Here is a 143,334-nt window from a genome sequence, read left to right as displayed (position 1 = left end):
AAGACTGGGAGCTGACTGTGGCTCAGACCATGAACTCCTTATTGCCAAATTCAGACTTAAATTGAAGAAAACAGGCAAAACCACTAGACCATTCAGGTATGACCTAAATCAAATCCCTTATGATTATACAGTGGAAGTGAGAAATAGATTTAAGGGCCTAGATCTGATAGATAGAATGCCTGATGAGCTATGGAATGAGGTTCGTGACATTGTCCAGGAGACAGGGATCAAGACCATCCCCATGGAAAAGAAATGCAAAAAAGCAAAATGGCTGTCTGGGGAGGCCTTACAAATAGCTGTGAAAAGAAGAGAAGTGAAAAGCAAAGGAGAAAAGGAAAGATATAAATATCTGAATGCAGAGTTCCAAAGAATAGCAAGAAGAGATAAGAAAGCCTTCTTCAGCGATCAATGCAAAGAAATAGAGGAAAACAACAGAATGGGAAAGACTAGGGATCTCTTCAAGAAAATCAGAGATACCAAAGGAACATTTCATGCAAAGATGGGCTCGATAAAGGACAGAAATGGTATGGACCTAACAGAAGCAGAAGATATTAAGAAGAGATGGCAAGAATACACAGAAGAACTGTACAAAAAAGAGCTTCACGACCCAGATAATCACGATGGTGTGATCACTGACCTAGAGCCAGACATCCTGGAATGTGAAGTCAAGTGGGCCTTAGAAAGCATCACTACGAACAAAGCTAGTGGAGGTGATGGAATTCCAGTTGAGCTATTCCAAATCCTGAAAGATGATGCTGTGAAAGTGCTGCACTCAATATGCCAGCAAATTTGGAAAACTCAGCAGTGGCCACAGGACTGGAAAAGATCAGTTTGCATTCCAATCCCAAAGAAAGGCAATGCCAAAGAATGCTCAAACTACCGCACAATTGCACTCATCTCACACGCTAGTAAAGTAATGCTCAAAATTCTCCAAGGCAGGCTTCAGCAATATGTGAACCGCGAACTTCCTGATGTTCAAGCTGGTTTTAGAAAATGCATAGGAACCAGAGATCAAATTGCCAACATCTGCTGGATCATAGAAAAAGCAAGAGAGTTCCAGAAAAACATCTATTTCTGCTTTATTGACTATGCCAAAGCCTTTGACTGTGTGGATCACAATAAACTGTGGAAAATTCTGAAAGAGATGGGAATACCTGATCTGCCTCTTGAGAAATTTGTATGCAGGTCAGGAAGCAACAGTTAGAACTGGACATGGAACAACAGACTGGTTCCAAATAGGAAAAGTAGTTCGTCAAGGCTGTATATTGTCACCCTGTTGATTTAACTTATATGCAGAGTACATCATGAGAAATGCTGGACTGGAAGAAACACAAGCTGGAATCAAGATTGCCGGGAGAAATATCAATAACCTCAGATATGCAGATGATACCACCCTTATGGCAGAAAGTGGAGAGGAACTCAAAAGCCTCTTGATGAGGGTGAAAGTGGAGAGTGAAAAAGTTGGCTTAAAGCTCAACATTCAGAAAACTAAGATCATGGCATCCGGTCCCACCACTTCATGGGAAATAGATGGGGAAACAGTGGAAACAGTGTCAGACTTTATTTTTCTGGGCTCCAAAATCACTGCAGATGGTGACTGCAGCTATGAAATTAAAAGACGCTTCCTCCTTGGAAGGAAAGTTATGACCAGCCTAGATAGCATATTGAAAAGCAGAGACATTACTTTGCCAACAAAAGTTCGTCTAGTCAAGGCTATGGTTTTTCCTGTGGTCATGTATGGATGTGAGCGTTGGACTGTGAAGAAGGCTGAGCGCCAAAGAATTGATGCTTTTGAACTGTGGTGTTGGAGAAGAGTCTTGAGAGTCCCTTGGACTGCAAGGAGATCCAACCAGTCCATTCTGAAGGAGATCAGCCCTGGGATTTCTTTGGAAGGAATGATGCTAAAGCTGAAACTCCAGTACTTTGGCCACCTCAGGCGAAGAGTTGACTCATTGGAAAAGACTCTGATGCTGGGAGGGATTGGGGGCAGGAGGAGAAGGGGACGACAAAGATGAGATGGCTGGATGGCATCACTGACTCTATGGACGTGAGTCTGAGTGAACTCCGGGAGTTGGTGATGGACAGGGAGGCCTGGCGTGCTGCGAATCATGGGGTCGCAAAGTGTCGGACACGACTGAGCGACTGATCTGATCTGAAGTTGTATTCTATTAATATAAATACTCTATGAACAATCGTTCTTTAGTTCCTGGACTTCTGGGCTGTTTCCAGTCTTTCACTAATATATGTATCCCAGGGATAAATGTCCTTATATTCAGTGTGTTTTTTTTGCTATTATTGTTTTGTTTATTTTTGTATTTCAAGTGATTCTTTTAGGATAGATAGTCAGAATTGGAAATAAATTTGCATCAAATCACATCCTCCTCTTTTGGGAGGGATAGCATGAATGTTTTACAGACACTTGAGACTTACATACTGCCCAGTGATTTCAGAAATGTACCAAATACAGTCCCACCAGAGGCCATTTCAGGACATCCTGACTTGGAGGATTACATTTTGAAATGTGTGTATCTGTGTGCATGCATACATAAGAAATCTTGCTTTCTTCACGCTTCTTTAGTTATTACTGGGGTTGGATATTCATCCCACATTTGTCCTCTTTTGAGAGCATTCTGTTCAAGTCATTCACAATTGAAAAGTATTTTATTTCAATCTTGGGGGAATTTCATGTCCCAGATTCTCCATCCTGTCCTCTTTTCCCACCTGTAAATCCTTTGGAAATTTCCCTCTGAATTCAAGTTCCTTTGGCATAGGAGGATGTGCTTGGGTGGCTAAGAGCTTCTTTGGGGCTGGAAACAAGTGTATGGAAGTCTGAAGCCTGCAGAGCCTGCTGAACTTTCATCCCCAGTTGGAGAGTTTTCAAAGGGAAGGAAATGGTCTCTATGTAATCTTCTTTTCACTTTCCATTTTTAAACACTCCAGAGGGGCCCTGGGTGATTTTTCTTCTTCCTGCAAATTGAATCTCTAAATAAACTATATCCCTCTTAGGAGGCTAAGACATATTTAGAGGAAACGTGTCATTTGGAGTGATTTTTTGTGAAGTCATGTGAGGAATTATCAGAGCAAGAATGTCCTCACCACCTTCTGAGCTCTGCACCTTCTTTGGCACAGAGGCAGGAGAAAAACGTTCTCTTCTTCCTCCTCCTGCTCCTTTTCCTCTCTGAGTCTGACACAGAGAACATGGCCTGCCCTGAGTGCACACAGGTGGGGAGTAAGTGGCAAGCCTAAGATAGTTGTGTTGAAGTAAGAGTGGCCTGTGTGGGAGTGTGAGAGGTGATGTAATTCATTCACATGGGGAGTGAGGCTGAGCAAGGATATTTAAGGGAGCTTTGGGGAGGAGGGGTCATTTGTGGTCTCCTTAAATGATAAATAGGGTTTGGAAATATGGTAAAAGAGTCAACTAAGTTTCTATCAGTTTCTACTCTGGCTTCACTGGTACCACCAGGAAGCTGGTTCTCTGTGTTGGTGCCAGAGACAGTTATCCATTCATCCACCCACCATCCATCCATTATTCGTCCAGCCATGCACGCATGCATACATCATCTTACATTTTATTCATTCATTTATTCTTTCTTCCAATGCTCCTTCCATCCTTCCATCCATTCTTTTTTTTTTTTTTTAATGTGGCTCATTTTGAAAGTCTTTATTGAATTTGTTACAATATTGCTTCTGTTTTGTTTTTGGCCATGAGGCATGTGGTGTCTTAGCTCCCTGACCAGAGATTGAACCCACACTCCCTGCATTGGAAGGTGAAGTCTTAACCACTGGACCACCAGGGAAGTCCCTTTCTGTTCCTTCTTACATTATCTATCAAGGCCCTACTCTCTGCAGCGTGCTGAAGGCACAAGTATTAAGAAAGATTTTAGCTTTCAAGGAGAACATAGTCTAGTATTTAGCTGGACAACTTAAAAATAGATCATAATATTGTACAATAAGTCCATGCTATAGGAGTTTGTTTAAAATACGCCTGTATACATCCCTTTTCCCTGTAAAGCCTTACCAGACATTCAGTCTAAAATAGGTTCTTGTATACATACCAGCCCAGGGGAACTACCAAGAAGGTGGTATTTCTCAGGATGAGGTTCATCCATTGCACTCTGGGTTTGTGGATTGTTGAGATTTCCACAAACGTGATGTTACCAAATCCAAGCTTGGTTTACTTGCCCCTCAACAGGCCAATTAACCGAGAGGCTGGCTGACTGAGAAGATGGCAAACTGATGTCTCAAAATAACCATCTTGTTGGATCTGGTACCAGATTCTGTTATAGGACAGAGAGGAGGAGGAATTGAGGAAGTAAAAATCATTATCTTGTAGATATCTCCTGGAATGGCCAACCTCTTACTTCTCCTGGAATGGCCACTCTTACTTCAACACAACTGTCTTAGGCTTGCCACTTAGTCACCACCTGTTTGCACTCAGGGCAGGCCATGTTCTTTGTGTCAGACTCAGAAAGGAAAAGGAGGGGATGTGGAGCAGGATTTCCTGAGGCAGGTTACTATGTATGATTACAATAAAAAAAGCGATGAAAAACAAAGGTTAAAGTCAAACAAACAGGGACTTCCCTGGTAGTCCAGTGGCTAAAATTCCACACTCCTGATGCAGGGGGCCAGAGTTCGATCCCTGGTCAGGGAACTAGAGCCCACATGTCACAACTAAAGATTCTACATGCCATAATAAAGATCGAAGATCTCAAGTGCCCCAATGAAGACTCAGCACAGTCAAATAAATAAATAAAAATATTTTTTTTAAAAGTCAAAGAAACAGATCCATTATGGAGTCAGAATTGGTTCTTCCCTGCAACACTGGGAAACCCAGTTGCATAATTTGTGATAGTGATCTCAGGTGGCCTTGGCCTGCAGAGGCTTGAAGCAGGGTGTCCCGGCCAGAGATTAAGGATGAGTCTCAGCAGTGAGAGCGCCACATTCTAGGCACTAGACCAGTGGTCATTGACAAGGCCTTGGTTCCTCGGTTTTGCAGAAAAGAATTCCCACAAAGATGAAAAGTAGAGAAGCAAGCAAAGTGTTTATCAGGAGGAAAAGAGTACAGTACATGTGGATAGACACACAGGGTGGGGGGTACTCAGAGAGAAAGTCATGGCCTCATGGTAGTTTGAATCACGTTTATGGGGCATGTGTTCCAGGTTTCCTTTGGCCAATCATTCTGATTTGCCTGGTTCTGCATCCATATTTGGTACTTCTCAGGATGCAACCTACTCCAGTGTTCTTGCCTGGAGAATCCCAGGGACGGGGGAGCCTGGTGGGCTGCCGTCTATGGGGTCGCACAGAGTTGGACACGACTGAAGTGACTTAGCAGCAGCAGGATTCTCTCATGTGTGTGTGTGTGTGTGTGTGTGTGTATGTGTGTACTTCTCTCAGCCAAGATGGATTCCACCCAACAGGCCTTTGGGTAGATTAGGTGTCACTCCCCTTTTGATAGGAGAAGGCAATGGCAACCCACGCCAGTACTCTCGCCTGAAAAATCCCATGGACTGAGGAGCCTGGTGGGGTGCTGTCTATGGGGTCGCACAGAGTTGGACACGACTGAAGCGACTTAGCAGCAGTAGCCCCTTTTGATGTCCAAGGAGCTTTCTAGTGGTGAAGGTTTCCTTGACTTCAAGAATGAGAAATATGTGGTCTCTTATCTTCTATCTGGGCAGGGCCCAGCCTCCCCTCTGGATTGTCCTGCTACTGATATTTTGGAATTTCTGTCCACAGGGAATGAACTCAAATTGCTTTCCCTGGGGAGGGTGGTGGTGGTGGTGGGTCTCAGTAGTGGGGCAGCTGCAAGAAGAGTAGATCCCTGCACCAAAGCTCCAAAACCTTGAAGTTAAAGAGACCATAACTGGATTCAGTCCTATATTCAGCACAAAAGTCTCAACAACACCTATCTCTCAAGACTGTGACCTTGAAACAGCTCCCACTGTGGGAAAGTAGGCCCAGCGAACATTCCAAAGATAGAGGGTGGGGGAGAAGCCTGCGACTGCTTTGGGTCGAGCTGGAAGGTCAATCAGGGGTCATGCCCTCTCCATTCCTCCTCCAACACCACTCCAGACCAGTATAGAGGCAGAAACTCTGGAATCAGCAGTCTGTGCTTTAACAGGCCTTCTGGGTGATTCTGATGCATGCTGAAGTTTTCAAACACTGTACCAAAGTGATAAATGGACATTCTCATCTATCTTGGACATCTATGCACAGAGACAAGAGGAATTATGTCTGGACTGGGAAATTCTTCATGGAGACAGTGACAGTTTATAGGAAGCCCCAGGCTAGATAAGCGAAAAGCAATTCAGGCAAAGTACTGTGTACCCAAAAGCACACAGGCATGGATTAGCCTGGCCTTTGGAGGGATCTACCAGTCATTCTGTGGGATGGTCCCCGGCAAGGCAGGGAGATGAGCATGCAGAGGCAGGCAGGGGCCTTGAATATCACGTTTCAAACGGCGAGGTAACACGGTACCCATTTCCCCTCTCCATGGCTGTCCAGACTGGCCTGAGTCAGACTTTGGTGGACCCATTTCCCGTCCCTGCCTGCCTTTCTCCTCACTCTTCTCCCAATTCTCTCACCTCCTCCCTTCCCCTGGGGGTGGGACGACGGTCGGGTTTCCAGGCCAACCTCACCTCTCTCTCCTCCCCCATCCGGCCAACTCGCTGATGTCAGCCAGGCCGGGCGTGTCTGGCTTGCGGCTTTGGAGGCTGGCCTGGCTGGGCCTCCCGGCTTTGGGGGAAAAGCCAGGGTGAGGGTCTGTGGGCAGGGTGCTGCGCAGGCACACCTGCTGAAGGATGCAGCGGGGCTTTCAGGGCTGAAGAGAAAGAGTGCCTACCTCTGGAGACACCTTGTTTCCAAGGGAGGGGTCTATGATCTCAGTGTCGGTTGCTCAAGACCCAGGCTGGCGTCACTCAGCACCACAGCCTGGGGAATTGGCTCCCATACTGCGCCCTCTTCTCCCTGACCTACCGAGCTGGTGACTCACAGCGGGTCTGGTCTCCTAAGCCCTCAACACAAGATACCTGGAGGTGATGAAGGGTGATAACAGCTTCCTAACAATTGGTACTGTTTACCGAGCACTTAGATTTCTGGTAAGGAGTCACCTACTCCTTGTAGTTCTCAACTTTATGCCAACCAGTGCCAGTTTCTTATAATACTTTTAAGTGTCACTCAGCATTCATAGATAATGTAACCAACCTACCTGGCAGTTTCCTAATATTAAACCATAAAATGCCACAATTACTGTAAGTGAAAGTGTGAAAGTGTAAGTGTTAAGTTACTTATTTGTGTCCAACCCTTTGCAACCCCATGGACTATAGCCCATCAGCCCCTATGTGTGCCATGGAATTCTCCAGGCAAAAATACTGGAGTGGGTAGCCATTACCTTCTCCAGGGGCTCTTCCTGACCCAGGGATTGAACCCAGGTCTTCTGCATTGTAGGCAGATTCTTTACCATCTGAGCCACCGGTGAGTCGCACAGTCATGTCCGACTCTTTACGACCCCGTGGACTATACATGGGAGAAGGTAATGGCACCCCACTCCAGTACTCTTGCCTGGAAAATCCCACGGACGGAGGAGCCTGGTGGGCTGCAGTCCATGGGGTTGCTAAGAGTCGGACACGACTGAGCGACTTCACTTTCACTTTTCACTTTCATGCATTGGAGGAGGAAATGGCAACCCACTCCAGTGTTCTTGCCTAGGGAATCCCAGGGACGGCGGGGCCTGGTGGGCTGCTGTCTATGGGGTCGCACAGAGTCGGACACGACTGAAGCGACTTAGCAACAGCAGTAGAAGCAGCAGGACTATACATACAGTCCATGGAATTCTCTAGGCCAGAATAGCAGAGTGGGTAGCCTTTCCCTTCTCCAGGGGATCTTCCCAACCCAGGGATCAAACCTAGATGTCCTGCATTGCAGGCCGATTCTTTACCAGCTGAGCCACAAGGGAAGCCCTTATGAGAACTGCCAAGAAGGAAAAAAAGTTTTTCTTCTACCCTTCTCAGCTCTTCTGACTGGTCTAAAAGTTAAATTTACATGAGACAGACTAACAGGAAAAAATCAAATGTAATTACTTAGGTTCAAGAAATCCACATTAACATGAGAGATTCCAAAGACACACAAAAATAGCATATATAAGTCATTCTGGGCTAAAGAGAAGGGGGCGCTGCCCAGGACTTCAAAGGGAAGGAAGGCAATTTATAGAAGATGAAAAAAGAGCAAATGTTTAGTAAACAAATGCTTGCTGGGCCATGTAGAAACAATACTCACAGAAAACTAGTCAATCTAATCACACTAGGACCACAGCCTTGTCTAACTCAATGAAACTAAGCCATGCCCATGGGGCAACGCAAGATGGGCAGGTCATGGTGGAGAGATCTGACAGAATGTGGTCCACTGGAGAAAGGAATGGCAAACCACTTCAGTATTCTTGCCTTGAGAACCCCATGAACAGTATGAAAAGGCAAAATGATAGGATACTGAAAGAGAAACTCCCCAGATCAGTAGGTGCCCAGTATGCTACTGGAGATCAGTGGAGAAATAACTCCAGAAAGAATGAAGGGATGGAGCCAAAGCAAAAACAATACCCAGCTGTGGATGTGACTGGTGATAGAAGCAAGGTCCGATGCTGTAAAGAGCAATATTGCATAGGAACCTGGAATGTCAGGTCCATGAATCAAGGCAAATTAGAAGTGGTCAAACAAGAGATGGCAAGAGTGAATGTTGACATTCTAGGAATCAGCGAACTGAAATGGACGGGAACGGGTGAATTTAACTCAGATGACCATTATATCTACTACTGCGGGCAGGAATCCCTCAGAAGAAATGGAGTAGCCATCATGGTCAACAAAAGAGTCCGAAATGCAGTACTTGGATGCAATCTCAAAAACGACAGAATGATCTCTGTTTGTTTCCAAGGCAAACCATTCAATATCACAGTAATCCAAGTCTATGCCCCAACCAGTAACGCTGAAGAAGCTGAAGTTGAACGGTTCTATGAAGACCTACAAGACCTTTTAGAACTAACACCAAAAAAAGATGTCCTTTTCATTATAGGGGACTGGAATGCAAAAGTAGGAAGTCAAGAAACACCTGGAGTAACAGGCAAATTTGGCCTTGGAATACGGAATGAAGCAGGGCAAAGACTAACAGAGTTTTGCCAAGAAAATGCACTGGTCATAACAAACACCCTCTTCCAACAACACAAGACAAGACTGTATACATGGACATCACCAGATGGTCAACACCGAAATCAGATTGATTATATTCTTTGCAGCCAAAGATGGAGAAGCTCTATACAGTCAGCAAAAACAAGACCAGGAGCTGACTGTGGCTCAGACCATGAACTCCTTATTGCCAAATTCAGACTTAAATTGAAGAATGTAGGGACAACCACTAGACCATTCAGGTATACCTAAATCAAATCCCTTATGATTATACAGTGGAAGTGAGGAATAGATTTAAGGGCCTAGATCTGATAGATAGAGTGCCTGATGAGCTATGGAATGAGGTTCGTGACATTGTCCAGGAGACAGGGATCAAGATCATCCCCATGGAAAAGAAATGCAAAAAAGCAAAATGGCTGTCTGGGGAGGCCTTACAAATAGCTGTGAAAAGACGAGAAGCGAAAAGCAAAGGAGAAAAGGAAAGATATAAACATCTGAATGCAGAGTTCCAAAGAATAGCAAGAAGAGATAAGAAAGCCTTCCTCAGCGATCAGTGCAAGGAAATAGAGGGAAACAACAGAATGGGAAAGACGAGAGATCTCTTCAAGAAAATTAGAGATACCAAGGGAACACTTCATGCAAAGATGGGCTCGATAAAGGACAGAAATGGTATGGACCTAACAGAAACAGAAGATATTAAGAAGAGATGGCAAGAATACACAGAAGAACTGTACAAAAAAGAGCTTCACGACCCAGATAATCACGATGGTGTGATCACTGACCTAGAGCCAGACATCCTGGAATGTGAAGTCAAGTGGGCCTTAGAAAGCATCACTACGAACAAAGCTAGTGGAGGTGATGGAATTCCAGTTGAGCTATTCCAAATCCTGAAAGATGATGCTGTGAAAGTGCTGCACTCAATATGCCAGCAAATTTGGAAAACTCAGCAGTGGCCACAGGACTGGAAAAGATCAGTTTGCATTCCAATCCCAAAGAAAGGCAATGCCAAATAATGCTCAAAGTACCGCACAATTGCACTCATCTCACACGCTAGTAAAGTGATGCTCAAAATTCTCCAAGGCAGGCTTCAGCAATATGTGAACCGCAAACTTCCTGATGTTCAAGCTGGTTTTAGAAAATGCAGAGGAACCAGAGATCAAATTGCCAACATCCGCTGGATCATGGAAAAAGCAAGAGAGTTCCAGAAAAACATCTATTTCTGCTTTATTGACTATGCCAAAGCCTTTGACTGTGTGGATCACAATAAACTGTGGGAAATTCTCAAAGAGATGGGAATACCGGACCACTTGACCTGCCTCTTGAGAAATTTGTATGCAGGTCAGGAAGCAACAGTTAGAACTGGACATGGAACAACAGATTGGTTCCAAATAGGAAAAGGAGTACGTCAAGGCTGTATATTGTCACCCTGTTTATTTAACTTCTATGCAGAGTACATCATGAGAAACGCTGGACTGGAAGAAACACAAGCTGGAATCAAGATTGCCGGGAGAAATATCAATAACCTCAGATATGCAGATGACACCACCCTTATGGCAGAAAGTGGAGAGGAACTAAAAAGCCTCTTGATGAGGGTGAAAGTGAAGAGTGAAAAAGTTGGCTTAAAGCTCAACATTCAGAAAACTAAGATCATGGCATCCGGTCCCACCACTTCATGGGAAATAGATGGGGAAACGGTGGAAACAGTGTCAGACTTTATTTTTCTGGGCTCCAAAATCACTGCAGATGGTGACTGCAGCCATGAAATTAAAAGACGCTTACTCTTTGGAAGGAAAGTTATGACCAACCTAGATAGCATATTGAAAAGCAGAGACATTACCTTGCCAACAAAGGTCTGGCTAGTCAAGGCTATGGTTTTTCCTGTGGTCATGTATGGATGTGAGAGTTGGACTGTGAAGAAGGCTGAGCGCCGAAGAATTGATGCTTTTGAACTGTGCTGTTGGAGAAGACTCTTGAGAATCCCTTGGACTGCAAGGAGATCCTACCAGTCCATTCTGAAGGAGATCAGCCCTGGGATTTCTTTGGAAGGAATGATGCTAAAGCTGAAACTCCAGTACTTTGGGCACCTCATGTGAAGAGTTGACTCATTGGAAAAGACTCTGATGCTGGGAGGGATTGGAGGCAAGAGGAGAAGGGGACGACAGAGGATGAGATGGCTGGATGGCATCACTGACTCTATGGACATGAGTCTGAGTGAACTCCGGGAGTTTGTGATGGACAGGGAGGTCTTGCGTGCTGCGATTCATGGAGTCGCAAAGAGTCTGACACGACTGAGCGACTGATCTGATCTGATCTGTAGAAACAATGGGACACAGAGAAGAAGAATTTTAACAGATTTTGCCAGTTTCTGCCCCGCGTACCACACCTAGTTTGTATTATAATGTAGATATATCTCTGGTGGTAGTTCCCTTCCTGGAGAAGGCTCTCTCTCTGAATTCTTTTTAGACAGTTAGCAGGGAGGTGAAAAGAACACATTTCTCAAGTCTTTTGTTTCTTTCTTCCTCTTGCCAAAGAGACATATTCTGGGGTGGCAAATTTTGCTCCCCTACAGAACATATCACAGGGTTGTGAGAACATATAAGCTGAGAACTGAAGGATGGGGCAGGAGTTGGGTAGAAGAACAGGGAAATTAGGATGTTGAGGAGGCAAAGTGTCCCAGGCAGGAAGAAGAGCGTTGAGTGATGACAACACCATCATGAACCAGCATCCTCTGGAACAAAGGAAAGCTCCTTTCCTAAAGCAAAGCTCCAGCTGAGTTAGACCAGCTGAGGGGCCTAGTATCTAACCTCCCCACGTTTTGGGCCCTAGCTATTACATTAGAAAGAAGCTCTTTCCTTTCCCTGGAAGCAGCCTACCAGGGGCCATTCCTTCCTGTCCAGACTCTTCTACTCCTTATTGAACAATTGCATGGGGAGAAACACAAAACAGTTCCAAGAAGGCTTGACACTGAATATGATCTGTATATGCATTCTTCCCTTTCATTCATACCCCTTTTGGCAGAGAATGTAACTTTTATCCTAATAGCCTTTATGCCACCTTCCTTACTCCTATGTTGGGGGCAGCATGTATCTGGGTAATAAAAACACTTTCCCAACCTTCCTTGCAAATAGGAATGGCTAATGAGAAGTCCTAGTTCTAACTGTTGCTTCCTGACCTGCATACAGATTTCTCAAGAGGCAGCTCAGGTGGTCTGGTATTCCCATCTCTTTCAGAATTTCCCACAGTTTATTGTGATCCACACAGTCAAAGGCTTTGGCATAGTCAATAAAGCAGAAATAGATGTTTTTCTGGAACTCTCTTGCTTTTTCCATGATCCAGCGGATGTTGGCAATTTGATCTCTGGTTCCTCTGCATTTTCTAAAACCAGCTTGAACATCAGGAAGTTCACGGTTCACATATTGCTGAAGCCTGCCTTGGAGAATTTTGAGCATCACTTTACTAGCATGTGAGATGAGTGCAATTGTGCGGTACTTTGAGCATTATTTGGCATTGCCTTTCTTTGGGATTGGAATGCAAACTGATCTTTTCCAGTCCTGTGGCCACTGCTGAGTTTTCCAAATTTGCTGGCATATTGAGTGCAGCACTTTCACAGCATCATCTTTCAGGATTTGAAAAAGCCCAGCTGGAATTCTATCACCTCCACTAGCTTTGCTCATAGTGATGCTTTCTAAGGCCCACTTGACTTCACATTCCAGGATGTCTGGCTCTAGGTCAGTGATCACACCATCGTGATTATCTGGGTTGTGAAGCTCTTTTTTGTACAGTTCTTCTGTGTATTCTTGCCACCTCTTCTTAATATCTTCTGCTTCTGTTAGGTCCATACCATTTCTGTCCTTTATCGAGCCCATCTTTGCATGAAGTGTTCCCTTGGTATCTCTAATTTTCTTGAAGAGATCTCTCGTCTTTCCCATTCTGTTGTTTTCCTCTATTTCCTTGCACTGATCGCTGAGGAAGGCTTTCTTATCTCTTCTTGCTATTCTTTGGAACTCTGCATTCAGATGTTTATATCTTTCCTTTTCTCCTTTGCTTTTCGCTTCTCGTCTTTTCACAGCTATTTGTAAGGCCTCCCCAGACAGCCATTTTGCTTTTTTGCATTTCTTTTCCATGGGGATGGTCTTGATCCCTGTCTCCTGGACAATGTCACGAACCTCATTCCATAGCTCATCAGGCACTCTATCTATCAGATCTAGGCCCTTAAATCTATTTCTCACTTCCACTGTATAATCATAAGGGATTTGATTTAGGTATACCTGAATGGTCTAGTGGTTGTCCCTACATTCTTCAATTTAAGTCTGAATTTGGCAATAAGGAGTTCATGGTCTGAGCCACAGTCAGCTCCTGGTCTTGTTTTTGCTGACTGTATAGAGCTTCTCCATCTTTGGCTGCAAAGAATATAATCAATCTGATTTCGGTGTTGACCATCTGGTGATGTCCATGTGTAGAGTCTTGTCTTGTGTTGTTGGAAGAGGGTGTTGCTATGACCAGTGCATTTTCTTGGCAAAACTGTGTTAGTCTTTGCCCTGCTTCATTCCGTATTCCAAGGCCAAATTTGCCTGTTACTCCAGGTGTTTCTTGACTTCCTACTTTTGCATTCCAGTCTACTTTTTGCATATATGTCAAGGATGTATATTTTCACCCTGCTTATTTAACTTCTATGCAGAGTACATCATGAGAAACGCTGGACTGGAAGAAACACAAGCTAGAATCAAGATTGCCGGGAGAAATATCAATAACCTCAGATATGCAGATGACACCATCTTCATGGCAGAAAGTGAAGAGGAACTAAAAAGCCTCTTGATGAAAATGAAAGAGGAGAGTGAAAAAGTTGGCTTAAAGCTCAACATTCAGAAAATGAAGATCATGGCATCCGGTCCCATCACTTCATGGGAAATAAATGGGGAAACAGTGGAAACAATGTCAGACTTTATTTTTCTGGGCTCCAAAATCACTGCAGCTGGTGACTGCAGCCATGAAATTAAAAGACGCTTACTCCTTGGAAGGAAAGTTATGTCCAACCTAGATAGCATATTCAAAAGCAGAGACATTACCTTGCCAACAAAGGTCTGGCTAGTCAAGGCTATGGTTTTTCCTGTGGTCATGTATGGATGTGAGAGTTGGACTGTGAAGAAGGCTGAGCGCCGAAGAAATGATGCTTTTGAACTGTGGTGTTGGAGAAGACTCTTGAGAGTCCCTTGGACTGCAAGGAGATCCAACCAGTCCATTCCGAAGGAGATCAGCCCTGGGATTTCTTTGGAAGGAATGATGCTAAAGCTGAAACTCCAGTACTTTGGGCACCTCATGTGAAGAGTTGACTCATTGGAGAAGACTCTGATGCTGGGAGGGATTGGGGGCAGAAGGAGAAGGGAACAACAGAGGATGAGATGGCTGGATGGCATCACTGACTCTATGGATGTGAGTCTGAGTGAACTCCGGGAGTTGGTGATGGACAAGGAGGCCTGGCATGCTGCGATTCATGGGGTCATAAAGAGTAGGACACCACTGAGCGACTGAACTGAACTGAATGAGAAGTCAGTGGAAGTGACTGGGTGGGGTTTTGAGAAAGCTATGCAATGCAGTAAACTTAGCAAGCTCTCCTTTTCACTTTCTCCCTATTCTTTCTTCTTGTCCCTGGGACATGAATTTGATGGATGGAGCTCTGCCTGGAGTCATTTTTCATGCATGAGGTGATCTTGAAGATTGATGTCATGTACCAAGGATGGCAGAGCAGATGACCAATTTCAGCTTCTGAGACCTTCTATAGTTCCCATACCAGCTTGACCTACCTGAAAACAGTTTATCATGTAAGAGGAAAATAAGTCCCTATCTTATATGGGTGCCTGCATGCTCAATCGTGTTCTACTTTTTGCAACCCTATGGATTGTAGCCAGCCAAGCTCCTATGTCTATAGGATTTTCCAGAAAGAATACTGGGAGTATATTGCCACCCCCTCCTCCAGGGGATCTTCCTGACCCAGGGATTGAACACAAGTCTCCTGTGTCTCCTGCACTGGCAAGCAGATTCTTTACCACTGAGCCACCTGGGAATACATCTTACATAGGCCATTGCTGTTTTGAATCTCTTACCAGGGACTGGACAAAACTCTTCGTTGGTGTAACTCTGAAAGCGCTCTCATAATTCAAGTTTTCTCCACTAAATAGTCCTCAAGTCATCCATTCATTTATTCAATCAAGCACTCTCTGATTGAAAATAACCCCATATTCTAGAATCAGATGAGATTTATGTAGGTATAAATGTGAGCATATGTGTGCTCAGTTGTGTCCAACTCTTAGCGACCCTATGGACTTTAGCCCATCAGGCTTCTCTGTCCATGGGATTCTCCAGGCAAGAATACTGGAGTGGATTGCCATTTTTCTCCTTCAGGGGATCTTCCTGACCCAGGGATCGAACTTGCATCTCCTGCATCTTCCGAATTGCAGGCGGATTCTTTACCACTGAACCAACTGGAAATACACCATGTGGATATAAAAGGGCATTGTAAATATCAAAGCATTAAACATACATTAGATTGTGTTGTTAAATATTTTATTTAATATTGTGATTTGTTGTTGCTCAATTAAGGAGATTCTAATGTATAGCAATTTGGAGACTGCTACACACTAATTCTAGTGTGTAGCAATTTGCTAGAGGGAAACTCCCACTGTTAAGTGATGGGAAACTCCCATTAAGTGGTGTGAAATTCAGTGCTATTTCATGTTGTAAAAAGCAGTTCAGTCGCTCAGTTGTGTCCAACTCTTTGCAACCCCATGGACTGCAGCACGCCAGGCTTCCCTGTCCATCACCAACTCCCAGAACTTGCTCAAACTCATGTCCGTCAAGTCACTGATGCCATCCAACCATTTCATCTTCTGCCGTCCCCTTCTCCTCCTGCCTTTAATCTTTCCCAGCATCAGGGTCTTTTCCAATGAGTCAGTTCTTCCCATCAGATGGCCAAAGTATCAGAGCTTCAGCGTCAGCATCAATCCTTCCAATGAATATTCAGGACTGATTTCCTTTAGGATTACTGGTTTGATCTCCTTGCAGTCCAAGAGAATCTCAAGAATCTTCTCCAACACCACAGTTCACAAGCATCAATTCTTCGATGCTCAGCTTTTTTTATGGTCCAGTTCTCACATCCATATATGACTACTGGAAAAACCATAGCTTTGACTAGATGGACCTTTGTTGGCAAAGTAATGTCTCTGCTTTTTAATATGCTGTCTAGGTTGGTCATAGCTTTTCTTCCAAGGAGCAAATGTCTTTTAATTTCATGGCTGCAGTCACCATCTGGAGTGATTTTGGAGCCCAAGAAAATAAAGTCTGTCACTGTTTCCGTTGTTTCCTCATCTATTTGCCATGAAGTAATGGGACCAGATGCCATGATCTTCGTTTTTTGAATGTTCAGTTTTAAGCCAACTCTTTCATGCTCCTCTTTCACTTTCATCAAGAGGCTCTTCAGTTCCTCTTCGCTTTCTTCTATAAGGGTGGTGTCACCTGCATATCTGAGGTTATTGATATTTCTCCTGGAAATCTTGATTCCAGCTTGTGGTTCATCCAGCCCAGCATTTCGCATGATGTACTCTGCATGTAAGTTAAATATACAGCCTTGACATATTCCTTTTCCTATTTGGAACCAGTCTGTTGTTCCATGCCAGTTATAAGTGTTGCTTCTTGACCTGCATACAGATTTCTCAGGAGGCAGGTAAGGTAGTCTAGTATTCCCACCTCTTAAAGAATTTTCCAGTTTGTTGTGATCCACACAGTCAAAGGATTTGGCATAGTCAATAAAACAGAAGTAGATGTTTTTCTGGAATTCTCTTGCTTTTTCTATGATCCAACGGATGTTGACAATTTGATCTCTTACAGTCCATGGAATTTTCCAGGCCAGAATACTGGAGTGGGTAGCCTTTCCCTTCTCCAGAGGATCTTCCCAACACAGGAATCAAACCCAAGACTCCTGCATTACAGGCAGATTCTTTACCAGCTGAGCCACCAGGGAAGCCCATAAAAAAAGCAAGGGGAAACCTAATGCAAGTGCTTCTCGCACCTTAAATTGCACAAGAAATACTTGAGAATCCTATTAAAATGCTGATTCAGACTCCGAGGGGCTTGGGGTGAGGCATGAGATTCTGCATTTCTCATAAGCTCCTGATGAGGCCACTTACTGCCCTGGACCTTTGAATAGCAGGGACCTGGGAAATCTTTCGGAGAAGGCAATGGCACCCCACTGCAGTACTTTTGCCTAGAAAATCCCATGGACGGAGGAGCCTGGTAGGCTGCAGTCCATGGGGTCGCTAGAGTCGGACACGACTGAGCGACTTCACATTCACTTTTAACTTTCACGCTTTGGAGAAGAAAATGGCAACCCACTCCAGTGTTCTTGCCTGGAGAATCCCAGGGACGGGAGGTCTGGTGGGCTGCTGTCTATGGGGTCGCACAGAGTTGGACACGACTGAAGCGACTTAGCAGCAGCAGCAGGGAGATCTTTGGGCTTCCCAGGTGGCACTAATGGTAAAAAAAAAACCAACAAAAAACAAAAACCTGGGTGCCAATGCAGGAGATGCAAGAAACATGGGTTTGATCCCTGGGTTGGGAAGATACCCTGGAGGAGGGCATGGTAACCCACTCCAGTGTTCTTGCCTGGAGAATCCCATGGACATAGAGTCACAAAGACTCGAACACGACAGAAGCAACTTAGCACACATGCAGGAGATCTTTCTCCATGCTGGGGAAAGAAATGAGAGAGGAGAAAGGAAAGATGAGAGCAGAGAGGAGAGCATTTCAGAAAATTGGGAACAGGTTCTTTCAGAGGCTTTATTTTCAAGCAGATTGGTAACTTAATAAAAGATAGGAACTGTGCAGACCTTATGTCACTGAAGTCTTAAAACCATGTATAAGAGGAATTCTAATTCTTAATTTGCAGTTAAGAAAGCCGGAAGCTCAGAGAAGTTAAGGGATGTGATCAAAGCCACACAGCAGGTAGAGGCAGGGATGGGATTGCCAGAGAGGTTTTTCAGAGGCCAGAGCCCAGGTTTCTTTCCAGGCCCTGTGCTAAAATTCCAGGGTGGGGGAGCGGGTGTCTTCCTTTTGCTAAATTCTTTCTCCTCACCCAGAGAAGAGGGGAGGAGGACACTGCTGCCCTAGGGAACCAGTCCCCCAGTATTTGTACATTTGGCTTGGCTCTAATCTATCTGAAAGGCTTTTTTGGCAGCTAAGCTGTGTATTTTTTGAATACTGGGGTCTTGGTAGTGGGAAGAGGGGTGGGGTGAGGGTCCAGTAGGATGTTTGTAAGTTTCCACTTCATAAGCCCGGTCTCCTTTCTGGAGGCTGCCACGGTCCAGAGCAGCAGGAATAAGTCCTGGGAGGAGGAGGAGGAGGCCACAGAGGTGAGAGCAAACCCTCCTCTGGTTCTGACCCGTGGGACCCTTGATTTCTTCCTGGGTACCTTTGAGGGACGAATAAACCTGACAACTTAGCCGAGCAATCAGCAAGCCAGCAAATGCCAGGCAAATGAGGAGCTCTGTGTCCTCCCAAGAGAGGAGATAAATGGGCAGTTTGTGTCCCCATAAAGGTCCCACCATGCAGTGTGGAACTCCTGTCATAGGCTCCCCCTCACACTGCTGTCCCCCAGGACTTGGGTATAAATCCCAGCCACTTCCTTCTCCAGTTTCCCACAGTGACTAGCCTTTGTCTAATTTCACCACTGTGGGGGTGCTGGGGAGGGTTTCCTGCACAATAAATCTTTCACCAGCACAGTGGTTTTATCATTAGAGAGGACGATGCTAAAAGAAGAGCGGGACTTCCCTGGTGGTGCAGTGGATAAGAATCTGTGTGCCAGTGCTGGAGACGCAGGTTCAGTCCCCGGTCCGGAAAGATTTCCACATGCCAAGAAGCAACTAAGCCCATGTGCAGAAACTACTGAAGCCCAATGCCCTAGCCTGCGCTCCTCAACAAGAGAAGCCACCACAGAGAGAAGCCCAAGCACCGCAATGAAGCATAATAGCCCTTGGTTGCTGTAACTAGAGAAAGCCTGCACAAAGCAATGAAAACCCAACACAGCCAAATAAATTAATAAAATTGAAAAAAAAAAAAAGAAGAGCGGATGTAAGTGGCTAATGTATGATGAAAAGGAAGGGCTCAAGGTGACAAGAAAAGGATAAGCCTGGGATGACAGAGCAGAGTTGAGGAGGTGTGGATGGAGAGTCATGGAGGCACGCCAGGAACATCCACCTAAGGTCTGATTGCAGAAGAGTGTGGAAGAGCTTCCAGTGAGAAGAAAAACCAGGACATATAGTGTGGGTTCCTCTCCTCTTGAAGACAAGCAGTTGTCTGCTTGGACATTAGCTCCACAGATGTGCCAAGGATGTTGGATGCACTGGTGTCAGGTCTGGAATCCAGCCTTCTGGATGCAGAGGGGACAGTCTTCTCATTGAAGGACACCCAGAGGCAGCCTAGTGCAGAGTGTCTGAAGGGGAAGCATCTACTCTTGCTGAGCCCAAACCATCCTCCATTATTCCTTTAGGGATGTTTCCTCCTTCCAGGCTCCCTGTATTGACAGGGACATTTCTGTCCCTGACAGGGGCATTGACAGCCCATTTCTGAGACAGCATCAGCATCTCCAGAGCAGTGAAGGTCAGTTAGGCTGCAACACTGAGTGGCAGTGGAGATCCCAGATTACCCTCACTCTGGCTGGTCTAGTCCTAGAAACAGAGGAAGGCCAGGAAAACCCTCCCCGGAGCCCCTGGCCTGTTCTGTCTCCTGGTCACCACTATCCTTGGGGCCAGGCTACTCGACATGGTTGACAATGCTTGCTGCCTCCACTTTCTTGATTCTCATTCTTCCAGCACTCTACAGTGTAGCTTCTGTCCCACCCTACCCCACCCCACCCCACCCCACTGCAACTGCTCCTACCAATGGCATCAGCCAACTGAGGCCAAATCCAGGGGCCACTTCCCAGTTCTTAGTTTTTCTTTGACTTCTCATTTACTTGATTACAATCATTTCTGCTTGAGAAATCTCAACTCTAGGGCTTCCTAATTAGGGATCCATGAGTCCCTAGATTGTCTTTAGGAACAAACAATGTGCAGTCCCTACAATTTTTACACAAAGTTTGTACACAACTGCATTTTTCTAGGGAGGATGGTCCAGGGCATTCATTGAATTCTCAAAAATGATCAACGATCTGCCAAAATGTTAAGAACCAGTGGCCTTGAAATCTGTAGTGGTTAGAACTAGGTTCTTCGAGAGTGATCCAAGATAGCAAAGATCAATTTGATCTTCTTGCAAACAGAGTCAGTCATCAGGGTTGGAGGAGTGACTCTTCCTAGCTCTGCCAACACCAGGTGTAATAGTCCAAGGTGGTGCTCCAAACAGCATGTTGGAGGGAGGGACAAAGAACATCATAAAGGACATGCATCTGCTGTCTCTCAGAGTCCCAGGAGCTACTGTATGATCCTTTCACTTTTGTATTATTGGCCCAAACTTAATTACATGAGTCATATTTATCTGTAGAGAGGCTGGGAAATGTTTTTCTGAGCAGTCTCTTGCCATGGATGAAGGGGAGAAAAGATATTGAGGGGCAGATATCAGCCCCTGTCAGAGCTTCTGTGACATCACCAGTGGTTGATACTGTGGACTGATGCACACATCAAAGCTGGGAAGCCACACTACCTAGACTCCCTTAAAGCTGGCATTCCAAATGTGATTTAGGAATTGCCAATTAAATGGACTTGCACAAGACTTGAACCTGGAACCAAGCTAAGGGGGGAGAAGGAGCCAGTGAGGTATCAATTTTGCAGAAGTGGATGATGGCAAACTTGTTTCATGATCACCATCTTCCTGGGTCAGCAGCTTCCTGTCGTGGCTTATTTCTTGATCTTGAAGACAGAGGCATGGTGATCCTGAGGGCTTACAGTCATCTCTGGAAGCTCCATTTAAGTCTACTCTTCCAGGCCCTCCACCAGCAATATTGTGAGCCGAAGCATCTCAAATTTCAATGTTCATATTGGCCTGAGGGTCCAGCTAAAGGGTAGAGTCTGATTCAGTAGATCTGGAGTGAGATCTTAGATTCTGCATTCCTAACAAGCTCCTATGTAATGTCTGATGGTTAGGATGAATTTTTTTTTTTGGCTGCAGGATTTTTAACTCCTGACTAGGGATTGAAACCAGGCCTTCAGCAGTGAAAGCGAGGAATCCTAACCACTGGACTGCCAGGGAACTAGGATGGACTTTTAGTAGCTCAGTCCAAACGTGTCTTATGATAACCTACATCTGATCATAAATTCCTTTCTTCTTTGTCTGCTGAATGATGGTTTCTCATTCTCCTAATTCTGTGGCTGATTCTTGTCTCTTTTAGGGGGTTTTCTTGCTGTGTTTGTCCCTTTATATTGGTGTTTCCCAAGACTCTGGCTTAGAGGGCATCCTACAAACTCCTCCTGCATGATCCCCTTCATTCTCCAGACTTCAATGAACATCTGTATGTTTCTCAAATCTTTATTTCCAATTTGTACCTCCCCTGAGTCCAGATTCCAGTACCTACAGCTTACCAAAATTGAGTTCTACAGACAAATAGGACATGAAAGAAAGCCTCTATGGTCAAATAAGTTTGGGAAATACTGGGTTAAATAAAATGAAATTGACTATTTTGCTGAGGTGCTCCTAGAACAGTTAATGTGCTAAAAGGCATTGCAAACATTTAAGAGGAGGTATGGCAACCCACTCCAGTGTTCTTGCCTGGAGAATCCCAGGGACGGGGGAGCCTGGTAGGCTGCCGTCTATGGGGTCGCACAGAGTCAGACACGACTGAAGCGACTTAGCAGCAGCAGCATGTAATACTCTGTATTTCTTAAACTTATTTGACATCTGTATAGGACATAATCAGTGCATTTCCTCAGATTCTCCCAGTCCTGCCTGAGCCCTGAACACCTGACTCTTGCTTTTCCCTATTTTACTGTAGCCAATAGTGTAGTTCTGTGGCCAACCAGCCGCTCCTCCTTGCGTCTTGCATTGTTTTCCATCCCACCCCTCTTCCCTTTTATATCATTCTTGAGGCTTTGGGTTTGCGCCTTCATAAAAAAGCCTGAGCATATAATCTTTGCCTCAAGTTCTGTTTTCTAGGGAACTTGGGCCAGTACAACCTGCAACAAAGCCCCACCCTTTTTCTTGGAATATTAATATCTCCCAGAACTTGGGTTCCTAGAACATACTTTGGAAATTCAAGTTGGTTATCTTTCCCTGTATATCTGCAGGCACCTGAGACTCAGCATGTCCTAGTCTGAATCAATCTGTTTTCCTTTTTATCTGTTTCTCGTCTGGTCTTTTCTGTCTTAGTGACTGCACCACATTTGCCCACCATGCGAGTAACCTGGGTGTTGTTCTTGAGTTCTTTTCCTCTTCCATCCAATCTGTTCACCCTCTCTTGCTTCCTTCTTTCTTCTTCTCATCTGGCTAATGAATGATTATTTGTCCTTTAAAAAATTATTCATTTATTTATTTTTGGCTGTGCTGGGTCTTCATTTCTGTGTACAGGCTTTCTCTAGTTGCAGAGATCGGGGGCTACTCTGCAATTGCAGTGTGCCAGCTCCTCATTGCAGTGGCTTCTCTTGTTGCAGAGCACAAACCATAGAGGGTGAGGGCTTCAGTAGTTGTAGAGCTTAGTTTCCCCAAGGCATGTGGAATCTTCCGGAACCAGGGATGGAAACTGTGTCCCCTGCATAACCATTGGACCACCAGGAAGTCCAACAATTACTCCTTGTTCTTAAAGAGACAGTGTAGGTACCATCTTCTTACCCTGTCTCCTCAGTCTGGTGGGGTCTGGGTGTTCTCAGAAGTTCTCAGAAGCCTCTGAAATTGTCTCTCTTACAGCACTTATCACACTGTATGGTAATTAATCTTTAAAAAATGAATCCGTCTCCCCCCACCACCATCTTTGGTATCTTATTCAATTCTTAATCCCTAGCACCTAGGATAGAGAACTTACTGACTTATTGATAGATGGGAGTGGGTGAGGACTTCCCTGGTGGCTCAGCAGTAAAGAATCTGCCTGCAATGCAGGATTTGTGGGTTTGATCCCTGAGCTGGGAAGATCCCCTGGAGGGCACAGCAACCCACTCCAGTATTCTTGCTTGGAGAATCTCAAGGACAGAGGAGTGTGGCAGGCCACGGTTCATAGGGTCGCAAAGAGTTGGACACAACTGAAGCAACTTAGCACATACGCATGCGTGGGAGTGGATGAGGCAGGAGGGAGAAAGAGAACTCCAATTTGTAAGCCTTCCAAAGGAATAAAAATAATTTCCCCTCTACCTTTCTGAGTTCTTTGCTTAGATCTCTGCTGTAAAACACAGATTAATGAGAAAAGCAAAGAGAAGTCTACTAACATGTATACCTTGTGCATATGTGGGAGATGTCCAAGGGAAAATGAGTAACTCTCTGAGTTGGCTTAGAATTGAGGATTAAATACCATCTTAGTAGAGAAAGAAGAGTGAAGATGTTAGGACTGTCTGCTGCTGCTGCTGCTGCTAAGTGGCTCAGTCGTGTCGGACTCTTAGTGACCCCATGGACTGCAGCCTACCAGGCTCCTCCATCCATGGGATTTTCCAAGCAAGAGTACTGGAATGGGGTGCCATTGTCTTCTCCATTTAGGACTCTCAGGGAAGAGAAAATGATTTTTAGGAAAAATGAATGGGCTCTTCAAAGACTAGATGGAAGATATGATAGTTTGTGACCAAGTTTCTCTGCGTGTTGTGTCAACTTCTAGCCTCTTCTCCTGTGATAAGTCAATCTCCCTGGGTTAATGATGCCTCTAGGGAGGATATTTATGATAAATGAGTTCCTTTTGGAGGATCTATCTTTAGGCAGATAAATGGGGTTCAGAGAAAGCTCTACCTGCATTTGCCACTTTTCAAGTGCCTACAGCTCCAAATAGTTAGTACACCAAAGCAGCATATTTTGGGATGGCATGTCTTGAACTCCTGCAGTCATCTATTGGGGTGGCATATTCTGCTACCTTCATGACCCACCTTTGAAAATTCCCCAAGTTTCATGGTCTAGAAGCTGAGTTGGTAGATCTCACTGAACCAGTCTCTTAATCTTGAGAATAGGTCAGTGAAACAATTGTGTCTCATTCCAGGAAGTGATATTGCAGGTGGGATCCTACCAAAGTTAGAATGTGTATGGTACAGGTAAGCAGGTATTTGATAAGAGGCATTTCTTTGGAACCAAAACAAATAATGGTTGGAACACACTGTAAGTCAGTTTCGGAGTCCAGAGGGCAGCCTTGAGAAGATTTCTATATATTGGGCTGGAAGCACCTTTTGAAGTTTAATATTAATATTTTTGATGATGTCATTGGGTGTTCTGGTGAACTTTCTGAGCAACCTAGACAGCAACAGACATGAAGGTTGTCCATACATGATCTGTTGTGGTGATTTCTTTGAGGTTTATATCAAGTCATCCAGCTTCAGCTTCCAGGGCTTTGGGAAAAGGGCAGGTTTGTTTTTAGGGATTTCAGTCAGAAGGGTGAAAGAAAATTGCAAGCATTAGTTTGGAGAATTTTAGTCAGATATTAGAGAAAACTAGAATTTAAGATCCAGTCCAGTTTGCTAGAACCTCATATCCACAAAGATGTGTTATAATTTTCTACTGAAATAATCTTTCGCTGTACAGTCACTCCCATTTCTAGAGAATATAATCACAGAAAAGCAAATTTGTTAACAAAACAAGTTTGGGCTCACAAAACTTGACCTGATTATTTACATAAGGGCAGCAAGAATAGCAATTGACCATGTAGGCGCTTTTAAAATCTGCTTTGTTGGAACTTTCATAAGGAATCTCAGATTGGACTTTTAAAAGACTTTCAAGGCTAGGAAGCCAAACCAAGAACTCATTGTCAGAGTTCACATGCATATCTATACATTTGGGTTAATTCCTCTCTGCTCAAAGTCCCCCCCAAAATATACTGAGATTCCTGGGACTGGTAGGAAGTGATCTTCCTTATTCACTTGGTAAGGCTGGAAAACCTCAAGTCAAGGAACCAGGAAGTTTCTTAGAAGGGGCTTAATAAGCATTGGCTCTGTAAAGTCAAGCTTACTTCCTTACAGCTGTCTGGTCATATCTCATTCTACATACATCATTCTCCAATTTGATATCCTAGTCAAGCCTTAGTAATATAACCGTTTCCAACTCTGTCCTGTCACAAGAAGAACAGATTCTTCTCCAACTTAGGCAAATAGCTATATTGCTGTGAAAATAAGAATATACATTAAGAGTATGAATTCTGGAGGGATCACATAGGGAGAAAAGATAAATGCTTCAATTCTGTTTATGAAGTTATACTATACCAAACTGCAGTAAGTCATAGATAGCTTAAGAGAAAAAAGCTTTCTTTTTTTTTTTTAATTTAATTTTATTTTTTAACTTTACAATATTACATTGGTTTTGCCATATATCAAAATGAATCCACCACAGGTATACATGTGTTCCCCATCCTGAACCCTCCTCCCTCCTCCCTCCCCATACCATCCCTCTGGGTCGTCCCAGTGCACCAGCCCCAAGCATCCAGTATCGTGCATCGAACCTGGACTGGCGACTCGTTTCATACATGATATTATACATGTTTCAATGCCATTCTCCCAAATCATCCCACCCTCTCCCTCTCCCACAGAGTCCAAAAGACTGTTCTATACATCAGTGTCTCTTTTGCTGTCTTGTATACAGGGTTATCGTTACCATCTTTCTAAATTCCATATATATGCATTAGTATACTGTATTGGTATTTTTCTTTCTGGCTTACTTCACTCTGTATAATAGGCTCCAGTTTTATCCACCTCATTAGAACTGATTCAAATGCATTCTTTTTAATGTCTGAGTAATACTCCATTGTGTATATGTACCACAGCTTTCTTATCCATTCATCTGATGATGGACATCTAGGTTGCTTCCATGTTCTGGCTATTATAAACAGTGCTGCGATGAACATTGGGGTACACGTGTCTCTTTCAATTCTGGTTTCCTCAGTGTGTATGCCCAGCAGTGGGATTGCTGGATCATAAGGCAGTTCTATTCCCAGTTTTTTAAGGAATCTCCACACTGTTCTCCATAGTGGCTGTACTAGTTTGCATTCCCACCAACAGTGTGAGAGGGTTCCCTTTCCTCCACACCCTCTCCAGCATTTATTGCTTGTAGACTTTTGGATTGCAGCCATTCTGACTGGCGTGAAATGGTACCTCATAGTGGTTTTGATTTGCATTTCTCTGATAATGAGTGATGTTGAGCATCTTTTCATGTGTTTGTTAGCCATCTGTATGTCTTCTTTGGAGAAATGTCTATTTAGTTCTTTGGCCCATTTTTTGACTGGGTCATTTATTTTTCTGGAGTTGAGCTGTAGGAGTTGCTTGTATATTTTTGAGATTAGTTGTTTGTCTGTTGCTTCATTTGCTATTATTTTCTCACATTCTGAAGTCTGTCTTTTCACCTTGCTTATAGTTTCCTTTGTTGTGCAGAAGCTTTTAAGTTTAATTAGGTCCCATTTGTTTATTTTTGCTTTTATTTCCACTATTCTGGGAGGTGGGTCATAGAGGATCCTGCTGTGATGTATGTTGGAGAGTGTTTTACCTATGTTCTCCTCTAGGAGTTTTATAGTTTCTGGTCTTACGTTTAGATCTTTAATCCATTTTGAGTTTATTTTTGTGTATGGTGTTAGAAAGTGTTCTAGTTTCATTCTTTTGCAAGTGGTTGACCAGTTTTCCCAGCACCACTTGTTAAAGAGATTGTCTTTAATCCATTGTATATTCTTGCCTCCTTTGTCAAAGATAAGGTGTCCATATGTGCGTGGATTAAAAGCTTTCTTAAATCTAGAAAACAAAGCATGAAAGAACTAGCAAAATTTCAAACAAAAAGTAATACAAACTGTAGTTGTGCTCATCAGTTTATTCAGTTCCGTATGATTAAATCTTATTTTGCTTGATCTTGAGCTACTAGTTTTATGAATCATTCTGTTTTTCCATTACAGCTTTGGAAATTCTTACCCAGTTTAATGATATGATCTTAAAGTTATTGGAAACTGATATCCTATCAGATATCAGAGTCCTTTCCATGAATCTGAAGACACAGAGTTTTCGCATCATAGGTACTTGCAAAAGCTTTCAGGAAACAGCAGAGTAAACAATAACTGTCTGTGACCGACAAAATGACCATGGTTAAAAACTTGACGAAAGTTCATTTAAGCACAACTGACAAGGAAATTTGGTTATTTCTGTGTTGTACAACAGTTATGATGATAACTAGAATTATGACTGATAACATTGTATGAGGATGTATCAGATTCTAGGAATTTCATATACTTTCTGGAACACACACTAATAATATACATCCTTACAAATATAACAGGAAGGTTAAACATTACTTAAAAAAAGAGAAGAACTCTATTTTTTATTGGCATATAGCCAATTAACAATGTTGTGAGTTTCAGATGAACAGTAAAAGGATACATATACACGTATCCTGCTGCTGCTGCTAAGTCGCTTCAGTCGTGTCCGACTCTGTGCCACCTCATAGACGGCAGCCCACCAGGCTCCCCCGTCCCTGGGATTCTCCAGGCAAGAACACTGGAGTGGGTTGCCATTTCCTTCTCCAATGCATGAGTGCATGCTAAGTCGCTTCAGTCGTGTCTGACTGTGCGACCTAATGGACAGCACCTCACTAGGCTCTTCTGACCATGGGATTCTCCAGGCAAGAATACTAGAGTGGGTTGCCATTTCCTTCTCCATTCTCCCCCAAATTCCCCTCCCATCTAGACTGCCACATAACACTGAGCAGAGAGCTTCTATGTGCTATACAATAGGTCCTTGTTGGTTATCTATTTTAAATATAGCAGTGTGTACATGTCTATCCCAGACTCCCTAGCTATCCCTTCACCCCATCTTTTCTCCCAGCCACCATAAGTTCATTATCTAAGACTGTGAGTCTCTTTCAGAGTTAAACATTACTTTTTACTTGACAATATTTCCCATGTAAATTAACATAGGGTATAAGCCTAATTAGCTTAACATCTGTCTTTTTTTAAGGAGAGAGAACAATCTTTTGAAAAGTTTCTGGGGCCCTTTAGTTGTTTAGTCACTCAGTCGTGCCTGACCCTTTGTAACCCCACAGACTGCAGAATGCCAGGCTTCTCTGTCCTTCACTATCGTTCATTGAGTTGGTGATGCCATCCTACCAGCTCACCCTCTGTTGTCCCCTTCTCCTCCTGCCTTTAATCTTTCCCAGCATCAGGGTCTTTTCTAATGACTTGGCTCTTCACATCTGGTGGACAAAGTATTGGAGCTTCAGCTTCACCACCAGTCCTTCCAATGAATATTCAGGGCTGATTTCCTTTAGGATTGACTGGTTTGATTTCCTTGAAGCCCAAGGAACTCTCAAGAGTCTTCTCTAGCATCACAGTTCAAAGGCATTGATTCTTTGGCACTCAGCCTTTTTTATTGTCCAGCTCTCACATCTGTACATGTACTACAGGAAAAACCATAGCTTTGACTATATGGACTTCTGTTGGCAAAGTAATGTCTGTGCTTTTCAATACACTGACTAGGTCTGTCATAGCTTTCCTTCTAAGGAGTAAGCATCTTTTAATTTCATAGTAGCAGTTACTGTCCGTAGTGATTTTGGAGCCCAAGAAAATTAAGTCACTGTTTCCATCATTTCTCCATCTATTTGCAATGGAGTGATGGAACCCAATGCCATGATCTTAGTTTTTTGAATGTTGAGTTTTAAGCCAGCTTTTTTACTCTCTTCTTTCACCTTCATCAAGAGGCTCTTTAATTCCTCTTCACTTTCTGCCATTAGGGTGGTGTCATTTGTGTATCTGAAGTTAATGATATTTCTCCCTGCAATCTTGATTCTAGATTGTGCTTCACCCAGTCCAGCATTTCACATGATGTACTCTGCATATAAGTTAAATAATCAGGGGCCCTCTGGGAAATCCCAAAGTTAGTTCAAGGTCAAAAAGACTTCATTTAGAATTTGATTTTTGGTAAGTTTTCCAAACTTTTTAAGAGATTAAAAAGAGGCAGCAAGAATACACAGAGAAACTGTACAAAAATGACCCAGATAATCATGATAGTGTGGTCACTCACCTAGAGCCAGACATCCTGTAATCTGAAGTCAAGTGGGTCTTAGAAAGCATTACTACAAACAAGGCTAGTGCACTGGAAAAGGTCAGTTTTCATTCCAATCCCAAAGAAGGGCAGTGCCAAAGAATGTACAAGCTACTATACAGTTGTACTCATTTCACTTGCTAGTAATATTATGCTCAAAATCCTTAAAGCTAGACTTCAGCAGCATGTGAACCGAGAACTTCCAGATGTACAGGCTGAGTTTAGAAAAGGGAGAGGAACCAGAGATCAAATTGCCAACATCTGTTGGATCATAGAAAAAGCAAGGGAATTTCAGAAAAACATCTAATTATGCATCATTGACTAACTAAAGCATTTGGTTGTGTGGATCACAACAAACTGTGGGAAATTCTTAAAGAGATGGGACTACCAGGCCACCTTACCTGCCTCTGAGAAACCTGTATGTAGGTCAAGAAGCAACAGTTAGATGGAACAACAGACTGGTTCCAAATTGGAAAAGGAGTATTTCCCAATACAAGGCTGCATTTTAACTTATATGCAGAGTACATCATGCAAAATGCTGGGCTGGATGAATCACAAGCTAGAATCAAGATTGCTGGGAGAAATATCAACAACCTCAGATATGCAGATGATACCATTCTAATGGCAGAAAACGAAGAGGAACTAAAGAGCCTCTTGATGAAGGTGAAAGAGGAGAGTGAAAAAGCTAACTTAAAGCTCAACATTCAGAAAACTAAGATCATGGCATCCAGTCCCATCACTTCATGGCAAATAGATGGGGAAAAAGTCAAACAGTGACATATTTTATTTCCTTGGGCTTCAAAATCACTGCATATGGTGACAGCAGCCATGAAATTAAAAGACACTTGCTCCTTGGAAGGAGAGCTATGACCAAACTAGAGAGCATATTAAAAAGCAAAGACCTCACTTTAATGACAAAAGTCTGTATAGTCAAAGCTATGGTTTTTCCAGGAGTCATATATGGATGTGAGAGTTGGACCATAAAGAAGGCTGAGCACTGAAGAACTGATGCCTTTGAATTGTGGAGAAGACTCTTGAGTCCCCTGGACTGCAAGGAGATCAAAGCAGTCAATCCTAAAGGAGATCTACACTAAATATTCATTGAAAGGATTGGTGCTGAAGTTGAAGTTCCAATACTTTGGATTTGAAGAGCTGACTCATTGGAAAAGACCCTGATGGTGGAAAAGATTGAAGGCAAAAGAAGAAGAGGGCAGCAGAAAATTAGATGGTTAGATAGCATTACCAACTTAGTGGACATGAATTTGAGCCAACTCTGGGAGACAGTGAAGGACAGGGAAGCCTGACGTGCTGAAGTTCAAGGGTTGCAAAAAGTCAGATACGACTTAGTGACTGAATTACAAAAATAAGTTTTTCAAAAATATCAAAAGATTTCAGAACACTTGGTTAAACAGTAGCATAGGTCACTGTGAAATAACACTTACTTATCCATTTAACCAAAATGACAAAGCTCTCAAAGGCAAATATGGAAATTACATAGTAGTAAAAAGAAATTTAGCTCTTTCAACATAGAAGATTTGCTTTTCTTTTCCTTTTACTTGTGTTGAGGCATAGCTGATTTACAATATTATGTAAATTTCATGTGTACAACATAGTAATTCACAAATTTTAAAGGTTATACTCCATTTACAATTATTTAAAATATTGGCCATATTTCCTATGCTATACAAAGTATCCTTGTAACATTTATTTTACATATAGTAGTTTGTATTGGCACCCCACTCCAGCACTCTTGCCTGGAAAATCCCATGGATGGAGGAGCCTAGTAGACTGCAGTCCATGGGGTCGCTAAGAGTTGGACACGACTGAGCAACTTCACTTTCACTTTTCACTTTCATGCATTGGAGAAGGAAATGGCAACCCACTCCAGTGTTCTTGCCTGGAGAATCCCAGGGACAGAGGAGCCTGGTGGGCTGCCGTCTATGGGGTCGCACAGAGTCGGACACGACTGAAGTGACTTAGCAGCAGCAGCAGCAGCAGCAGTTTGTACCTCTTAACCCTCTACCCCTATCATGTTCTGCCCCCCTTTCCCTAATCCCACTGGTAATCACTAGTTTGGTCTCAAATGTGTGAGCCTGTTTCTTTTTTTGTTGTATTCAGTAGTTTATTTTTTAGATTCCACAAATAAGTGATAACACAGTAGCTGAAGAAGACTTATTTCCTTAAGTAATCAAAGATCTGATAAAACAACATGAATCATAAGAAATTATTTCCTTAACAATGTTCACACATAATTACAGCAGTGTTAATTATATTATGTTGTGTATTACATCTCTAGTATTTGTTTCTCTTATAATTGGAAGTTTATACCTTCTGATTGAAAGTGAAGTAGCTCATTTGTGTCCGACTCTTTGCAATCCCGTGGACTGTAGCCTACCAGGCTCCTCCCTCCATGGGATTCTCCAGGCAAGAATACTGGAATGGGTTGCCATTCCCGTCTCCAGGGGATCTTCCCAACCCAGGGATCGAACCTGGGTCTCCCACATTGCGGGCAGATGCTTTAACCTCTGAGCCACCAGGGAAGCATACCTTCCGATTACTTTCCTCCAATTCCACCTCTCCCCTTTGTCCTTTATTCTTGTCTTTCTCATTCTGGATCAACCAGTTATTCTGTTTTAGGACAAAATCACTCTCATTTTTTTCTTAACAAAAATATGTCTCCATACCTCATACTTTTTCTTACTTAAAATCATACCCTACATGACTTGTATACTTGGCATAGTTTTTTTCCTACTGCTTTTAATAATATGCATTAGAATTTTTAACTCTTAGAGACCTTAATTTCTAGTAAAAACTAAGAAAAGCAATTGGAACTGTCACACCAACACTCTAGAGGTGGCAAACTTGTGACTATGTCATTTCATAATATCCAGAATCATAGGCTTCCACGTTGTACACTTTTTTAATGGAGCAAAAGGATGCTTACTACTAGAACCAATTTTTTTTCTCTCTATAATTAGAGACCAAAAGTGAGCAAACTTAGACTTTCTTGTTTTCTATCTGTAAAAATCAAGCGTTTTATTTATATAGCAAGAAAGCACTCATTTATTCTCTATTTGAATAGCATACTTGAGATTTAAAATCATGTTTGGCAGTGTACTGCAGGATGCTATAAAAGACTTCATCCATATTGCTTTGGATTTCTTGACATCTTGTTATATGTTTTCCATCATCCATTGCAACAGTTAGTTCAGCTTCCTTAACCTGAACTGGACACTTTAAGGATGTAAAAGCTACACTTATGTTTAGCAAAGTTTCAGAATATTATTTAGAAATTATCTAGATATTCAGTGGACATTTCAAGGGACCAAAAAGATTTTGGAAACTATTATAAACTACTTTATATTTTATAAAACATAATTGTTGAAAAGTTCATTTATAATTTATTTTTTAAAATGTATTTATTTAAAAAATTTTTGGCTGTGCTGGGTCTTTGTTGCCGCATGATGGCTTTCTCTAGTTTCGATGAGCAGGGTCTACTCTTCGATGTGTTGCACCAGGCTTCTCATTGCGGTAACTTCTGTTGTTGCGGAGCACAGGCTCTAGGTTCCTGGGCTTCAGAAGTTACGGCACATGGGCTTAGTAGTTGGGACATCTGGGCTCTAGAGTGTGGGCTCAGTGGTTGCGGTGCATGGTCTTAGTTGCTCCGAGGCATGTGGAATCTTTCCAGGCCCGGGATCAAACCTGTGTCCCCTGCATTGGCAAGCAGATTTTTATCTACCGTACCAAGGAAGTCTGAAAAGTTCATTTATAAACTTTATTTCATCTACATTTAGTTAATTCCTTTGTTCTTAACAATTATGTTTGGATAAGTGGTGACAACTTCATGAGATATTATACAATTTAAATTATTTTAAATTATGTTTCTTCCTGACTAGTAAACCCAGGTAGAGCAAAAGTTGTATATGTGTATAATATTTGATACTAACAACCCTGAAGACATGCCTTTTTGTTTCACTAAACCAGTGATATTCTTATTTGCCAAAGATTACCTGTCACGTGAACTTGAAAAACATTGGGGTTAGTTTCTATATTTCTCTGAGAGAATACTTAATTTATATAAGTATTTATTTTCCTTTAAGCCAATTAAATAGAGTTCTTTTACAAATTGGGGCTGCCCTGGTGGCTCAGTGGTAAAGAATCTGCCTGCCAATGCAGGAGATGTGGGTTTGATCCCTGGGTTAGGAAGATCCCCTGCAGGAGGACATGGCGATTCACTCCAGTATTCTTGCCTAGGAAATCCCAGGGACAGAGAAGCCTCGTGGGCTATAGTCCATAGGGTTGCAAAGAGTGGGATGCAACTTACTGACTAAACAGAATAGGCATACATAAACACACAGATCAGATCAGTCGCTCAGTCGTGTCCGACTCTTTGCCACCCCATGAATCGCAGCACGCCAGGCCTCCCTGTCCATCACCAACTCCCCGAGTTCACTCAGACTCACGTCCTTCGAGTCAGCAATGCCATCCAGCCATCTCATCCTCTATCGTCCCCTTCTCCTCCTGCCCCCAATCCCTCTCAGCATCTGAGTCTTTTCCAATGAGTCAACTCTTCGCCTGAGGTGGCCAAAGTACTGGAGTTTCAGCTTTAGCATCATTCCTTCCAAAGAAATCCCAGGGCTGATCTCCTTCAGAATGGACTGGTTGGATCTCCTTGCAGTCCAAGGGATTCTCAAGAGTCTTCTCCAACACCATAGTTCAAAAGCATCAATTCTTCGGCGCTCAGCCTTCTTCACAGTCCAACTCTCACATCCATACATGACCACAGGAAAATCCATAGCCTTGACTAGACGAACCTTTGTTGGCAAAGTAATGTCTCTGCTTTTGAATATGGTATCTACTACTACTACTAAGTCACTTCAGTCGTGTCTGACTCTGTGCGACCCCATAGACGGCAGCCCACCAGGCTCCCCCATCCCTGGGATTCTCCAGGCAAGAACACTGGAGTGGGTTGCCATTTCCTTCACCAATGCATGAAAGTGAAAAGTGAAAGTGAAGTCGCTCAGTTGTGTCCGACTCTTGGCAACTCCATGGACTGCAGCCTACCAGGCTCCTCCATCCATGGGATTCTCCAGGCAAAAGTACTGGAGTGGAGTGCCATTGCCTTCTCCATGCTATCTAGGTTGGTCATAACTTTCCTTTCAAGGAGGAAGCGTCTTATAATTTCATGGCTGCAGTCACCATCTGCAGTGATTTTGGAGCCCAGAAAAATCAAGTCTGACACTGTTTCCACTGTTTCCCCATCTATTTCCCATGAAGTGATGGCATCGGATGCCATGATCTTCATTTTCTGAATGTTGAGCTTTAAGCCAACTTTTTCACTCTCCACTTTCATCTTCATCAAGAGGCTTTTTAGTTCCTCTTCACTTTCTGCCATAAAGATGGTGTCATCTGCATATCTGAGGTTATTGTTATTTCTCCCGGCAATCTTGATTCCAGCTTGTGTTTCTTCCAGTCCAGCATTTCTCATGATGTACTCTGCATATAAGTTAAATAAACAGGGTGACAATATACAGCCTTGACGAACTCCTTTTCCTGTTTGGAACCAGTCTGTTGTTCCATGTCCAGTTCTAACTGTTGCTTCCTGACCTGCATACAGATTTCTCAAGAGGCAGCTCAGGTGGTCTGGTATTCCCATCTCTTTCAGAATTTTCCACAGTTTATTGTGATCCACACAGTCAAAGGCTTTGGCATAGTCAATAAAGCAGAAATAGATATTTTTCTGGAACTCTCTTGCTTTTTCCATGATCCAGTGGATGTTGGCAATTTGATCTCTGGTTCCTCTGCCTTTTCTAAAACCAGCTTGAACATCAGGAAGTTCACGGTTCATGTATTGCTGAAGCCTGGCTTGGAGAATTTTGAGCATTACTTTACTAGCGTGTGAGATGAGTGCAATTGTGCGGTAGTTTGAGCATTCTTTGGTGCCGGGGTCCAGCCCCGGCTGATCCAGGGTATTCGAAGTGGGGACAGCGTCGGCGAGGGTAAGGATACAATAGCTTCAATTAGATATTAATTAAAGATATAAACAGTAATAGAATGAGGATAGCTCAGTAGGAAAATTCAGTGGAGAAAAGAGGCTGAGTAGCTTGGTTTACGCGGGAGACCAATAAAACTTCAAGACAAGAAGTTTGCACCACTTGCGTAGGCCGCAGGCGTCCTTCCGTTCTCCCAAAGGAGAGGAGACACTGAGGCCTCCCCGGTCGGATCTTAGAAGCCCAGGCATAATTAGCAAGCATGGCGGGTTCCACGCTCCAGATGGAGACTCAGCCAGAATTTGAGAGAGAGAGCGACATGGGGAGACCAAGTTTCAGTGAACAAGGCCCGCACTTTATTTTCCAAAGTAGTTTTTATACCTAAAGTTGTGCATAGAGGATAATGGGGGAAGGGGTGGAGTCATGCAAGGACAGCAGTTCCTGGTCCTAATCGAAGCCAGGCTTTTCAAACTTATCATATGCAAAAGTTCAGGTGAATTACATCATCTTCTGGCCAGGAGGCCTGTTAACATTTTAAGAAACTTATCTTTCTCTAAAGGTGATTATTCCAAAGTCAGGCACCAGCCTCCAAAAAAGCATTGGACAAAGCTGCATTCCTATAGGGCAAAGGTGAGGTGGGCTCAATCAAGAAAAGAATTAACTCAAGGGTCCAACGTTACAAACATTGAGGCTACTACTTACATTTCTATACACCCATTATATCAATCAATACACTGCCAAGGACACAGTAGGTACGGAGTATGGAGACTTAGCAGCAAACATTGGCTCAATAAGTGAAAAACCCTTCACCAATACAATTTCTAATCAATCTTTTAACTAATCAAAGGAATCTGTGTTTAGACAGTTTAGAACATCTCCTGCCTCTCACAGTTGGGAGGCTCTGAACAATCACATGTGGCCGGAAAAACCTATTCAGGCAGGCTAGAGGATTTCCAAAGGAGTTTGTAGGTTAAACACTGTCACACCCAGGAATTATTAACTGGAGCTGTAAGCTAACTCTTTTTTCAGAGAGAGGTAGTGGGGGACAGCCCCCCGTAAAGTCAGAGGTGTAGGTGAAAGCACAAAGCAGAAAGTAGGCAGACTCTGGTTTGGGGGGTAGATGCTCGAGAATTTCCAGGGGGACTCCTGAGGCTCGATCCCGCCTTTGCGTATGCCGAGCCTCCTTCCTCATGACCTTTGTCATGGGCGGAGTTCCTCACGCTGGCTCCCGGCAGTGATAGAATTCCAGTTGAGCTATTCCAGATCCTGAAAGATGATGCTGTGGAAAGTGCTGCACTCAATATGCAATATGCACTCAATATGCAATATGCCGGCTCCCAGCACTTTGGCATTGCCTTTCTTTGGGATTGGAATGCAAACTGACCTTTTCCAGTCCTGTGGCCACTGCTGAGTTTTCCAAATTTGCTGGCATATTGAGTGCAGCACTTTCATAGCATCATCTTTCAGGATTTGGAATAGCTCAACTGGAATTCTATCACCTCCACTAGCTTTGTTCGTAGTGATGCTTTCTAAGGCCCACTTGACTTCACATTCCAGGATGTCTGGCTCTAGGTCAGTGATCACACCATCATGATTATCTGGGTCATGGAGATCTTTTTTGTACAGTTCTTCTGTGTATTCTTGCCATCTCTTCTTAATATCTTCTGCTTCTGTTAGGTCCATACCATTTCTGTCCTTTATCGAGCCCATCTTTGCATGAAATGTTCCCTTGGTATCTCTGATTTTCTTGAAGAGATCTCTAGTCTTCCCATTCTGTTGTTTTCCTCTATTTCTTTGCATTGATTGCTGAAGAAGGCTTTCTTATCTCTTCTTGCTATTCTTTGGAACTCTGCATTCAGATGTTTATATCTTTCCTTTTCTCCTTTGCTTTTCACTTCTCTTCTTTTCACAGCTATTTGTAAGGCCTCCCCAGACAGCCATTTTGCTTTTTTGCATTTCTTTTCCATGGGGATGGTCTTGATCCCTGTCTCCTGGACAATGTCACGAACTTCATTCCATAGCTCATCAGGCACTCTATCTATCAGATCTAGGCCCTTAAATCTATTTCTCACATCCACTGTATAATTATAAGGGATTTGATTTAGGTCATACCTGAATGGTCTAGTGGTTTTCCCTACTTTCTTCAATTTAAGTCTGAATTTGGCAATAAGGAGTTCATGGTCTGAGCCACAGTCAGCTCCCAGTCTTGTTTTTGCTGACTGTATAGAGCTTCTCCATCTTTGGCTGCAAAGAATATAATCAATCTGATTTTGGTGTTGACCATCTGGTGATGTCCATGTGTAGAGTCTTCTCTTGTGTTGTTGGAAGAGGGTGTTTGCTATGACTAGTGCGTTCTCTTGGCAAAACTCTATTAGTCTTTGCCCTGCTTCATTCCGTATTCCAAGGCCAAATTTGCCTGTTACTCCAGGTGTTTCCTGACTTCCTACTTTTGCATTCCAGTCCCCTACACAAGACAAACACAAACTGAAATCTTACAGCTTTTATTTAAAAATTTTAGCCATATGTTAGGTATATTAATTCACAAAAGAACAGTTGGATCCAAATTGTGTTTCTGGCAGATTAATAGGTTGATTACCCACTACTTGGCTAAGGTTTTCACTTGTATTCAAGGAGAAGACTTTTAAGAGATTTCACTTTCTCAGATTCCAAAAGCTCCAGGTTCCTTTTCCGTAGTTGCTTTGAGGGGTGTTTGAACCCCTTGAAAGCCCCTGATGTGGGGTAAGGGACCTTAAGTTCAAGGGTCTGTAGGGAGTTGAGGGGCCAAAGTGGGAAGAAAAAGGTCTGGTAGGGTGGACAGAAGGCTGGAGGAGGTAGGAGTTTGATAGGGCTTTGTATAGGATTCAAGGGAGCTGAACGGAAGATGCAAAGTGGCAAAAGGAGGAAGGAGGAGGGGGTCTTAGAGGAGTCAGTTTGGTGAGATCCTAAGTTTTCCCAATGAAGTTTCAAATTATCCACAGTAAAATCATGCTGACAAAAAGGAAGTGGAGGGATTTCCCTGGTGGCCCACTGGCTCAGAATCTGCTACCAGTGCAGGAGACACAGGTTCAATCCCTGGTTCGGCTACTAAGATCCCAAGTGCCGCAAGTCAACTAAGTCCACATGCCACAACTACTGAGCCCATGTACCGCAACTACCGAAGCCTGTGCACCTAGAGCCTGTGCTCTGCAACCAGAGGAGCCACCGAAATGAGAAGCCTGCGCACTGCAACTAGAGAGTAGCCCCTGCTCTTTGAAACTAGAGAAAGCCGGCACACAGCAATGAATAGCCAGTGCAGTCAAAAATAAATAAAGAAATAAAAAAAAATTTAATTAAAAAAAAGGAAGTGGACAAAATTGGTGGAGAATGTAATCAGCACAGCTTTGAGAAGAGGGTTTCAGTTGACTGGAAAGTCCCGGGAGGAACACTGTCAAATAGAGAAGACAGAGAAGTCTTAAAACAAACAAACAAACAAACTTCTTTAACGTCTGAATATCAGCTTCCAATTAGGAAGGGCATCTTCTGACCATTGTTTAGTCGCTAAGCCGTGTCTGACTCTTTGCGACCCCATGGACTGTAGCCCACCAGGCTCTTCTGTCCATGGGATTGATTTCCCAGGCAAGAGTACTAGAGTGGGTTGCCATTTCCTTCTCTAGGGGATCTTCCCTACCCAGGGACTGAACCCACATCTCATGCATTGGCAAGTGGATTCCTTTACCGCTGAGCCACCTGGGAAACACCTTCTAACCACAGAGTTCTTTTTTAAAAGATTCTTTCAATATCTTATTTTATCATATTTCAGCAAGTACAAACAGTAAATATTTCTGGCAATATTGAGTTGCTTTTTAAAAATTATCTCTTTGCCTTTTCTTTCAAACCAAGGTATAACTACCAAATGACTCGAAACCAGACCTTTCATGACTTAACTATGGACACAAGAGCTGTCCCGAAAAAGAGTGCAAAAGGTGCAACTCTCCTAGGACCCAGAAATACAAAGATCGCTGAAAGAAAAAAAGGCTTAACTCCCCTGCAAGCTGGCAACAGTCAGTAGGAGGAGAGCTGCACATGGGGTGCGGCCCACATTCCTGTTTGGCTACATTCTTGGGGCCCCCCAACCTGATGGTTGAGCCACCTGCACACACAAGAACCAATAGCCTGCCTTCAAGCTGAGGTCTCAGGACACAACATGAGACAAATAAAAAAGTAATAGCTGTTTCTGGGAGGGAAAGGATAGATAACCGAAGTGTTGTGTTAGTTGTTCAGTCATGTCTGACTTTTTGCAACCCCATGGACTGTAGCCTGCCAGGCTCCTCTGTCATGGAATTTTCCAGGCAAGAAAATACTGGAATAGGTTGCCATGCCCTCCTCCAGGGGATCTTTCTGATCAAAGTGTACCCCAAAAACAAAATTCATAAGAGTCACAATTCAGAGAATGAATTCTTTTGGGGGGGGGCTAGGCTGGATCTTAGTTGAGGAACACAGGATCTTTAGTTGTGGTATGTGAGCTCTAGTTCCCTTACTAGGGTTCAAACCTGAGTCCCCTGTGTTGCAAAGAGGAGTCTTAACCACTGGGCAACCAGGGAAGACCCGAAGAACTTCAGTAGTGTTTTTCTCCTGCTAATTTGAAATTAGAAAGGAAGGGCCCACATAAAATTTTGCCTTTCTCTCTTAACTGAGCCATACAGAGAGTTCCAGGAGCACCAACTTTGGGATGAAGTCTTACCCTTCTGCCAATGTTCCTAGGATTCCATCTGAGGAGGGTGGCTCAGTGGTCCCTTCTCATCCCCAGAAACTGTAGAAGAGGGAAAATAATTTTCTCTGTACCCTTCTGAATTCCTGAGACTCGTAATAGAACACAGATTAACAAGAGCAAAGCAGACAGAAGTTTGTTAATCTGTCTCTCTCATACATACATGGGAGATACCCAGGGAAAAAATAAATAAAATTTCCTAAGGTGGCTTAAGAATTCAGGATTAAATGCCATCTTAATAGGGAAAGGTGAAGGGTTGGGGGTGGGGGGTGGGGAATGTAGGCCTTAGAGGAGTGCAAGTGTGCTAAGTCACTTCATTCATGTCCGACTCTTTGTGACCCCAGGGACTATAGCCCGATAGGCGCCTCTGTCCATGGGATTCTTCAGGCAAGAATACTGGAGTGGGCTGCCATGCCCTCCTCCAGAAGATCTTCCCGACCCAGGGATTTAACCTGTGACCTGGGGATCAAATCGGAGTCTCTTACATCTTCTGTATATCGTCAGGCAGGTTCTTCACTACTAACGCCACCTGGGAAGCCAGCTTCACAGCACCATTCAAAGATTTCACATCAAGGATTCCAGCAGGACTACTGTCACACAGTCTGGCATAGCCAGAGGTGCCCACCTCTTAAGCAGGCACCTGCCGTTAGGATCAGCCCTTGCAGGAACTGGAGACTGATTGCCCCTGGAAGTGGGGGGCCCTGCCAAACCTCCCACACCTCACCCTAGGCCCTGACCCTGTGAGTGCTTAAGCTGGGAGAGTCACTGACTCGTGACAAAAATCAGAAATTTAGACCTCTTGTAAAATATAGTTCCGTCTAGGGCAGTGTATTTGTTTCCTCTGGTTGCCATAACAACGTCTCACAAACCAGGTGAGTTAGAACAGAAAAAATCTATTTTCTCACAGTTCTGGAGGCTAGAAGTGTGGAATCAAGGTGAGGGTGAGATTAGCTCCCTTTGAGGTTCTGAGTGAGAATTTATTCCCTTGTTTCCCCCAATGGCCTGCAATCCTGGCACTCCTCGGCTCATAGTTGGGTGCATCGCTACCCTCTCTGCCTGCTTCTTAAAGTGGGCTTCTCCCTGAGTCTTTCTGTCTTCACATGACTGCCTCCTTCTAAGGACACCAGTCAAATTAGTGGCTAATCTTACTCCAGTATGAACTCATCTTAAGTAATTACATCTGCAATGACCCTATTTCCAAATAAGGTCACATTCTTGGGGTTAGGAATTCCACTTACTTAAAAAAAAATTATTTACTTCTTTATTTGGCTGCATCGGGTCTTAGTTTCAGCACACGGGCTTTTTCACTGTGGCGTGCAGACTCTCTAGTTGTGGTGTGTGGGCTTAATTGCTCTGAGGCATGTGGGATCTTAGTTCCCTGACCAGGGATCAAACTTGTGTCCTTTGCACTGCAAGGCAGATTCTTAACTACTGGACCACCAGGAAAGCCCCAGGACTTCCACTTACTATTAATTAATTTATTTATTGAGAGAAGATGACACAAATGAACCCATAATAGGGCAAAGAAAATAAATAAATAAAAAAGAATTTTATTTTACATCAGTTTTGAGAGCTGCTTTGTTCTAAGTATCCTTATTTCTGTTCGGAGCAAGGATCACAACCTGGTGATTCAGGGCCAAATTTGGCTTCCAGGAGTGTTTGTTAGGTCAGTATCTCCACCATTTCCTAGTATGTTAAGCTGGCCACTTGACAAATTCGCTTACCTGAGTGTCCTTGAAGGCATCTGCACATGCGACCCTTGGTTTAGAGCTTGCTGAATCAGTGCGCCTTCATATTTTACCATCTTAGCATCAGAATTACCCTGGGAAGCAGAACAAATGTGTTCCCACTTCAATGAACAGGACACAGAGGCTCAGAAAGTAAAGGGGATCTGCCTGGATCACACAGTTGGAAGTGGTGGTGCTGAGTCTCCCACCCAAGTCTCCAGCCACCCCTATGGGGCTTGTACCTGATCAGGACATCTCCACGTTTCCAAAGCTGTAAGGCTGCAGTGGGCTCTCAGGACCCGCCCTCTGCCGCATTTCTTCAGCTAGATTTTCAGAGTAGCAAATGCCACAGAGACTTTTTAAACTCAGGCACATTCCTGGAGGAAAACCTTTGCAGATGTTCCTCTGAGAGAGAAGAAAGTATAATAATATGCTGTCTGAGTTAAGGGCAGGCTGGTTTTGAGCTTGGTTAAAATTTTCCTTTTCCAAATATGCAAGAAAATGGAGTGAAAGGGACTACTCCTTCTTTTCTCTTATTCTGGAATTCCTATTAAATAGGATGGCAAAAATTTTGGACCCACCCTCCAGGCTTCCTGACCTTTCTTTTTCTTTTTTCCCCCATATGCCAACGTGGTATTTTAAAATTAAAGATCCAGATGTGGAACAACCTTTGAGGGAAGGTCTTGCTTAGGGGTCAAGCCCCTCCAACCAGCCCCCCTACCCCTTTGAAGGCATTGCCTTCTTGGAGGGAGTGGTTCTTCAACTTGCTTTTTGGTTGCTCTTTTGAGAACTGGATATTTGTTCTGGGTTCTCCTAGAAATATGCACTTACAGATGTAAGGAAATAGAATGAAATTGCTTGGCATTTCCTTTATGCTTGGTATTTTGAAATTTCATCATAATTAATCCAGGTGTTGCTGCTGTTGTTCGGTCGCTAAGTCATGTCTGACTCTTTGCAACCCAGTGGACTGCAGCACGCCAGGCTTCCCTGTCCTTCACTATCTTCTGGAGCTAGCTCAAACTCATATCTATTGAGTCAGTGATGCCATCCAGCCACCTCATTCTCTGTCGCCCTCTTCTCCTCCTGCCCTCAATCTTTCCCAGCATCAGGGTCTTTTCCAATGAGTAGGCTCTTTGCAACAGTTGGTCAAAGTATTGGAGCTTCAGCTTCAGCATCATCAGTCTTTCCCATGAATATTCAGGGTTGATTTCCTTTAGGATTGATTGGTTTGATCTCTTTGCTGTCCAAGGGACTCTTAAGAGTCTCCTCCAGCACCACAGTTAGAAAGCATCAATTTTTTAGCACTCAGCATTCCTTACGGTCCAACTCTAACATCCATACATGACTGCTGGAAAACCATAGCTTTGACTATATGAAACTTTGTTTGTAAGGTAATGTCTCTGCTTTTTAATACATCGTCTAGGTTTGTCATAGCTTTCCATCCAAGGAGTAAGCATCTTTTAATTTCATGGCTGCAGTCATCGTCCACAGTGACTTTGGAGTCCAAGAAAACAAAATCTGTCACTGTTTCAACTTTTCCCCCATCTATTTGTCATAAAGTGATGGGACCAGATACCATGATCTTAGTTTCCTGAATGTTGAGTTGACTGAATCCAGGTGTAGCTCTTTTTTAAAAAGTTATTCTTGGTGCTCAGTGGGCTATTTCACTGTGAAAGCTTATTCCTTTCTTCACTTCTAGGAAACAATATGTCATTGCTTTATTTTTTAATTATTCCCCTTCCATTCCCTCTGTTCTCCCTTTCTGAAATTCCTATAAAATAGGACGGTAGAATTTCTGGATCCATCCTCCATGGATTCCCCACTTTTTTTGTATGCCAACATGAGGTGTTTTTTATTAAGTAATAAAAATAACTAAATGAAATCCTCCAAGTCCCTTTAAGACTCAGCCTTGCTGTGTGCACAGTAGGTGCTGAATAAACATGACCTCCTTCTTCATTCTCAGCATCTATATCAACAACCACATTATTATCAACAATAACATTTATTGGCTCCTTATTGTGTGAAGGCAGTGAGCAAAGTACTTGACACAGAACCCTATTTAATTCCCAGAAACCTATGAAGTAGGTATAATTATTGTTTCCATCTTACAAATGAGAACACTGAAAGCCATAAAGCAGAGAGGTTTGGAACAAGACCTTACCTCTGGCCAAAGAGCCTGGTTTGAGGTGAATCTCCCCCATAGCTGGGTGATCAGTGTAGGTGTGAGAATAAGGAAGGGGGAAATTTCATTAGATACTTCAAATGCAGTTTCCAAATCAACAATCCCAAGGAATGGCCCAGGTTCCAGTAACGCTGAAATTTTGAAATTCAAGTTCTTTCTTAACATTTCTACTTTTGTGCCAGACTTCTTTGCATGATTTTTTTTTAAAAACAGTGTCAATTTGTTCTTTATTATCTGCCTTTGGTGTTGAAGTTAGAATGGTCTTCTCTACCCCCTTCCACTCCAAAATGATATTAATAAATATTCATCTATCTTCTTCTTTTACTATTTTGATGATTTTACGTTTTACATTCAAAGGTTTCAGCCATCTGGAATTTATTCTAATCTCAGCCATGACTCGGAGCTCTAACTTAATTTTTTTCCCTAATGGTGAGCAAGTTGTACCCACCATGCCTTTGGCCTTTTAAAAGGCAGCTCAACTCCCAGAGCTCCATAAAAGCCTAAGAGTTAAGAATAGAAAAGCTAGGACTGTAACTCAGTCAGATCCTAATCTCTGCTGCATCACCACTCACTCTGGGACTCTGGCAGCACTCTGTTCTCCTTAGGGAAAAAGCTCTGGCCAATGATGTAAGGCCAAGAGGGCTGAGGCAGTGAGAGGAGGATTTGCAAAGAACCCTCTGGAGGAGATTCATAGAGGCTGTGTCCCTGCCACCAGGCATGGCCTTACGAAAAAGAGTTGGTCAACCTTGCAACTGTTGCAAGTGGCCCCAAGCTCTCCTCCTTAACTGTATTCTTTTTCTTTAACCCCTTTGTCCTTTCTTGACTCCAAGCCCAGTTCATGCTGCTTCTCTGTGAAGCTTAGGTGCTCCTTGTCCTGGACCTCACTGCATTTGGCACTAATGCAAACTTTGCCATTGTTTGTTGACACGTCAATGAGTTAACAAATAAACTAAGTTTCCAGGTTCAAAGGATGCTGCCTGCCATGTACAGGAGACAAAACCCCAAACACCAGAAGATAGAAGATGTGGCCACCCCTGTAATGTTCGCTGGGGCTCCAACCATTCATGGCCCCGTGGTTGGCACCATGGAGTGGCTGTGACTCGGATCAGACCACCAGAAGCTAAGGAGGCCATTCTATTTGGCGAGTGTCAGATCCCAGAGAGAGCAGGAAGAGTCAACTTTCTCTCTTTCCTTGGGGAGCGGATAACTTATGTGTAAGTGTGTAGAGGGAATCTTGGAAGAAACTTCAGGAAAGAAAGAATCGAGCCCAACAAAGCTTCCTAAGAGAATAAGGGATGCAGGTGAGCTGGAGAAGGCTCCTTCATCTTAAAAAATGTGCACTAATGGTTCTCGTGGCTGAATGTGTGTGAGGCTCCAAACTCGAAACATACTGTGTCTCATTTGATCCCCGTGAACCCAGGTGGCATTTTGTTGATGAGGAAGCTGCATTTTGTTGATGAGAGGTGAGATGACTTAACTATGATCACCTCGAGGGGGCCACAACCAGAAATCCAGGTGAGCAGGGGGTTAACTTCAGAGAGGAGAAGGACCCACCCTTGGCTGTTCATACTTCTTTTTCTCCTTCTCCTTCTGCTTGGAAGTACCTGGTGGGGCTGAACGGAATTTTCAGTCTTGTTCTCTGGGCCTTTGTACTGCAGTTTCCTCTGCCTACATTGCCCTTCACAGCACTTTTCCTCTGGTGAAATTTCAGCCTTCTTTGAGAGGCCAGCTCCCATGTCCTGGCCCTGGTAGGGCCTCCTGCTCCTCCTCCTCCCCTTCCTGGAGCCCCTTCCTGGAGCCCTCAGGCACGGTCCAGCCTGACTGTAGTTCATGAAGTACATGTCTCCCCTAGGCCTGCCTCCCTGCAGGCCGCCCTCACTGAGGACAGACGAACTCTTTTTGGTCTTTCCAGGGCCTAATATAGGGCCTGGCGTGTATGCTTGTTGAATAAGTGCAGGCAGAAAACCAATGTTTTTTTGAGCCATGTCAATGCGTCAGTTTCAGAGCTTGTTCCTGTTTATCCCTCTAAATCCTCCCCTGAAGATTATGTGAAACTTAGCTGAGAACCACAAAAATGCTCATTCCTTTGAATTGTCTTTTGCACTATTTCCTTGGGAATTATTCTTTTTTTTTCCTCTAAAAGATATTTTACACTTTGAGGATTAACAAAGAGAAAATTTCTTAAAATATACATGTATTACAAAATTTATCATCGCACCCCTTTTCAAATGCACAATTCAGTAGTGTTTAGTATGTTCACAATGTTTTGCAATATATAAGATAAACTTTTGCATTTTGCAAAATTGAAACTCTATACCCATTAAACAACTCCCCATTCCCTACTCCTCTCAGCCCCTGGAAACAACCATTACACGTGTCTCTATTACTTTGACTATTTTGGATACCTCATGTAAGTGAAATCATTCCGTATTTGTGTTTTTGTGACTGGCTTATTTTGCTTAGCATAGTGTCTTCGAGGTTCATTCATGTCATATCATAGCATATGTCAGAGTTTCCTTCACTTTAAAGACTGAATAATATTCCATTCAGATGTAGCTTTTAGTTTGTTTCTTTTTATTTACTTTTCAACTCTTCTATTGCTTTTCAGACTCAGATTTTGCTATTACTTTCTAGTTTTACTGCATTGTGATTAGAGAATGTTATCTATATTCATCCTACTTTGAAATGTACTGAGATTTTGTTCGTTTGTTTTTCTCAGCCTGTCATGTGGTCATTTGTTAATGATCAACAGGCATTAACAAGAGTATATTCTAGGTTTTCAAGGTATGGAGCTTGATATCTTTTAATTTGATCTGTCTTACTAAGTTAACAAATCAAGTCCTCCATATCCTTCCTTATTGTGTGATTTATTGATCATGGACTGAGAGAGGTAAGTGAGAATTTTCTACTATTACTATGTTTCTGTCCATGTCTCCAGGTACTTCCTCTTTTTTTGCATTATAAATTCTGATACTTTATTTTTGGTGCATAAATATTTATGACACATCTTCACTGTGGCTCTCAGCCTTTATCATTACAACATTTTCTCCTGGGGCTTGTTTTCTGATTTTCTGTGAATTCAGCTGTGTCTGATATTAAAATCATAACTCTTGTTGTTGTTGTTACCTGTATTTGCATGTGTGATATTTGTTCTGTTTTCTATTTTTTCCTTCTCTTCTCCTTTCAATCTGTCTGAGGAGCACTATTTTAGATATGTCTCTTACACATGGCACTAGCTAGGTTTTATTTTGTGATTTCATGAGCTGTTTCTAAAGAGTGGGGTGATCAGGTCCAAGTTAAAGAAAGCTTTTAAAGCTCTTGACTTTCATGGCCAAATAATTTTTTCACTGGTTGGACTGCTTTGTCCTGTTACCAGCATTTAGAAGCAAGCCATCTCCCCACCATTATCAGCATGACCATTACACTGCTGCTTAATTATTTAATAGGTGAAAATGGGACCTCATTGTTCTTTCATGCTTTTCTTGGCTTCATCTAATTCTACTTTAAGTAAATAAAGATGGAAGAAAAAAAAGAAGTTAAAATGAAACATTCCTTTTCAGATATCTTCAGTGAGATTTAAATGGGTGGTGGTATTTTTTATTCCAGATTTCCATGTCATTGGACCAATCTTTCCACGGGCTCCTCAGCTCAGGCCTTGGATCTTTGCAGGAGAAACTGTCCAGGTTTCTTTCTCATAGCCCTACACCATGCTTTATTCCCTCTGAAGTGAATAGGCAAAATAACAGAATAGGGAGATATTGGGTCTGAAGCTAGACTGAATAGCTTCATTGCTATTTGCAATAGCCAGATTGCAATAGCTAGATTGAAGCTAGATTGAATAAATCTCAGCTCCATCTCTGCTGTTTACTAGCTGCGTGTTCTATGGCAGTTACTCAACCTCTCTGTACCTTGGTTTCCTGAGGTAATAATTCTTAAGGGTAACAATGACTATAATAGTAAATATAGTAACACCTGTTGGGGTTGTTGTTCAGAATAGTTAATTTATGCAAAACACCTAGACAGGATTGCTGTTGGCTCTTCCTCTGGGAAACACATGGTTTCCACTTCAACTAAGGTGGTTTTGGTGGAAGCATTTCCTTCTTCCAAGACCCTGCTCTCTTAGCCATTGCATTTAGTCTTAGGCCAGGGGCAGGCTCCTCACAAGAACAGAGCCAATCACAGTCCTTTCCTGGGGACTAAAACTGGGACAGGAGAAAAGAAGCCTTTAGTGCCTTTCTGATAGGGAAACTCCCACGGTGTGAGACCCAGGCTCCTGGCAGCCATGTTTCCAGCCAGTGAGGGGAGCCCAGCTTTGAGAGTGAGGCTAACTGACCAGTGGAGAAAAGTTGACATTGGAAATGAAAAGAGATGGACATTATTGGAACCCTTAGTTTTGGCTGTCTCCTTGCAAAGAGTCGGACACGACTGAGCGACTGAACTGAACTGAAAGGCACCTTATGAGCCAATAAATACCCATTTTCTCTAAGATTGCCCTCATTGAGTTTCTGTCACTTGCAATCGAAAGAGTCTGAGTACATTTCCTAAGGCACCTTAGTACAGTATAGATCATGGGGTCTCCTGTCTGTCCACCTCTCTGAAAAGCCCTAAGACACACACACACATACACACACACACATATTCGCGTGCACATACTCACAGCAATTCCCAGCCTCTAGATATGAACTGGCAGAGAAGGCAATGGCACCCTACTCCCTCTTGCTTGGAAAATCTCATGGACGGAGGAGCCTGGTAGGCTGCAGTCCGTAGGGTCACTAAGAGTCGGACACGACTGAGCGACTTAACTTTCACTTTTCACTTTCATGCATTGGAGAAGGAAACAGCAACCCACTCCAGTATTCTTGCCTGGAGAATCCCAGGGACAGGGGAGCCTGGTGGGCTGCCGTCTGTGGGGTCGCACAGAGTCGAACAAGACTGAAGAGACTTAGCAGCAGCAGCAGCAGCAGCAGCAGATATGAACTGGTGTTCTTTCCCCTCCTGCGCTGCCCACACAGACCTTAGCTTCTCTACACACACCAGAGACTGCTGTGCTCATGCCTGGCCTAAGGAACTGCACTTGCTAAACAGGATGTTATCCCGGAAATCTGTGCCCTTCTCTGTAGGCTCCTTGTTCTTTTTTTCACTGCCCTATTCAGTAACTTCGCAAATATCTAATGAGCACCTGCCAAGAACCATGTCAGGCCTGGGGCCCCAGAAAGGCAGCAGACAGTTCCTGCTGTCAAGGAGCTGCAGGCCATGGGGGCCATCAGGCTGTCAGAAGACAGCTCCAAGAGAGACGGCAGGGCGAGTGTGGAGCAGATGTCTCTGCCAAGTGCTGCAGGAGCTCAGAGGGGGCTCTGTCACTGGCTGCCGAGGATTGTCTGCTGTGACTCTGTTCTATCTGCCTCCAGCTTCTCCCCACCCCAGCTCACCCTGCCCACTGCCACCAAAATGTCTTCCCCAACAGCTCAGTTCAGACTGCCTCTGCCCCCCTTCCCAGGCTTGAGCCCACCAGCCTTAGCCTGGCAAGACCCTAATCCAGATATTACCTCAACCTACTTTCTCAGCCATGTTGTTCCCTGGTCCTCAGGAAACTTATCCACGCCAGGTCACTCACCTTCATCACATATATCTGTATTTCCCCACCTTGGTGTCTCCGCTTGCCCTGCTCCCTCTGTCTCCCATCCCTGCAAGTCCCAGTTGTACATACCTTCCAAGGTAAGGGATGGCAAATGTGAGCCACGTGCCTGCTCCGATCATCTGGCTGTGTTGCCGTGTTGAGAAGGATTCTGTGGACATACCTGTTTTCAGTGAAAGAGTAAGGGATCAGGGACTTCCCTGGTGGTCCAGTGGCTAAGACTCCAAACTCCCAATGCAGGGGGTCTGGGTTCGATCCCTGGTCAGGGAACTAGATCCCACATGCCACAGCTAAGACCTGGTACAGTCAAATAAATTTTTTTTTTAAAAGAAAGAGTGAGGGACCAGTCAGCAAAATCAGCCATGGGCACCAAATCGGGTGTGTGCTGGGGCTGGGGATCAGGGAGAGGTGGAGGGTTGGAGGGAGTAAGTGGTGATGAACAGCACTCTTGGGGTGCAAGGGTACTTTGGTCCAGGTTGAGGTCTTATGGATTGTCCCATCCCCATGAAGACTTCCTTGCTCCTTCAAGTGAAATTAACCTCTTTCTCTTCTGAATTTTTATCACCTTCTCTCTGTGCCTCAGTGAGAGCATTAGATTGCTGCTATCTTTTTATGGTACCTCTGCTTTTTTTTTTTTCCTTTTCTATTTGAGGAGACAGATGGTACCCTATAGAGTATAGTACAAGGGAGAGATTCAAAACACATTAACCAAACGGATGGAAGCCTGGTCAGTCCCATGTGATGGAACTGTGTGGAACGCTAATATAGATAGACAAAGAGCCGCAAGGGGCCTGTCCTGAGCAGCCGGCCTTCCCCATAGCCTTGGGCAGAGCTGAGGATTGTTACAGCTCCGTTCTGACTCCTGAACCAATGTCCTGCCCTTCTGCTTCTGCCTGACCTGTCACCTGCTATCTTCCTGGGCACCTGTGACCACTGAGGTCTGAGCTCTCAGCTTCTCTAATTCATCCCTTGACTCAGTAAACCAGGGCTGATGCTTCCTTGGCATCCTTCTCCTCCTGTGCTCGCCATTAGGAGCCCAGGGACGATGTCCTGCCTTCAGTCTGATCACAGGCTGGGAGAGAGTGGGGCAGAGGTGGTGGAAGGATGGAGACCTGAGTCACAGGATTCAAGAAGTGACGTGGGCCTTAAGATAGGAGCGGAGAGGGTGCTGAGGAGGGATAATAGCGGTTTCTGGGGTGGGGTGGAGTGGAGGTGGAAGTTTTTGACACACCCACACCCACCAAATTTCTTCTTCCTCCACGCTCTGCAGCACATCATGGCTGGGTTGCCTGATTGTCACTGCAAGCTCTGTGCCCCCCAGTTCCCAGGCGGCCTGTAAAGATGGAGTGAGGAAACGTTTAAACAGCCTCAGAGCCTCCTACCTCTCCCTGTCCCACACAAACATTCAGACCTCAGCAGCCCAGCCCTAATGAGCACTCCAGGCCTGAGAGCTTCCAGCCACTCCTGGACTCTCTTGAATCTCCTTAGCTGCTGTTCACACCTGGGATTCTGGGCCCACGTAACCATCTGGGCTCCTGAGCCACATGGAGGCCTGTCCCCAAATTATTCTCGGGGTTCCAGGATGACTAGCAGATTCACTCAGGCTGCCCTATCCCTCTGTTGCTCAGGGACTCTGGTGCCACCCCAGGCACCTCCCTCACCCTTTTACCCACTCCCCTCCCTGCTTCCCACTCCACACACATGTTTCGGCTGGAGACCCAGCTGCAGAGCCGTGCAGCCCTGTTGGCAGGAGATGTGCTGGCTTGAGAGCTGCCTGGAGGGGAACGTGGCAGATCACATTTCTTCAGCTCGTGCCAAATATTATTCAGACACAGCTTTTCAGACAGACACAAATTGCTCATCCAATAAACACAGAAGGGCTAATCCCAAGACATTTATCAGAGTGGGGAAAGATGAGAGAAAAGGGAGACACACAAGAGGCCTTTGAGAGCTGGCCTGGTGTGGTTGGCCGGAGGGGAGCTGGGGAGACCAGCAGGCACTCCCAGGGTTTTCTCCTTAGAGGACCTGAAATCCAGCACCAGGGCACTGGGGTTTGCTTTCACTGTGACACACAAAGCCAGGGTTGGTGTGTACACGTCCCAGAACAGAGTGGAGGAAATGAACGCAGGCCAGGGTGACTCTGTGGGCAGTCACCCCCACCTCCAGTTGTCAGTGGTCGTGGGGATTAGCCGTCTGCAGCAACTCTGTCACTTCTCAACCATGCACACGTAGTAAGCCCTCAAGGCGTGCTGTGATTGTTGGCAAAGTTGTCAGGAGATGACACTCCTGGACTGGAATTTCTTATTTCTGGCTGACAGGTGTGAGAGCACAGCTGCTGAGAAACAGGTTGATGGACTAGGCTGACCACAATGGCAGTGGACTGGAGACACAGGGGACCTCTGTCAGTACCAGAGGGCTGGCCAAGCCTTTGAGGTCCTTTGCTCATCCCTTTCTGCTGTGCCTTCCAAAGGGCACCTTGAGTGTTCCTCTTTAGGGATTCTGCCCAGAAATGAAAGAAAGCAGGCCCTCCTCTGACACCCCATCTTGGAACTCAGGGAGAGGAGGCCCAGGTGAAGTCTCTAGAGACAGCCTGGGTCCTTCCACGGTCTGTGCCATGCCACTGGGACTCTGGTGTGTGCCCAGGAAGAGGTGGGCATGTGCCCACTGGAGGGAGGAGGCACTAACTAGATCAGAGTGAGGGCACGGAAGTAATTGCCAGCATTTATATAGTCGGGCACTGTTCTTACTTTTCTCACAACACCATGGCACAGTAGATGTGCTATTATTGATACCATTTTTCTGGTGAGGCACTGAGAGGTTAGCTAGCTTGTCTAAGCTCACCCAGTTCATGAATGAGAGGCTTTAGCATCTGTGCTCTTAACTTGCCACACGGCCTACAGTGATTTTCAGAAATCAGCTTCAGAAATGCCAGTTGTGTGGGAGTACTTAGGAGTGTAGGAGGCTGGAGTCCCCAGACCTGGGATGGTGCCTCTGAGGCCCAGTGTTGATGCAGGTTTCCACTGAGAACCTGAGGGGGGCGTCTATAATTAGGCTGATTAACCCTCCTAGTTTTCCAAGAACTGAGAGGGGTCTTGGGATGCTGATTTTCACTTTTAAAACTGGAATAGTGGTTCAGTGCTAAAGAATCCACCCGCCAAAGCAGGAGACCTGGGTTCAATCCCTGGGTCGGGAAGATCCCCTGGAGGAGAAAATGGCAACCCACTCCAGTATTCTTGCCAGGAGAATCCCATAGACAGAGGAGCCTGGCGGGCTATAATCCATGGGGTCACAAAGAGTCAGACATGACTTAGCAACAGACTTTCATGTTCATGGGCAAGTAGGGGTAAGTTGACCATCCCGCCTGTAACATAGGGCTGGTCTTGGATTGCTGTCAACAACTTCAGGTCCAACCGGCAGGCCACCTTCCCCCTCACATTCCCAGGCTAGGGAATAACAGAGTGGCGTGCTGACTGGGAAGAGGAGCAGAATAACAACCAGCTGGCAGCAGCTCTTCCCAGACACTTAGGAGGTGCTGTGCTGTGCTTAGTTGCTCAGTAGTGTCCTACTCTTTGAGACCCCATGGACTATAACCCACCAGGCTCCTCTGTCCATGTGGATTCTCCAAGCAAGAATTCTGGAGTGGGTTGCCACACCCTCCTCCAGGGGATCTTCCCAACCCAGGGACCAAACCTAGGTCTCTTGAATTGCAGGCAGCTTCTTTACCATCTGAGCTACCAGGTAAGCCCAAACTTGGGAAGTTCGGACTGTAATGACAGGCAGCAATAAAGCAGGGACACCTCAGCCCTCAGAGCTTAGTGGGAACAGGTGTCTTCTGGCAAGGCCAGTCTTACACAATTAGGAAGACTGGGAAATTCCCAGGGGAGGACTGGCAGGCAGCCCAGGTGGTTCCCAGGGAAGCCGGGGGAAGCCCCCGCCCACCCGGCCTGCCAGGAGCAAGTTTCTATTCTGGATCCTGAAACTTCATTCCTGCCAGGAATGGCCTCTCCTCTACCCACCTGCCCAGTGACCCACATTGACCTGTGTGCCTAGGCTAAGCATCCCTTACCCTTCTCCTTCTCTTATTTTGTCCTGCTCGGTACATGACCTATTTGTCTGTCTCTTTGTAAAGTCTGAACTTCACTCATGCAATACCTGGAAGATTCCAAGAGAAGGAGAATGGCACAGAATCCATGGGTAGAAATGCTGTTGGGTCTCGGGAGGGACAATGGGGCAAGAAGCTTCAGGAATGTAGGCAGTGCTTGCTCTTCACTTCTGGGCTCACTTTTCTTTGTGGTCTGTAAAACAGAAGACATTGCAAGAGTTCATCCAGCTGCTCAAAATAAATTTGTTTCCTGTCCAAATGAAGTCAATCCAAGACACTGAGAAAACTTTCAAGTGAGACTGCGCAATCCCTGTCAGAGGTTTTGGAGGACGAGCGCAATAGGAAGAAGTCTGGAACATTGGCCATGTGCCAATGATTGCCCAGTTCTGAAAAAGGAGGGGTGGTGGTTGGTTTCTGTTACTTCAAACAGATCTAAGGGGGGAAAGGGAGGGGGGATTTGCCAGTTCACATTACTGATGAGTCTAGAGCAGTCTGATATGGCCATGGCAGGGCACACTCCTACCTCCTTTTTGGCTTCTTGGGCAGGCTCTTCCCACGTGGTAGTTTTAAGGGGTTGAATAGTGTACCCCCCAATTTCATGTCTACCCAAAACCTCACAAAAGATCTTTTTTTAATAAATAATTTTATTTATTCATTTATTCTTGGCTGTGCTGGGTCTTTAACAAAGAGTAGCTGTGTGGGCTTTTCTCTAGTTGTGAGTCAGGGCTACACTCTAGTTGCAGTGTGCAGACTTCTCATGGCAATGGATTCTCCTATGGAGAATAAGCTTTAGGCATGTGGGCTTCAGTAATTGTGGCACATGGGCTTGGTTGCTCTAAGGCATGTGGAACCTTCCCAGATCAGGGATTGAACCTGTGTCTCCTGCATTGGCAGGCGAATTCTTTATCACTGAGCCACCCGGGAAGCCCTCAGAAAAGATCTTTTTTGGAAATAGGGTCTTTACATATGCAATTGGTTAAGGCAAGATGATGTCATACTGGATTAAGGTTGGGCCCCTTTTTCTAGTGATTGGTGCCCTAGTCAGAAGAGAATACATTGGCAGAAGAGAGAGATACGCACAGAGAAGGCCGTATGGTAACAGAGGCAGAGTGGAGGGATGCAACTAGAAGCCAAGGAAGGTCAAGGTTGCTGGAAGCCACTGAAGGTAAATGAGCCAAGGAAGGATATTCCCTAGAGCTTCTGAAAATGCTAGGGAAACATCCTGTCTTTGGACTGCTAGCTTTCAGAACTGTGAGAGAGGATATTTCTATTGTTTTCAGTTGCCAAGCGTGTGGCAATTTGTCACAGGAGTCCTAGAAAACTAATACAATACCCTTGTCAACTCCGGGTTGGCCTCCCTAGAGGAAAGGAAGAGGCTTTTTCTCAACACTTACCAAAATTCTGGAGAGGAGGGGACCTTTGCTTCCTGAACGAATCACTGTGACTGGAGGGAAACAGCACTCTGTTTGGACTGATATGAACTCCACATTCACTGAGGGGACTGTGGTGAGGTTAGACTATCCCAACCACGTGGGGAAGAGTGGACATCTTTTACCAGAATGAGGAATGAATACAGGGGAGACAAAATTAACACCTGTCCATTACAGGGAGGAAAACTGATTCTGCAAATTATGCTCTCATCTAAGAATAGATTTTTAAAAAATAATTTTATATATTTGACTATGCAGGGTCTTTGTTGCTGCATGGGCTTTTTCTCTAATTGTGGTGAGTGGGGGCTACTCTCCAGTTGTGGAGCTTGGGCTTCTCATTTTGGTGGTTTCCCTTGTTGCAGAGAACTGGCTCCAGGGCACAAGGGCTTCAGTAGTTGAGTTGTGGCATGTGAGGTCAGTAGTTGCGGCTCCCAGGCTTTAGGTAAGCAGGCTCAGTAGTTGTGGTGCATAGGCTTAGTTGCTCCACACGTGGGATCTTCCTGGACCAGGGATTGAACTTGTGTCTCCTGCACTGGCAGGCAGATTCTTTACCACTGAGCCACCAGAGAAGCCTAGATGATAGTACAATTAAGAGGAAAAGTAATCTGCTAAATCACTGGGGTGAACCTATGTCACTACATTTGTTCATTCAGCATGCAAACCCCTTTCTTATTTTGGAGAAATCTTCCAACAATACCATTATTGTATTGTGCTTAGTCGCTCAGTCATGTCTGACTCTTTGCAACCCCACGGACTGTAGCCCGACGGGCTCCTCCATCCATGGGATTCTCCAGGCAACAATACTGGAGTGGGTTGCCATGCCCTCCTCCAGGGGATCCTCCCAACCCAGGGATCGAACCCAGGTCTCCCACATTGCACGCAGATTCTTTACTGTCTGAGCCACCAGGGAAGCTGCCCTGTCTTCCATAGAGGCAGAAAGGGAAAGACTTTCCTTTTTACTTCCTTGCAGCCAGGGGTCAATCATGTGAATTAGGCTCAGCCATTCCCACCAGGGACTTTTACTTTTTAGGAGGTGAATTTAAGAGGTGGATGTAGTGTAGGAAGTAGTCATGACAACAGCAGCAGCAACTTGACCCATCCTGAAGTGGTGATGCTCAGTGTTTACCGGCAGTAATGGCTGTGGCAGAGCAGTGGTGTAATTGACTGTCTATGTATTCAAAAACACTGATTGGTACAAAGACTGTATTTAAAAAGTTCCAAGTCAACTTGTAGGGGGTGTTTCCACTGTTCCAGGGTTCTGTCTTCAGCTCTGTCTCTAACATGGACATCAAAAAGTGAAAGTTGTATTAGAAAGCATTAGTGAAAGTGTGGTATATGGGGCTATGTGGGTGAGTGAGAGTCCTGCTCTCTTTTGTTCCTGAGACCCCAGCTGGGATGTTAAATTCAGACCCAGGTGCTGTTCTTTTAGGAGGAAAGTGACAGGCTAGAGTCTGGTTAAAGAAGAATGATCAGGATGGGGAAGGAACTCAACCATGAAGCATGAAGAATAGTAGAAATGACAGATATGAGTCAGCCTAGAGAGGAACTGCCTTTATGTTGGGAGAAGGCATATGCCTGACTGTTGGGGGCCGGCATGAGGCACTCCACCCATGGCAAAGGTCATGAGGAAGGAGGCTCGACATACGCAAAGGCGGGATCGAGCCTCAGGAGTCCCCCTGGAAATCCTCGAGCATCTACCCCCATAACCAGAGCCTGCCTACTTTACTACTTTGTGCTCTCACCTACACCTCTGACTTTACGGGGGGCTGTCCCCCACCACCTCTTTCGGAGAAGGAGTTAACTTAAAGCTCCAGTTGATAAAAACCCCTGGGCGTGACAAGAGTGTTTTAACCTACAAACTCCTCTGAAGGTTCTCTAGCCTGCCTGACAGGCTTGTCCGGCCACATGTGATTGCTCACAGCCTCCCAACCATGAGAGGCACAAGATGCTTTAAACCTTCTAAAAACAGGTTCCTTAGAAAAGTTAGAAAATTATTAGTATAAGTATAATGGGCTGATTAGAAATCATATTGGTGAAGGGTTTTTCATTTGTTGAGCCAATGTTTACTGCTAAGTCTCCACATCCCCTGCCCTTATACACATTAATGAATATATAGAAGAAATAAGTATTAACCTTTGATATTAATCACGTTAGACCTTAGGCTAAGTAAATTCTTTCCTTAACTAAAACCCACTACACCCTCACCCTATAGGAATGTAACTTTATTTGGGTGGCGTCTGTTTTAAGAATAATCACCCCTGGAGAAATAAGTGTCCTGGTTGACTGACCGCTGTCACAAGGAGAGGGTCGTAAATTGTCAGCAGGCCCCCTGGCCAGAAGATGATGTAACACCCCTAAGACCTCAGTATACATTTGTATGAAGCACCTGACTTTGATAAAAGTCAGGACTGCTGACCCCGCGTGACTTTTGCATAACATCTCAGTGTATAAAAGTAGACCATGGAAAATAAAGAATTGGGATCAGTTCCTCGAAAGACTGGTCTCCCCATGTCTCTCTCTCTCTCTCACTCTGGTTGAGTCTCCATCTGGAGCGCGGAACCCACCATGCTTACTAATTATGCCTGGGCTTCTAAGATCCGACCGGGGAGGCCTCAGTGTCTCCTCTCCTTCGGGAGAACGGAAGGACGCCTGCGGCCTACGTAAGTGGTGCAAGCTTCTTGTCTTGAAGTTTTATTGGTCCCCCGCGTAAACCAAGCTACTCAGCCTCTTTTCTCCACTGAATTTTCCTACTGAGCTATCCTTATTCTATTCCTTAATTAACGTTTAATTAAGCAGTTGTTCCCTGACCCTCGCCTAGCCGTCTCTCCTTCGAATACCCTGGATCAGCTGGGGCTGGTCCCCGGCACCTGACCTTTTAAATCTTTTTTCACTTTCTATTAAGTGAAAGAAGATTCAGTTTATTCTCTGTGGCTCCATGGAACATCACTGCTACTAGTGAGTTTCAGCTTAACATGAGAAGGGTTGAGTAGTTGGGTCTGTGATATCCACAGTGGAACAGGCTGGTTCATAATATAATGGGCTCCCTGACACTGGAGGTGTGCACACAAAACTGGATGAACTCTCAAGAGTGTATTGTGTGACAAAATCCTATTGTGTGTGGATGAAAGAACAGCTGGTGTCCTTCCAGTTTCTCTCCAGTTCTGAAATCTGACCAAATCCATAGGCCAGGTTGGGAAGGGCAGGAAGCTGGAGGTAGGAAGATCAGGGGAAATGCAAATTGTGAGTTGTTATTAAAAAAAAAAAAAGGAATGGAGGATTGCATTATTCTCCGTTCCTCACCACTCCCTGTGTTTCTCTAGAGATAGAATACATTTTCCTATCCTGCTAATGTTGGGTTGGCCAAGTGATTTGCTTTGGGTCACAGTGTGAGTAGAAGTGACTGTTCCAAGCATGGTCTCAAAGGGGCACTGGATTTTTTTACTCACTCATCTTGTGCTTTTGCCATTACCATGTGAAAATACATGCCCTTGGTAGGTAACACAGAATAGAAACTCATGGAGTAGACTCACCTAGCCAACCAACAGATCTCCAGCCTTAAGCAGAGCTGCCCTAACCAACCTATGGATACGTAAGAGAGAAATATATGCTTTATTGTTGTGAAAAGTGAAAGTGAAAGCTGTTCAGTCGTGTCCGACTCTTTGCAACCCCATGGACTATACAGTTCATGGAATGCTTCAGGCCAGAATACTGGAGTGGGTAGCCGTTCCCTTCTCCAGGGGATCTTCCCAACCCAGGGATCGAACCCAGGTGTCCCACATTGCAGATGGATTCTTAACCAGCTGAGCCACATACAGCACTTAGATTTGTTGGTTATTTGCTATGTAGCATTATTATGGCATTTAGACAGATAGGATATTCCAACAGACCTTCAGATACATCATTGAGAGCAGTTCCCAGGCTTCTGCTGGCCTTTCCAGGGTACGAGAAAGTAGCACTTGAGGAAAGAACTCATTCCAACAGACTGTGGGCACGTTCTTTTCTGGGTATAGATACTTCTGGGAATGGATGGCCAAGATCACTTCATGGGGCACAAATCCAGCATTAGGGGCACTTTGTGGGTTTGGGGGAAAGAATGTGAGGAGGAAGCCAACCTCGCTTCAGGTCATGGGAAGAGGCCCACCTGGGCACTCAAAACAAGTGTGGATGGGAGTACCATCCTGAGAAACAGTTTATTTATGTTATAATGACACAAATTCTTTACCACATCTCTCATCAAGAGATGAAGTCTACTTCCCCTCCTCTTGAATCTGGGCTGGCTCTGTGACCTGTTCTGACCAACAGAATGTAGTGCATGTGTCACTGAATAACTTCCAATACTTGGTCTTAAGAGATCTTCCACTCCCTCCTATGTATTTGGGATACTCCTTCGTAGAGTCTAGCTGCCATGCTGTAAGGAAGCCCAAGCAGGCATGTGGAAAAGTCCCACGAAGGAAAACTGAAACTTTTGGCTAACAGTTCCAACTAAACTCCCAGACAGCAACCAGCACCAACTTTTAGCCATGTGAATGAGGCCATATGCCAGCCAACACTATATGAAGCAGAAAACCACCTAGTTGTTCTAAGAAATCTCAATCCCAAACTGCAAAAACAGTTTACTCAAAGTAAACTAAAACCTAGAGGCAGGATTAATTCTAGGACACTCCCAGTAATGTTTGGTTTCAAGGTCAAGGACATGACTATATAACTCTTGACATAAAATCTCATAAAGATTTCAAGCAGTGCCTTATGGACTTCTTATCTAGATGAAAGTGCTTCTAAGAATCTTAAGGATTTGTCCTATGGTACCCTGACTCAAAAAGAAGGGAGGAACTTGTGTTGAGACTTAGGGATGTAGTTTTTGTCGAATGGAGTGAAACTCAATTTCATGGGAAATACACAAAATTTTTGATTATTTTCTCCTCACCTAACAGAATTGTACCAGTATAAGTACCACTAGCTTGGACTAAAATAGACAAAGACAGTTCAAAATGAAATGAGGGCACTGGGCACCCACTGAAGCAGCCTGAACAAATTACTCTGCTGCAAACCAAGGGAAAGGAGGAATGACCCAGAGGATGGAGCCAAGAACCCAGAGGGTGAAGAACCACAGAGAATCACATTTCTGGACTCTGGAGCAGGGAGAAATTGTAACATTTGCACCATGGAATCCTAGATTTCCTAAAGACTTAAGGACTGCTATGTTTATTACCCCCTTTTAAGTGGGAGTTTCTATTATGATTTTCCTGTCCCTGTCTTCCTGTTATATGTTGGATATGAGGGGAAAAGACAACTTACAGAAAAGTTGCAAGTTTAGTACAAATGCTGTTTTGAACAATTTGAGAGTAAATTTTTGACACGATGCCACATTACCCTGAAATCTTAGGTGCATATTTCCAACGTAAGTTACTGTTGGTGTTCAGTTGCTCTTTGCGACCCCATGGACTGCAGCACACCAGGCTTCCCTGTCCTTCATTATCTCTAACATAACTGCTGCTGCTGCTGCTAAGTCGCTTCAGTCATGTCCGACTCTGTGTGACCCCATAGATGGTAGCCTATCAGGCTCCCCTGTCCCTGGGATTCTCCAAGCAAGAATACTGGAGTGGGTTGCCATTTCCTTCTCCAATACATGGATGCATGTTAAGTCGCTTCAGTCGTGTCCAACTCTGTGCGACCCTAAGGACAGCAGCCCACCAGGCTCTTCTGTCCACGGGATTCTCCAGGCAAGAATACTGGAGTGGGTTGCCATTTCCTTCTCCATTGTTAAGGTGAGGTGTCCGGAACCCCCACCTCTCTCCAAAACCCTGTCCCAAACCACATTTTATTTTAGATTAGGTTGGGACTAGATGAAGCGGTAAAGACATAACTACAATCATCAAAATCAAGAAATTAATATTATGTATTACTATTATCTTACCTTTAGTCCTAAGTTAAGTTTCACTGGTTGTCCCCAAAATATTCTTTATGGCAGAAGGAGCCACTTCAGAATCATGGTAATGCATTTGGTTTCCATTTCTCTTTAGTTTCCTTCAATGGGGAACAGTTCTGCATCTTTCCTTGATGATCATGACCTTGACAATTTTTTTAGGATTTCAGCATGGTTATTTTGTAGAATGTTTCATAATTTTGATTTCTCTGATGTTTCCCATCAAAATTACAAGTGTTTTGTAGGAGAGGTACTTTGAAGTTATGTAAATATATCATTAAAGTTTCTTTATCCTAATTAAGCTTAAAAGCTTCTGCACAGCAAAGGAAACTATAAACAAGATGAACAGACAACTCACAGAATGGGAGAAAATATTTGCAAGCGAAGCAACTGACAAGGGATTAATCTCAAAAAAAATGTAAGCAGCTCATGTAACTCTATGTCAGAAAAACAAACAACCCAATTAAAAAATGAGCAGAAGATCTAAATAGACTTTTCTCCAAAGAAGACATACATATGGCCAAAAAAGCACATGAAAAAATGCTCAATATTACTAATTGTCAGAGAAATGCAAATCAAAACTACAATAAGGTATCACCCCATACCAGTCAGAATGGTCATCATTAAAAAGTCTACAAATAGGAAATGCTGGAGAAGATATGGAGAGAGGGGAATCCTCCTATACTGCTGATGGGGATGTAAACTTGTAAAACCACTATGGAGAACAGTATGGAGTTTCCTTAAAAAACTAAAAGTAGAACCACCATATGATCCAACAACCTCACTCCTGGGCATATACTCTGAGAAAAACATAAGCTGAAAAGATTCATGCACCCCAATGTTTACTGCGGCACTATTTACAACAGCCAAGACCTGGAAGCAATCTAAATGTCCATCAACAGAGAAATGGATAAAGAAGATGTGGTTCATATATACATTGTAATACTACCCAGCAATAAAAAAGAACAAAATAATGCCACTTGCAACAACATGGATGGACCTAGAGATTATCATATTAAGTGAAGTAAGTCAGACAGAAACAGACAAATATATCACTCATATATGAAATCTAATTAAAAATGATATAAATGAACTTATTCACAAAATAGAAACAGAGTTCCAGATATTGAAAACAAACATATGGTTAACCAAAAGGAAACATTGCAGGGAGGTGGGGGTTTTAAATCAGGAGCTTGGGTTCTTTTTCACCTTCTGGCATAAGATTTTCCAGGCTCATCTTGTAATATCCCTGAAATCAGCCTTTCCTCCTAGAATACCTAGTTTCTTTTATTGGAAAATGATATTTAGAAACTAAGATTTGGGTGCTAGGTTGCTTCCCTCGTGGTTCAGACAGTAAAGAATCTGCCTGCAATGTGGGAGACCCAGGTTCGATCCCTGGGTCAGGAAGATCCCCTGGAGAAGGAAAAAGCAACCAACTCCAGTAATCTTGCCTGGGAAATCCCATGTACAGAGGAGCCTGGAGGGCTACAGTTCATGGGGTCACAAAGAGTCGGACACAACTGAGGGACTAACACTTTTGGGAAGCTTCTGCCCTCAAGACTTCTCCCAGGTATTCACTCATATTTACATATAAACACACAGCTATATTTATTTTATTATCTATGTATTGAAACTATGAATTCACAGCAATTTCCCGAATTCCAGTAAAGTATCAGAGTTCCTTTCAGTTTTCTACTTGTCTATACTTATAACTCTCTTCTCTGGCAGTCAGAAACTTGGGTGACTCTCATTACCTATATACAGTTACTTTTAATCAGTCTCCCTGTATTTGACGATCTCCTCACCCCAATGGGACTCTAACTCCTTGCAGTGGGCTGACCTACTTCACAGAAATCCCCCAATACTCCATGGGTGCCCTCTTCACTCTGCTTAGACTTTGATATCCTGTGCTGGGCTGCCACTCCCCTCCCCTTACTCCTTCTCCTTGTTCACTTGGGCTCTGACACACACTCAGAGAAGGCAATGGCACCCCACTCCAGTACTCTTGCCTGGAAAATCCCATGGACGGAGGAGCCTGGTAGGCTGCAGTCCATGGGGTCACTAAGAGTTGGACATGACTGAGCAACTCACTTTCGCTTTTCACTGTCATGCATTGGATAAGGAAATGGCAACCCCCTCCAGAGTTCTTGCCTGGAGAATCCCAGGGACGGGGGAGCCTGGTGGGCTGCTATCTCTGGGGTTGCACAGTGTTGGATACGACTGAAGCGACTTAGCAGCAGCAGCAGCAGCTGACACATTATCCACACCTATGACATGTGGACTCCTACCTCGTTCATCCCTGCCTAATGGCCTTTGGACTCAACTATTCAGCAACAGGAAGAGGAAGAAGACAATTTGTTTTATAGTTCATATGTTCCTGAACCTGATGAATCATACTTAATATAGATGATACAATTCTGGACTTGAACCTGAAGTTATAATGGGATGAACCTTTGGAAAATTTGGAGTGGGGGAGATTAATGTATTTTACATGGGGGAGGAACTGAAATAATTTGTGGTCTCTGGGCAAACTGCAGTCGATTAAAAAGGATGGCTGCCAATTCTTTACCCCTCCTCTCATCAAGTGGTAGAGTCTATTTTTACTCCCCTTGAATCTGAATTGCGCTGTAATTTATCTAAAATGCTCACACGAACTTCCCTGGTGGCACAGTGGATAAAAATCCACCTGCCAGTGCAGGGGACACAGGTTTGATCCCTGGTCGGAGAAGATCCCCCATGCTGCAGAGCAACAAAGCCCAGTGAGCCACAACTACTGAGCCTGCACTCTTGGGCCCAAGAGCCACAAATACTGAGCCTGTGTGTCGCGACTAAGGAAACCTGTGTGTCCTAGAGCTGCAGCTACTGAAGCCTGCATGCCTAAAGCCTGTGCTTCATAAGAGAAGCCACCATAGTGAGAAGCCTGTGCAGCTCAATGAAGAGCAGCCCCTGCTCACTGCAACAAGAGAAAGCATGCGTGAAGCAACGAAGACCCAGCTAGCCAAAAATAAATACATAACATGAGAATAAAGAAAGAAAATGCCCATAGACCTGACGCTTAAGGCTAGGCCCTCTGGGGATGTGCATCTTCTCCCCTTGTTCTTGAAATGTTCACTCCAGGAACACACAGTCAAGTTTGTGAGAAAACCCAAGTAGCCACGTGAGAGGCCCTTGTGGAGAGGCCCATGTGAAGAACCAAGACTCCTGATCCCTGACCCATTCTGACCCAACCCCAAACCAGTGCCAGCTGCCAGCCATTGTGAATGACACCATTTGGGAACTTCCAACTGTGCCACTGCCTCAGCTGACACCATGTGGAGCAGAACTGCTGGTTCACCCACAAAACTGTGAAAAAGAAATGGTTAATTTTAAGATACTAACCTTTGAGGTGGTGTGTTATACAGAAATAAATAACTGAAATAACTATCTACCATGTGCCAGGCACTACTCTATGTTCTTCTCACCTACTAGGGTGAAAAAAAATGTAAAATGACAGGTGCAATGAGGGTACTATAAGAGGGCAGAGGAAATCACCAACCAGTTGAAGGCAACCTGTGGGGAGAAGCAGTCAGCTGGGCGGTTCTGGGAAGATCAGCATTGGATGGGCAAACATCAAACCCAGATTCCAGCTTTTGTCCAATCAGCACTGCAGCTTCCTCCTTCTGGTATCTCTTCATGGTATTAATTTTTCATCTGACAAAGTCAAGAGTGAAAAGAACTGAAGAAGGTTATCTTGGGTCTGTTTCTGTCTCTAATTCCATTTCAGGTTTAGACAGCTGGGCGATGTTGTCCTGGGTGGCTTTTGACTTTCTGGACCTTTCTGAAGCAAGAAACTGACCAATTCTAGGTACCTTGGGATGGGGGAGCCATTGAGGTTGTGTCAAACCTCAGTGGACTCTGTGTGTTCCCAAGAGATGGACAGTAAGCAAGTCTTGTTCCTTTTTCTGCTTTCTGGCCACAGAGAGGGTCTTTGGGTAGGTCTGTGACCCCTAACCTCCCCTCAATTCTGTCTCTTGGTCATTTTCTGGACATATAAAAGAGACACCTCCATTTTCCCCTCCTCACCTTTTTCAGAAAGGGGACTATTCTGACCCATCCTCCCTCAGTAGCCAGGCATTTTTCTCTAGGCATAGACAGTTGGGGCCAGCTTTACCCTTACCAGTTTCCTGGTGAACAACTCTTGACTTCTGTGTTCAAAATGCAATAGTTCCTCCCCTCTCCCGTTCCCACATTATCAAGATGATCATAAGCATTCATTAGCAATATTTGTAAAATATGCAAAATATTTAATATAGTTAGTAGTAGTTTTAGTCACCCAGTTGTGTCTGACTCTTTGCGACCGAATGCACTATAGACTGCTAGGGTCCATGTCCATGGGATTCTACCAGCAAGAATACTGGAATTGCTTGTTGTTACATTCTCCAGGGGATCTTCCCAACCCAGGGGTGGAACCTGGGTCTCCTGGCTGCAGACAGATTCTTTATCGTCTGAGCTACAGGGAGGTATACTTACATATATGTAAAATAATATATTTAACAAATATTCTAGGTATTTTAACAAATGTCTATTCAGTGCCAACTATGTCCGTGGTCCAGTTCTAGAAGCTGAGGATATAGTCGTAAACAAGAGAGAAAGTTCCTGCACTCATGCATCTGATCTTCTAATGAGAGAGAGAGACAACAATAAATTAAATGTTTAATTTTGGGTAGTGATAACTGCTCTGAAAAAAATCAAGCAGGTTAAGCAGATTTGGGTGGGGGGAACTATTCTACATAGGTTAGTCTGAGAAGCCCTCTCTCATAAGGTGACATTTGAGAGATCTGAATGTAAAATAGGGCTAAGTAGTGGGTTTCCCAGGTGGCTCAGTGGTAAAGAATCCACCTGCCAATGCAGGAGTTATAGGAGATGCAGGTTCGATCCCTCAGTTGGGAAGATCCCCTGGAGAAGGAAATGGCAACCCACTCCAGTATCCTTGCCTGGAAAATCCCATGGACAGAGGAGCCTGGCAGGCAGCAGTCCAAGGAGTCGAAAAGAGGCGGACACGACTGATTGAGCACAGGAGGCATTTCATAGGTGTTTCAGGCTAACTGAACAGCAAATACAAACATCTTGAGGCAGGAAGAAACAGGGTAAGTTCAAGGAATAGCAGCAATTAGGTTAGTGTGGCTAAAGCAGGTAGAGCATGGTACAGGATGATAGGAGAAGAAAGTGATCGGGGAATAGAGATAGAAATCAGATAAGACAGGGCTTCTACAGATGTGGAGTTTTTTCTAAATACATGTTTTTTTCTAAATACCTGACTCTTTGCGACCCTATGGACTGCAGCCCACCAGGCTCCTCTGTCCATGGGATTCTCCAGGCAAGCATACTGGAGTGGGTTGCCGTTTCCTCTTACAGGGAATCTTCCTGACCCAAGGACTGCACCCACGTCTCCTGCCTCTTCTGGATTAACAGGCAGATTTTTTACTACTGAGCCACCTGGAAGCCCTTTTTCTAAATAAAGTGGCATGAATTGATTTGTGATTACAATGATCTCCCTACATGCTTAGAGAATAGATTGGAAAGGCGGCATGGTGAAGGTAGAAGCAGGGTGACCAGTTAGGAGTCTACTTTATAATCCAGGCCACCACGATGGTGGCTCGGTCTAGGATGGTTATAACAGAGTTACCAAGTGGTTGATTCTGATAATTTGAAGGTAGCACTGACAAGACTTGCTGAGGGGCTGGAAATGGCCTTTAAGAATAAGAAAAGCACATCAAGGACACCTTTTAGGTTTGGGGCTTGTGGAAATGGATAAACAACAGTGAGATGAACAGTGGAGAACGCCATTCTCTGAGGTGAGGAAGAATGGAATGGAGTGTAGGGAGTAGGTTGTTGGGGGCAGAATGTGTTGAGTTTGAGATGCCAGTAGGAGAGGCAATTGAATATGAGTTGGTTGGTCAGGGCTGGGGATAGAAAATTTTGCAGTCATTAGCCTGCAGATATTATAAATCACCCATAGGGAGTGTACACAGAAAAGAGCATCGTGGACTATTATGGGCTGGGGCCTTCAACAACCAGGAAAGAGGAGAAGCCCATGAAAGAGACAGAGTGGTGGCCAGTGAAGTGAGGAAAGCGTGGTGTCCAGGAAGCCAAGTGAAGAAAGTAGATTCTGTGTGATCACAACCACGTGTCAACTCCTGAGCCTCAATTTTCTCATCTGTGAAGTGGCAAGAGTAACAACTGCCTACTTCATGGTGTTAAGATTGAGGCAACCTACGTAAAGCAGTTACACTTGCGTCTGATTGGCTGTAGGAAACTCTTTCAGTGTATGGTAGCACTTTAGAGTAGGCTGCCACAGTCTCTCAGCTGCCCCATCCACCAAGGTGATAGCACCTCCATGAGTCCTTCTCAGGAATGAGGTGCCTGCCCACTGAGGCAATCAGGTGGGCCCGGGTCAAATCTGCAGCAAGCGACTTCAGTGCCTAAACCTCTCACCTAGACAGCTTCCAGCCCTTATCTGCAAATCAACAAGTGGGAAATAATGGTTTTAGAGCCAGAATTCTGCCTCTGCCTCACACCAGCCGAGCAAGTCTTAAATTTATTGAGCCTTGAACTCTATCTGTAAAATGGGAACAATCCCCTACTTCATGGCATTGAGTCCAGGTCCATTCATACTGTAAATAAAGCCAGCTGCTCTTCCTGTGCATGGCAGCGTAGGAGGTACTTGGGCTCCAGGACATCCTCCCACGCAATGCACGGTGTGGGATGCGCTAGAACAGGCACCTACACACTCCCAATCCGAGCTGGCTGGGTCTCCGATATCCCCTAGCCTGGGCTGTCGGACAGTGAGTCCAGAGAAGCGGAGACTCGTCCACTTTCTTTTCCGCAGGATGCCAGGTGAGCCACGCCTCCTTGCTGGGCCCCCCACCTTCCCAGCTTGGTAGAGGGACCTAGCTCCGCCTAGGGAGGGGGTTCGAACCTCCCTAAGAATCCTTCCGCTGTCCTACCTCCCGCTGGGCATCGAATCCGTTTCCAGGGCAACCTTTCTCCGCCCCTCTTCGTGACCCCGCCCCACCCCCCCGATCTACCGAGGTCCACCGTTCGGGAAAGCTGCCGCGGCCCCAACCCCTCCAGACAACCACCAGCCTGCCCTCTTCTCCTCCCTCTTCTCTGACGCCGCGCCGCAGGCCCAGGCGCGTACCCCTGCTCTTTAGCCCCGCAGGAAGTGGCCGCGCCTCTCGGGGGCAGCTCGGAGGAAGAGGAGGAGGAAGCGAGGCTTAGTAGGGACCGAATCCTCACGGTGCGGGCTTGAGACGAGGGCAGCGTGGGAACCCGAGAGCTCAACGCTGAGCCTGCGTGCGCCAACCGCCTACCCGAACGGCTCCGCCCCGGTAGCCCACCCTCCACAGGCCCCGCCCCTCAGCTCGACCACGCCCATCCACTCGGCCCCGCCCCACAATTAGGCCCCGCCCTCCAGCTACAGTCCCGAAAACTCTGCTTCTACCGGGGCCCTGCCCCCGCCCCGCTGGCGGCCCCGCCCCAGCCCGCGCCCGCGCCTTGGGCGCACTTCTGCTAGCTGGGCTGCTGAGCCGGCCGGAGTCGCCGAGATCCGCCGTCTGCCCGCCGGTGCCGCTCCTTCGCCTCCCCCCGCCTCCCGGTCCCTCCCCCAATTGCTGTGGTCTGGCAGTGCCTGGCTGGCGGCCCGCGGGCGGGCCGCCCTCCCCGCGGTAGCCCACCCCCCTCTTAAAGCGGCGGCGGGAAGATGAAGTTTCGGGAGCCGCTCCTGGGCGGCAGCGCCGCGATGCCGGGCGCGTCCCTGCAGCGGGCCTGCCGCCTCCTCGTGGCTGTCTGCGCCCTGCATCTTGGCGTCACCCTCGTCTATTACCTGGCCGGCCGAGACCTAAGACGCCTGCCTCAGCTGGTCGGAGTCCACACACCGCTTCAGGGCAGCTCTCACGGCGCCGCCGCTATCGGGCAGCCCTCCGGGGAGCTCCGGCTGCGAGGGGCCGCACCGCCGCCGCCTTTGCAGAACTCTTCCAAGCCGCGCTCGCGGGCCCCCTCCAACCTAGACGCGGACTCTCGCCCCGGCCCTGGCCCGGGCCCGGGGAGCAACTTGACTTCGGCCCCAGTGCCCTCCACCACAACACGCTCGCTGACCGCATGCCCTGAGGAGTCCCCGCTGCTCGGTAAGATCCCGTGGAGGTTCGCCCCTGCCCTCTTGCACGACAGACAGCCCCCCCTGTTCCGGATCAGAGCCCCTAATCCGCTGGACTGGGGTGAGAGGTTGGGAGGTGAGTCCCTTCGGATTCATGGAGGCTGAGTCGGGCACGGTTTTGGAAAACCTTTAGGCCCCTCCGACCCCAGAACCGGAGAAGGCCTTGGAGACTTCCCAGCTCTGGCCCAAACCTCAAAAAGTTTCAGGAGTTTGAGTCCTGCTAACTCGGAGCAGCCTTCGCCCTGCTAATTCTGCTTAGGGACTACCAGGCAGCTCAGAGTAACCCTCTCTAGCTTAGACAATTGATGATGAGGCCTCCAGCAGGGAAGGGTGCAGACCTCCCAGGTCACATCTCTGTCTTCGGTAGACCCACCATCTCCTGAGTGGAATGTGACTTGTCCCTAAACCTCTGGTTTTTCATCTGTTAAATGGGAATAAGAAGAGTTACCTGTTTCAGGGGACTCTTGGAAGATTAGACGAAGCAGTGTAAACAAGAGTTTAGTTTACTGTGGGTAAGCTTTCGGTAAATTGTCACTATTGTGTTCAGTTCCTCCTCTCTATAGATGCCTGCCCTGGGGCCCTCCTCCCCAGCTTCCTGCCCTTGTAGGTTCCCAAAATGTCTGTGAGCGGGGGCCCTCCCAGGGGCGGAGTGTATTTGTACCAGTGTAGTGTGTGTATCCTGGGAGCTGGAGGGCTAAAATGTAACCAGTTAGTACCATGTTGTCCCTTCCTTGGTAGCAGCCTGGAGTCTTAGCTATCTTGCCCAGATGATCTGAACTGGCGCCTCCAGCCTGTGTTTCAGCGGGAGCAGAGAGCTTGGGTCGGTGGGTTTGCGTTCCTTATGTCAGGAAGAGGCTGAGCCTGTGCCCATCGGAACCTCCCCTAGACCTGTAATCCACTGGCAGTCAAGCTTAAGGCAGCCACAGGTTGTTCCCAAGATTACCAGACAGGTGGCTGCTCAGTTTCAATGCCAGGATGTCGAGAATGTCATTCTGAATGAGGGACCCAGCAGAAGGGCAGGCATCTTGCCAGTAGGAACTGTCACTTTTTCGAAGAGCCCTGGCAGAACAAGCCGCCTACGCGCTCTTGCTCAATTTTTCCAATAATTACTTCAGTATTTTCATATCAAGTTTGGGAGGATGTTCTTGGAATTGGTCGGACATAAATTGTGGTGATAAAGGAGTTTTTTTTTTTTTTGTTTTTTTTTTTTAAAACCAGAAGCTTGAATTCCTTTGGACTTGATGGTTAGTCTGGGTGACTAAAACTGGTCCTGGAAATGAAATGAAATCTTGGCCATGCTACCGTGTGTCTGACCTCAGACATGTTACAGGGGTCCTGAGAATCCCTTTCTCATGTGTAAAATGGGCTTGTCCATGCTTAACTCACAGGGTTATTTTTAGGACTATATGAGATTGTGTTTGTTAAGTACGTGGCAAATAGGACCCAGGATTTGAAGTTCCATTTTGTCAGCCTCTGGAGATGGCCCTGAACAGCATAGAAAGGGGAAGAGAGCTGGTGAGTCTTCACACCCCAGAGGGACTTCCCTAGTGGCTCAGATGGTAAAGAGTCTCCCCGCAATGCGGTAAAAAAAAAATCTGCCTGCAATGCAGGAGACCCGGGTTCGATCCCTGGGTCGGGAAGATCCCCAGAAAAGGAAATGGCTACCCATTCCAGTATTCTTACCTGGAGAATTCCATGGACAGAGGAGCCTGGCAGGTTACAGTCCATGGGGTCGCAAAGAGTTGGATACAACTGAGTGACTAACACAACAACAACAGAGGCCAGATTTTGACCTTTTGTTTTTAATTGTTGCCCAGCTATTATGTAGAAAGAAAGAGAAATCCTCTAGCAAATTAAAGGAACATAACCCAGAGTTCATTAGAATGGTGTTTGAAGTATGGGACCTTCTCAGTGAAGCGTGAGAGGCTGCGGTGGCCTGTGTTCTCTTTGTTTTGTTTCGTAATGATGTTGCTGGTGATGGGTGGCCAGTCACTTGTTTCTGAGTTGACTCTGACGGCACAAACAGACTTCCTGAGAGATAAAGTTTTGGAGAGCATGGGTTGTGGGTGGGGAGAGGCCCTGGGCCTTCTCTAGCTCGTCCACCTTAATGTGACATGCATGGGACCCTGACGTTTTGGCTCCTGCCGAGGCAGCTCTGGAAGTTGAGGGCAGAGGGTTTCTCTTCACTGTTATTGAGCCCTTAGGTTCGAGGATTGGATGCTCGCAATGTGGAGGTTCCTGGTTAGGAGATGGCCTTGAGAAAGCTGAAAGTCTCCAGGGACGTGTTTGTGTGGGTTGGGGGAGTCAAGCCCATCTGTTCAGCTGGGCAGGTGTCAGCTAAAGGCCTAGCATGGTGGTTTTGAGGTCGTTGGGAGAAAGCACCCTCGGGGTTTGAAGCTGTGGCCTTTTCACTACTTGCAGTTCCTTTGCACAACTGGGCTCTGCTCTGTGGCATCCAAGGGTCTGTGCCCGATGCTTGGCTCTCTCCTGGCTGGCGGGTGATGGGTGACGGGCATGCCCTTCCTGCTGGAGCCAGGCACCAGGCTGGGCTGCTCACAGGTCCCTGTTCAATCTGTCCTGGATTGTCAGAGCCTCAGCCAGACTTTGCACCCCACTCCAGTACTCTTGCCTGGGAAATCCCATGGATGGAGGAGCCTGGTAGGCTACAGTCCATGGGGTCGCGAAGAGTCAGACACGACTGAGCGACTTCACTTTCACTTTTCACTTTCATGCATTGGAGAAGGAAATGGCAACCCACTCCAGTGTTCTTGCCTGGAGAATCTCAGGGACAGAGGAGCCTGGTGGGCTGCCATCTCTGGGGTCGCACAGAGTCGGACACAACTGATGCGACTTAGCAGCAGCAGCAGCCAGACTTCAGTACACTTCAGAGTTGGAGTCCTGCTTCTGTCTACCCTGTACATCAGGGCAGGTTGCAGTGTTTGGAGCCAGAGTAGGCCCTGTCCCCAGATCCCTGCTGGGTTGAGGTGAGGCTTTTGGGAATGAGAACTATAGGGGAGAGGTGGGTCTTTGCTAAGGATTCCTGCAAGTTCCCAGGGAGTCCTCCCAGGGAGTCCAGGCCTGTAGGTGCTGTCATCTCGGCCCTTGGCCTGGCTGTGCAGCATCTCACTGAGCATGGCATTAAGGCTCTCTTTTCTGGCTGCCTGGGTGTTTGCCTGAGATGTAGTCAGCCTGGGAGGAGTAGCGGCCTTGCGCTGAGTTACTTTTCCGGGAATGTTTATCTCTGCTTGGATTTGGCAGCAGCACAACATACTTGACTGGCGCTGCCCGCCCAGAGAGGGGCTGGCTGAGGGGTGGGCAGTGGCTCAGGTAGGACTGGTTAGGGGAGGCCAGCCTGACCTGGACAGTTGGTTTCAGCCCTTGGGGTAGTGGCGGGAGGGTATGAGTATAGGACTGCCCAAACCTGAGGCCCCGCTTGCCCAGCTCCCCTTTGACGAGATCCCCTTTGTATGTTTAGATGAAGACTCTAGAGAGGTGGGCACCAAAGAGGTGTGGGCGTCTGGGCCAGCCAACAGCTGCAGGTTGTCAGGGCCCTGAGAGAACACTTGTCCATGAGCCCTATTCCCCAGGTTTCATGGGGGCTGTCAGCCAAGCCTTTGCCATGGTCTGTGCCCTTGGCAGAACAGAGCACTTGCTGGGCTTCTCCCTGGCTTTTAGCTCCCAGGTGTTTCTTCAGCAGCACACAATTCCTGCTCCCCCCACTCTCCCATCATCACACATGGGATATAGTGTATCTAGAGGACATGCGGCCTCAGCTCGGGAAACGGCTGTCTCTCTCCTTTGGGGATGAGTCCTGGAGCCTCGTAACCTTCTGGCTTGGGGTGGAGCCTCATCCTGGGACTTGGGGAGGCACCAGGAACTTCCCCTGCGTCCAGACCTTTAAGCTTTGGGAGGTTTGGTAACAGTCTTTTAAACCAGTTTTATCCTGTTGCTTTTCCTGGGGAAAATAATTTCCTAACATACACATAGACTTGCTTTCTTGTCTGACAGTCTGAGAAGGAGAAATGCCCTCCATGACTTTTTGGCTCACTATTTTCCATGCAGCCTGATGGTCGCAGAAGTGTATCCTGCCTGTTGTAATTTGACCCAGATTCTGAGAAAGCACATGGGTGCCTCCACCTGATGAACCAGATGAAAGTTCCATGGATTACAGGGTGCCACGCATAAGATGGGACTCAAACTGTGGCATCCTGGAACCACAACATCCCAGGATGGGTCTCCAGTTTCCTGGCCCCTGTCATGCACTGTGCTAAAGGGGAAGGATCTTGCCTCAGGCCACTCAGTCAGGCAGTAGCCAGCTGGGGCTAGAAAAACTGATATCCTGCTTCCCAGTCTAATGCTTTTGCTTAAAAGTTATTACCCAGTAGACCCTTAGTGCAGAGGCTCAGGGCAGCCTAATGTGGCCTTGAGTTTGGGAAGATCCCTGCTAGGTTTACAGGTGGGTCCATCTGAGAGGTCTGATATGGTAACAAGTTTGTCTGGATTTGATGGTGTGCCTGTTCCTAGGCTGAGTGCTAGAGCTATGGAGAGGGAGACAACAAAATGCCTCCTCTTTTGGAACTCACAATTTAGGCAGAGGTACATGTGCTAAATCACTTCAGTTGTGTCCAACACTTTGCGACCCTTTGGGTCGTAGCCCTCCAGGCTCTTCTGTCCTTGGGATTCTCCAGGCAACAAAACTGGAGTGGGTTGCCTTGCCCTCCTCCAGGGGATCTTACCAACCTAGGGATTGAACCTGCGTCTCTTACATCTCGTGCATTGCAGGCAGATTCTTTATCATGGAGCCACCTGAAAAGCCCCTTTAGGCAGAGGAGGCATAATTAAACTGTACTGATGTCACTTAGGGAAGCCACAGTGTGTCCAAACACGTTTAGTCTTTCTGCCTCCCTGTCCATCCCCTTTCCTTCCTTCCTTCCTTCTTTCTTTCTCTTATTCAGAAACCCAGAGCTGGGACCAAAGTTTTCCAGTCCTGGTTTTATCTGATTGTGTGAAAATGTTCCTCTAATTTCTGAAGGCTTGCATTAGCTCTGCTGGGTAATTTTTAACTTGCTGCTTTATAATGACTATAATGATACATCAGTGGCCGTATGGTTGGATATTATGGTCTTTGGTTAGCAGCAGAGTAGGGGTTTCCAGGCTGAGACTAGACAAATTTATGGTTTGGGGAAGACAAAACAGTTAATCCCGAATCTTCTGTGGATTCCAGCCTGGGGACCCTCTAGATCCTGGGGGCAGGGCCAGGAGTCTCATCCCCTTCAGGCTCAGCTGGGCTCTGGCCAGTGTGTGAAGGGGGCCCAGGCATCCTGTGGTCAAGTCAGACCTGGTGATTTCTTCACTGACCCCCTTCCACCTTGCCTCCCATGCCTGACTTCCTGATCAGTGTTCATGAAGTGGAGATGGAAATTCTGCTTGAAGCCACGTCCACCTGGAAATTCCAGTTCTTATCTGGTTAAGCAGCATTCCAGTTGTTTTAGGATGGTGGTCCTCCCTAAGCTAACTCCCTCGAGGATCTTTTTACCTTTGCCTCTAGCACTGCCCATGTGGGCCAGGTGATGAGATCACTGTAAGCCAGACCCTGACATCTGAGGAGCTAACAGGGCGTGCAGTTGGATTCGGTGACATCCACAGGGTTCCACCTGTCCCTTAACTTGGTGAGGGACCGTGGCTGTGATTGCAAAAGCCTCCATTGTGGGGCCTCTCTGTTTACCTGGGCCTGCGCAGTCGCTGGCCTAGGAGAGAGATCTTCGATCGTGTTCTAAAGGCCAGACCTCCAAGTTGGAAGGTCGTGGTGGCCTGAAGGATAGGGGACAGGGCCTGGCAAGAAGCTGGTTCTGGGTGAACGTGGCCTAAAGGGATTCGTCCTTAGGAGGCAGAAGGGCTGAGTCACACGCTCAGTGTTTCAGGTTCCACTTTTCAGCCTGGCCCTGCCCGCCCCTTCCCTGTACAAATGCAGGCCAGGGGCTGTATTATTGGCTGTTGCTGAATTCTTTGGCAGGGATTTTAATGTCTGGTCTGGGTGTGTAACGTAGCTGCTTCTCTTTCCCCCTGCCGCCTCTCCAAGCCCCTCACAAAGCTCAGAGAGAGGAGGAGAATTTGTCTCACTAGGATACCAGAGGCCAGGGCCGTGGGTCTTGGCTTTGCCTGTTTTTTTTCTTTGAAGAGAGAGTAATCTTTTTTCCTCCTTTTTGTGAAAGGTAATGTGGGCTCATTGAAAAATATTTGAGAAGTTAAAAGAGGTTGAAAAGCACATGTATATTCCTATACCTACACCAGGCATGTTGGCAAAGTTTGTCTTATACATGTTTAAGAATTTAGCTGATAAATTTTTACAAATGGACAGATAGATTGGTACAGATAGATCTAGATAGCCTGATGGCCAGGATTTTTTCACTTAAAATTCTATCATGGACTTGGTCCTATACCTTTAAAAACAACAAAGGGTATAACTTTTATTTTTCAACTGTTGCTGAACACACATACAGTTTTTGGTTTTTCTTAGCGGTTTGCTGAGGCTCATGCATAAAACTTTACATACTTTTTGGATTGTTTCCAAAGTGGAGTTTTTGAAAAGGAAGAAAAGGGGATGAACACTTTTTGAAAAGGGCTTGGTTTAAAAAAAAAAAAAGAAAAGGGCTTGGTTTTTAAACTGTTTTTACTAAAGGATAGACTCATTGAGAATTTTAGGTTTTCTTAGTGGTGGCAGATGAGTACCACTTACTGCTGAATAAAGGCTGTGTCTAGAACTCTGATTAAAAACTAGGTGCAGGAAGTAAGTGCCTGGGGTGGGGGCAAGGGGCTAGGCTGCAGGATGACTCTGTAGTGGGTGTGACGTCCTAGGAGTCCGCTTCCTCAGTAATATCTCCATCTGTCTCCTTAGCAGCCAAGTCCCTGGACTGGGCCTCGTGGCCCTGGGGCGATGGTGCTGGGTAAGCACCAGTTAGCTAACCCAGTTCTGGTGACATGACTGAGATAGGACTGTGTCTGCAAGAGGTGTGGGAACAAACTAGTGAACCAGCACAGCTCTCCCACCTCCCCTCTCCAGAGGGTCCTGAGATCTGAGAGGGGCCAGGAAGCAAGAATCTATAGGTTCCCACAAAGTCCTGTCAGGAGAAGCCTCGGAGACCAGCAGAGCTTGACACTCAGGCTCTTTGCAAGGTGTCTGCTTTGAAGTCAGTCGACTTTGAATGTCCTCCCTGGAGCTAAATTCTCTTCTGAGGCACACTTTGGATTTGGGACTTTGCCCAGGGTCATTTGGCACAGAGCCTGGCTATCGAAGGAGAGGCTGCACTGAGGGAAGGGCAGGGTTATGTCAGACCAGTGTGACCACCAGGGTGTGAGGTCAGGCTCCTTCCTGCCCCACCACATGGGTTTCCAGGTCACGAGGAGGCACCCTGGCATAAGTTTCAGTGACTGCCTGACCTCATGACAGGTTGCGTTCTGAAAATGCCTTTAAACATTTCTTTAAAAGTTTCCTCCTGTTTTGCATACCGTCCTTTTGCCTTTGACATCCTGAAATGGCAGCTCTGCCGTTGTGTTTCAGGATACTGTCAGCTTGAAAAAACAGGAAAGGACTCCCAGTTAGGGCGGACCCAGGGTAACTGGTATTTGCATTATAGAAGGCTCGGACACTGGCGAGGAGGTGTTGGGTAGCTCTTGGCATTCAAATGAGCACCTTAGGTGGCGTGGCAGGGTCCCTGCCTGGTTCAGAATGGGCAGCCTTGAGTACTTACTCCAAAGGCAGGAGGCCCCCTGCCCAGGAAGAGGATGAGTGGGGACTCCTTTGCTCATTCAGCAAACTCGTACCGGTAACTACGCTCTGTGAAGCACAGGACACGGACATGAACAAAGGCTGGGCCCCACCCCGGGGGCATCCCTCAGCGGTAGACAGACCCTGACAAAGATAAGAGGAGGCAGGGGTGCTCCCAGGGCACTGAGAAGGTGCAGGGACCTGGATGGGTGGTCTGGGCCAGGGCTAGAGTCAAAACGAAGGTCTCTCAGCATGTTGAACGGTCTCCCTGGTTGGGAAGGGCAGGAGTCTGCTGCCTGTTGTCATCGCTAGTTGCTCTCACATGGGGAGGGTGCCATAACAAAGTCCCAGCTGTGGCAGGCCGTCCCCAGCAGGGCAGGAGAGGACAGGAAGTTGAGGCCCATTGGTGAAGGGAAAATGATAAAAGAGAGAGAAGGCCGTGCAGCTGGAGTGTGTGGACAAGGGCAGGCCCAGGAAGCTAGACTGAGGGCCCAGAGGGAGGAAGGAGAAGGGGAGAGGTGCAGAAAAAGCTGCTTGTGGTCTGAAGAGTGGCAGGAGTGTGGGGAATTCAAGGGCCTCTGGAGCAAGGATTCTGAATTCTGGTTCTTCTAGCTCATATCATTGTGAACAAATCCTGACTGCCTTGGTCCCTTCTCCCCTCTCTGAAGTGTGTGTGCTAAGTTGCTTCACTCATGTCCAACTCGGTGACCCTATGGATTGTAACCTGCTAGGCTCTTCTGTCCATGGGGATTCTGCAGGAAAGAAGACTGGAGTGGGTTGCCATGTCCTCCTCCAGGGGATCTTCCCGACCCAGGGATCGAACCCGAGTCTCTTATATCTCCTGCATTGGCAGGTGGGTTCTTTACCACTAGCACCACCTGGGAAGCCCACCTGTTGGTCCTTAGTGAGCTTCTTCCTCTTCCTCCTGGAGTCTGGATTTTTAGGGGGCAACCCTGGTTCTATGTGCCACATGACCCCTCTGCGGGAGCTCCTGAGGGGCTCACTTCCCACCCCTGAGGGGTCTTGTGATGAGGCCTCTGTTGAGGACTCTGTCATCTCTGTCTAAGCAGGCATAAAGCTTTTAGGTGGGTGACCTTTGAAATGGCACGGGAAGTGTTTCTTTCCATCATGCTGGTTAGCTGAGTGCTTTGGGAAAGTTGTCATCCTCTCTGTACCTCACTGCTCTCACCTGTAAAATGGGGATAATAAAAGAATCTACCTCATGGATGCTGTGAAGTTAGTAGGCACAAAAGGGCTTGAAGCAGTGCCTAACACAGAGTAAGCTCCAAATACACGTTCTCTCTTACTGGTGGTACTGTTAGTGGCTCCGCTGTGTCCGACTCTCTGTGACCCCGTGGACTATAGCCCCTCCAGGCTCCTCCTCCCATGGAATTTTCCAGGCAGAAGTACTGGAGTGGGTAGCCATCTCCTTCTCCAGGAGATCTTCCCAACCCAGGGATCGAACCTGGGTCTCCCGCATTGCAGGTGGATTCTTTACTATCTGAGCCACCAGATAGATACAGATATGTTCTCTCTTATTGGTAGTACTAATAGTTCTTATTTGTGAAGAATTTGGCTTTTACTTTGTAAAATTTCTCCTTCTCCTCTTCCTTCTCCGAGCCATCTCCTTCCTCTTCCTCTCTTCCCCTCCTCTTGCTTCTCCTGCTTCTTTTCCTTCTTCTTCAATTGAAGGTGCAGTGTCACCACGTTCAATGTTTAAATATCATAATTCTACTCCTTCCCATTGTAGTAAAACCGTACATCTACTGGCATACTTTCCAAGTGCGTACATACTTTTTACTCTGTTGCAACCATAGTGGGAACCGTTTTGCCTTCGACTATATTTGTTCAGCATTATCTTATAAACTATTGCTTATGTTACCTGAATTATCTTTTGTGGCTCCTTTCTGAAATCCTTAGGGCTTATTCCCTTAAGGTCAAATATCCTGTGTTTCCCCATCATAGATCATCTTTGCTGCATGTTGCTTCTTGTTTCAGTTGAATTATTTCCTGGGGATAAATTCCTAGAGGGGAATTTCTAGGCCAGAGGATATGGCCATCTTTACGACACTGGTTCACACTGCCACTGTGCTTTCCAGTAGGGTTGGAATAATCCACAGGCCCTAAATTCTATTGGGTTGGCCAAAAAGTTGGGGTAAGATGGTATGGAAAAACCCAAACGAACTTTTTGGCTGGCTCAATAAATTCCTGGGCTGGGGCTTCCCTGGTGGCTCAGATGGTAAAGAATCTGCCTGCAATGTGGGAGACCCAGGTTTGATCCCTGGGTCAGGAAGACCCCCCTGGAGAAGGGAATGACAACCCACTCTGGTATTCTTGCCCGGAGAATCCTATGGACAGAGGAGCCTGATGGGCTACAGTCCAGGAAGCCATGAAGAGTTGGACATGACTGGGCCACTAACACTAGGGATTTTAACTTCTAAAGAGTGTGGGTTCCCAGGGAAAGTCAGATTTATCTGGAGTCTCACACATAATGCTCTCAGCTGTGTGTGTGTGTGTGTGTGTGTGTGCGCGCGCGCGCGCGCGCGCGCGTGTGTGCAGTTTCCTGTGTAGGACCCTGCAGGTGCTCTGGATGTGAGGCTTTTCCTAGAAGCCGTTTCCTGTGGGCAGTTCCTACTGAGGTTACTGGGTATCCACAGAGGAACCTTACACGTGGCTCTTTCTACACTTCACACACCTTTGCCAAAGAGTTGATTTACACAACATAAGGACCTTTTCTTCTTTATTTGTGGAGCCATACCTGTAGATTGGGGGCAGAACCCAGCTTTAAAAGCCTGGCTTTACAATGCTGTTGATCTCACACATTGCAGGTCGGTTGCTGGAAATACCACATGCAGAACCCATGTTAGGCTCTAATGGCCTGGGCACCTGACCATTAACCCATCTGCACGAATTCTGCTCTGACAGCCCTGGTTTATGGGATCCAGACATGGGGCCCAGATGAAGAAAGACTTCAAATTAGATTGGATATAAATAAGTTGATCAGTAGCCCGAGGTCTGCAAACAGGAATTGCTGTTTCTGACCCTGTAGCCACACCCCTACCCCATACACATGCCTTTCCTGTAGACAATCAGGAGCCTGCCAGCCTACCACTTGCACAAATGTTCGAATGACTTTAGTGATGTCACTGAGCAGAGATTTACACCAAGTAGACGAGGTGGCTTCAGCCTGTGACAGCTGCTTCCTTAGCCTTGCAGCCCCTCCGTATGTCCTCTCTTCTACTACATTCCTCAGCAATCAGCTGTGACTCAATGGGGTGCTCCCAGGATCCGTTTGGAACAGCTGGAGCTGCTGTGAACATCTTGTTCCTGTGGGACCCAGGGCAAGACCTCCTTCCAAGAGGAAAGATCATCCTTACCTCAGAGGGTTGATAAGAGGATGGGATGATCTGAGGTACTTGGTAATGGAATTCTGATCAACGCACAACACATCCCCTAGGCAGCAAAGGTATACGTTCCACACAGTAGGCTGCCAAGTAAAATGTTTTTCAAATGCAGTTTTTTCTCTCTGCTCCGGGGCAGTCAGGAGAAGGAGACTGAGGCTGTATCCACAGTTTAAGAACAGAGTTTAGCCATTTTGGTAGAGACGGTGGCCTGCTTATCTGAACAGACCTACCCCAGGCCCAAGGAGAAACCTCCACCTTGTTGGATCCGCAACACTGGGAACCTGGAGCGTGGGCTGCCGTGTGTCAGGTGTGCCAGGCTTCTGTGGTCATTCACAGCGTTCCCTTCTCCAGGTGATCATTGTTTGTCAGTGTCCTGGGTCGAGGCCGTCACAGACTACACTGTAGCTGGGTGGTCAGGGTAGAAGCTGGAGGGAGCATTGGATATTTGGAGTTAAGCATTGGAGTCTCAGGAGTTAGGGCTTTTGAGCTGTGGTGTTGGAGAAGACTCTTGAGAGTCCCTTGGACTGCAAGGAGATCCAACCAGTCCATCCTAAAGGAGATCAGTCCTGGGTGTTCATTGGAAGGACTGATGTTGAAGCTGAAACTCCAATACTTTGGCCACCTGATATGAAGAGCTGACTCATTTGAAAAGACCCTGATGGTGGGAAAGATTGAGGGCAGGAGGAAAAGGGGATGACAGAGGATGAGATGGGTGGATGGCATCACCAACTTGATGGACATGGGTTTGGGTAGACTCCGGGAGTTGTGATGGACAGGGAGGCCTGGCGTGCTGCGGTTCTTGGGGTCGCAGAGAGTAGGACACGACTGAGCGACTGAACTGAACTGAACAGGAGTTAAGAATGGCTGTGTTAAAAAAACAAACAAACAAAAAAACAGGCGCTGGGCTGGACATAGGTGGGCTCAGGCTGGGCCACCTAGTGGCCTGTACCACTGTCCTGTTAGAAAACTAAGACACAGGCCTAGACAGCCTGTGTCTACCCAGGGGCTGGAAGCCAGGATACCACACCCTGAAGTTCCGTTTTGGCACCAGCCTACTGAGTGATCCGAGAGAAGTCACGTTCTCTTCCCCAGGCCTCACTTTACCCATCTGTTAAATGAGATAAGGGGTTGGCCTGGATATTCTCTGGTGTCTCCTCCTGCCTGGGAATTCTGATGTAGCCTTGAACTCCTGCGTAATACAGTTGAATGTCTGGGCTGCAGGACAGCTAGCCATGTAGAGCTGGGTGACTGTCAGTGCACCCTGAGCCAGGATTGAGTCAGTTACTGGCCAAATCCACACCCAGCTGACCCTCCCAGCAATTCCCATAGCTAGGCCCCAAATCACAAGTAAATTGGTTAGCTTGAAAACCCAATCAGTGGAAGTCGCTATGAATCTAGGGTTCTAGGTTCCAGCAAAAACCACATCAACCACACCCACAACAGATAATGCTTACTTAGCGTCTTACTTACATGCCAAGCATGGGAAAAGTACTACATCTGCATTATTTTCAGTGATTCTCACAGCAACTCTTTTTTTTTTTTTTTTTTGCCTAATTGTCCTGGTTTGAACTTCCAGCACATTGTCGAATAGATGAGTAAGAGAGGACATCCTTGTCTTGTTTCTGATCTTAGGGGAAAAACATTCAGTCTTTTACATTCAGTCTTTAAGTATGATCTTAGCAGTGGGATTTTTGCAGATGCTTTTTATCAGATGAGGAAGTTCCCTTCTGTTCCTAGTTTATTGAATGTTTTTATCATGAATAGGTGATGTGTTTTGTCAAGTGCTTTTCTGTGTCTGTTGGGATGATCATGTGGTTTTTGTCATTGGTCATTCTATTGATGTGGTATATGATACACTGATCGCTTTTCCAGGTATAAATCAAACTTGAATCCCTGGGATAAATCCCACTTGGTTGTGGTATGTCATCCTTTTCATATACCTCTTGCTAATATTTTTGTTGAGAATTCTTGTTCATAAGAGTCATTGATCTATAGAGTTTTTCCCTCAGCTTTATTGAAGTATAATTGGCAAATAATCTGTAGTTTCCCTTTTCATCCTTCTCCTGATGTCTTTGTCTGAATTTGGAATCAAAGTAACACAGCCTCACAGAGTAAATAGGGATGAGTTCCTTCCTCTTCAATTTTCAGAAGTTTGTGAAGGGTTTGTATTAATTCTTCTTTAAATATCTGGTGAAATGGACTAATGAGACTGTCTGGGCCTGGACTTTTACTTGTAAGAAGCTTTTTGATTACTGGGTCAATTTCTTTACTTGTTGCAGGTCTATTTGGATTTTCTTTTTGTTCTTCAGTCAGTTTTGATAGTTATGTCTTCCTAGGAATTAGTCTACTTCATCTAATTCATCTAATTTGTTGGCATGGTTGTTCATAGTATTCTCTTATAATCCTTTTTTTTTTTTTTTTCACTCCAAAGTTGTTAGGAGTATTTCTGTTTTCATTCCCAAGTTTGGTAATTTTGTCTCTCTCTATCTCTCTTTTTTCCCACCTTGATCAGTCTAGCCAAAAGTATGGCATTTTGTTGATCTTTTCAAAGAACCAACTTTGGCTTCATCAATTTTCTCTGTTATTTTTCTGTTCTCTATTTCATTAATTTCTGCTCTAATCTTTATTATTTTCTTCCTTCTGTTTTGCTTTAGCTTTATGTTTAGTTTGTTTTTCTATTTCTTAAAAATCTTTTTAAGGTGGAAGGTTAGGTTATTGATTTGGGTCTAAAGATCATGTACTTTCAACATTTTAATAAATACTGTTAAATTGTCCTCTAGTTTACATTCATCAGCAGTGTATGGAAATTGCCTGTTTCCCACACTGGATATTTATCATCACTCTTTCTACATTTATCAATATGATGGTCAAATGTGGTATCTTGTTTTAGTTAGTTTCTCTGATTATTGATGGTGTTGAGCAAATGTTAATGTATTAGTTGGCCATTTGTATTTCTTTTGTAAATTACTTGTTAATATTTTTATCCATTTTTCTAACAGTTTTAAAATATGTTTACAGGAGTTTTTAAGACTATGGATATTACTTCTTTATAATATATCATTTGCAAATATGATCTCTCCATTTGTCATGTGTCTTTAAACTTTATCTCTGGTATCTTTGATCATATAAAAGTTTCATATATTTAAGTCTGTCTTTTCCTTTATGACTTCAGGTTGTTTTGGCACTTAGGAAGTTCTTCATGTTTCCAAGATTGTAAAAATTTCTTTTGGTATTCTTTTCTAAGCTGATTCTTAAGCATTTTAGTACTTGTCCCTGACAGTAAAAACCAAATAGAATCATATGTTGTAAGAACCCTTATATCATACCCACAGAACCCTTTGAGCTCTTAATCTATCATCGATGCTGATGGATTAGAGTAGAAATGTGAAATTTCAGCCACTTGTGATTACAGAGTTGTAATAATCTGTATGCTTTGAAGTTCTAGGGAGTCAGGGGAGAAGACAAAGTAATATTTATTGAACATCTGTTAGTACGAAGTAATATTTATTGAACATGTATTAGTGCTAAGCACTGTGGTAAGACTGTATATGTTATCTCATTTACCACGTGGAGAGAACACATTATTATCTCCACTCCTTAGAGGAAGAAATTGGAACAGGCTGCACTCAAAGAGGTCCTGATGCCAAAGAGGTATTGTCAGGAGTGCATGGCTGGCTGACTGCCCAGGTGGCCTGTAGGGCAGCAAGCTTTCCATAGTCCAAGGTCTGGTTCTAGTTGGAGAGGGAAGGATGTACTGGTAACTAGCACTGCAGATCCAGAAATGCAGTCAAGGCTCCAAAACTGATCAGAGGGTCAGCTGACTCAGAAATAAAACCCCCATGAGACTTATTTACATGCTGGAATGCTAAGCTGTGCTGTGCTACTGGAAGATTGAAACTGTTGTCAACTGGCTTAGCATTCTCTGGCTGCTGGCAGCACTATAAGGGAAGCCATAGTATAATCAGGCAGCTGTGAAGTCAGAAGTCAGAGCAGAGCAGTGAGTTGTACTCAAGTGTTGGTTGGAGTCAGGTGGTCAGGCTGATGAACCCGTCCCTGCAGAATTGTGGAAGCCCTTCAGGGACCTTGGTCTGGTCCAGAGGTCAGAACTCCACTCTGTGCAGCCCTGGAAGGACTCAACCTGCGCCATCCTCCACCACTCGCCTATGTATTCCCTTGTGTACTTTTTTTTTCTTTTCTTCCCTTCCATCCAGCCATCCAACTTTTTATTTCATAGCCTGTTATTACCAAGGACTCCCTTGCCTTATTTGTTCTCTTTGGTCCTCATTCCCACTTCCATTTTCCAACCCCACCATGGGCATTAAAGTGTTTAATGTGTATCTGTTTTTTGCTCTTACCAGATGGGAACCACTGCTTCATATATGTGCAATTTTTAATTTAAATTTAATTTTTTAAATTAACATACATAAAATTGGCCTTTTTGGTTTATAGGTCTATGAATTTTTATATGTATATATACACATATATATAAAATTACCACAATCCAGATGTAAAATATTTTTTCACCCCCCCCCCCCCAAAATCCCCCTGCGGTCATATTTTCGTCTCACCCTTCACCCCTGTTAATCACTGATCATTACTGTTGTTTTATTTTTTTGAGAATGCCATGTAAGTGGATCATATAGTATATGTGTGTATATATATATATATTTTAACTTATAAACCATTTTATTTTATTTTTTGCCATGCCATGTGGCATATGGGATCTTAGTTCCCCAACCAGGGATCAAATCTGTGTGCCCTCCTGCATTGGAAGCTTGTAGTCTTAACCACTGGACCACCAGGGAAGTCCCAATGATATTTTTTATAGCTCATTTTGATTCTAATTTTTTTTTTTACCCACTTCTGCTTTTTCTTTCTTCTTTTTTTTTTCTTCAATTTTTAAAACGTTTGACATAACTTCAAACTCATAGAAAAGTTGTTAAAATTATGCAAAGAATTTCTGGATAGCCTTTGAACGTGAAAGTGGCTCAGTCATGTCTGACTCTTTGTGACCCCATGAACTGTCCATGGAATTCTCTGGGCCAGAATACTGGAGTGGGTAGCCTTTCCCTTCTCCAGGGGATCTTCCTGACCCAGGAATCGAACCGGGGTCTCCTGCATTGCAGGCAGATTCTTTACCAGCTGAGTTGTCAGGGATAGCCTTTGGATCCCCCTGAATTCCCCAAACGTTTACATTTGCTGTATTTGCTTTTTTCTTCTTTCTCTCCATGTATGTGCATGTGTGATATTCCAAATCATGCCCTGTTATCCCTAAATATTCAGTGTGTATTTCCTAAAAATAAGAATTTTTAAAATATAACCAGTTAGTACAATGACCAAATCAAGAAGTCAACATTGAAAATTTTCTATTATCCCATCTATAGACCTTATGAAGATCTTATTGCTTGTCCCAAGATTGTCCTTGTACTAAAAGGAAATTGAAGAGCAGGCATTTTATTCCATGATGATGTCTCTTTAGTCTCTTAATCTGGAAAAATGCCTGACATTTCTTTGTGTTACATAACACTGACGAAGAGCACAGACCAGTTGTTTTATAAAGGCCCCTCTATTTGAGTCTGATGTTTCCTTGTGGTGAGGTTCAAGTTATGCATTTACAGCAAGAATATTGGGTGAATGTTGCCGAGTTCTTCTTAATACGTATTATGTAGAAACACATGCTGTTAATTTGTTCCTTATTGGCCAAGTGAACTTTGATCTTTTCATTATGGTGGCATCTGCTGTTTCTCCATTTTCAAGTTTGTTATTTTACCCCTTTTAATTAAAATGTGTCTTATGGGCATTTACTTTGAGATTATGTGAATATCTTGTTATTCCTCAAACTTTCATCCATTGGCTTTTAGCACCTATCAGTGATTCTTACTGGAATTGATTACTTTTACGGTGTTTGGTGATCTAATTCTATCATTGCTTCTACATTTATTAGTGGGCATTTTCTTGTGAGGAAGAGCTTTCCCTTCTTCCCATTCATATATTAGTACAGAGTTACAGATCCTTCTTTGTTTAGTAGTTCATAATTCTTCACTAACATTATTTATTTTAATGCTCAGACTCTTGGTCGCAAAGAATCAGACACGGCTGAGCAACTAAGCACGTACGTCCCAGATGTGGCCGACGAGATCCCCGTCAGGCTAGCTCCTGTGTCATTTTGGCACATCCCTCTGTTCTTTGAGCATTTCCTTCACTTTTAGACAAATCAAGATGTTCCAGCCCCTTCTTGTTCGTTTTGACTCGGCCCCGGAATCAGCCACTTCTCCAATGAGCTCTCGTTCTTTTTATTTTTATTTTTTTATTTTTATTATTTTTTTAAATATTTCAACTTTATTGGTAATCAACTGAATTTAATTTAAAACAATGAGATTTCAATCTAAGACTGACAAAAGATCGCTAATGATCTGTTAGTGGTGGGGAAATGATCACTTTATTATAATAGAGTATTAGCAGTTGTATAAATTGGCATCACTTTTCTCAAACAATTTGACAATATGTACCAAAAATGATTAATAAATGAGCAAACACTTTTGACTCAGCATTTCCATTTCTACAAAATTACCCTAAGAAACTAATTAGATATATACAAAGAGTTACATGTGAATGTTCAGCATGGCATTGTTTATAAGGAAAAGTTAGAAACTATGTGTCCAAAATACAGGACTACTGAAATGAATTCCATATTATTATGGAGTCATTAAAAAATACTTATTCCCAATTTATTGACATATTAAATATTAAAATTTTAAAGGTATCCTATAAAATAATACATAAAGTATTACATTTTTGTTAAAAATACGTACATACATGTAAAAAATCTGGGAGACTGTTCATTCGGCTTACATGTGATCATTATTTTTTTCCTTTCTTTGATTTCCCCCAAATTTTCAATATCTATCATGAACACATGGAGAAGGCAATAGCAACCCACTCCAGTACTCTTGCCTGGAAAATCTCATTCTCGTTCTTTTTAGTAGAGGATGGTGTTTAGAAGCCAGGAACTGGGCTCCAGGCACTCACCCTTGATTTTAAGGTCCATCCACGTTGCCATGTGTAATCTAGTGTCTGTGGTGTTCATCCCAGTTTTCTCTCTCCATTAATGACAGACTCCCACACTACCTTCACACATCCTGACATAAGGAAATAGACCTGTGTGTGGATTTATGCTGCTCCCTGAGTGCCAGATATGGCTGCAGACCGGCTGCCCCCATTTACATCTCCACCAGCGGAGAGCAGAGCATCTCTGTACCTCTCTACAAATACTTAGCCTTAACGAACTTCCTCATTTTTGCCAAACGATTAGATATGCTGGGTGAGCTCTTGTTTTAACTTGATTTTCTCTGATGACAAATGAGCTGGCGCATCTTTTCGTATGCTTGATGGCCTTTGGGAGTCTTCTTTGGTAAATTGCTTATTCATAATTCTTCTTTGGCTGGGGCTCTTGTGGTTTCGTGATGATATGTAAGATTTCCTTATACATCCTGGATACTAATCTCTTGCTGGTCTCAGACATTGCAGGTCTCTTCTCTCAATCTGTCCTTTATCTGTTCACTCTGCCCATGCTATCTTTTGTTTGAAGGGAAGACTTTTCCCCGCTTTGTTTTGTGCTTTCTCTCACCAGTAGCCTTTTTCTATAACTATGTGAATACCCTTAGTCCCTCCACATTTTAAATGTGCTGGTATGACTAAGCTCTGGTGATTCTCCACAGCAGTCTGTCTTATGACTTCTTAGCCTCTATTGAATTCTGTTAAGAATGACTTTGCCTCTTAGAATGTAAGGTCCGCATGCAGGTATTATTCATATATTTATTCAGCAAATCCGTGTTGTAAACCCACTATCTGTTAGGCACTGTGCTGTATCACAGACAAGGTTCAAAGAGGGTGAAACATGCCTGTGGCTTTTCAGAGGTAGAGTAGGGATTTTTTGCTTTTTTATTAAATTTTATTATTAGAGTATAATTGCTTTACAATGTTGTGTTGGTTTCTGCTGTACAGCGAAGTGAATTGACTATAAGTATACCCCCTCCCTCTCAGATCTCCCTCCCAGTCACCCCCCATCCCTCCCCTCTGGTCATCACAGAGCACCGGGCTGAGCTCCCTGTGTTATCCAGCAGCTTCCCATAGCTATCTGTTTTACACTTGGTAGTGTATGTTTGTGAATGCCATTCTTCCAATCTGTGCCGTCCTTCCTGTTGCCCTCGTGCCCACATGTCCGTTCTCTACTTCTGGAGTAGGGATTTAAACCTGGTCTTTCCCCCTGCGCTGCTTCCCTCAGAAATTGCATTTGATTCCTATAGAACTGTGTGTCAAATTTCCACACCTTTTGTAACAAATGGCCTAAGAAGGCACAAAGCAAAGTGCTCTCCCCCGGCATCCAGGGAGGGGAAAGTCATCAGGAGAGGAGTGGAGGGAAGTGTGGCTCCCGCCTTCCTGGGCCTGGCAGGCCCTGGGCTACCCGCTGGTGACTGGCTCCAGGCTGATAGTGTCAGACCCAGAGGAGACTGGGAGGCCGCCTCTGCCTGCAGGGGAAGGTCTTAAAATAACACCCAGACCTGTATCATCTAATCCTTTCTGAGAAGCTCAAATCATCCCTTCCAGAAGTGCCCTGGTTCTAAGAGGAGAAAGATACAGCCGGATCATCCTGGGGCTAACATAGAATTTCCAGGCCCCCCAAGCCTTTCCTGGTAGTAATAACGGTGAGCAGGCGCAGTTTCCACAAATTCCAGCCCGGCAGGAGAAGGGCTGTGTGAGGAGGAGGTGTGCGTTTGGGCTGGAACCAAACAAAGCAGAAATTCCTCCTGGGACAGTTTTTCCCCAGAGGACAAATGCTGGGAAGCCTGTTTACTGGGCTGTAAAAGCCTTGATTCCTGGGCACTGCTTCCTGATCTCGGGCTTTGCATCTCTGTGCCTGTAGAAACCTCTTTGGGTTACCCCAGGACAGATGTATACTGTTAGGCGCCCAGTCCTGGGGTCTCCCAGGGCTTCCTAGTTCTCTACCCTTGTTTCTACTGCCCACTCTGAATTCTGAACCATGACCATGTATGTGTGGAAATACACTTGAGAAGGGTTTAGATCAGCGATGTCACATTGGGTTCACTTTTAGGCTCCTTGAGTCAGAATCCCCATGGATTCTGAACCCTGGAGTTCTGAGATGGACTGTCCCCCTGGGCGCAGTGGAAGGAAAACAAAGGGCCACGTGAGCTGTGATCTGCTGCCCACTGTGTAGATGTAGCCATGATCATCAGAACCTTAAAGGATTAATAAGAGATGATAAAGATGACTTTTTTGCAAATCTTAAGTGTCCTTGCAGAAATCCGTCAGGCTCTCTGTCCTTTGTTTAACACTGGGGTTAAAATATAATTCTCAAGGTCCCTCCAGCCTTGGTCTGCTAGGATTATCCAAGGGGCCTGTTTTCAAGGTGGATCCTGACCCTTCAAGGTGATGGAATCTGACCTTGACTTCACTCCCTTAGGTTTAAGCCTTGGTGTCCTTGGTAATAGGATCCTGGACCAGATGAGGATCCTGGACCGGATGAACATCCAAGGCTTTTCTGATGATTTTACGATCCATGTTACACTTTGAGCTTTGGAGTTATTTTCTCAAGGAACAAGTGGTATTTGGGGAAGCACCTGTTTGATGTGGCAGTGTGAGGTTTAGATGAAGAAATAGCAAAATATTGTTTAGAAGATGAGGCTATACACTACCACTGTGTCTAAAATTATAGGGCTAGAATCTGGAGGAAACTCATTTTAAAATGTAGGGTGGGGGATATGCCCATAGGTCATGAATTAGGTGCTATACCTGGAAACCAAAGGCATCCTTAGAGCTCAGAAGGGAGAGTTTTCTTGCCCTTGGTCACCTTGGGTGTAGGTATGTAATTAGGACAACAGTCTAGATTCTCAAGCATCATATAGGCAAGATGGCTCCCAGTTCTGCTAACTCAGCTTCTTAGTTCATAGCTGAATGTGTTGTGGGGGTCACCAACATTTGTACAGCCTGTTCTTTCAGAAACTGTTCCAAGTTCAAAAGGAATGGTATACAGCCCCTACCTCAAGGAGACAAGGGTCTACTAGAGGAAGCAGGTAGATAGACTAGCACCCTCCTCCCAGGAGGCTTGGATGTGGGCTTGTAAAGGTTGAAACATTGGTAGGTGAAGAGTGTTCGTAGGCATCTGGAGCACGGACCAGTTGGCATGAAGGATCCTGGAAAAGCTTTGAAATTCAAAGTTTGATCTTTGAAGGATTGTTCCCTTGCCTACTTCACAAAGGTTTTTGAGATAGCATAAGAATGCAGTTGCTGCTGCTGCTAAGTCGATTCAGTCATGTCTGACTCTGTGCGACCCCATAGACGGCAGCCCACCAGGCTCCCCCGTCCCCAGGATTCTCCAGGCAAGAACACTGGAGTGGGTTGCCATTTCCTTCTCCAATGCATGAAAATGAAAAGTGAAAGTGAAGTCGCTCAGTCGTGTCTGACTCTTCGCCACCCCATGGACTGCAGCCTACCAGGCTCCTCCGTCCATGGGATTCTCCAGGCAAGAGTACACACTTTAAAAAAGGATCAACATAAATAAAACAAGAGAAAGAGAAAATGTGGCTTAAAAGTTAAGATTCAGGCAGAGTTAAAATGTAGATATTCAGATGCGGCAACCCAGCACAGCCATTTCATCTGTCACTTTGCAAAAGCCACAAGTGAAACGTCAGAGAACAACGATATGCAGTAGTTCCTGAGCATAAGTTGGTTTTCTTGGTGCTTCACTCTTCAAGATCTTCATGGGGGTGGGAGGGAGGTGGTGGTTAGCAGGTGAGCCTGCAAACCAGCATTCCTCAAAATATACTCTAGGGACCTATGTTAATGCTACCTAGAGTGCTTGTAAAAGGCAGAGTCCTGGGCCCCAACCCCAGACCTACCAGATCAGAAGCTCTGGGCAGGAAGATCCAGGAATCTGCAATTTTACTTGCTTCCCCAGATGACTGTCTATGTACTCCACAACTTGAGAACCTCTGCAGTAGATGGAAACCTCAACAATATCTTGAAAGCACATGCAATAAAGCAAACATGAAGGCTTGGCCTTTGTGTGAAGGCTGGGTGGGAATTTAGTGGGAGAGAGAGCAGGGCACAAGAATAGGCAGTTCCACTGAGGTTCATTCCTGGCCAGGTCACTTTCAGGTCATATTTTAGAAGAGGTACTCAATGTGGCAATTCAGGCGCGTGGCAGGGACGCTCCTCAGCACAGAGATGGATGGCAAGCAGCTGGCCCCACTGTGTTGTCCGGCTTGTCCAGCTTCCCCTCGCCCTCTTGGGCTCTCTTCTGTAGACCTGCTCTGGCAGGCTCTTTTATGTTTTTGAGCAAATACTTTGTTTTTCTCTGTGCCCCCAAATGCAGGGTTCTGAGACCACAAATGTGCTCAGCTTCCTGTTGAAAAAGTGTTTTTCCCCTCAGGGTCTAATAGCGACTTGGATGATGAGTTGGCAGAAAACAAGTGGGTGTTGAAATAGCGTCCTGCATTTAGTGTGTCTGAGACTCAGCAGGCCAGCCTTTAGAGTAAATGATTCCTGTTTTCTGGTCATGGAGTTGTATGTTGTGAAGTCTTTATTTTGGAAGACACTTCTTTATTGGGAAAAGGATGAAGGGGGGGGCGGTGGTCACACTCCTTGTCCTCGGGTTATATTTTTAAATAAGTTATTGTTCGATTTTAAAGATATACCCAAAAGTATAAAGAAAAGGAGCATGAACATCTGGTTTGAGAAATGATTTCCAGTACTTTGGGAGCCTTTGTGATTTGGATTTTAAAACCCAGTGAGACATAGTTACCATGAACCATGAGCAGTCCCATCTGGTGGCTTTCTGTCCTGTCCTCCTCCATCACGTTCTCTCGTGTTTTCTTGTACATTAAACCTTCATCACGTTTTCTCAAGGTTTATTGAAATCCTCTTCGTTTCTTGCATTGGTGGCAGGGAGAACTGCACACCATCCATTCGGCTCAGGTTTGTTGGCATACTCCATGCCCACGGCAGCCAAGTGGACACTCATGACTCTTCTCCCGGGGTGGAGCTGAGGGAGCCAGTAGAGCTCTCTGCAGAGCTTTCCTTGACTCTGTTCCCTGGCCTCAGAGTTGACTCCCCTTCCTTTGTGCCATTCCCGCTGTTCTCACCACTATCACCCTCAGCATTGTGTTTGCATTGCTAGTCTCCCTCCTGGCCAAGGGCAAAGACTTCTTCTTAACCCATCCCCCACTGCTTGCATGCCTGGCACCAACTGGCAAGTGGTGTGTGCTAACTAGGTGCATGCTTAAATGGACATGGTGCTACGAGTCCTTAACGAAGGAAGAGGAAGAGTAAGAACCAACCTTGAGTGGTGAGAAGGCTTCCGAGGAGAAGTGATGTTTGAGCTGTGGCCAGGCAGCTGTTGGATTGGTGATAATGAAGTTGTTGGAGAGATGGTTTAGTGTAAGCCCCTTGCAGTAGACGTTGGTTCTCATTTCTAGTCTGTAGTCACAAGGGGCACCGTGGGTTGATAAGACCACTGCAGACAGCTGTCATTCCTGTGCCTGGGGATTTGATAGTGCCTAGTTCGGCTTCCAGCCTACATCAGGTCTTTGGAAGGTTGGTACAGAGGAAAATGGCTCACCTCCAACAAGAGTCTGAGAAGCAACGCCTCAGGGGAGCTGAGGGGTGGGCTGCGGGAGGGATGGTTTGAAGAGGGGCTGTGCCATGTTGTTAGGTCTGAGGCTTGGCCAAGGAAGAGATTCCAACATCTCAGCTGGTTGAGTCACAAAGTTCTGGGCATTGGCTAGTTCCCGAAAATGTGAATTTCATCACTCAAGAAAATTTTTTTTAAAACTGGGGAGTCCTGACCCCTGGTTTCCAAGTAAGGGTTTGTTTGTTTGTTTAAATTTTATTTTATTTTTAAACTTTACAATATTGTATTGGTTTTGCCAAATATCGAAATGAATCCGCCACAGGATTATACATTTAAATTAAATGTAAATTAAATTTATGTATGTAATTTATAAATGTAAAATAAATTTAAATTAAAAAACAATCAATCCAACATTAAAATCCACTGTGATCATTTCCTAAAAGAAAGGAGATCTTAACATTTAATGAGTAAGAAGCACTTCCTCTTGGAAGAACGGGCATTCTGATATATTGATTGCTTTGAGCTTAATGAAGGACCACCTACATTATCTTTTGTTGTTGTTCAGTCGCTCAGTCGTGTTGTGACATGGACTGTAGCCCCCCCAGGTTCCTCTGTCCATGGGATTTTTCAGGCAAGAATACTGGAGTAGGCTGCTGTTTCCTTCTCCAGGGTATCTTCCCTACCCAAGAACCTGCGTCTCCTGTGGCTCCTGCACCGCAGGCAGAGTCTTGACCACTGAGCCGCCTGGGAAGCCCCACACAGTCCTTACATTAACTATTTTGTCTCGGGCTGGTGAACCGTGGTCATCACCCCACTTCAGGCCGAGGACTGTCTTGACCAATCGGCTGGTCAGTTGGGAAGCTGTGACTGGATGTTGCAGCCTCTTTGGCTGAGGCCAGAGGAATGAACCAGTGGCTTGGCTGGCAGGATGGCAGGGCGTCCATGCTGGGCTGGCTCTTGATCTGTAGGGCTTCTGACGAGGGGCGCATGTGTGTTTGGGTTTGCTGTGCTGGGCTAGGGAGCAGTGGAATTTGTCTGAGTTGAGCTCACACATTGAAGTTATTGAGTGACTTACACGCTAGGCCATGACCTGGACTCCCAGCTGAGAGGCCCACGTGGCAGAGCTTTAGCAGGAGGAGCTGAGGACAGGCTCACATCTGCTCATCTGCTTACGTAACCCTGCCTCCCGGCTCTCAGAGCCAAGAAAACACACAAGCCGACCCAGCGGGGCCAAGGGTTTGTGGTAGCACCGCCATGCGCCACCCAGCAAGGGGGCCTTGGCTTGGCCTTCTGCCTCCTCCTCACGCCTCTCCCCGAGGCCCCCACGGTGTCTCTGAGACTGGCTGGCAAGTCCCTGAGGTTCCGGGCAGAGCTGGTCACTGCCCTCCTGGAGTCTGAGCGCTTAGATTTTGTCATTAGGACAGAGCTAGGTGTGCTGCCCAGGACAGCCCCTGCCGCGTGGCAGGAGGTGTGCAGGCCACATGGGGAGGCTTCCCACCTGGCGCAAGACCCAGGAAGGCATTCGGCTCCAGATCGGGAGCCTCCACGGCTGCCGAGCTCTGACCCATCTCAGGGTTGTGAGCTGGAGGGTTCTCAGAGCAGTGGCAGCTTCAAGGAGAGAAAGGGGGGGAAAGAATTGTCAGATTGGGCAGGAAGGGCCAGGATTCACTCTTCCCATCCTTGTCAGAGACACGACAGGGCTGTAAGAGGGGCACAGGGAGGAGCAGGGAGTGGGAAGAGGCTGTTTGGTGATCAAGCTCTGCGTGGAGCCGCTGGGACAGCGGCTTAGACAGCCTTGAGCCAGAGTAGTTTTCACATGGGTCCTGCCCTTTTCAGCAGGGAGTGCCTCGAGGTCAGGAACTGTCCCGTCTATCCCATCATTACCTCCCACCTCCCAGACCTGGTTCACAGTGGATGTCCAGAAAGTATTGATTGAAATGAATTGAAAGTGGCCTTGACACACCACAGGAAATGTTTACATTAAACAAACACTTCAGAAAAGACTCTGGCTTGATGCTTGAGTAGGTTCCCATGGATGGGTGGTCACATGCTATTAATACCTTGTGTGTGTGTGTGTGTGTGTGTGTGTGTGCGCACACACACACACACACACACACTCTGGGATTAAAGGAAAGGGAGGAAGGTTATCGGCTCCCATAACTGGGGGACAGTGTTATCAGTTGCTGAAGGAACTCTGGAGCAGAAGCTGGTTGGCCCTAGGTGGTGGTGGTGGTGGTGGTTGGTGAAAGTAATGAGGTTAAGTGTTCATTTGAGTTCCAACCCCTGGAATTTACAACTGGAAACCAGTATCCTGAGAGTGGATGGTTGTCACCCAAAGATCATCCAACAAGTCACCGGCAGAGCTGAGCTAGGGCCCAGGCAGCCTTTTCCTGACCAGGAAACTCTGCCTCACCGCTGTCTTCCTAGAGCCGCCGAAGGGACAAGATTAAGATGCTTTAAGCCTGCAGGTGTCTGCTCCAGGGAGGCCAGGCAGCCCAAGTGTAAAATACCTCTTTCCTGGGTTGGTTTCAGAAGTTGTGAGAAAGTTGGTAGAGTGACAATCCAGATGCCCTTTGGGTTCCCGAAAATGAAGATATGTTTAGCTGCATCTTCCGAACCAAAAGTGGGCAGGCCGTGGATGGAGTGCAGATGTTATGGGGCCTTCTGAAGTGAGAAGAACCTGAGCACCGATCTTTTCTTCGTGTTTTTCACAAGTGCCCTGTGCAGCAGGGCCTCCCAGAAGGCTGTGCCCACGGCTGGGGAGTCGAGTAATCCAGGCCTATGGGACCTCGTGGGAAAGGGCTACCTACCTCCCCGAAGGCCCCAAGCTTGTGAAGATGCGCAGGGCCTGGCCCTGTCCGCTCCCCACCACCCAATTTGTCCAGAAAGAGTTGCTTGGGCTGCTTGTTATTTACGTGGGTCCTTCCTGAGATCTGACGAGTCAGACTCCCTAGGGCAGAGGCCTGAGATTCCATATTTTTACTGATTGCCTCACTTGATTTTGATGATCAGTGTGGATAAAATGGTCACACCAACCCCTTACTTAGCTCTGGGGCATAGGACCTACTCACTGGAGGGCACCATGGGAGTTTGGGGCTGGGGCAACAGGCAGTCATGGGAGGAACTGGTCTGTGAGGCCTCTGTTCCTCCAGAGACCATGTGCATGGCCAGGGAGAGACCAGGGCTTTTTGTTTTTGTTGCACAGGGTCTTTGATGCTGCGTGAGAGCTTTCTCTAGTTGTGGCGAGCAGGGGCTTCTCACTGCAATGGTTTCTCTTGTTCCAGAGCACAGGCTCAGTAGTTGTGTGCGTGGGCTTAGTTGCTCCACGGCATGTGGAATCTTCCTGGACCAGGGATCAAACCCATGTCTCCTGCATTGGCAGGTGGATCCACATCCAGTGTGCCACAAGGGAAGTCCGAGACCAGGGCTTTTGATCCCTAAAGATCCCCTTCTGCCCAGGAGGTCTGCCGTCTGAGCTCTGTGGGAAGGAGTAGAGATAAAGGACAAGGCCATATTGGGGCTTCAGTTTGAAGATTCTGATCTCTCAATGCCATTAGAGGAAAGAGGGAAGGGCATTTCTGGCAGAGGGGAAAGTGTGGGCACAGACACAGTTTATAGGGGCGGGAAGGGAGGGGGAGCTAAGAGGCTTAACCCTACATGGTCCAAGATCATGGCCTTAGAGCCATTGGAGGGTTTTAGCAGGAAAATGACAGGATCAGAGCTGTGTGTCAGAAGAAAATGGACTATTGGGAGCAGGTCCTGTGAGGATGGAACTGGATCAGTGTCGGAGGGAGGGAAGGGGTGAGGAGTCCCAGGGATCCGGAAAGGCGAGAGGAAGAAGAGACGGCAGGTTCACACCTGCTGACAGGCCAGAGGAGCGTCATGGCTTCCTTTCCTTGGGCTGCCGCATCTCGGGAGAGTGAGTGATCCATGAAGATGAGAGGTGCTCAGACAAAGTCACATGCTACTGACAAGCCAGCAGAGGCCCACACTGGCCCTCGGGTGGTCCTCACCAGCATGTTTCAGGTGAACTCGCTCTGAGCTTGAGATCAGGGTCTGGCCTCTGTTGTGTTGTGTGTAGTTTCCTTCCTGTGGATTGTTTGCTCCACAGGTAAAGTTGGTTAGGCTAGAGTAACGGTTCCCAAAGCATGTTCACTGATAAAATGGTTCTGTGGCTAAGTAAGTTTAGGAAGTGGTGGGTTAGATAAAGTGAATGGGGTTTCTTTCTCTTTTTAAAAATATTTATTTGTTTATCCGGCTGCTCTAGGTCTTAGTTCTAGCAACCAGAGTCTTTGATCTTCATTGCAGCACATGGGATCTTTAGTCGCATCCTGGGAACCCTTAGTTGTGGCATGTGGGAGCTAGTTTCCAGACCAGGGATCGAACCGGGTCCCCCTACATTGGAAGCATGGAGTCTTAGCCACTGGACCACCAGGGAAGTCCCTGAATGGGGTTTCTTGACTGCACAGCTCCTCAGAGCTTTTGGTGTGCATTATGACCTTCCAGAAGCAAGATTTAGTTTGTGGGGTTCCCAGACTTCTTTGACCAGGGGAACCTGTTTTTCCATTGAGCATCTTACTGGGACTAGTGCTTCCTGGAATCCACTTTGAGAAAGTCTGGCCTACCGGGAATACTGGGGACCTGGTTTGAAATGTTGACTCTGTCCACCATCCCCTGTCTGTCCCTGGGCCTCTTTCTCCTGCCCTCCCCTTGTGTACTGTGGCAGAGGCGGTCCTAACACTTGGAGTCTTCTCTCAGCTCCACCTGTTTCTATTTAGGAGGCGGGGACATTCATTCCTGTATCTGGATCCTGACTTTGACCTTTTCCTCTGATCCTAACCTGCCACTACCTCAGAATCCACCATCTGGGTCTCATCAGTTTTTCATCTAAGCCCCAAGCTCTCTTACTTTTATGTGCTATACTTAGTTGCTCAGTCATGTCTGACTCTTGGCGACCCCATGGACTGTAGCCTGCCAGGCTCCTCTGTCCATGGGGATTCTCTAAGCAAGAATACTGGAGTGAGTTGCCATGCCCTCCTCCAGGGGATCTTCCCAATCCAGGGATCAAACCCAGGTCTCCCTCATTGCAGTAGGATTCTTTGCCATCTGAGGCACCAGGGAACTTAATTCTCTCATTTGGAGCCGTGTTCTTCCGGGACAGAATCTTTGTGGAGTCTCCCCCAACTTTTTCTCCCTTCTTCATCCGCTGCTTATTCTAAGCATTCTTCTTTGGTGATCTTTCTGGCTGTTCCTTCTGTTTCCCCAGTTCCTCCAGCCCCTCCTCATCAAATTTGTTTCATTCATGCATCACATCCTTTCCCCAGACATGGGTAACCCATGCCACTCGCTGCTGCCTTCTGACTTCAGGCCGATTTCCTCAACACTGAGCTCCTCAACACACATGCACGCTTCCCTTCCAACTAGGTTAGGTTCAGAGAGATGATGTAAGTTGTTTGTCCAAGGCCACACAGCTGGGAGGTAGCAGAGTTAAGTTTCAACGTCCGGATTTCTGAGAAAGTGCTTTCTCAACCGTGCTCTCTGATCCTTACAACAGCTTGTCCGGAAATCTGAGCAAGAATTACTCTATTTCCATTTTTTCAGCTGAGCAACGTAAGAGTCTGAGTGGGTCCTGGGGATAGGAGAGTGCTTCAAAGGGTGACCAGCTGTCTGGGTTTGCTGGGGACTGAAAGGTTTTCCGAGATGGTTGGTCACACTGGTGCTGGACATGGAACCTAGTGCTCGGCCTGAGAGCCTTTTCCATGGCCACACTACTTCCTCAGGGATGGCTTCCTGAGGCAGTCCTGGAGCCTGATGTCTTTTCCTTTCCCCCACCTCTCTAGTCGGCCCCATGCTGATTGAGTTTAACATACCTGTGGACCTGAAGCTTGTGGAGCAGCAGAACCCGAAGGTGAAGTTGGGTGGTCGCTACACCCCCTCAGACTGCATCTCTCCTCACAAGGTGGCCATCATCATTCCATTCCGCAACCGGCAGGAACACCTCAAGTACTGGCTATATTACTTGCACCCAATCCTACAGCGTCAGCAGTTAGACTATGGCATCTATGTTATCAACCAGGTGAGGTCTGGGGGGGGTGGAGGGAGGGAGGGAAGGCATGTATGTCATGTGTGTGCGTGCGCACACTTATGTACTTAAATATGTGAGTGATGAGGGGTGAAGGAATAGAAGTAATCTTTTAGACATCTGGCATTTTGAAATTCTACCATTACCACCCTCAGGTGCAAATGAGCTAAATGCTGTATAGTTCCCCCTACCCCCACCCAAGAATTTAACTTTGGTATTTCAAGTTTAGCCTGAATACTTAAATTCCTATCTTTAGACTATAACCTCCCAGGTGGAATAACACATCTAATTTATCTGTCTACTAAATTCCATTGAAATTCCTTTGAAGAGACAGAGTATATACATTTCCATTTCTAAAAGGCCCAGTGTCCGTTTCACTTCAAGATAAACTATGGATCTTTTTGTAGTAAGTTAGTTTGAATAGAAAGATTGTTAGCAGCTGACGGCTTCCATCAAAACTGGGGGACTTTGTGAGCGTTCCTTGGACCAGAAGAAAAGCTAGAAACAACAATGTGTCCATCAAGCATTTCTGAGCACTGCCAGGACAAAGCAGAGAGATACTAAAGGAACGACGAAGTTTCCTGGTTCTACCTGTTCTGAAGCTTCCATCCTCATTTATGGCAAGTGGGACCCTTCCAAGGAACAATTTGCTAATAATCTCAAGAACTGAATCTCAAAGTGGGAGAACAGGTGGTAGGCAAAACCCCTCAGGGCTGTTGGAGGGCCTTGGCCAAGTGAGGCACAGACCAAGGCCCCAAGAAAATCTGCTTGTAAGATAGCCAGACAGTTGGGCTTTATCATGGAAGAATATTTGTATTATGTAAGAGAGAAGAGGTATATGCCCTGCAAAATCCAAGCCACTTCAGTCCAACGAGTATTTGTTTAAAAAAAGCCGTGCCATCAAGGAACACTTGTCTGATGCCAGTGTGCACGTGTCGATCATGGTAGGATTCAGGAGCCCGTTATTAAAGCAGTGGCTTTGAGCGCCTGGAAGAGGAAGCCACGGTTACCAGGCCAGCAGGGATCACTAAGCACAAGCCACGCCAGCTGCCTCTCCTTTCCCTCATTGATAATTGTTATACCGGTAGATGAGTGATAACAAGGTAGACACCGTGGCAGATTGTTTCATCAGGGTGTCTGATAGCCTCCCACAAATCTGCCTGAACAGAAAAGTTAGACAGCTGTGGTCTGGGTGGCATATAAACTGTATAGATTAAAATACATAACTTGGGTAAAGAGTTTTAAAGAGAGTGAGTGATGATGCCAAGTGTTTGAATTTAGGTGACTCTGATCAAGGAAGACTTGGGGGCGGGAGTGGAGAATGCTAATGTATAGAAAGGTTGTATTTTAGGTAAATGTGAGATTGCCTCGTACAATTATAAAGTCAAACATATATTGGACTGGTAAAATTTAGCCGCTGTCCTAAGTTCCTATGGCAGGATTTGTATAGATATTACCCAAGTTTCAAACAACAGATTTCCACATGTCTTACACCAGCTATTTCCTCTTGCCTGCCCCAGTCCAGGCTGGCAGAACAGTAAACAGGCAAGCCAGCTTGGACCAGCAGTACCGCTGTGCCAGCTCACCCCGGTCACTGCCCAAGACGGGACTTCTCCCCAAGTGTGCTCTCCGAAATGGGGACCTGAGGTCACGTGCATTTGAGGGATGCTGGGGACAACGTGAAGCAGGTTTTGTTCCTGCAGAGCCTTCAGTGTCCTGGTGTACATGACAGCCTCCAGAGGGAACTCGGCACGTTTCCTGAGCTCATCTGACTGGAGGAACCGCCTTCCAAGAACCATCTCAAGTGACAACTATTCCGTGAATTGAACGCTGGGGGAAAGCAGGCCTCCTCTTCTCCCACCTCCTCACTTTCCCTAGGATGCTGAGAAACACCCCCAACTCCTGTCTTCTCCCACATGTATCTCAGCATCGGAAAGATTTTATTTTTCATTTTTCAAACCTTTACATCTCTCTTTTTTTTTTCCTCTAGTCTGGTCAGTATAATCATCTCCCCCTCAACACCCCACCACCACCCCTACCCTCTGCTCTAGTCCGTGTCTTTTGGTTTCTTCATCTTTTTCTGCTCTCCCAAGGGTTAACTTTCCGCCTTGAGAAAATCATTTCTTTTATCTCCCTCTCCCCCAGCTAATCTTATTTCTTCTGCTCCAGCTCCACCCTGATTATCTCTTTGGGAAAATATGATCTGACTTCCAGGTAACCAAGTCATAAAGAAACCTGAAATTGCCCCTACCTTTCCAGCAAAGAACATCTTGTATGGTATCTATAAGAAACCCATAATAAAGCGATGATAGGAAAACCCAAGCCTTGAAAGAGGTGGGAGGGGAAACATTTGGAGCGTGCCCTCTCTACAACTTAGAACCTTCCCATGTTCCCTGTGTTACAATTAGATGCTCCGGTTCAGAGCATCTGGCTTGGGTTTTGTGTACCATTTGTTGAGCAGCTAGGCCTCTTAGTGTCTTCCTATCTCAGACACCCTGCTGTCATCTTGACATTCATTCACTGCCCCGCCCCAACACACACACCCGATTTAAGAAGAGAAAGTGCCTAAAATAGGAGGGGCCCCTGAGACATCTAGCCCTCAGGTTCTCGGGCAGGTTTTTAAGAACAAAACCTCCCCCTGCCACATTGAAATGCTGCCTAGCCCTGCATCCACAGTGGGTCACATTGAGTCACAGCATGTTCTGCCTGAAGTGGGGGCTGTGTCCCCACCTCTATCCCTGACTTCCCCTTCATTCTTTGCCGGGATTCACCTGTACCCCTGAGGTACAGAACAGAGAGTTCTGTTCTCATCTGTTTTGCTGATGAGGAAACTGAGGCTCAGGGGTCAGGGGAAGGGACTGGTAGGAAGGCACGTAAGCCACAGTAGGGCTGCAGCTCCGAGCCCAGCCCCGTGCCCTAGCGCCCTCTCAGCACATTAGCACCAGTTCCCTTCTCAAGGGCACTTAGTCCCTCCTCCTCAGAGCTGGGCGTCCAGGAATGGCAGTGAGCTCCAGGCTCAGACTGCCTCGGTGTCGGCTCTGCCCCTTCCCAGCTCAGTGACCTTGGACTCAAGTCCTTCACAGCTCGGTTTCCTCATTCATGGGAGGGGAAGGCTTCAGTCCTTCGCACGCACGGGAAGGGGCTGTGACGCACACACCTGGCACACGGGAACCCTCCGTAAACATTAGCTGCTTTGAGTTCCTTCTCCCCCCGCCCCCCACCGTCTCCCATCTTCCTGCCTGTTTTCTCTGCCCAGGACTGTGGTGATAAACTCTGTACTCTTTTCTCTGCCTCCTGTTTCACCCCCGCTCAGTACCAGTATTGAGACCCTCCCTCCCATTCTTGGGTTCTCTGTGGGAGCAGAAGGTCGTGGACTTAGGGACCATGGCCCACCTGCCAGCTTCTTCAGAGAAGGGTTGTGTCTCGGGCTCCACCCACAGGGGTGAGCTTGCATGGGCTTCTGTGGCTCCTGCTATGGATCCTTAGCTGTTGACCACTTTCTTTTGGTTCAGTCCCCTCCAATCCCCATCATAACTTGCATCTCACAAGAAGAGGGGTAGAGGGTTGAGTAAGTCCTGAGAAGCAGCAGCATTGCTGTCTGTCCTCAGCATCCGGCCCTCCTCTTGCCTTCTTCCACCGGCGTCTGAACATCCTATTAGGGTTCTGGCAGGTCTGGCCTTTCAGAGCCAAGGGTGCTACTCTGAGGCTCAGATATCCTACCTGAGGTCCAGCGCAGTACAGAGGAGGACAGTAAGATATTTTAGCAGATGGGAGGTGGGGTGCACACCTCACTTCCTTATACTTTCATTGAGAAAGGAAACTATAAAACCACCAAGGGCAGAGGGAAGGCAGATCACCACCTGGCAGCCCTAACTCTAATAAGAAATACAGGATGTTTGTGAGATAAGTCACCAGGGAAATTACCAAATGGATGACAAATGCAAGTGGGTTCGTAGTAGCCGTGGCAGCACCTTGCCCCAGAAACAGGGCCCAAGATCCGTCTCTGATTCAGTTTGTAGGTCTTCTGGTGCCTCTGCGCTCATTCAGTTTTTCTAGCTCCGACCATGGTATGCCCTCTCTAAACTCCATTATGTCCTCGCCCACAGGCAAGGGTCTGAAGGGCATGGAAGCCTGAGCTTGGCACCCGGACTGAGACCTGCCGCCACTTCCCCTCAGGTCTCCTTCACACGCCGCACTGGACTCACCACCATCCCTGAGACATGCTCCCTCCTGGACCTCTGCTCATGCTGCATCGAATACCTCTATCCTGCGTGCCTCCCTTCCCTCCCCTGGTTGCTTTCTTTCTGGCCACCATGGAAGGCCCTCCCCTTAGCTCTGCAAAGGCGTGGAGTGGAGCTGTGCTGCCTTCTCCATCTGGGCTGCTTCCAGGCCGCATAGTGCTTTCTAGTGAGGGGAGAGGAGTGTTTGCCTGCGTGCGGGCTCTCCCCGCCCCTGCGGCCCCGAGACCCACATCCCTCAGGCTTGACTCCCTTGTCTCCCTGACCACCAGGCTCCATGATTCATCCACTGCACGGTTAGGGTGTGGAGCCAGAGCTGCTTCCTGTGGATCCATCAGCTCTCGGGACAGGACCCTTTGCTCCTGGCTTTCTGGCAAGTGAGAACCTGAGACGTGAAGCCTCCTTTCCCCTCCAGGCCAGGTCATGACCCCTGGGAACCTGCATGACCTTCTCCCGTCTGCCCCCTCAAAGCTTCCTGCCCAGCAGAGACCCTACTTTAGCCCTGTAGTGGTTGATGGTCATAATACATGATGGTCTTTTGGACTGAGCCTCTTTCATGGTCTCAAAGTTTGAGTTTTGACCATGACAGCCCCTGCTGAGGCAATGGGTACCCCTCCTCCACAGCGTTCCTGCTGAGGGAAGACTCCCAGAAGGGAGCAGCTTGCTGGGGGTCTCGTGATGGCCGGGCAGCAGAGCCAGGACAGAAATCACCTGCGGCCCCTGGAATGCCTCACCTTGCCATGTGTCTGTTCCTCACTGAGGAGCAGCTCCATTTCCACTTGGTAGTGTCCCCCGTGAGTCCCACTGGGTTACAAGAAGAGGACAGTGGCTTGGGAGTAGCAGCCTCAGAACCCCCAGGAGGCTGGCCCAGTTGTCATGGTTATGGGTAAAACCTGGCCTGAACGGAGGCCCCAGCTCCCATCCGAAGAGTCTCCGTCCAGCTTTGGAGTTTTTCCCCTCTTCCTTCTCATCTGTGCACAGTCGTGAGGTGGTTCTAAGCTGCTTGTCTGAGACCAAGAGTGGGCAGGTTTGGAGACAGCCCCTGGCACCCTCAGTGAGTGAGAGCCTCTGTTACCCTCCTTGGCTGCTTACCTGTGTCCCTGGGCCAGGCAGTTGATTCCTAAATGAGGCCAAGACCGTTAGAGTGCAGCAGGCTCGTGCGACTGGCCCGCTCCGGAGGACAGCCGCCTGGGCCTGAGGCATCCCCCTGGGTTGGTTTCCATCTTGATTGTTTGCCACCCGCCTGCCTGCCCTGCATTTCCTGCCTGAGCTCTCAGTACCCAGATTGAGGTATGCAGGAGTAGGGCTGCGGAGGGGGGGAACCGGCCCCATTCTGCAGCAGCCCCTTTCTCTGGGCACTGGGACCTTTTGTGGGACGGCTGTAGATATCCGCATCCCACCGCTGCTCATGTGCTGCCCCCGTGACTGGTCGTTTCCTTTGCCGTGTGTTTCCCCTTGCTCTGTCTGTGGCTCGCTCCAGCCTGCAGGGATCATGTTGAAGCAGCACTTACAAGTACTTGCCTGAGCTGGTGAATTGCCTCCCTGGGCATTGTCCTGGGAAATGTCATTCCCCCGTGACTTTGTGATGGGGACTGACCACTTATTAGGAATGTGCCTTTGCCTTGGAACCAGGGTGGCCACAGCCCAGACCCTTGCCTCTCTTCCTCACGTCTCTCCCTTGCAGCCATCCTTGTCTCTCTTTTCTTTTTTTCCTTCTAGTGGGGGCCCTTTGCTTTTCCTTGTTAATCCTGTTTGTAGCAAAGCAAGCTGAAGGAGGACCTCCTCTCTGTGATCTGCTTCTTGCTCTCCACCTGCTCCTCTTCTGTGCCCTTCACCTCCTAGAGAGAGAGGAATGCCGACCTTACTACCGCTGCGACTGCTGCCGCCGCTGCCACCACCGCCGCCACCCTGGTAATGTCCATATGCCCCCAAATCCAGTCCAAAGCCCAGGCGCTGCTGGACAGGGGGAAGCTGTGTAAATGATCCTGAGCATGTGCCATCCAGGGCCCTGGGGTTTCCCAGGCAGGGCCCTGGCCCCTGTGGGCTCACTCAGAAATGCTGAGGTTGGTGGGAGCCCGCCTGTTGTGCAAAGGTCAAAGAGACTGCATTAAAATCAAGCCGGAGTTGAGCTCATACTGTATGTATGTATACTTTTGTACCTTGCTTTTTTCCCTTAAATTGTATATCATCAACATCTTCCCATGTTATTTCATAGTCTTCATAATCATCACTTTCCATGCCTTCATAATAGTTGAGCATGTAATTCTACCATAATTAGTGTAGACATTCCTCTGTTAGAAGGCCTTTAGGTAATTTTCACTTTCTCAGTAGTGTAAATAAGACTGTAATGAACATCTTTCAGTTTATGGCTTATTCTGTGCTTGTTTCTTCCATATTTAGATTTATTTCTCTAAGCTAGATTTTCAGATACAAGACTATGGCTTCAGAAATGGTGTAAACATTTCTATGGTTTGTAATACAAGTGGCCAAATTGCTTTCTTGAAAATGAAGCCTTTATTTTCTGAGTGTTTTTCTGCAGCAAATCTCATCTCAGTGCCTTAGGCCCTGGGAGAGAGGCAGACATCCTGTTGTAGAACTGAAGTTTTAAAATTATTTTCTGTTTACCTTGCCCAGAGTCCTTGCTTGGCTGTTCTATTAGTTCTGTTCTCTCTGAAGGGACCTTATGGCTCTGACCTGTGTTCTGGTCTGTCAGGGGCCAAGGATATGCCCTCTCTTGTGAGTAATTACTGTAGCAAACAAGAGGACTACTGCCCACCCCCAACGAACCCTGGAGGGCACGTTTCCTTCACTCACTGGGAGAAGAGCTTAAGTCTCTGATCCAGGTTTTATTGAGGGCCTTGTCTGAACTCAGGGCTCCTGTGTTATTAAGATTCAAAGCCAGAGACCCAACTGCTGTGAAATAATGGGTCAGTGGATATTAGCCTGCCACAGACTCAGCGTTTGTGTAATCCCAGCAATTCTCTGGAGATCCCCTCACAGCCAGCCTGTCTACCCTCCCGAGGCTTGCCAGTCAGTCCTGCTACATGGCTGCCTGGCCAGAGCTTCCTCTGCTTGTCTGCCACCCATTTGTCCTGGGTCTTTCCTCTTGGAGTCTGAGGGGGCACAGAGAAGCATGCAAAAGGATATTTCTGCAGAGATTTCCACTGCCTGCAGACCTGCCTCTGGAGCTGTGGGCTCGAGAGCCTGTGGGTTACTGTAGCTATTGTGAAGGGGAGGAGTGGTGTGATGGGCAGGGGGTGTGTGTAGGAGCAAAATTGTTTCTCCTGTCCCATAGAAATTCTGATTCTTTGAGACTCTGGGCTTAGGGTTGGTGTTTCCAACCTCTTTGCTGCTGTGTTTTTGGTGGCAGAGGGGCCAGGTAGTCAGCTCCCGTGCCATCATGGTCAGGGGATATGTGTGCTGTGTACACATGAGGGCCTGACATCCAGGGAAGCCAGGGTGGTTTGGTGGGTCTTCTAGAAACTGAGAACTTGGGCAGTTGGCGCTGTGGTTTTCGGTAGTTGGTCATTTGTCTCCTCTTACCATCAGGGAAAGGCTGCACTTGCCTTAACCACAGGATTTGCCTGGTGATTAGACCAGATTCTGGTGCCTCTCCTGGAAACCCCACCAAGGCTGCTCGCAGGTGCAGCGCACAGGCCTGGGAACAAGTGAGGTGTGAAATGGGGAAGTGGAGTCCCCACCTTAGCCCTTCCGGAGAGGCATTCTCTGCTTGCCCCGTGTCATTGCCTAGTCTCCAGTAATCATGCCATAGCTTGCAGACTGGTCTTGCTGCCCTCAGTTGGCAAGTAGGGCACAAATTCCTCCTGGACTTGCAAAACATAATTCTCATTTAAAACCTCAAGAGCTTCCTATGGCCGGAATGAAAAAGAGAAAGTCTTGATTATTTAGCAAAGTTCCTAGCCTCCCTTTCCTGCCTCATGTTTTGGTCCACATCCACCTTCTTGTCTTAGTCTGGCTTCCCCAGTCTGTATTTCTGTAGTTCCTTGAATGCTATCTTTTCCTCACAGGCTTTACAAATGCTGCTTGCTCATCTCGGAATATTCTTCTCATGCCTCCCAACTAAACTTGGCTAGTTTCTTCGAGGCCTTCTCTAATTTTCTACGATTGGGTTCGTGTTTCCACCTCTACTTCTCTGTATGTGCTGGGCTGGGGAGCTCTTTTCTCCTCCTTCCCCTTTAGCTAGCTGTCCACCCTAAAGAGCTCATCACCTCATAAAAATACAATTGCCTGTTTAACTTGGAACTTCTCAAAAGCAGGGCTTGTGTCTTTTCTTTTTCTGTATTCCTACTGCTAAGCAAAAAGTAGATACCCAATAAATGAGCAGAATCAATATATGAAAAAGAAGGAGAAACAGGGCCCTCTGGTCCTCTCCCATCTCCGGAGCAGGCTTTTCTTTTCTTTTATAATTTAATTGAGATATAATTACATATCATACAATATACCTATTTAAAGTATATAATTCAGTAGCTTTTAGTATATTCAGAATTGGGCATCCAGCAACCATGATCAATTTTAGAACATCTTTATTAAGCCAAAAAAACTCCCCTATGCTTCTTAGCTATCAATTAACTCCTCCATTCTCTCCTGCCCTAGTAGCTACAATTCTACATTCTGTATCTATGGATTTGCCTGTTCTGGACATTTCATATAAGTGCAATCTTATTTGTGATCCTTTGTGACTGATTTCTTTCACTTAGCATGATGTTTTCAAGGTTCATCCAATTTACAGCATGTAGCAGTACTTCATTCTTTTTATTGCAGAATAATGTTGAATTGTATGCGTATACCACATTTTATTTGTCCATTTATCAGTTAATGGCCATTTGCGTTGTTTCCACTTTTTAGCTATCTAAAAAGTGCTGAACAGTGCTGCTCTGAATTTTGTTTGAAAGTTTTTGTGTGGACATGTTTTCATTTCTGTTGAGTATATACGTGGGAGTAGAATTTCTGGATCACATGGTGACTCTTTGTTTATCCATGTGAGGAACTCCAGACTGTCTTCCAAGATGGCAGCACGATTTTGTATTCCCACCAGCAGTGTATGAGGATTCTGTTTTGAGTGGACATATTACTTGCTCTTATGTTTAGGGTAAATGTTTAGGGCTCTCAAAAAAAGGTTTTAATGCCTTGGAGAGCCATCTGACACTTCTTGAGACATTTGTCCCTGCCACCCAGATCTGCCCGAAGGGCATTGGGTTTGCTGCATGAAGTGTCTGGAGAGCGTAGACTCTGCCAGGCCTCCCACCTCACGTGTCCTCACTCTTCCCCAGGTCAGCACACTGACCAGGCCCAGACTCCTGTCCCCTCTGGACTGATGGATGTTGGCCTCTCTTGACTGATACACCCACTTGTCAATCACCCCACACATGGGGAAAGGGGTAGAACAGGTCTGCTCTTTGGGTTTCTCCTCCAGACTGCCATTGGTCCTGGGGTTGGCACCAGCGGTGCCCATTCATGGTTCCATATTTCTAGTTCCTGTGAGAGGAAAATGCTTAGGGTAGTCTCAGTCAGGTATCTGCTTAGATCAAACAGTCATGGCCAACAGGCCAGGTCCTGTGCTTCAGACAAGGCCACCAACACCCTGCTTCTATCACTGGGGAGCAGACCAACAGAAGGGAACAGTGGGCAGCGATTCTTGGGTGGGGGTCTGCTCCACAACTGGGAAAAGGCTTTGTTGGAACATTGCCGGTTCACTTGTTGGAAACATGTTCAATGGGGCTGAATTTTATCTCGCAATATTCAGAGAAAGCTAACTCTTTGAGAATCTTAATGGGGCTGGAGGAGGAAAATGGAAACCACTAGATGCAGGCCTCTATTTCCAGGAGGTCGAAGGGTGTGGGAGAAGGAAGCAAATCAGATTTGGGGGTGAAGGTTGTTAACAAGATTGTTGAGATGATTAAAGGACACACCATGCTTGTAAAATACTTCCCTGTGCCTGGTGTATCAGATCCCCCCGAGAATATTAGCGGTGTGTTATAATAATAATAATAATGACAACAACTTCATATGCAGTTCCTAAACTTTGGTCTTTTTTTTTTTCTCTTGGTCTCAGGACTTACACAGAATTAGCTGAAGGCAGAATTCTAAATGGTTCTTAACTGGCGTGTGTGCCTGCGTGCGTGCTCAGTTGTGTCCAGCTCTTTGCGACGCCATGGTGCCTCTCTCTTACCTGACAGAGCAGCCCAAGTACACCCCGAGTACCACAGGGCGCAGCCTTCTCCCTTTACCACACATGGTTAGAATGCTTTGTCACAGGCTGAAGAAAGGAGCTCTCATGTAAAATGTTTCATTTACTCTTTTGGGCTGCTCTTTCTGACTTTCTGGTACTTGTCTTTCTCAAGTGGTCTGTTGCCCCAAGTCACCCTCCTGACACTGGGGGATGTGGCACCATCCGGGCACTCTGTCCTCACTTAGGCAGCCTGGTGGAGAGCCAGTGTCCAGGCCCTATCTTAGAGTCCTGGAGAGAAGATGTTCAGCACCCCACCTTAGAGACTGTACAGATACTGTAGGCCCTCGTGAGGCACAGTTTCCCCCAAAGTAGAGGTCCTTGATCTTGTTGATCCTGAGAAAGACTGAAAAGTGAGGGTTCTAGAGGGCTGGGTTCCAGCACCAGCTGTGTCACTTATGTGGCCTTAGTTTCTTCATGACAATGGTGGGAGAATTCCAGCCAGGATGCGAGTATGGGTATTGAAGTGCTTGTGAATTCAGTGTAAGCATGATTGTGTCGATGATGTTACTGTCCTTACTAACCTGGGGTCTTGGTAACTGGTAAGAGCAGAGACCCATGAGAGGCCCCTTAGGTTGGAGTCTCCCCAAAGGGTTGTCATCTGCCATTGTATGTTGAAGTCCATCCATTTGTCTACTCATCCAGCCATCCATCCATCCAGTGGTTATATACTGAGCTCTTACTGTATGCCAGGCTGTGTTCCAGGCCTGTTTCCAATGGGTGAAGAAACAGCAAAAAAAAAAATTCCAGCGTTCATTGAGCTTAGGTTCTAATTGGGGGAGACTGAAAATAAACAAGAGAAGTAAATAAAATATGAAGTACCTTTGCACCAACACACTTAATTCTTGTAGACCCCGTGGTTGGCATCCTGAAGCGGGTGTCCTCCTCTCTCATACACACTATGTATGTACAGAGCCCTGTAGCTCAGTGGTCCCACCCTACACGGTGAGCACTGGGAGGGCAGAGACTGACTTGAGTTTGCCATATTTCCTGGTGCCTGGTTTAGTGACAAATACCTGGACCCAATGTGATGATCAAACCCTAGTCAACCACACAAAAGCAGGTAGAAGTGAAAAAGTCCCATTGTCAGTAGTTTCCTGATATCCTTCCTGCAATTAGCCTGTATGTACTATAAGAATAAATAACACATCTGTTTAAACACCTTTCACCTACCAATCCTATCTCAATGATCATTTCCTTTTAGAGCATCCTTATTTTTTTTTTTTAAAACAGCTCTATTCCATTATATGGATGCATCATGGTTTATTGAAGCCGTTTCCTGGTCATGCTTACATCATTGTTTGCAGCCTTTTGCGTTGGTGAACATGTGGTGAAAAGAGTGAACACGTTGTTCATCTGTCATTTGCACACTTGCAAGTCCTACAGAATAACTCCTAGAAGAGGGATTGCTGGTTCAGGGAATGCTATTCAGAATTGAGTTGTAAACTGAGGGTAGAAAATGAGGCCCAGGAATGGTCTAAGGGCCACGTGAAGCAGACAGGTCACCAGTCCCCATGAGTGTTTGGCTGAAAGGCTTCATGGCATCTGATGGCACTTTTTTTTGTTTCTGCACCAGGCTGGAGAGTCCATGTTCAACCGCGCAAAGCTCCTCAATGTTGGCTTTAAAGAGGCCTTGAAGGACTATGACTACAACTGCTTTGTATTTAGCGATGTGGACCTCATCCCAATGAACGACCATAACACCTACAGGTGCTTTTCACAGCCACGGCACATTTCTGTAGCAATGGATAAGTTTGGATTTAGGTAAGAGATGTTTACTGGAATCTGCAGAAAACATTTTTGTGTCTTCCATGACAACCAGGGAACACAGTTCCTCTAGCCCAGGAGTAGTGCCTCTTAGGCTTTGGAGGAGAATGCCTTTTGGGAGAACTGGGTGCTTTTGAAGCACATGTGTGTGAATGCTGTGTTAAGTCTCTTCAGAGTGCACATGTGCTGAGTGCTGTGCTAAGTCACGTCAGTCGTGTCTGACTCCTTGCACCCCTATGGACCGTAGCCCACCAGGCCCCTCTGTCTGTGGGATTCTCTAGGCAGGAATCCTGGAGTGGCTTGTTATGCCCCACGTCCAGGGGATCTTCCTGGCCCAGTGATCGAACCCATGTCTCTTCCGTCTCCTGCATTGGTAGGAGTTCTAGACCACTGGAGCCACCTGGGAAGTCCTTTGAAGCTCATCAGTTCAGTTCAGTCACTCGGTTGTGTCCGACTCTTCGCGACCCCATGGACCACAGCGCGCCAGGCCTCCCTGTCCACTACCAACTCCTGGAGTTTACTCAAACTCATCTCCATTGAGTTGGTGATGCCATCCAACCATCTCATCCTCTGTCATCCCCTTTTCCTCCTGCCCTCAATCTTTCCCAGCATCAGGATCTTTTCAAATGAATCAGCTCTTTGCATCAGGTGACCAAAGTATTTGAGTTTCAGCTTCAACATCAGTCCTTCCAATGAACACCCAGAACTGATCTCCTTTAGGATGGACTGGTTGGATCTCCTTGCAGTCCAAGGGACTCTCAAGAGTCTTCTCCAACACCACAGTTCAAAAGCATCAATGCTTTGGTGCTCAGCCTTCTTTAGAGTCCAGCTTTCACATCCATACATGACTACTGGAAAAACCATAGCCTTGACTAGACGGACGTTTGTTGGCAAAGTAATGTCTCTGCTTTAGTATGCTGTCTAGGTTGGTCATGACTTTCCTTCCAAGGAGTAAGCATCTTTTAATTTCATGACTGTGATCACCATCTGCAGTGATTTTGGAGCCCAGAAAAACAAAGTCAGCCACTGTTTCCACTGTTTCCCCATCTGTTTCCCATGAAGTGATGGGACCAGATGCCATAATGTTTGTTTTCTGGATGTTGAGCTTTAAGCCAACTTTTTCACTCTCCTCTTTCACTTTCATCAAGAGGCTCTTTAGTTCTTCTTCACTTTCTGCCATAAGGGTGGTGTCAACTACATATCTGAGGTTATTGGTATTTCTCCCGACAATCTCGATTCCAGCTTGTGTTTCATCCAGCCCAGCGTTTCTCATGATGTACTCTGCATAGAAGTTAAATAAGCAGGGTGATAATATACAGCCTTGACGTACTCCTTTTCCTATCTGGAACCAGTCTGTTGTTCCATGTCCAGTACAGATTTCTGAAGAGGCAGGTCGGGTGGTCTGGTATTCCCATCCCAATTCTTTCAGAATTTTTCAGTTTATTGTGATCCACACAGTCAAAGGCTTTGGCATAGTCAATAAAGCAGAAATAGATGTTTTTCTGGAACTCTCTTGCTTTTTCAATGATCCAGCGAATGTTGACAATTTGATCTCTGGTTCCCCTGCCTTTTCTAAAACCAGCTTGAACATCTGGAAGTGTGTGGTTCACGTATTGCGAAGCCTGGCTTGGAGAATTTTGAGCATTACTTTACTAGCGTGTGAGATGAGTGCAATTGTGTGGTAGTTTGAGCATTCTTTGGCATTGCCTTTCTTTGGGATTGGAATGAAAACTGACCTTTTCCAATCCTGTGGCCACTGCTGAGTTTTCCAAATTTGCTGGCATATCGAGTGCAGCACTTTCACAGCATCGTCTTTCAGGATTCGAAATAGCTCCACTGGAATTCCATCACCTCCACTAACTTTGTTCGTAGTGATGCTTTCTAAGGCCCACTTGACTTCACATTCCAGGATGTCTGGCTCTAGGTCAGTGATCACACCATCATGATTATCTGGGTCGTGAAGCTCTTTTTTGTACAGTTCTTCTGTGTATTCTTGCCACCTCTTAATATCTTCTGCTTCTGTTAGGGCCATACCATTTCTGTCCTTTATTGAGCCCATCTTTGCATGAAATGTTCCCTTGGTATCTCTAATTTTTCTTGAAGAGATCTCTAGTCTTTCCCATTCTGTTGTTTTCCTCTGTTTCTTTGCACTGCTCACTGAGGAGCACTTTCTTATCTCTCCTTGCTATTCTTTGGAACTCTGCATTCAGATGGAGAATAATCATAGTCGGTTATTATTTAAGGAGGGAAGTGGAGTCCAGAAGCACCTATACCTCTGCACCTTCAGGTGAGAAGTGTTTATATTTGGGATGGTACTTATCTTCAGGCTCCAGAGGTGTGGTTGTATTATTTGACTTTCTTCTCCCATTCCCCTCACAATTTGGGAAGCAAATTGGAGTCATCTTCCCTCAGTAATTTCTTAGACTTGGGTAATTGAGCAGATCTTCCTTGGCACTTTAAGAAGGAACACGGTTCTCTTTCCCTGCAAAGCACAGGCTTCTGCTTAAACACTGGGGCTCAGACTTTCCCACCAAAATGCCCCTTTGCGAGGAAGCCAGCTGATGCCTATTCCCAGGAGCAGCAGTAATTAAAGCCTATTGTCATAGGTGGAAAATAGTCTTGTGGTCCATTTTTTTAATCTTAAAAAGTAAATTTGCATTTCATTCCATAATTTGTCCATATTCGTATCAACATAAACTTAAGGCACCTGTCAGTTGGGTAAACTGACCTCTTCCTCCATGCTCTAAGTCAACCTGGAAGCTCCAAGAAGGTGTGCTGTGGGTACCTTGTGTGCTGGGCATCCCTGGCTCAGGCTTGACTACCGCAGTACTGCAGGCCTGTGTGCCAACTGGCAGTCCCTTGGTATAGATACAACAGCTTTCTTTCAGACTCATTTTATTTATTTTTTAAAGTTTATTTAATTTTTTGGCCATGCTGGGTCTTTGTTACTGCACATGGGCTTTCTCTAGTTGCAGGAAGCAGGGGCTGCTTGTGGTCACAGGCTTCTCATTGCAGTGGCTTCTTTTGTCGTGAGCATAGGCTCTAGGCACGAGGGCTTCAGTAGTTGTGGCTCACGGACTTAGTTGCTCTGCAACACATGGGATCTTCCTGGACCAGGAATCAAACCAGTGTCCCTTGGATTGCAAGGCAGATCCTTAATCACTGGACCACTAGGGAAGCCCCAGACTCATCTTGCTCTCATCATTTCTTTCTGTCCCCCCTTGCTGGGGGCATGAGGGTTGTGAGATGAACAGAGGATGCTCTGAAGTCCTTCCCCAAGATTAAAGCATTCAGACCATAAACATCCAGTCTTAAAGGATGTAAACAGAACTTTGTACCCTCCTATCTTCCCCCTCTCCCTCCCTGTTTGTGCATCTTCTCCTCTTTGAGACACGCCGGTTCCTCTGAACTCTGCCCTTGAAGTGTGGTGGTGCTTACCTAATTCTTTACCACAGCATCATGTATATTTCACCCAGAACTAGTTAGGCTTGGGAGACGAGGCAGGAAGGTAAGAGAAACCAGCAGAGACAGCAAAACCAAATCTGGTCAGAATAGCATATACTTCCCCTGTGCAGTGGCTGAGAGTCCACTTCTATAAAAACACTGATTATGAAAAAGCCTTAATGGCCTGGTCACCTCTGGTTTTCAAACCCTCACATTATAAGTGCAGACTATAGTGTGCAGATAATCAAAGGGGGATGACTTGATGCTTAAATGATGATACCTAATTACAAGTGGATTATAGCTGTGAAAAGAAGAGAAGCGAAAAGCAAAGGCGAAAAGGAAAGATATACCCATCTGAATGCAGAGTTCCAAAGAATAGCAAGAAGAGATAAGAAAGCCTTCTTCAGCAATCAATGCAAAGAAATAGAGGAAAACAACAGAATGGGAAAGACTAGAAATCTCTTCAAGAAAATCAGAGATACCAAAAGAACATTTCATGCAAAGATAGGCTCGATAAAGAACAGAAATGGTATGGACCTAACAGAAGCAGAAGATATTAAGAAGAGATGGCAAGAATACACAGAAGAACTGTACAAAAAAGAGCTTCACGACCCAGATAATCATGATGGTGTGATCACTGACCTAGAGCCAGACATCCTGGAATGTGAAGTCAAGTGGGCCTTAGAAAGCATCACTACGAACAAAGCTAGTGGAGGTGATAGAATTCCAGTGGAGCTATTCCAAATCCTGAAAGATGATGCTGTGAAAGTGCTGCACTCAATATGCCAGCAAATTTGGAAAACTCAGCAGTGGCCACAGGACTGGAAGAGGTCAGTTTTCATTCCAATCCCAAAGAAAGGCAATGCCAAAGAATGCTCAAACTACCACACAATTGCACTCATCTCACACGCTAGTAAAGTAATGCTTAAAATTCTCCAAGGCAGGCTTCAGCAATATGTGAACCGTGAATTTCCTGATGTTCAAGCTGGTTTTAGAAAAGGCAGAGGAACCAGAGATCAAATTGCCAACATCCGCTGAATCATTGAAAAAGCAAGAGAGTTCCAGAAAAACATCTATTTCTGCTTTATTGACTATGCCAAAGCCTTTGACTGTGTGGATCACAATAAACTGGAAAATTCTGAAAGAGATGGGAATACCAGACCACCTGATCTGCCTCTTGAGAAATTTGTATGCAGGTCAGGAAGCAACAGTTAGAACTGGACATGGAACAACAGACTGGTTCCAAATAGGAAAAGGAGTATGTCAAGGCTGTATATTGTCACCCTGTTTATTTAACTTCTATGCAGAGTACATCATGAGAAACGCTGGACTGGAAGAAACACAAGCTGGAATCAAGATTGCCGGGAGAAATATCAATAACCTCAGATATGCATATGACACCACCCTTATGGCAGAAAGTGAAGAGGAACTAAAAAGCCTCTTGATGAAGGTGAAAGTGGAGAGTGAAAAAGTTGGCTTAAAGCTCAACATTCAGAAAACGAAATTCATGGCATCTGGTCCCATCACTTCATGGGAAATAGATGGGGAAACAGTGGAAACAGTGTCAGACTTTATTTTTCTGGGCTCCAAAATCACTGCAGATGGTGACTGCAGCCATGAAATTAAAAGATGCTTACTCCTTGGAAGGAAAGTTATGACCAACCTAGATAGCATATTGAAAAGCAGAGACATTACCTTGCCAACAAAGGTTCGTCTAGTCAAGGCTATGGTTTTTTCAGTGGTCATGTATGGATGTGAGAGTTGGACTGTGAAGAAGGCTGAGCACCGAAGAATTAATGCTTTTGAACTGTGATGTTGGAGAAGACTCCTAAGAGTCCCTTGGACTGCAAGGAGATCCAACCAGTCCATTCTGAAGGAGATCAGCCCTGGGATTTCCTTAGAAGGAATGATGCTAAAGCTGAAACTCCAGTACTTTGGCCACCTCATGCGAAGAGTTGACTCATTGGAAAAGACTCTGATGCTGGGAGGGATTGGGGGCAAGAGGAGAAGGGGACGACAGAGGATGAGGTGGCTGGATGGCATCACTGACTTGATGACGTGAGTCTCAGTGAACTCCGGGAGTTGGTGATGGACAGGGAGGCTTGGCATGCTGCAATTCATGGGGTCGCAAAGAGTCGGACACGACTGAGCAACTGATCTGATCTGATCTGATCTTTGATTCATTAAAGCAGGCCCCCAGGGATCTTTGCTTGTGTATGCTTGCAGTCAGAATTCTGGAACGTATTTGAAAATAATAACTGCATCTTTTTTTTCATACATTTTGTATGGTTTGGCTGACTTCCCCCTCAAAGTCTGAGTTAGAGTTTTCCTTAATTTGTGTGATGGGTTTTGGTCTCTTTGGATTCCAGTAAAAGCCCAGTTGTGGTTTGGAGGTACACACAGGGCTGTCACAGAATCGCAGCCTTTATAAAGCCCACAGGAAAGCCTTTGCTTGCCCTCTGGGCACATCCAGATTCTTAACATTTCTCGTCAGTTCTTCCTCTGTGTCCCTCAGGAGTCCACGATTCATAACCACTGAAATACTGAAATGCAGAATGGTTTGGAAGGATGAAAGCCCAGATGCCCTGCTGCTTGAAAATGGGTCAAAATAGATTCATCATCATACATTTTGCCAAGTCAGGATGTGGTAGAATTTTCCAAGAAAATTTTTATTTTAGCAAATTTTGTCTTGATTGTTGGGGTCAGTGTTCAAGTCAGTATACCTTTGGAAGAATGAAAGCAAGACTGTAGATGGGCCAGGGGTGGGAAGGGGGGCATGACAGGGTGGGCACAGGAGACTCTAAAGCAGTCTCAGTTTCTGGGACCTTCTGGAGAAGGATTTCTGACCCATGGAAAGCAGGTTCTCAAGCAGTGCAGAACTGGGCCTCTGTATTTGTCACTGACTGATTGTCTAGATTAGCAGTGTTCTTGGAAAGTGCAAGATTCTGCTTTTTGATATCTGTGTCTTCTCTGAGGTAATCTGAGTCTGATATGAAAACAAAACAAAGGAAACCCTCATAAATCCCTAACTTAAAAGTTCCAGGGAATAAAAATAACTTTAGAAGTGTTTATATATCTTTAAAAAATAATAAGACCCTGATGCTGGGAAAGATTGAAGCCAGGAGCAGAAGGGGCGACAGAGGATAAGATAGTTGGCTGGCATCACCGACTTGACGGACATGAGTTTGAGCAAGCTCCAGGAGTTGGTGATGGACAGGGAAGCCTGGCATGCTGCAGCCCATGGGGTCACAAAGAGTTGGAGACGGCTGAGTGACTGAACTGATTCATCTTTGGCAGTGCTGGGTCTTCGTTCCTGCACGTGGGCTTTTCTCTAGTGGTGGCGAATGGGGCTAACTCTTCGCCGCAGTGTGTGGGTCTCTCATTGTGGTGGCTTCTCTTGTTGCAGAGCATGGGCTCTAGGCACACGAGCTCCAGTAGTTGCGGTTCTTGGGCTTGAGAGCACAGGCTCAATAGTTGTGGTGCAGAGTGTAGTTGTTCCGAGGCAAGTGAGGTCTTCCTGGACCAGAGATGGAACCCATGTCTCCTGCATTGGGGGAATCCCAGAAGTATTTATATTTTGAGTGAACTTTATTAAAGAATAAATACTAACTACTGGTCCTCTGTGTGTGCGTGTGTATGGTTTTTTTCCCCAGCCTACCTTACGTGCAGTATTTTGGAGGTGTCTCTGCTCTAAGTAAACAACAGTTTCTCAGCATCAATGGATTTCCTAACAACTACTGGGGCTGGGGGGGTGAAGATGATGACATTTATAACAGGTAAGTGTCACAACTTAGATCTCGTGCTTCCCTGTCTCCCTTCACTTCTGGTTTTTCTCTCTGTGCTTGGTTATTTTGCAAGGATTGACCCTGAGGAGAGATGCAGTCCCCACTGAGCCTGAATTCTTAGGTGAGCCCTGCTGCAGATGCTCCAGGTGATAAAGAGTGTCTTAAGAGACACACCATGAGAACCCTTAACGAAACTGGAAAGCATCTGAAAATAAGCATGTGTGTAACTCTGATGTGCGCTTGAAGGTTTTAACCTACCTGCATTAGGAACAAAAACAACAAAATATGCAACCTGTACTCACTGCTGTATTTAAATGGATAACCAGTAAGGTCCTATTGTATAGCACATGGAACTCTGCTCAATGTTATGTGGCAGCCTAGATGGGAGGGAAGTTTGGGGAAGAATGGATACATGTATATGATGTATAGCTGAGTCCCTTCCTTGTCCACCTGAAACAATGGCAACATTTTTAATCGGCTATACACCAATACAAAAAAAAGTTTTAAAACATTAAAAAGTATCTTTAGGAAAACTAGCTTCTGTGATTTTTGCCTTAGCCTTCTGGAAAATGTAAAATGAGAAACATGTGAAGGGGTGACTCACACAACATGGCCATCCACACCCTGGGGCTCTTCATGAGTTGGTAAAACTTTATTATGTGAGTTGTCCTCACAGATGGTAAAAAAAAAAAAACCATCTGTCAGTGGCATTTGAAAGCACATTCTGCTTGGTTTTTCCTGGCAGTGGAATATTCACCCCTGCTGGTTGTAGGCAAAAAGCACCTTCTCCCTCTGGGAGCCAACCTGAACTTGCCACTGAGTTTGAAACCAGAATACACCCTGGTGCCTTCCTGAACTGGAGTACATTAATTTCATCATTAACAGAAGATGTCTTTCAGAGCAGCATCCAAGTCACTTAAGATTAGCTTTGCAGCATAGACCCAAGTCTTTAACACAGTCCTTGAAGAAAACTTGAATTTTAGAGATTGATTATCAATATGCAGAACACTGGGCCAGGCAGGGCCAGTGGGGAGGAAGACACTGAAGCCCTGAACAGGGATTCCAGACAGAAACAGACTTCCTTTCACAGCACTGCACCCAGGCAGCTGGGCTCATGTGATGGTGTACAAGACTGACGTGCTGCACAGACCTGAGTGATCAGAAAAGTCTCCAGGAGGGAGCCCCGAGGACAAACTCCTGAGGGTGGGGGAACAGAAGCATCAGTGGTTGTGGAGGAGCTTTCTGTCCTTTCTTTACAAAAAAGTTTTTAAAATTTTTAAATTGAGGTATAGTTGATGTACAGTGTATGTTTCAGATGTACGACATAGTACTTCACAGTTTTTAAAGGTTATATTCCATGTATGGTCATTATAAAGCTTTGGCTATAGTGCCACTGCTGTGTAATACATCCTTGTGGCTTATTTGTCTTACGGGAAGTGGACATGTTAGTCACTCAGTCATGTCTGACTCTTTGCAACCCCATGGACTGTAGCCTGCCAGGCTCCTCTGTCCATGGACTTCTCCAGACAAGAATACTGGAGTGGGTAGCCATTCACTTCTCCAGGGGATCTTCCCAACCCAGGGATCAAACCTAGGCCTCCTACATTGCAGGCAGATTCTTTACCATTTGAGCCACCAGGGAAGCTATATTTATCTTATACGTAGTGGTTTTTACCTCTTAAACCCTTATGCCTATCTTGCTTCTCCTCCTGGAGCAGTTTTCCTGAAAGGTAAAGAACCTAACTCTTTCTCTGTACCAGCTTGCTTTTGCTAGGCCCTAGCTCAGCACCGAGGGAGGCCAGGCTGGGAACCTTTAAGTCACCTCAGACCAGCCATTTCTGCCTCTCGGCTTAGTGTTGTATTCTTCCTTTCAAGACTTTGGTTGGTATTCCTCATTCCTTTCTCCTTCAGAACCCACACAGAATCTTCCACTGTGATCTGGCTGCCTCTAGTCTTGTTCCCGGCTTTCCATTATTATACTGCCTAACAGAGAGACTTCCCATTGGCCAACTCTGTGTACAGTGTTGGGAAACACAGCATATAGTGAGCTCTCCATATCTGCAGATTACACATCCCCACAGATTCAACGCACCTCCAACCGAAAATATTCAGGGGGGAAGAAAAATTCCAGAAAATTCCAGAAAGCAAAACTTGAATTCGCTGTGCACCTGAGACTATTTCCATAACATTTACATTGTATTTATAACTCTCTACATATCATTCACACTATATTAGGTATTATAAGTTATCTAGAGGTGATGTAAAGTATATGGGAGGATGAGGACGTGCATAGGTTATATGGAAATGCTACACATTTTACATAAGGGACTTGAGCAACCACGGGGAAGGAGGTTGTCCAGGAACCGATCCCCTGGGGATACCAAGGGATGACTGTGTTATATCCCTTTCAGACATTGGCCCTGTTCTGGGAGATGCTCTGGAAGGCCTCCATGATACAGTCTCTGCCCTTCTTTCCTGCTTCATCTCTGGCCACTTCCTACCCCAAACTTTGATGCTCCCAGAGGGCACCGCGCTTGCTCTCACCTCCCTGCCTTTGCCTGTGCTGTCCTGACTGCCCAAAATGTTCTGGCAAACACCCACTCATCTTCAGGGCTTGGCTCTGCCCAGTCTCGATCAGGTGGAGTTGGTTGCTTCTCCCTCTGTGCCGAGCATCCCCACGCCCACCTCCTCCCCTTCGTCCTGGCCCCTATGGCCCTACGTTCTAAGCATCCACATCATAAATTCCACGAGGGCAGACACCCCCAGTGCCTGGCACAGGATAGTCCCCCCACAAGATCTAGAACCAAGGGTAAAAGGTTATGAGGAAGGGGTGTGAGTTTTAACTGCTGCCTGTACACTGGGCTGGGGTGTGGGTTGGTGAGACCAGCTGGCAGGATAGGATGGTGGACGGGACAAAAGTCTTGCAGCTGGGGCTGTGGGACCTGGGTCTTGTGGCAGCTCTGTGATGACCACTTGTCCCTTTGCTCCTTACAGATTAGCTTTTAGAGGCATGTCTGTGTCTCGCCCAAATGCTGTGATTGGGAAGTGTCGGATGATCCGCCACTCGAGAGACAAGAAAAATGAACCTAATCCTCAGAGGTGTGTTCTCTTTTATTCTCTCCCCTGTGTGTGTTTCCTTCTTCCGCCTTCAGGTGGGGCTGGCTGCAGGAATGGGGCTCTGGAGTGGGCTCTGTGCCTCAAGGGAAAACAGGTTCTATCCACAGGGCAGGGTTGGAGTAGGAGGGAGGTGGTGGTGGTGGTGGTGGTGGTGGTTTAGTCACTCAGTTGTGTGTGACTCTGCGATCCCACGGACTGTAGCCCACCAGGCCCCTCTGTCCATGGGATTTCCCAGGCAAGAATACTGGAGTGGGTTGCCACTTCCTTCTCCAGAGGATCTTCCCGACCCTGGGATTGAACCTGCATCTCCTATATTGGCAGGTAGATTCCTTACTGATGAGCCACCGGAGAAGCCTAGTAGGAGGGAAAAGGGGCCATTAAAGTACACACGTTTAAAGTTTTGAGTTTTGTTTTTGCTTTTTTTTTTTTTAAGATTTTTGTTTTGGCTTCAAACCCTTTGTCTGTTTGTTCCTTGTAGGTTTGACCGAATTGCACATACAAAGGAGACAATGCTCTCTGATGGTTTGAACTCACTCACCTACATGGTGTTAGAGGTCCAGAGGTACCCGTTGTATACCAAAATCACAGTGGACATCGGGACACCGAGCTAGCATTTTGGTGCACTGATCAGAGACCTGAAAATGGCCAGGGACCTCTGCTGTGTCTCTGCCCGTGTGCTGGGCTGGTCCCTCTCATTCTCACAATCAGTGATAGGCCCTCTCTGCTCATCATTCAGACGCCTTTCCGGACGACCAGGACGAGTGGGATATATTGCCCCCAACTTGGCTCAGCATGTGACTAATCAGCCCCACGAGGTGTATGTAAGCATAGAAACCATCAGCCTTTGGAGGCTCTCGGCATGTTCATGATTCACCCCAAAGAATCAAAGCTGTGCACAGCTCCAAATCTGGTGACTGTGGGACTCATCCCCGGCAAAAAAAAAAAAAAAAAAAAAAAAAAAACCTGCTAATTTGTTGTGATATAGGTAAGAGTTTTGCTTTAAATCATGGTATTCTTACTTTGTGAAAAATTGGAGAGTGCTGCTGAAATCGGATCGGTGTGGTGTTTTTCCGTTGTCGTGTTTTAACAGAAAAACACCCAGTTTCAACCATTCTCATGTTATCACCCCCAACCCTCGACCCTCTCTCCATGATATGCAACTATTACAATCACTGTGTATGTGTGTCTTTTCTTAGCAAAAGAATTTTAAAACTTGAGGCTTGAATTCCAAGGCCACTTTAGCCACCAGAGCAAAAGCCTTGGGTGTTCTCACAGTCAGTGGCCTTTCTCCAAATGTCTGATTTCTGAATGTAAATCCTTTTTTTAAATAGCATTTGTAGTATTTTAAAGAAAGAACAAATCAGATCCTCCTTATGGTCTAACTTGATTTTTGTGTTGATCCAGAATGGCATAGTCTTTAGTCATGGCAATTTATTTTTCTGAGCATGCTATATAAACTTGAATTTCCTATGTATTTTTATTGTGTTTTACATGTGGGGATGGGGATTGAGCATTTTTTAGGGGGAAAAATAACGTATGCTGTAGTGGCCCCACATGGGCCTCGGATGGAGCTGGCAGGCCAGGTTTTCTGAAGAGCATAGACATCTTTGCGTCCTTCGGTGAGAGCCAAGGCGCCCCATGAGTGCTGTCAAGCTGGACTCTGCGGGGGAGGCAGACATCTTGGCCTGCTGGCAGAGTTCCCCACCTCGCCACCTCCCTGCCCTCCCCAGGTGGGCAGGGCCAGGGAACAACCCTCACCTCCTCAGACTGATCCCAGCAACCCTCTTAGGCCCCAGGCTGTGGAGCTGGAAATGACAGCCATCAGATTGTTTACTGGCCTTCCATCTGCCCCTGGGGGCTGCCTTCCAGGCCCTGTTGGTTGGCCGAGCTGCCTGGCCCACCTTGCAGGACCGGTTTTCTGTCCTCCTCCTCTTCCTGCCTCCCTTGTGCTGCCTTTCTCTTCCCTCCCTCCCCCTTTTTGTTCCATTGCCTCTTGCCTGTTTCCTAAAACTGGCCTGTGGCACTCAGGGTCAAACAGACTGTCTATTCTCCAGCATGAATGTGCCTTTTAATTAGAGATCTAGAGAGCAGTTCAGCTGAACACACCCACATTCCTCCCACGGCCACTCTGGTGCCGAAAGCGTCCCATCCCCCCTTAGGTTTTAGCAGGTGCTCCTACCCCAGGGAGGCCGACTCACAGCGGATTTCTTCCCCAAGCCCACCTCTGCTGCTGGAGGTTTTAGCCTGCCTGGGGTGAGATGCACAAGGCAGTTCCTGCCACCAGGCACGAGTGCTGGGTCCAGGCTGGGCTGAGGGCTTAAAATTCAGCTTTCTAATCCCAGGGTTAACCTTTCAGCTGGGGGCAGCCTAGAAACCAGCCCTCAGTGTGGACGCTGAACTGGTGCCTGGCCCCAGTCATACCTGTGCCTTTATTGCTTTGAACATTTCATGCTATTACCTGGTTCTTTTACCAGAAACCTTTGTGTTGGTTACAAATTATTTTCCACTGTAGCTGGGCTATGCAAAGAGTATTCTGTCAATTCCCCACTCCTTAATAACGATGTTGTTAAAGCCAGGAATAGCCCTGACAGGAAGCTTGGGGAAACGCAAAGAATGAAGACCTCACTTTCTGTCCCCAGATCCTGACTTTTCCAAAGTGCCTTAAAAGAAAGGAGACAAGTATCCTGGGTGGTAACCTTTTTGTTACTTTACTTTTAAAAATTAAATTCTGACTTTTTTTTTTCTTTTTTGTTTTCCTATTACATTTTCTTTCATGTTCCATTGTAATAGTCAAATCTGTGGTTCATTCTCAGGACCACCGGAGACGCTGCTTCATCACCCGTTCCCCATTTGCTCATCTCCTGGTGCGCTCATGGGGTCCACCTGGGCCCAGGGTTAAGCCTAGCCCTGGTCTGGTTCATCAGATGCTGCAGCACTTACTTCCTCCCTGGGGAGTTGAGTACTGAGGGTTCAGGAGCATTTCCTTCACCTGGAAGTTGTCACCATGACATTGTCACGTGCCCTTCTCTGTTTCTGTCCATTCTGTTGCTGGTGACCCTCTAAGGTGGCCTTTGGGAAAGGTCAGAGGGCAGAGGTGGCGCAAGAGGGTAAAGGAAATGCTGGTGCTGCCTCCTCAGGGCCTCTGCTGACCAGTGGTGGGGGGGTGGGCTGGAGGGAGGGGAGCCTTCCTGTCCTAGAGACCTGTGTGCTGTGTATTTTGATTTCCCATGTACACAAATGTATGTATTTACCATTGTAAGTGGGTGAATGTCTGACGTTGGTGTTCAAAACAGAACTGTATTTTTGCCTTTAAAATCCAGTAATATAACGTGAATAAATGACCCTATCTTTGTAACGGCAGGTGGTGTCTCTTCTGATGTAAGGGGTTAGGTTCCTCCAAAGCTGGAGGGCAGTGATGGGGGCTGCCTGCTGGGAGGGTCTGAGGAAAGCGGGGCTCTACCTCCTCTGCCTGCCTCACTGTGTGGGGGGCGGAGCTGGGGGCTTGGGTGAGGGGAGGAGATGTTATCTCACCTGCCTGGGATCACATGCACCTTACCGGAATCAGCCGTTTCCCCATCTGAGTCTCATATGGATATCCGTAAAATGGGAATAGTAACACACACACTTTCTGAGGCTTAAAAGAGATGTGTCTAAAATACAGCGATAGGCGCCTCACGGGTACTTACCACATAGCAGCTGGGGACCCTTCAGAGAAAAAGTTTTCCCAGCAGTTCTCTGGCTCTGTTCTGTTTTCCACACAAGCCAGCATGTTTTCAGAGCCATTTACACAAGGTGTTCGCAGCTTAGCTTAGGTCAATATGCTTTCTTCTCAGCCCTAGGAAATCTGACCTGGCACTACAAAAGGCCTTAGCTGTGCCCCAAGGACTTGAGACAGTAAGCACCTTGGACACCTCCTCCAGTGCCCCAGATCAGGCACTGTGGCCTCTGACATGTGGCTTTGATTAAACTGGCTTCTGGAAGAAATGGGCCAGAGGAAACCAGTATGCAGGAGAGGTCACCCCCACGCTGTCCAGGCTGAGGGGCCACAGGCCCTGCTGGATGGAGCTGTGATTGTGGGACCGACTGGGAAACAGAGCTGGAAGGACAGCCCTCTGAAGCCCCACCAGGGCCATCTGGCCGTCTCCACCCATCCCTGTGACTCCTGGAAAGAGCCCTAGTAGCCTTAGGCTTGAGCAGTGGCTGGCACTCAGATCTGGCTTTCTGACCAGACTTCTTTGGACAGAGTGCTGCCTTACAGGGCTTTGCAAGCTATAAGGTCTGGGTTAAGTGGGGCACCCTTCCCTCTCCCAAAATACATGGATACCACCAAGTATTTAGGAGAGGCCAGAATGCCTGTCTTCGAATCCTGTTGCTGCTGCTTCCCAGTTTCACGACCTTGAGTGAGTGACTTAGCCTCTCTATGCCTCAGTTCATCTGTTTAATAGGATAATAGTACTTCTTTCATAGGATTGTCAGGAAGATCAAGTGAATTAATTTTATAAAGCACTCAGACCACATCTAGCTCATAATAAGCATTATGCACGTTACAAATATTTGTTAAATTTTAAAAGTGCAGGTACACATGCATACCAACATGTACATATACTGCTGTGTACACGGTACCCACATATACACATGAACACACCAGGTGTGCTGGGGATCTTTTTCCTCTTCTAGGGCGCATGTCTGGGACTTAACTGTGTGGCAGTTGGGTGAATGGATCTCAGGGTAAGTGACCACTTCTCTTCTGGAGACACCCGAGACCTCAGCAATGCTATTTCCCCACCCCTTCCTGCCTGCCCTGACGGAAGGTGTTTGGAATGGTGGCCTTGGCAAGGGAGGGGGGCTCAAATCCTGTGTTGGTGTGCTCTAAGGCACCAGGAAGATGGAGGAAGAGGGCCAGGGCCAGGCTCCTGGGGTAGCCATTTCCTTGAGAAGTGCCCTTAGTTTGCCGCTTCACCTGGGACCCAAACCAAGTCTGAGCCAGGACAGAGCCCAGTAGCCATGGGTGTGGATTTGGTGGGTACCAGTCTTGCCCCCCATAGAGTACCTCTTTTCCATGAGAGAATGTGACCTGGATGCCTAATCACTGACCCACAGATGTCTTTTGGAGGCAGGGCTGTGGTGCCCAGATGGCCGGGGTGCCCATGGAAGTATATGAGTGAAACCTCAGGAGTTTTTGCTACTGGTGATAGAGGGAAGCTGTGTGTGGGGAAGATTGGGGGAAAGTGGAGGAAATGAGAAGATGAGCGAGTGCTAGGTGTTGCCAAGTCTCCACCAGTCTCCTGAGCTCGCCTCCTCCTGTTTATTCCAGGAGGTGGGAGTTTGGACATTCCTAGGGGCTGATTTCTTCTTAAGAACTGGAACTTCTTACCCCATCAGAAAGGAAATGAGCTTTGCTAGCTGAGCCGGTTGTGCCAGATGAACCTCATTTCCTCCCCTGGCACGGTCCCCAGGCAGAGAACGTGGCCGCTGCCTTCATTTGGGCTCCAGGACCTGTCCCCAGGCTAGGCGGCAGAGGAGCCGGCAGGGTCTGAATGGCATGTGAAGTGATAGGGTCAATGGACCAGAAAGCAGAGGACTGTGACATTCCCAAGATACCGGCACTTGAGCAAGTTATGTGCCAGAACACCAGGCAGGGGCCAAGAGGAGGGCTGGAGGAGGCCATACAAAGAGTGGTCACTATGTCTGGCCCTCTGATTTCCCACTCACTGGGTCACTCAGTTAAAGTCCGTTCCCCTCCCCGAGCCTCAGTTTGCTCTCCTGTTTTATGAATCTACCCTGGTCTCCCCATAGTTTTTCCCTCCCCGCAGAAGGAAGTGCTGTGGTCTCAGGTTTCCCCTTGCTCCTGAGACTCACCCTTCATGCTGCCTTGGAGGAAGTTATTTTATCTGAGTCTTTATTTGTAAAAATAGCAGGATCACCCCTGCCTTTCCCCTCTTCTCCCAGCATTGAGCATCACAGGATATACTTTTTTTTTTTTTTAAGATTTTTTGATGTGGACCATTTTTAAAGTCCTTATTGAATTTGTTACTTCTGTGCTGCTTCTGTTTCATGTTTCAGTTTTCTGGCCAAGAGTAATAAAAGAGGAGAGTGAAAAAGTTGGATTAAAGCTCAACAGTCAGAAAACTAAGATCATGGCATCTGGTCCCATCACTTCATGGGAAATAGATGGGGAAACAGTATCAGACTTTATTTTTGGGGGCTCCAAAATCACTGCAGATGGTGACTGCAGCCATGAAATTAAAAGACGCTTACTCCTTGGAAGAAAAATTATGACCAACCTAGATAGCATATTGAAAAGCAGAGACATTACTTTGCCAACAAAGGTTCGTCTAGTCAAGGCAATGGTTTTTCCAGTGGTTATGTATGGATGTGAGAGTTGGACTGTGAAGAAAGCTGAGCACTGAAGAATTGATGCTTTTGAACTGTGATGTTGGAGAAGACTTCTGAGTCCCTTCGACTGCAAGGAGATCCAACCATCCATTCTAAAGGAGATCAGCCCTGGGATTTCCTTGGAAGGAATGATGCTAAAGCTGAAACTCCAGTACTTTGGCCACCTCATGCGAAGAGTTGACTCATTGGAAAATGGAAAGATGATCTCCTCTCTCCACCGCTTTTGTGGCCAGACTCCCAGCCTAGGGTAACAACCTTTAGTGTCTGGGGGCTGCCTGAGGGCTGAGGCCTTTAACAGGACCAGTCTCATTGAGAGAATGATCTGGGTTGTCCCCAGGGGAGTTGTTCAGTTGCTGGGAGGGATTGGGGGCAGAAGGAGAAGGGGACGACAGAGGATGAGATGGCTGGATGGCATCACTGACTCGATGGACGTGAGTCTCAGTGAACTCCAGGAGTTGGTGATGGACAGGGAGGCCTGGCGTGCTGCGATTCATGGGGTCGCAAAGAGTTGGACGTGACTGAGCGACTGAAAAAAAAAATGTAGGATCTTAACTCCCTGACCAGGGATTGAACCCTCACCCCCTGCACTGGAAGGTGAAGTCTTAAGCACTGACCGCTAGGGAAGTCCCACAAGATACACTTTTAAAACTCTACCTGGAAAAAGGAAAAAAAAAAAATTCTACCTGGGATTTCCCAGGCGGTCCAGTGGTTAAGAATCCACCATTCAATGCAGGAGACAAGAGTTCGATCCCTGGTTAGGGAACTAAGTTTCTATACACTGCAGGGCAACTAAGCCCACACACCACAACTACTGAGCCCTTGTACTGCAACTAAGACTTGACTCGGCCAAATAAATAAATATTTTTCTGAAACTTTTAAAAACAAAACAAAAATTTCTACCTGGAGGAGCGGGCTGGAATGCTATTATTGCTTTTCTGTCTCCCTCTTCTGCCTATGGCCCCTCCAACTTTGGACAGACTCCTGTCACCTGCTTCCCCTCAGGTTTTCCAGATTCAAGCTTCCTGATTATCCCATCGGCCCTGAGGGAGAAGCACAGGAGCCTCTGTAGTAGCCGTGTTTACCCTGCCATTACTCATAACACTGAAAACCTAAGAGCCACCGTCAGTGGGGGCTGTGCTCAGTGAAATGAGGTGTGTCCAAACAAGGCGACCACTGAGCATGATAAAGTGGATCTGTACTTACTGATTACAAAGAGGTCTGAGGGGAGAAGGCAAACTACAGAATGGGATCTCCATATAAGACAGGAAATGCCTGAATAATTTAGTGCAAAAATTATTCTGTGATTGTTGGTGGGAGCAGATACACAAGCAATAAAATGGAAAGATGATCTCCTCTCTCCACCGCTTTTGTGGCCAGGCTCCCAGCCTAGGGTAACAACCTTTAGTGTCTGGGGGCTGCCTGAGGGCCGAGGCCTTTAACAGGACCAGCCTCATTGAGAGAATGATCTGGGTTGTCCCCAGGGGAGTTGTTCAGTTGCTCAGTCGTGTTTAGGGGCTTTACAGCCCCGTGGACTGCAGCATGCCAGGCTTCCCTGTCCTTCACCATCTCCCAGAGTTTGCTCCAACTCATGTCCATTGAGTGAGTCGGTGATGCCTTCCAGCCATCTCATCCTTTGCCACCCCCTTCTCCTCCTGCACTCCCAGCATCAGCATCTTTTCCAGGGGAGTTGCATTCCCTCAAAGTGCCCAGGTGTGGAAGGGAGACAGGTCCTCTTCCTCTGAGGAGGTGATGGAGGCCTGTGCCCTGTTCACCTTGGGCGGGGTAGGGGAAGTGGCACGCTGTGGGGTTGTCCATGGAGGCTGGACAGGATCAACTCAGGCTCAGAAGTTTCTATCAGTTCTCTTGGGTTTAGAAACATAAAAATTAGAACAGTTTGCTACTCTTTTCTGAGTGCCATTGAACATTCACACCTGTTACACTTGGGTAATTAAAATGTTAACCAACCAAAAAAAGTGGCGAGGGCGGGGAGCACTGTGCCCTTTGGCTCTGGAGGGGCAAGATTGGCCTGAGACACCTCATCAGGACCCTGGGGGGAGCAGGAAGTGAGGGGTATCTGGCTGCCTGTGGATCTCTGGCCCCAGAATCCAGGAGTCCTGTTGCTGGCACGAGAAGGCCCTGCCATCTGGATTTGGATGCAGACCCAAGCCTAGAGCTCTCAGAGATTCATTTCCGGGCCAGATGTGAGTGCTGGACGATTGGCATGTCCTCTGGGACCTCGTCCTGCCTGGGAGGCATGTGTCAGGGGAGGGGGGCACCAGGCTGTGACCAGTAAGAGTGCACTCCACTGCCTTGGAATCTCTGTCTGGTGGGGTGCCAAGAGCTGCATGCCCAGTCTTGCCCCCACTGCTGCTCAGCTCCATGGGAGCTCAGCCAGCTGAGCTTCCTGCACTGAGAGACTGGACAGGGTGGGCCAGCAGCCATCATCCAGCTGGGGACTAGGGCCATCGGGGGGCTTTCAGAGTGCTCCCTCTCTGCGAAATGTCCTGTTGCTGTGGCTTTGGGGACTTTGCTTTTCCCTGACAACAGCAGCACGGGGACAGGCCAGCTCCCAGGCCCCAGCTCTGTGGTCTCCCACGTCACCGAGGGTCTGTAGTGATGGACGGAAGAGGAGGACCTGGCGAACTGCTGCTCCGCTGTGACCCTTCACACAGCTTCTCCCCTTTTGAGCACACCTGGCCCTTTGCCACCTCCTGTGCTGCGCTGCTCATTACAATCATCCCCGTCACGAGAAACATAGGCTCGAGGCGGTCACGTAAGGACACAAGATCACACAGAGTTACTCCCTGATGCAGGAGTGCTGAGTCCCAGCCTGGGCTCTGTCCATGGAACCATGATCCAGCCACTCATCAGCTTCAGGGGCTCGTCTTCCACAAAACAGCATGGGAGCTGGAGGCTGGGGAAGGAGGGTGCCCCGCCTCAGCCAGAAGACAGGAGCCTCGCCTTGAGCCTCGCTGCTGCAGCGTCCCTAAGAGAAGTGCAGTATAGACCACGGGCTGGACCCAAGACCTGGTTTCCGTTTTGTGTGGTTTGGGTTCTGTTTCATTTTCCTTTTACAGTTCTAGAGGACTTGGGAAGCCAGTATACTCGGTGGCAACAGCTCCCTATGCCAGGGATATCATTGCAGCCTCCGTCTGGGAGACACACTGGAGTGGTTAACACTGAAATCGTCCATGACAATTCAGGGGGCCTGGGTCATGGGTACAGAGAGGAAGGGAGACCCTTGAGAGCTGGGAGTCTGCATGGACCTGAAGAAGTTGGGACTGCTTTTTGCCTCTGGAAGCATCGCTCTGGGCGGCAAGAAGCAGCCCCTTGTTCACAGATAGTACAGCTCCTTCTGAAATTAAAAGACACTTGCTTCTTGGAAGAAAAGCACTGACAAACCTAGATGGTGTATTTAAAAGTAGAGACATTACTTTGCCTACAAAGGTCGTGTAGTCAAAGCTATTGACTATTTTTCCAGTAGTCATGTATGGTTGTGAGAGTTGGACAGTAAAAAAGGCTGAGTGCCAAAAACTTGATGCCTTTGAACTGTGTTGGGGAAGACTCTTGCGAGTCCCCTGGACTGTAAAGAGATCAAACCAGTCAATCCTAAAGAAAATCAACCCTGAATATTCATCTGAAGGACTTATGCTGAAACAGAAGCTTTGATACTTTGGCCACCTGATATGAAGAGCCAACTCATTGGAAAAGACCCTGATGCTGGGAAAGATTGAAGGCAGGAGGAGAAGCGGACAACAGAGGATGAAATGGTTGGATGATCACTGACTCAATGGACGTGAGTTTGAGCAAACTCCAGGAAATAGTGAAGGACAGGGAGGCCTGGTGTACTGCAGTCCATGAGGTCGCAAAGAGTCGGACATGGCTGAGTGACTGAACAACAACAGCTCCTTCATCCCAGCGCTCAGTCCTGCTCTTCCCCTGGGCTAACACCTGGCATCTGGGGGCTCAGGACAGTTGTCCCAAGGCTCCCGGGGCCGTGCGGGAGGGCCGAGAGGCGGGCGGCTCTGCTGAGGCCTGGACTCCTACTCATCTCTCCCTTTTCCTTCTTGTCACCCCTCCTCCTCACCGTACACCCTCTGTCCAAAGGAGGGCAGCTGTCACCCCATTCCCAATCCTCCCGAACTTTCTTAGCCAATGGCATTTTCCTAAATGAAGCCAGGGGCTGTGTCTTGATGATTCATGATTTTTAGACTGTCTCAATCAAGAGTTCTAAAAAGCTCTGCTGGGTTTAACTTCATCAGACTCAGTTATTTCTGTTTCATGCGGTTTGTTCTGGATGGAAGCTGACCTGGCCACAATGAGACGTGGAATGGGGAGAGCTAACCTGCTGCCGAGGACGGAGGAAACCTCTGCCACGACCAATTTGTTGGGCAATGTCTCTCAGATGCCAGGCTGGGCCCTGCTGCCAGCTTGGAACACTCTGCCTCTGATTCAGGTGCTGGGGCTCAACTCCGTCTCTCACAGGCCCTGGACTTGGCAACTGGTGGGCCTGGCTGATGAGCTTGGCTGTGCTGGCTCCATGGGGCCGGTGGGCACTCTCTTCCTTGGACCTGCCCTGTCTTGCACGTTCACTGTCCACACCTTCCAGAAGATCTTTTCAGGGCTTTTCTTCATGGGAAACAGGGCCTGCCAGGCCTTTCCCTGGCTTGCTACCAGTACTGAGTGAGCACATGTCTTACCACACTGCTGGAGTGACTGGCTTCAGGAGGATGAGACAGGAGAGGAAATTGAGGAAGGCCAGTGTTGACTTGCTGGGTGACCAAGGCCATATCCTCTCTGGTCCCCATCCAGAAACTGGCTGAGGAGGATGTGAGAGCCCACTGGGGCTGCTGGCTGTGGTTCTAGGAAAACTCTTTGGGGTGGTTTATTCCTCCAGCCCTCTCTGCCTGTTTGAGGTTGCTGCTGGGGCACTTAAGCCAGAATTCAAGGCCAGAAACAAAAGTCCTCTGTGTTAGTCCAGGAACCAGGAAGAGGGAAGGTAAAAGGAAGGGTAGATCCAAGGCACCCTCAGGGTCAGGGTCCAGAGTCCAAAGGGACTGGCCTGCAAGCCTTCCTGGAGGGACCTTATGCTTTTCCTTCTTCCTTGTCTTGTCACCTGGACTGAAGCTGCAATAAATCCGAGTTCAGCTCACAAGGTGAAACACAAGACTCGTACCCAGGGCAACTGGTGGCCAGGCTTCTGCTTTCTCACGAAAGTTCCCCCAGAAAACCACCGCCACCATCACCACACTTGTTGAGATCCTGACTGAAATTATGATGAATCTATGAAACCACTCAGGCTTCCTGGGTGACTCAGGTGGTTAAGCATCTGCCCACAGTGCGGGAGACTTGGGTTCAATCCCTGGGTCAGGAAGATCTCCTGGAGAAGGGCATGGCAACCCACTCCAGTATTCTTGCCTGGAGAATCCCATGGACAGAGGAGCCTGGTGGGCTACAGTCCTTGGGGTCACAGAGAGTTGGACACGACTGAGCTACTAACACTTTCACTTTTCTTTCTATGGACCACTATAAGCAGACTTGATCTCTTTTATCTATAAAAGATAAATGTATTATAATCCTCTTTTGGTTAGGTCTTCTTTTTATTATTTTTATTTTTTGGCCACACCATGCAGTTTGTAGGATCTTAGTTCCCTGACCAAGGATTGAACCTGGGCCCAGGCAGTGAAAGTACCAAGTCTTAACCACTGGACTGCCAGGGAACTCTGGTTTAGGTCTTCTTTATCCTTAGGGTTCTTACACTTTTTTCCCCTAGGTATTTGGTATATTTATATTGTAATAAATAATGTTGTTGTTCTTTAGTCGCTAAGTTGTGTCTGACTCTTTGCAACCCATAGACTGCAGTGTGCCAGGCTTCCCTGTCCTTCACTATCTCCCGGAGTTTGCTCAGATTCATGTCCATCGAGTTGGTGATGCCGTCTAACCATCTTGTTCTCTGCCACCTCCTCCTTTTGCCTTCCATCTTTCCCAGCATCAGGATCTTTTCCAATAAGTCAGCTCTTTGCATCAGATAGACAAAGTATTGGAGTTTCAGCTTTAGCATCAGTGAATATTCAGGGTTAATCTTCTTTAGAATTGACTGGTTTAGGCTTCCCTGGTGGCTCAGACAGTAAAGAATCTGCCTGCAATGCAGGAGACCCAGGTTCGACCCCTGGGTCGGAAAGATACCTAGAGAAGGAAGTGGCTACCCACTCCAGTATTCTTGCCTGGAGAATACCACGGGCAGAAGAGCATGATGGTCTATAGTCCATGGGGTTGCAAAAGAGTTGGACACAACTTGATGACTAAACCACAACTTAAATAATTATAAGTACCTACTTAACTTGTTTCACTCCTATCCCTACGCTGTCTCAGAGTATTTTGAATCAGATACCTGACAATATGATATTTCATTGTCTATCACTAAAAGGTCAGTATTCTTTCTAAAACCCAAATATAATAATTAATAATAACTCCTTAATATCAAATATTCAGTCAGTGTTCAAATTCCTCCAGTTGTTTTATGCATGCTCACTCTGACTCTTTGCGACCCTAAGGACTGTAGCTTGCCAGGCTCCTCTCTCCATGGGATTCTCCAGAAAAGAATACTGGAGTGAGTTGCCATTTTCTCCAGCGGATCTTCCCAACCCAGGGATCAAACCCACATCTGTGGCTCCTGCATTGGCAGGCAGATTCTTTACCACTGAGCCACCTGGGAAGCCCCTCCAATCGTTTGGTATGTTTTTATTTATATATATATATATTTTCAGAATCCTACCTTTTCTATTGAAGGGTATTTTCACTGGATATAGAATTGAACCTAGAAATTATTATTTTCTTTCAGTCCTCTCAAATAAAATTCCATTGATTATTGCTTTCCATTGTTTCTTATAAAAAGTTATTTATTAGTTTAATTGTTGCTTCTTTCTTTTTAATGGACTTCCCTTGTAGCTCAGCTGGTAAAGAATCTACCCGCAATGCGGGAGACCTGGGTTCGATCCCTGGGTTGGGAAGATCCCCCTGGAGAAGGGAAAGGCTACCCACTCCAGTATTCTGGGCTGGAGAATTCCATGGACTGTATGTATAGTCCATGGGGTCGCAAAGAGTCTGACATGACTGAGCAACTTTCACTTTCTTTCTTTTTAAGGTAACATGCCTTTATTCCTCTGGATGCTTTAAAGATTTTCTTTACTCACTGGATTTGAGTAGCTTTGCTGTGATTTGGCTAGGTGTGGATTTCTTTGTACTTATCCTATTTGTATTTCCAGGACTTCTTGAATCTCTGGCTTAATGTCTTTTTTCTGCTTTGAAAAGTTTTCAGCCATTAACCCTTCAAGATTTGCTTTTATCCTGTTCTCTGACTCTACTTCCTGGAATTTGAACTACTCATGTGTTAGATCTTTTCATCACACCCTTTATGAATTGTTCCTCTCCTGCATTTTGTGTACTTTTGTCTCGCAGCACTTATTTCTGGTTATTTTTAAATGACATTTTCCAATTCATGAATGCTTTCTTTAGCTCTCAGGTGGTCTGGTAATCCTGTCTGTGATTTCTTATTATTGATTATCATATTTTTAGTGCTGGAATTTCCAAGTAGTTTTGCTGTTTTCTCCAGTCCTCTGTTGATACTCTCAGTCTTGACTTTCAACATGGTGAGAGTGTGTTAGTCACTCAGTTGTGTCCGACTCTTTAGGACCCCAGTGACTATAGTCTGCCAGGCTCCTCTATCCATGAAATTCTATAGGCAAGAATACTGGAGTGGGTAACCATTCCCTTCTCCAAGGCATCTTCCCAACCCAGGGATTAAACCCAGGCCTCCTGAATTGCAGGCAGATTCTTTACTGTCTGAGCCACCAGGGAAGCCCTTCAACATGTAAACATAGTTAATTTAAAGTCTGTGTCTAATAATTCTAATATTTGGAGCCCTTGTGGAGTTGTTTCTATTGTTTATTGTTTTTGTTGGTTTTCACTTAATCTTTATCCAGAGTACACGGGCTATTGTACTTGAAAAACACAAGCAAAAAATTGTTTATAGCAACACTTTGAGGCCTAAGATGTCTTTCTTCAGAAAGGATTTAAGTTTGCTTTTGCCAGGCTCTTGGCATTCCAGAATTACTTTATTTCAATTTCAATGATTGAGATGATTTAAAGCTGATCCCTATGAGAGCCCATGCACTTAAAATTCGTCCTTACTTCTAAGGTTCAACCTTTCGGTATCTTAACCCAAGGGAGATTCATCAGGGATTCTCACTTTGGCCATTCCTAGCCTTCTCTTCAAAAAAAAGCCATCTGTCTCTTGGTTATCTATTCTGGAACTAAAACATATCCCCCACCCCTACGCAGGGAAAAAGTGGTCCCAAACCCCAATTTATTATCTCTTCTGTGCCTTGTAGCAGATTCATTTTATGTTTTCCATTGTAGGTGGGCTGGGCCAAACTGCAAGAAGTTTGGAAACTCTATTTAACCTTCTGAACCCCAGTTTTCTCAAGATGAGGACCTATATGTGCTCACTGGATTTGGCAACATGAAGGCATTGACAGTCTTGACGTGAGCAGGTTTTGTGGAATGAAAGTCAGATTGAAATAGCTTAGGAGTGAATGAGGTGAGGGGTAGAAATAGTATTTGGGGAGCAACTTATTCTAGAAATCTGGCTATGAGGGAAAGCAGAGAAGTGATGTGGGAGATGAACAGGGATGATGTGGGTCAAGGAAGAACTTTGAGAGTGAGTGATACCAGAGCATGTTTGTATGTTGATGGGTACGCTTGCACTGATATATGAGTACATATTTACCACCATCATGACAGGTATATTTCATACCCAAATGACAGGTAAATTCTTAACTTGGCTTTCCATATCTGCCTGATGTGTTGTTTTTTTTTTTTTAATTTTACTTTATTTTTTTGGCCACATTGTGCAGCTTGTGGGATCTTAGTTCCCTGATCAAGGATCAAATCTGGGCCCCAGCAGTGAAAGCACCGTGTCCTAACCACTGGACTGCCAGGGAATTCCCTACCTCATGTGTTTTAATCAGTATGAGTCAAAGTGCATGGGTCCTACCACTTTAGGAGTTCCAGCTCTGGCCCAGCCTTTCTTTTCACATCCATAGTTGCTTTCATTTCTTCTTCTAGTCACTCCTACATCATCCTTGGCCCTGGACTAAGTCCCCAGCCCCTTTAACTAATCTGATGCTTCTAACTAGGGTTCCTGCCATGAGAGTCAGCAGTTTTCAGCCCCTTCTAAAAACAGGAAGCCACCAGAGCCCTTCATATTTATTATGTGACATAATAAATTCTTCGTGTTGGGAGCTCTGCAGTGGAAATTTAAACATGTCACTTCTCACTTAGTAACACTCCTCGGCTCCCTATTTTCTTCTGGCTGAAGCCTACCTGTCTCTCCAGCTTCACCCCTCTCACTCTTGCTCCCACACAGCAGATTGCTGTGTGGGCTAAGGCTGACCTGTCTGGAAAAAGGATGCTTGGTTTGGGGAAGGCAGGGGCTCTGGGTGTCAGAGCTTGTTTGGCCAGCCTGGGCTGCTATCCCAGGGCTACCCTGTTCCCCAGGGAGGCTCTGCTTCTCTTGGTGGGGAGCCCCTGGGGTGGCACTTGAGCCAGAACTCCAGTGCCAGGGAGACGAAGGTAGAAACAGACATCCTGGCCCGGTGAGCCAGGGCTGGGCCGTGCCAAGCCCTTTGTTTCTAACTTGGGAGAGGTTTCAAGTTTCTTTTTTTTTCCCCTAAGAACTGGGGATGTGCCACATGGGCACCACAGAGGCCAGAATCAACAAGAAAAACAATACCCTGGGGAAAAACCTATTCCCTTAAGTCACAGGATTGTTGGGTGTGTGTCAAAGGTTTCATGTCTGTCACATGACTTTATGTTTCTCTATATGTATTTCATACTTGAGTATTGATACTGTGAAGGGCCCTGTGGGGCTCCTGGGCACAAGGTCTTTCTGTGTCCCCCATTTCTTCGATTATAGGAAACAGCCTCTATTCAGCCTCATGACCTTCCCTGAGTTACAGTGGGCAGATTCAAGCAGCTGTTAATTAGGGGAGGGTGGGGATGGGAAGTGGCTTCCCAGGAGGCATTGTGGTCAAGAATTCGCCTGTCAATGCACGGGGTGTAGGATGTGGGTTCTATACCTGGGTCAGGAAGATCCCCAGGAGGAAGAAATGGCAACCCATTTCAGTATTCTTCCCTCAAAAATTCCATGGACCGAGGAGCCGTGGGCTATAGTCCATGGGGTCGCAAACAACTGAACAGGACTGAGCAACTGAGCATGTACACACGCATGCCCAGGAGTGGGATTGCTGGATATGGTAGGTAACTAGGGACGTGAGATCAGATAAAAACAGCCAAGAGCAGCCTTGGGGCAAGATCTCCATCAAAGGATACACACAACAATATCTTTGAGCTGTTTTGCAGATACTGAAACCCCCTCCAGGTGGGAGAAGTTAATGATTAATGATGGTATGCTGCCCACAAGCCTGGAGACCCCAGACCAGTTGAACCTGAAGGTTGATGATGTTGACTCCTGCTTACCTCACCAACCAACCCCCCTTAGAAGAATATCCATGAGCTGATCATGCCTTCTTTGAACAAATACTATAAAACTCCTCACCATCTTCCCCAAGTGGGAACACATGGTTTGAGGGCATTAGCCCTCTGTGTCCCCGTTTGCCTGGCAAAACAATGAATCTACCTTCTTCTACTTCACCCGAAGCTCTGTCTCCGAGATTGGATTGAGCACTGGTGTCCAGAGAAGCTGAGCTTTCAGCATCAGTATGTGCCCATCCCTGTGGCCCCGTGTGTGTCCGTGTGTGTGTTGTATGCTGGGGGGGAGAGGAGGTGAGGTCTGCGTTGTGTCCTGTGTCCGTGCGTCTGTGATCCCTGTGTTTATCTGCACATATGTCTGTATTCTGTGTCTGGGGTGTATCTGCCCTAAGTTTGCTTGAGTTTCTCAGTCTTCATATGTTCATATGTACTTAGCCCCCAAATTCTAGGCTCCGTGCCAGCACTTCTTCACTCTGCTTCAGCCACTCCCTCTTGTGGTCATGTCCCGAGTCTCCTCAGCAGTGGAAATGGTGCCACCTCAGAAGTCTGAACAATCCAGTATTTCAGGCTCTGATGTGCCCTTCTCTGTCTCCAGTTCTCTCACATCACACTTGTCTTCTACTTTGGCAGGGCCTCTGGCAAAATGTTCCTGGCTCCCCATCTATTCCAGCCTTGACCTCCAGGTGTATTCTTCAATGGCTCCCTCCTCAGCACCGTCACTGTTCCGGGCCACGTGCTCAGTTATGTCCGACTCTTTGCAACCCTATGGGTTGTAGCCTGCAGGCTCCTCTGTCCATGGAATTTTCCCAGCAAAAGAATACTAGAGTGGGTAGCCGTGCCCTCCTCCAGGGGGTCTTCCTGACCCAGGGATTGAACCCACAGGTCCCATGTTTCCTGCATTGCAGGCAGACTTTTTTACCCACTGAGCCGTTGGGGAATGCCTCCCACTTCTACCCCACTCGGCTAATCCTCAACTCTGTAGTGGAGCCTCACTGGAGGAACAGTCAGAAGGAGGGGGAGGAGGCGGGGAGGGGGTGGATGGACCCACACACAGTGTGTCACCTGTAACTGCTGCTGGGGATTTCTCTACCTGATACAAACTGCCTTCCCTCTCCCACTTACAGATATGGCTTTTTCCCTACTGCACCCCTTTCCCCCACCCCAAAGGCTTCAGTTGATCTCAGCACAAATGCCTTGCCTCCCAGCACCTCTCTGAACACCCCTCTGCCTGAGGTCAGTGGGTGTGAATCTCTTCCATTTCCTGCCCCCTCCCACCTCCATACTTGCCTGCAACTGCCCCCATTCTCCCCTCCTTTTCCTGTATCATCGTGTCCTTCCTCACATTCAAAGCTGTGCTGTGTGTGCTAAGTCATTTCAGTTGTGTCTGACTCTGTGATGCTATGGACTATATAACTCACCAAGCTCCTCTGACTGTGGGGTTCTCCAGGCAAGAATACTGGAATGGGTTGCCATGCCCTCTTCCAGGGGATTGTTCCGACCCAGGGATCGAACCCTCATCTCTTATGTCTCCTGCATTAGCAGGTGGGTTCTTTACACCCAGTGCCACCTGGGAAGCCCACATTCAAGGCTAGATCCAGCCAAAAGAATCCAGCTCAGTTCTGTTTTGTCAGTACTCTTTTAGTCAAAAGTGACAGAATCCCAACCCAAAGCTGCTGAAGGAGACAAAAAGGGACCCTTTATCAGCTCACACAACTAGGATGCCCAAAGTTGTATCTTATTTAGGAACAGCTAGATCCAGGAGCTCATGTGATATCGCCTGGACAATGTCACAATGCTGTGCCTCAGTTTCCTCATCTGTAAAATGGGATATTAGTGGTCCTGACCACTCACAGTTTTTGTGAGAAATAGAAGCCATCATAAACTCAGATAGTGGGGCTTCTCTGGTGGCCCAGTGGTTAAGAATTTACCTCCCAATGCAGGGGACATGGATTCAATCCCTTGTCAGGGAACTAAGATACCACATGCCGTGGGGCAACAAAGCCCACATGCTGCAACTAAAGAAGCCCATGCATAGCAATGAAGACCCAGCACCCAGCCAAAAAAAAAAGAGCTCAGACAGCTCCTTGGTAGCTCTCAACTCTTTTTCCTCTGTGCAGCTGGTTTCATTCTTTTCCCTGCAACCTGACTTTCTTTCTTCTTCAGTCAGGTAAAGAAAGTGCCCACCCACAATTCCTCAGCATATCAGGTCAGTTAGAACTAGAATATTTGATCCCAATTCTTAATACTTGGAAGAGAGAATTCTATCAGCATAGTATGGGTCAGTGTCCATAACTGGGCCATTCAGGAAGGGAAACATCTGGTAAAATGTAGCTGTAGGCGGCTCACCCCTGAGTGAGGGTAGTTGGAAGGGGAAAGGAAAAAAAAACTGTGAATTGACCAGACAACCCAAAAGGTGTGTGGGGAACAAAGAAAGTTAGATTGCAGAGAAAAGAAAGAAACCAGCTGCACGGAGAAAAGAGTTGAGAGCTACTAAGGATGTTGTTTGGTCAACTCAAAATCCAGGGAATGAACCTGGATCCTTTCCCTCAAAGTAGATAAAAGCCAAGCATTCCAGATGTCTAGATTTGATCCTTATTCTATGCCTTAGAGTCCCTGGAGGTTGATGGAAATTAGTCTGATAAGGAGATCAGAGACGCTTTATTTAAGAAAAGGACTACAGTGGAAACTCCCTGTGGGAAAGTACAGGAAGTTGCTGGGGCTTGTCCTGGCCTGGACCTGTGGATTCTATGTGCATAGATTCCAGATCAAAAATGTGTTAAGAGAAGCCTCTGGAAGCTACAAGTGCTGACAAGTCATGGTGTAGGGAGACAGGCACTCCAGCTCTGGCCTCCCATCTGAGCCTCAGGCTTGTGAGAAGATCACTTTCTTTGTAAATAAAGGCAGTGCTAGCCATACACCTCCATTGTGGCTTTGAGTCCCAGGAGCAGAATTAGCCAGCAGGGACCCGACAATGATTCCTGGGGTCAAGACAAAGTGGAGGATTACAGGGGACCATCCGTTCTCCCCCTGATGGCACAGGAGAAGGATACAAACCCATCTGTGAGAGACATCAAAGAGGGGAGGAGTGCTTCCCTGCAAAACTAACCAGTATTTCAGCTTGACTTTTAGTATGAATTTTCTTATTGTGTTAAGAAACATAAAGGAGTTGGGCTTTTACAATTCTTAATATATATATCAACAATAACAATAATAATATTATAACAATAAACTCATATAGTGAAAGGCAAAAGATTCACACAATCTGAAGAGAAACAAGAGTATAACAAACTCTTAATCAGTGCTTACTACATGCCAGGCAGTGCTTTAAGTGGTTTATACAGATTAGCTCATTTAATCCTCATGACTTTTGAGGTAGTATTATTATTATCCTTATTTTACAGCTACCTCACACTTTACCTTGCTTACTTCATGGCTTCCTCCATCTGAAAAAACTTTCAGCTGCTTCTATTTCTAAGTACCTGATTGCTCTACATTTTAAAGGTCATAAAACTGACTTATTTTTGAGCCAGTTCAGACTGTAGGATGCCAGTCAGCCTATGGTTTGTTTGCTCTTGGGTCTGGTATGGGAAATGGATAGACGTTACATGGTATAAAACATGAGTGCCTATGGTTGCCTTTTAGGTGGCACTGTTGGTGAGGCTGTTTTCTTAACAAGTGTCTCCAAGATAGGCTTGTGTAACTGAGGTCCGGGCCAAGCCTTGTGTCCTCCAGCTAGAACTATTGTTTGTGCCCCGTCAGCCCCATGTCATCGCTCTCCTTGGAAGGCGTCTTTCCTTTCCTTTTCCCTTCAGTCCTATACGCCTGGTCTTGGCTAGTCCACTGAGGACAGCATCCTCGCCATGGTCAAAGAGAGAAGGGAGGGGACCAGCACAGGTGAATTTTCACAAGCTTGGGACTCCCTCACTGTGAGGTCTTGGTGGGGCTCTTCGTGTGATGGGATTTCTGTGCCTCCTACCAGCCTCATTGAGACAGGGTTGGCTGTCCACCCAAGGGTCATTCCACTAGCACCGCCTACTCTTCCTCGCTGGATGATAGGCGATTGTGTTTGGATGGTCAGGAAAGTGGTCCCTTCATGGCTCCAGGGGGCACATGTACATGCTTAGGCCATGCATGGTAATTCCAACCCTTGCCAGTGATGGCTTTCAACTTGACAATGGACATATGATGATGCCTTGGCCAAGAGACCAGCTGAAGAAGGCGTTTCTGGGAAAGGCTTTTGTCCCTGGTAAAAAAGTATCCATGTGGGGAGTTCCCTGGTGGCTCAGTGGTTACGACTTGGTACTTTCACTGCCATGGCCTTGGTTCAATACCTGGTTGGGGAACTAAAATCCTGCAAGCCATGCAGCATGGCCAAAAAGAAAAAGAAAATAAGCTATCCATGTGAAGATACTCTCCTTTTGACTCTAGAGTGAGAGCCCCATTGCAGTCTCTGAAGAGAACAGGCTTGCTCTTTGGGATTTATAGGAAAGCATGTTTTGTTCCAAGTTGGGACAGGTGGCCTTTATTCAAGTAGGTATACAGAAAAGGTCCTTCATCACGGATGATGCAGGAATTCCTGTAGGAGTTGGGAATTTAAAAAGAGGAGGTTGAGTTAGAAGATCTTTAAACCATG

General features: G+C 46.1%; 1 protein-coding gene and 1 long non-coding RNA gene across 9 annotated transcripts; one reads left to right on the top strand and one right to left on the bottom strand.

The window, feature by feature from the left end:
* Nucleotides 1-38,585: 38,585 nt before the first annotated feature.
* LOC102389807 lies at nucleotides 38,586-70,278 on the bottom strand. 5 transcript variants are annotated; one of them, XR_003108257.3, is made up of 8 exons: nucleotides 69,705-70,278; nucleotides 64,598-64,752; nucleotides 53,760-53,902; nucleotides 49,680-49,770; nucleotides 42,033-42,195; nucleotides 41,788-41,885; nucleotides 40,037-40,105; nucleotides 38,586-38,740 (listed from the first exon to the last, which is right to left on the bottom strand). It is a non-coding gene; the product is annotated as an uncharacterized LOC102389807 (long non-coding RNA). The 5 variants fall into 5 exon arrangements; XR_328260.4 differs by lacking the exon at nucleotides 64,598-64,752 and having other exon boundaries at nucleotides 38,588-38,740; XR_003108258.3 differs by lacking the exons at nucleotides 64,598-64,752; nucleotides 69,705-70,278 and adding an exon at nucleotides 68,243-68,398 and having other exon boundaries at nucleotides 38,588-38,740.
* B4GALT1 (beta-1,4-galactosyltransferase 1) lies at nucleotides 68,574-125,109 on the top strand. 4 transcript variants are annotated; one of them, XM_006066704.4, is made up of 6 exons: nucleotides 68,594-69,227; nucleotides 98,915-99,150; nucleotides 111,218-111,405; nucleotides 118,506-118,628; nucleotides 121,632-121,736; nucleotides 122,233-125,109. In XM_006066704.4, the coding sequence occupies exons 1-6, from the start codon at nucleotides 68,804-68,806 to the stop codon at nucleotides 122,363-122,365; spliced, it is 1,209 nt and encodes a 402-aa protein (XP_006066766.1). In that variant the 5' UTR covers nucleotides 68,594-68,803; the 3' UTR covers nucleotides 122,366-125,109. The 4 variants fall into 4 exon arrangements, with proteins under 4 accessions (XP_044796121.1, XP_044796123.1, XP_044796122.1 ...); XM_044940186.2 differs by lacking the exons at nucleotides 111,218-111,405; nucleotides 118,506-118,628; nucleotides 121,632-121,736; nucleotides 122,233-125,109 and adding an exon at nucleotides 100,860-103,256 and having other exon boundaries at nucleotides 68,574-69,227; XM_044940188.2 differs by lacking the exons at nucleotides 111,218-111,405; nucleotides 118,506-118,628; nucleotides 121,632-121,736; nucleotides 122,233-125,109 and adding an exon at nucleotides 103,263-104,055 and having other exon boundaries at nucleotides 68,577-69,227.
* Nucleotides 125,110-143,334: the final 18,225 nt, after the last annotated feature.

Source organism: Bubalus bubalis, chromosome 3 (genome assembly GCF_019923935.1).
Source record: "Bubalus bubalis isolate 160015118507 breed Murrah chromosome 3, NDDB_SH_1, whole genome shotgun sequence".
Lineage (NCBI taxonomy): Eukaryota > Metazoa > Chordata > Mammalia > Artiodactyla > Bovidae > Bubalus > Bubalus bubalis.
Note: the sequence above shows the minus strand (reverse complement) of the source record. Positions and strands in the feature narration are given on the sequence as shown.

What these genes read in the sequence shown, in the direction of transcription:
- B4GALT1 (XM_006066704.4), top strand. Translation starts at nt 68,804, where the DNA reads ATGAAGTTTCGGGAGCCGCTCCTGGGCGGCAGCGCCGCGATGCCGGGC. An exon ending in TGAGGAGTCCCCGCTGCTCG is followed by an intron (nt 69,228 to 98,914) that starts GTAAGATCCCGT and finishes CCACCTCTCTAG; the next exon opens with TCGGCCCCATGCTGATTGAG. An exon ending in GATGATGACATTTATAACAG is followed by an intron (nt 118,629 to 121,631) that starts GTAAGTGTCACA and finishes TGCTCCTTACAG; the next exon opens with ATTAGCTTTTAGAGGCATGT.